At 40.6% G+C, this 144,179-nt stretch overlaps 3 protein-coding genes across 3 annotated transcripts; 2 read left to right on the top strand and 1 right to left on the bottom strand.

The window, feature by feature from the left end:
• Nucleotides 1–22,252: 22,252 nt before the first annotated feature.
• On the bottom strand, nucleotides 22,253–40,027 carry usp31 (ubiquitin specific peptidase 31). The gene is made up of 16 exons (XM_034220287.1): nucleotides 38,841–40,027; nucleotides 37,204–37,338; nucleotides 36,739–36,833; nucleotides 36,557–36,649; nucleotides 34,797–34,932; nucleotides 34,307–34,454; nucleotides 34,030–34,210; nucleotides 33,545–33,656; nucleotides 33,202–33,296; nucleotides 31,861–31,938; nucleotides 29,062–29,191; nucleotides 28,564–28,683; nucleotides 27,024–27,249; nucleotides 26,781–26,939; nucleotides 26,050–26,202; nucleotides 22,253–25,285 (listed from the first exon to the last, which is right to left on the bottom strand). The coding sequence occupies exons 1-16, from the start codon at nucleotides 39,363–39,365 to the stop codon at nucleotides 23,811–23,813; spliced, it is 3,861 nt and encodes a 1,286-aa protein (XP_034076178.1). The 5' UTR covers nucleotides 39,366–40,027; the 3' UTR covers nucleotides 22,253–23,810.
• A 7,627-nt stretch (nucleotides 40,028–47,654) lies between these two features.
• baiap3 (BAI1 associated protein 3) lies at nucleotides 47,655–81,930 on the top strand. Its single transcript, XM_034219466.1, has 34 exons — nucleotides 47,655–47,922; nucleotides 55,414–55,556; nucleotides 61,810–61,897; nucleotides 62,996–63,079; nucleotides 63,251–63,358; nucleotides 63,681–63,740; nucleotides 65,109–65,175; nucleotides 65,984–66,197; nucleotides 66,379–66,423; nucleotides 67,027–67,104; nucleotides 68,151–68,256; nucleotides 68,952–69,059; nucleotides 69,147–69,239; nucleotides 69,853–69,956; nucleotides 70,043–70,160; nucleotides 70,870–70,994; nucleotides 72,435–72,525; nucleotides 73,173–73,229; nucleotides 73,325–73,422; nucleotides 74,058–74,109; nucleotides 74,221–74,372; nucleotides 74,525–74,648; nucleotides 75,576–75,716; nucleotides 75,868–75,963; nucleotides 76,231–76,446; nucleotides 77,184–77,252; nucleotides 77,353–77,432; nucleotides 78,078–78,186; nucleotides 78,571–78,642; nucleotides 78,724–78,807; nucleotides 79,103–79,223; nucleotides 79,307–79,430; nucleotides 79,501–79,706; nucleotides 79,897–81,930. The coding sequence occupies exons 2-34, from the start codon at nucleotides 55,423–55,425 to the stop codon at nucleotides 79,998–80,000; spliced, it is 3,528 nt and encodes a 1,175-aa protein (XP_034075357.1). The 5' UTR covers nucleotides 47,655–47,922; nucleotides 55,414–55,422; the 3' UTR covers nucleotides 80,001–81,930.
• A 41,441-nt stretch (nucleotides 81,931–123,371) lies between these two features.
• On the top strand, nucleotides 123,372–133,610 carry gpr146 (G protein-coupled receptor 146). The gene is made up of 2 exons (XM_034219540.1): nucleotides 123,372–123,660; nucleotides 131,792–133,610. Exon 2 carries the CDS (start codon nucleotides 131,827–131,829, stop codon nucleotides 132,826–132,828), a length of 1,002 nt encoding a protein of 333 aa, XP_034075431.1. The 5' UTR covers nucleotides 123,372–123,660; nucleotides 131,792–131,826; the 3' UTR covers nucleotides 132,829–133,610.
• The last annotated feature ends 10,569 nt before the right edge of the window (nucleotides 133,611–144,179 follow it).

Below are 144,179 nucleotides of genomic sequence, written 5' to 3' on the forward strand. Positions count from 1 at the left end.
TGTGCGGCGGGGAAACCACCTGCTAGGACCAGGGGACGACATCAGGACGGACGTGGCCCTGGCAGACGTGGACTACTCGGAAGCAGCAGACTGGAGGAGCAGGACCCTGGAGGCATCCTTACAGCAGACGACCCGGGAGGCATCATCAGCGGGCCGGAGAAGGAGGACCCTGGAGACATCTCTACAGCATCGACCCGGAAGCCGCCATCAGCGGGCCGGAGGACGAGGAGGAGGAAGACATCTCTCTAGCAGGCAGCCCAGAAGCTGCTGTCAGCGGATTTGGGGAGACAAAGACACGGCAAGCCAGGACGGCGCAGCAGAGGAGTCTACTTCGCTCTGATCAGTTCTACCCGTGAAGGGAAAGCTGCATCTCCCCCTCCCTATTAGCTGTCCTTGTGGGCTATTCCTCGGGGGGGGGGGGGGGGCTGATGATTCTAGCACTCAGCTACCCCCTCATGGTTCCTTCACTGCCATGGAAAGTGGTGTTCTGTCTCCATGAAGGTTTCAAGTACTCTAAATACCAGCTTCGGATGGATTTACGGACACAGTAGAAAAGAATGACCGTGGGTATATTTCAAAATGCCTTGTCTAAGTTTATCTCTGGAGAAGGAGATAAAAAGGGGGATTTGTAGAGTTATATTTGTATTTATTCATGTTAGCAAACTATGGATAAGCTTAAAATGGGAATAATTTGGGTAAAACTGTGAGCTGCATTTGGGGCCTGTTGACATGTGTTTTTGAGGACAAAGGAAGATGGGGGAAGGTGAGAGCATGTCCTGATTTGCATTCAACTTAGAACGAGCTACAGTGGTTGTGATGTTAAGAGAGGTCCCTTGGGTTTCTCTGGTGCTTATCAATAGTAGCAGTTAAGTGAATACTGTTCAAACAATACCTGTGTTTGTGTTTTATATTGATTTCTCTGTTTTATCCTTTCATAAATGTAAGGACTACAAATGGCTATAAACATTCTGGGCTGGTTGGAGTAAACAGGGTTTTATGGCTCTGTGGGGGAGGTGTAGGTATGCAGGCCTTGAGACCTTTTGTTGGAAAGTGAGCCTGTTTGGTTTCCTGCTGCGTTTCCTGCTGCGTTGCGTCTCCCAATGAGATGACCTGAAAAGATGACCAGCTGACCTAACACCAAACCCCTCCTTCTTACTCTGGTATATCTCCGGTGGATCCCTGGCGTTCGGCCTCTTCTTCACATGCTGCCCTCGGGTGGAAGTAGCTCTGCAGTATGCGGACTAGAGCAGGAGTAAGCCGGCATTACTCCTTAAGCATTGCAATATAACTGTAATATATCATGTTGTATTGTAATGATTGTATTGCATTGTCATATTGCCATTAAAGTAGATTATTGTTAACGGTTACTTTGTAGCTATGGATTCCTTCCTGTATTATAACCAGCTTCATAGGAACGCGCGGAGATTTGAAAAGCGGACCAGTTATCCCTCCAAATCTCCAACATTACTCAATTGAATACCAAACCGTTTCCATCCACAGAGGTGTCATTGCTATCCCTTCTTGAGAATGCTTTGAAGTGCTGAATTGCCTCAGATATCTTTCTCGGAAAGCACATCAAAATCAGATTTTATTTATTAAAAGACATTTGATTAACATTAAATCATGTTTTTTGTTTGTGATTTCAGTTTTGAACCACCTGGTTGTAATCACCATCTTCTCATTACTATTTACTAACTGTCAATATTCTTTGAGAGATGTATGGTAGTCACTCACAATCAGTGCAGACAGCCAAGTGCCCTACAGATCAATAATCTGCAAGTCTGCAGGTTTCTCAATATTCTGTTTCTGGCTTCAGTTTTGTTTTGTGAATTCAGTCCAAATTGAGAGCTGTTTAGGTTTTTAGAAACAGTCATTTATGATAGACACAATAAGGTTTAAATATAGAGCGGAATAAAGAAAGAGAGATAATAATGTTAATCACAGAATCAGAAGCCTAAAACACCCTTTCCTGTTTGAAGAGCTTTTTTGTGGAATTGGGACAAGAAACGTCCCAGAACAAACCTATAGTTTGGGTAAATTGCACAAAGGAGGTAAAAAGCCATTCAAATGCCATGTTGCTGCAATCGCTCAAACAAGCACTTGCTTGGGAGAACCACAAAGAGTTGACAACCATCATTGAGATTCATATAATCACAATCTCTGGACTCCTAAGAGTTTCCGTCCTTCAGCATCGATATGGCACAAGTATCACAAATCTCAGCAATACTAATGGTGCACACTTATCAACAACAAAACCCCAACCCGACCTGCTGCTCCTGCTTTCATGGCAAATGTTGAGGAGAATTAACAATGGCCCCATGTCAGCACCAGACTTAAGTATCCATCATTTAATACCAAACAATGCAGTTCAAGGGAAAATGGAAGGCTTCTGCTTCTGTGTGAGACCTGTTAACTCTCTCCAAACATGTCCTGTCCTTCAGCAGAATGTCAGAGTAAACCTGTTTCACAGACAAAAGAATGCAATGATTACATTCCTGCCTTCAGCCACAGAAACTCAACACTCACAGGAGGAGAACATGAGCCAAGGTCATTGCATTCACATTCCAAAGGACGGCTCTTCGCTTCCGTTCGCTTGTTGTTGTTTTTCCACTGAGCTACGGAAATATGAAGTTCTGAATGTTAAAGGGGAAAGGATGCTATCAATGTGGTGGACTGTAATCTATTACAATAACTTCTCCAAAAATCCAAAGCAATGAGCAGCTGACTGTTTAATAAACTGCACGCTTGCACTGCAGCATGTATGCAGTATGATTCATTACTGTCACTGGATCTTCTATGAAAATCAAAGAGGAGCCCGAGGATGCTGCTGGATTCCCGTCACACTAAATTGCAGTAAATTGCCTCCGCACTGCATGTAAAGACATTTCATGCGTTCATGTTGCCCTGTTTTCTTTTTCTCTCCCCTTGATTTTACCACCAATTAAAAATTCATGAAAATATGAGTTTTAAGATCTTCACGAGTTGCCACAGGGTTTTTTAAGTTCACATACACAAGGCACAGTTTGATATGTTATTCATTAAAGTGTTTCCTTACGTCATTATAATGGAGGTAGACTTAAACATCTTGCCTCAAAGTAATGGCTGACATTTTGTTGTACTTTATGAGGACTGCAGCTCTTAAGGGCACAGAGCAACAGCTAAATGAACTCTTTAGGAGCCCCCGGATCTATGGAAGATAAAAGCTGTCATATTGAGGTCAGGAATGTGTAGAATGAGAAGTAAGGCATTGCTTTTCGTCGGGGGAAAAACCTTCCACAGCCTATATTTTAAAAAAGGTCTTCAGTATTCAATTCTGTTGCATGTCATCCATTAGGGAATCTGCTGAAAATGTTTCTTTTGAACTATGTATCGTTTAAGTATGCATTTTCATCTTGTAGGGTCTGATGAATTTCTTGTTACACTAACATTGGTGAAATTGAAGCTGGGTTTTGCTTTTGAAATACCATAATAAAAAAGAAAAAGGCAGTGCTTATCACTGAAGAAAGGTTATTTGGAAGGCCAGACAATGACTGCTGGGAATTGAAGTAGAGAGCCACACACACACACACACACACACACACACACACACACACACACACACACACACACACACACGCACACACACACACACACACACACACACACACACACACACACACAGCAGCAGGGCTCCAGTTTAGGGTGCTGCCATGGTTAAACCAACGCTTGGCTGACTCATTACAACGCTGGGAGAATTCTCATTAGTCAGTTTCTATGGCACTGGAAACAGCTTAAAAGGCCCAATAAATGGTCACCAAAATGTGTGTACTAAAGTGCTCATATTATTCTTCAGAGTAAAGGACAATCTATAATTCATTCCACTGAGTTCATTGTTATTCTCATTGGGGGAAAGGAGACTCTGGGGATTGTGATAGAGCTTCTTCTTACTGTTAATTAACGGAGTAGAGAGGATGTCCTTTTTTTGTAAACGTGTCATGAACACGACACAAGGCCATTACGGTGACTGGGACATTTGACTCCTTGCGGTATGGGCCATGGCTGAAATACAATCCGTAGTTCATATTTTAAATGCTATCTTTGGAAAATGGTTTATAGAGGTGAAAAGAGACAACAGGGCAGTCATCGCTTCAAACCCCTCTGAGTTTACACAGCTGTGTATTCACAGTTGTGTTTCATTGAGGGGTTTCAAGCATTCATTGGAAACATCATGAATGCAGAAATAAGCAAATGTCCGTACATGGGAGGCCCTTTATGACAGTGGCCGACAAGAACACAAGTGCAAATACTTTCGATTTGGAGAAACGCGCTGCAGTTTAAATACATTTCATCAACTTCACAAAACTAGCAGCATTTAGAAAACATTCACTAACTTGACGAAAACATGCGCAGCGTGGACTGATATCGCTGCAAAACAACATTGCAAGAAGCTCAAAACAAAACGGAAACAAAGACACAAAGTGATGCTGGGATCGGGATTATAAAGTTGGTCAAAATCAAATAAAAATAAAATAAAATGTTAATTGTTTTGTCATTATATTTGAAATGACTATAAACTACGTTAGCTAGCTAGCTTACAGTCATACGATCACATTGTTAAAATAAGCCAATAAGTCGGCCACCGTAATTTGTTCCTGTATCCATATTAACAGAATTGTTTAGCCACATCGTCTTCTTAAGGCAGACAAAAAATAATGCTGCAAGGAAAGTAATGAAAAATTCCTTTCAAAGTGCCATTTCACTCCCTTTCAGTCCATTATGTTTAAAATGAGAATATGTGGGTGGAGACACAACGTTTAAACCAAAGTCGTTAAAAAATGCATAATGCACACATGCTTTTATGTTTTAGTCCTACATTATGATTGAATGAACTCGCTTTTTCCTGATATTGAAATGATCCTTCCATACCTGCCTTTATATGCAATAAATAACATTTGAGCTCTTGAGAAGTATCATCACATTTTTATTCCGGCTTTTATAATGCTGTAACTGCAGGTCATAATGATAACAAATACATGTATGTGGATCTTGGTGCTTCCAGAGGCTCAACTGTCATCCACTAGGATTCTCTATTGTAGAGGTTGAAAAGAAAAATAAATAAAAGCACATGATAAAGTATAACTTTTAGAGATTTGACAGGTAATAAAGAATCCCAGGCCAAGCTTAACAAATACATTAGGCCATTTTCCTAGGCCCAGGGACATATTATTGCAGTTGGAGAATATTCATTCATAAATAAATGATGGTGAAACAGCTTATGGGGGCATCTGGCTTTATATTCGTATTAGCTGCTGTGCTCATGAAACCATGAATCATGATAAAGAGGATTCATGAGCACTGAGTCCTATTTAAAATATGGCTCCTTCCAACCCTTTGTTCCTTTAGAAGAGCATTACATAAAGGGTTAAGCATTGTTTCTTCTACTATTGCCTGTTAATCCAATAATATGTATTTCTCCAAGCAATAATGTAGATACGCACCCACAACTTCCTTAGTCAGAGTAAAAAAATGCAGAACCAGACCTACAATATTCTCAGGTTGGAAAAAGGTGTTTCTACTCATTTGTAAACTATGTCATCCTTCATGACAGGCCAGTGTGCATACGTGTGTGTTACCTTGACAGTTTCAGCTCTATTGTCCTTCTCATAAAACAACAGGTGGTCACATAACTTCAATGGCTTCAAATTGCAAGACGGTGACTTCCAGTTCTGTCTGAGTTGGCCCATTATCCCAGTTTACAGTCCACTGGGTCCATTTCCAGATTTCTATCCAACAGTGGCACTTGTTGCTTTTAGATGTGAGTGCTCTGTACCTCACTCAGTCTATGATGTGGTATCACAATACACTGTATAAGAAGTGGACTCACTGTGATGCAACACATTGGTTTGTGTACTACAGCTCCAAAGCATTGAGTTTGGCGTTGAGACTGCCCCCGTTTTGTTATTTTGGAACCAGAAGTGACAAGAGTGGAGCTTAAAAATATAAATAAAGGAGTTATAAGGAGGAAAACATGGAGCGCTTCAAAAACCACAGAACCTAAAGAAGCCACACATTGAAGCAAACCTGCTATTTTCTCCTGGACAAACAATACAACTTTGTTTTCCACCAGTGGAGTAGCTGCTTGGTTATTAGAAAGAATGCAGGTTTAATGAACTTCTTCAAAGGTTGCCACTTTCACATTTCACAGTTTTTCACTTCACAACAATAGCTAACTTCCTGACTGGCTTGTTGCAAGCCCCAGAACTATCTTTATACCTTTAAATATGCAGTGTGTGCTTCACTTGGATTCAAATGAAGACCCTTCTTCTCATTATTCAGTTTGCTGTTACACCAGGATAATCCATCTGGTTTCAATGCATCCTTTCAGGGAGTTCTGGGTACTATTGCTACGGCAGCATCTGTCAATGTAAACAAACAAATGCCCCGGTCTGAAGAAATGTTTCACAAACATAATCTTTTTGTTCATTGGTATTCAGTAAATGTATGCGTGTATATACTGCATGCAAATGTAGAACTCAGGTATTGACCTGCTCACTGACAGGGTTCAGACATGTTGTATCCCACTTTGATGGAAATATGGCCAAACAAAGCATCACATGACATCTGAATCTTAAAGCACACCGGAGGTACCGTCAGTAGAAATCTGCTGAGTAAAGGGTTATTAAAACCTGTCGCATTTTGATCCTGCTACCATAACAACAGATAATGGGATATTTAATCCATACTGCATGCTATGGCTGTAAAACACTTTGGGATTTACAGCCATGCCAACGCACGCATCTACACTGTTGAGCTTACAAAATAAGACTATAATTAGATAGTTTTCTTCTGCTTATTATAATGCATTTATGTTATTGTCATATATTTATTAATACTTGGATATTTAGACATGTATATTTTGATATATTGCAATATGTTACACATCATGGGAACATAATATTTCTGTGATTAATTCAACCAACTTGTTGAAATAATTCAAGATCTTATGAAAAGATATATTTCTGGTAAAAATGACACAGTGTAGATCCTCACCACAAACAAACAAACAGACACCCACACACACACAAACACACACCACACACACACACACACACACACACACACACACAGGCATACATCAACTTTAAAATTGAGCATGAACCCACCACACAATATCAACAATCGCTATTGTGATATTGAACTAATTGTGTTTTATAAGCGTGCTATTTTCATAGGAGAAAAAAAGAAATCTGTTCAACACCGTAACAGCATTGTGATTAGATGTCCTTGTGTGTGCGCATCTATATTAAAATCAACTCACCGTTCAGATGGCTCTGATCAAAATCAGGAAGAGTGACGATTTCTCTCCGTGCTAATCTTGGTGTATTTGTTTTGTCTGAAACACTAGATAAAGAAGAAAGGAAATTACAGCAGAGAATAATAAAAATTCAATAAAGAAACAAGGAACAAAAAAGGACAAAAAAACAAAACATTCTCTTTAACATTTCACACATTCTTAACCATTGATGGGTCCCCAGGTGCTTAGGTCTAAGTATGCAGGTACCATTCAGCAGTCCTGATGACAGAGGGGACATGGCCTCCAGCCAAAATACCACACACACACACACACACACACACACACACACACACACACACACACACACACACACACACACACACACACACTACTCAGGGACACATCACATCTGTAGGCGCCCCACCTCCGCTGATGCCTTGGATCACTGCTCATGTTGTCCAACACTGTTCCGCCTGGGAAAGATCTCAACTATCAATCTCCAAGCTGTCAGCCACGCTGACCCACTGGACCACGGAACGAATCCTGCAATAGAAATCAAACAGTGCTTCCTCTCTGTAGTGGAAGTCTGTTGCCGTCTTGTCCTGCTTTGAACATTAGCCTGTGAAGGTTGATTGAGTGTTCTAGGGGGGGAAAAGGATAACAAACAAGCAGTGGGAAAGTGGATGTGAAATATAGCTCAGGAGCAGATAGTAGAAAACAAGCAACTAATTGGCTGCTACAATCTAAGAACATGAGAAGTAATGATGATAGTGGGGCAGCTGATTTTACAACATTTTTTAGAAAGGGCACTTTATTTTACACTTCAGACTGAACAAAAACAACTTAAACTTGTAGCATTTTTGGGCTAAATCACCAACAATTGCCCGCTTTAGAGGTATAGCTTCAGTATACTTAGTGGCAACACAACATTCTGCAACATTGCTGTGGGAAACTGCGAGAGAAAAACAACTATTATCTTACTAAACTCATAGGAACTTTGAATCAACAGAGATCTTACAACTTACCAAAGTAACCTACCAGTGGTTCATGGAGTGTGGCCAGGACAACTGGATTATTTCACACACACATACGGGTATTGGGCCGAGGGCGACACCGTACTTCCGGTATCCGCCGTTTTACGCGAGGTGCAAGCAGGCCAAGGGTTTAGCCGTACACCGTCTAGGTGTTGCTAAGCTTCCTGTACTGAATATCATAGTCTATTGCCTTAATCAATATCTAGTCAACTCTAAAATACCACATATATGCAATGGCATGATAATATTATTGTGACAAGTGGGGTATTCACTTGGTGTTTCCAGAAATTAGACGTAGATGCAGCCAAAATCGACGAAGGCCACTTTCGAGGGTCGTTTTTCCATACATCTGCAGGCAGTCTGTAAGGGCAATCCGACAACCCACACAACTCTAGTTTACGCTGGTAACGACCTAGAGCACACCCCTCAAGTCCAGAGATGTAATCCGAAGACATGCAGCGATTTCTTCGGTCGTTAATTCAGAAAAAAAACCTAGTGCCCTCTGCCTGGCTACGTTAGCTAGCTGTTTATATTTGCACTTCCAGGATATTAGCACCTCCAGGAAAATGGCATATTTAAATATATATATATATGGCGCGTGTTGCATTGTGGGTAGCTCGTGACGTCACTGTGTGTGAAAGATTCCGACTGGTAAAAAAAACATGCATATAGACTAAAAGTCAGCTGTTCTTTTGAGAAATGCTGTATCTATCAGTAATATATAAACGGTAAGACAATCATCTGGTAAACTACAAGTAGATTGAGGAAAAGTCTACTGGCCCGTTATGCTACTAGGCTTATGCTAATAACGTTAGCATGTTGTACGTGGTGGAAACTTACCAAGCAACATTTGTTTTGTCTGTGAGTTAAAAAGAAGCCGAATTGTTAAATATTGTTGCTGGAAAATCATGTTGGTGTGTAAAAAGATAGCTCTGAATTGTTGTTGAATCTTTTAGCTCAACAGCTCTTTCCCATTTCAGACAAGTCGTTCCATGAAATTCGAGTTGAAAGCTAACGCTGCCACTCACCGGCCATAACGCCTCCCAGAGATACATCATGTGCAAGGCTACGTCAGAAGTCAGTGTTCAAAAAAATTATTTCAAATAACCTGTAAAGTTGGCCGAAGTTAAACACAACCCACCATCCTCTTTATGGATTAAAATGACTTACAGTTAAGAGGTTCACAGCTGCCGATATTCTTATTTTAGTATATGTGAGTCTTGTGAGACCTACGGTCCATGTTGGTGACCTTTAGCTGTGCCAGCACACACATATTATGCTCAGTGTCTTGCACCTCTCTGCTCGTACCCCTCTGTCTCTGTCTTCCCCCGGTTCTTCCCTTGAATTCCAACTGCTGTTTCCTGCCTCCCTGAAATCAATTATTATTGATTTGTCTGCACTCTGGGGTGGAGTCAAAGGAAGGGACAAAGGAGATAAAACCACAGGCGAATTGCTAAAGTAACTCCACTGTACCGTGGGGCACTGATATTATCATGAGAGAGGAGTCAGATGCTGGTTTGACTCCATTTAAAAGCACTGGAGAACCAGAGTAAATGGCATCCTGTGCTTACCAGGACATTTCAAATGTTTCATGGTGGATCTCAGCCAAGAGCTCACTGTGTTATGGCATAAACCAACGTGTTGAGATAGAAACAGAGAATATAGACCTAAAATACTTATATATATATATATATACAAATAAACTTTGGTTTGAAGGTTCTTTAGAATGACCAACTGACTGGAAATCAGTAGTGTGGTGGAAGATCATGAAGGATGCTACAACATTGGAGCCTCTTCTAAATATTGTGAGTTTGTAAGATTACCTGATTATGTACTTACATATTAACTCATAAGTATTTCCTTTCTCCCCAACACTGATTTTAAAGATTGTAGTGTGGTGACACGTTATTGGACATAATTCACCTTGCTTATTGTGTTGCCACACGGACCCTTTAGTGGGGAACACCTGTAGCTTTAGCTGCCATTCCTGCTAGCTCATCAGGCAGAGCAGTGCATGTGTTAACCTCTCTGAAAGTAATGGATAATAAAGATTGGAACTCCATTCTTAATACACCGCCTCCGACTCTCTTTTCACGGCACTACACTGGTGACCCTGACTTTTCCGAGAAAGTTTCCGGAAAATTAACGAACATGGCTGAGCGCGATGTTTTCATAAAGCTGCCGGAATTCTGGGAGCACACCGCGGAGGCATGGTTCGCACACGTGGAGGCACATTTCGCCTGCCGACAGGTCCGTGACGGGGACCTAAAATACTACCATGTGGTAGCAGCGCTGGGGAGCTCCACGTCGTCCAGGTTGGTGGGAGTCATCGCAGCCCCCCCACATCATGGCAAATATGAGGCGATTAAGGCCCTTCTCCTTAAGACATTTAGCTTATCTGCTAAGGAGAGGGCCCGCCAGATACTTGACATTCAAGGCCTAGGAGACAGCAAGCCATCCCAGCTAATGGAGAAAATGCTAAATCTGCTAGGGGGGGAAGATCCCCGTATTTTATTCACGGAGATTTTCCTGCGTCACTTGCCTCCCCGGGTACAGACGGCGCTGGCCAACACGCCTGTCACGGAGCCCCGTGCTTTGGCTGAGGAAGCGGATCGTTTTTTCCTGGCTACGCAACAGCCCGGGGCAGAGACGTTAGCCGCGACGCTCAGCGGCCCACCGGCAGTCAAGAAAGCGTGGCGGAGGCCGGACACGGCTGTGGCTAGCCGGCGTGGAGACGCCGGAGAGTGCGTTTACCACGCACGTTTCGGGACAAGGGCGAAGAGATGCATCGCTCCGTGCAGCTACAAACCCCCGGGAAACGGAGGGGCCGGCGCTCAGTAGTGGCTCTGAGCGTCGGCGGCACGTGCAGGCTCCTCTTCGTCAGCGACAGCGTTTCGGGGAGCCTGTTTCTGTGTGACACGGGCGCTCAACGGAGCGTAGTTCCAGCGTCGAGTGAAGACGTCGCCCGTGGGGGGCACGGACCGCGATTGACGACGGCTAACGGCAGTCCCATTCGCACGTACGGCGTGAGGCCTATGTGTTTGTGCATCGGAGGACAGCGTTTCAGCTGGGATTTTGTGACAGCGGACATTTCTTTTCCCCTCCTCGGAGCGGATTTTTTGTGTGCTCATGGACTCTTAGTGGACGTTAAGAATAGGCGTTTGGTTGATGCCTTAACGTTTTCTTCCCTCGTGTGCACACTTGGCAGCGCAGCGTACGACGGGCTGTCAGGCTCGCTGTCAGGTGCAGACACGTTTCTCAGACTGTTGGCCGAGTTTCCAGACCTGTCGCTACCCACCTTCTCTGCGCTTACCACTAAGCATGGCGTGGAACACCACGTCACTACCGGAGGGCCTCCTGTCTACGCCAGGGCCCGGCGGTTGAACCCTTCTAAGCTGGCTGTAGCGAGGGCGGAGTTCGCAACCATGGAGCGCCTGGGCATTGTCCGCCGCTCCGACAGTCCTTGGGCTTCCCCCCTGCACGTCGTTCCCAAATCGAACGGCGGGTTCCGCCCGTGCGGGGATTACCGCCGACTCAACGACGCCACTACGCCTGACCGCTATCCGGTGCCGTACATTCAGGACTTTTCGGCGCATCTGGCCGGTACGGGGGTGTTTTCCAAGGTGGACCTGGTGCGTGGATACCACCAGGTGCCCATGCACCCCCTGGACATTCCCAAGACAGCAGTGATAACGCCTTTTGGACTTTTTGAGTTCCTCCGGATGCCTTTTGGACTCAAGAATGCCGCTCAGACGTTCCAGCGCCTGATGGATTCGGTGCTGCGGGACCTGCCGTTTGTGTTTGTTTACCTCGACGACATACTCGTCGCCAGCGTTTCAGTGCAGGAGCACCTGTCCCACCTCCGAGCCCTTTTCACACGGCTCAACGAACACGGATTAATCATCAATCCTGCAAAGTGCCAGTTCGGGGTGTCGGACATCGATTTCCTGGGGCACCGCGTCACCAAGGGCGGTGCGACACCTCTGCCAGCGAAGGTGGAGGCTGTTGCGGCGTTTCCTCGCCCGCTCACAGCCCGGTCGCTCCGTGAGTTTCTGGGGATGGTGACTTTCTACCACCGTTTCATCGCCCGGGCCGCACACATCATGCGGCCGCTGTATGAAGCGTTGAAAGGCAAGACCCCCGTCCAGGAGATCGACTGGACAGCAGAGGCGGACGGCGCTTTTGCTGAGGTCAAGACCGCGTTGGCTCAGGCGGCTTTGCTGGCACACCCATCATCTACGGCTCCCATCTCCATCACCACGGACGCGTCAGACTACGCGGTCGGCGCAGTGCACGAGCAGTGGGTGGAGGGCGCTTGGCAGCCGCTCGCCTTTTTCAGCCGCCAGCTGACGCCTAGAGAACGCAAATACAGCGCCTTTGACCGGGAGCTCCTCGGACTTTATTTGGCCGTGCGGCACTTCCGTTTCATGCTGGAAGGCCGTGAATTTACGGCGTTTGTCGACCACAAGCCGCTCACCTTTGCCATGTCAAAAGTGGCGGAGCCTTGGTCGGCACGTCAGCAGCGGCAGCTGTCCTACATATCGGAGTTCACTACGGACATTAAGCACGTGGCTGGCAAGTCGAACCTGGTTGCTGATTGCCTCTCCAGGGTCGTCATCGGTGCCGTCCAGTTGGGCCTGGACTATACTCGCATGGCGGCAGACCAGGTCACAGATCCCGGCGTCCAGGCCCTGAAGGTGGAGAGCGCGGGGCTGCGCTTGGAGGACGTGGTGTTCGGCGACGCGGGCATTACTCTCCTGTGTGACGTCTCTACGGGCCTGGCGCGGCCTGTCGTCCCTGCCAGCTGGAGGCGTCCTGTGTTCGAGGCTGTGCACGGCCTGTCACACCCCGGCGTTAAACCTTCGGTCCGTTTGGTAGCGGCGAAGTTCGTTTGGCAAGGACTGAAAAGGGACGTGAGGACTTGGGCCAGGGAGTGCGTGGCTTGTCAACGCGCTAAGGTGCACCGCCACACGAAGGCCCCGTTGGAGCGTTTCCTGGTGCCTGAGAGGAGGTTTGATCACGTCAACATTGACCTGGTTGGTCCGTTGCCTTCCTCTCAGGGGTTTTCCTACCTCCTCACCATGGTGGACAGGACGACCCGTTGGCCGGAGGCGGTTCCGCTCGTTTCGACATCAGCCGCAGACGTTGCCCGGGCCTTCATTGCAACGTGGGTGTGTCGTTTTGGCACCCCGTCAGACATTTCCTCAGACAGGGGCTCTCAGTTCACGTCCGAGCTCTGGAACGCTGTGGCAGGCGGTTTGGGGGTTAAGCTGCACAGGACTACCGCTTACCACCCTCAGGCTAACGGTCTCTGCGAGCGCTTTCATCGCTCCATGAAGGCGGCCCTCAAGGCCGGCCTTACGGACGGTAACTGGGTCGACAAGCTGCCCTGGGTGATGCTGGGCCTGAGGACCGCACCTAAGGAAGATCTGCAGTGTTCTACAGCGGAGATGGTCTACGGTCAGCCGCTGAGAGTTCCGGGGGATTTCCTCCCAAATGCATCGGCTCCCTGGTCGGCGTCGGCCCAGCGGGCTTTCCTGCGTGACGCCGCTGAGGCCTTTGTTCCGATCCCTACTATTCAGCACGGTACTCAGGTGTCCCAGGTTCCCGCAGAGCTCCGCTCGGCGGAGCACGTGTTCATCCGGCACGATGCGCACAGAGGCCCCCTGCAGCCCCCTTATGATGGGCCTTTCCGGGTCTTGGAGCACGGGGACAAGCACCTGGTGGTCGACCTGGGTGGCAAGGCCGAGCACGTCTCGGTGGACTGGGTGAAGGCTGCTCACCTGGACTTGGACCAGCCTGTGGTGCTGGCTCGACCTCCGCGACGGGGCCGCCCCCTGGCCTCGTCCCCTGTCACGGATTTAAGACCTGTTGTTCCGGTCCCTCCCCTTCCGGGGGCCGCACAGGCGGGAGTCACTTTTCCGACTCCCGTGCTCAGGAGTCGTGGGGGTCGGCGTGTCGTTCCTCCCCGCCATGCTGATTTTGTTTATGTGTGAATTCTGGGGGGGCTTGTGTGGTGACACGTTATTGGACATAATTCACCTTGCTTATTGTGTTGCCACACGGACCCTTTAGTGGGGAACACCTGTAGCTTTAGCTGCCATTCCTGCTAGCTCATCAGGCAGAGCAGTGCATGTGTTAACCTCTCTGAAAGTAATGGATAATAAAGATTGGAACTCCATTCTTAATACACCGCCTCCGACTCTCTTTTCACGGCACTACAGTAGTATTGTTTATTACGTAGTTAGTAAAGGATGAAACAACTTCATCAAACTCTGCTGATTGGCATTTAAGTCAGGTTTTATTTTATTTGTTTAAATAGCTGACTGCATCTCCCGAAGTCCGATACAAGATATAAAGTGCTGGCACTGCATTTTTTTCTTCATTTTTTATCAACATCTTGACGCATAATGATCATCAATTAAGGATTTAGCAGATGATTTATCATAGTGCCTTAAAGCTGATCGCAGTCCAGGATTATGCTTTTTACAGGGCAGTTTTGTGCCTGATCGACCAAATTAAATTAGCACCTGCCACCTGACAAATACAGGGTATAAGTGTTCACTGTGGCAGGTAAACATTTCAGGTCACCTGTCAATATGGCAGGACTTCCTATTTTGGAAATACTCAGTGATTAAGGATGTTATGGTAGACCCCCCCACACACATTTACTGTAACAACAAAGACTCGAACACTCCTTGTTGTGCTACTTATGTGCAATATATATTTACCGTAAATAGCTGTGCAATTTATACAACCATCTTTTATACTTTCACATGGCTGCTATATCACTAAACTGTTATTGGTAGTGGATTTGTATTCTGTAATTGTTTAATTTCTGGTTGTTTATCTTTAATATTGTTGTATGCATGCATCTTGAGCTATCTTTGGCTCTTTGTTGTAACAATTGTTAATGTCCCCTCTGTGGGACGAATAAAGGTATTCTGATTCTGATATATTCCCTATTTCGACTATTTCGTACCACTTTGGTGGCAGCTGAGGACATTACTTAAAACAACCCTATTATGCTTTTGGGGGTTTTCCTGTTCCTGTCCCTCCAGAGGGAATTTCTCTCCCACCCCCGCTACCTGAAACACCTCCATTGGACTCCTTTGTTTACCTCTGCAACATAGTGAAGTCACTACATAACATTCGTGGTTGTATTGGGTAGCACTCCAACTCTGGTTTCAGACAGAGGGTGAAAAGAGGCAGTATGCAAACATGTCACAACAAAATACAAATATGAACCTGAAAAGGAGCATAATAAGGCCTCTTTAATATCTGACCCTGGCGTTATTACTTGTATCTCCTGCCTAATCTGATTGCTTATTAAAAATATTACTAATCAAACATTCACGTTTCAATACAAAAGGTACATTTCTATTTATTTTTTGGTTGCGATACAGTAGGTGTTGAAGCATTATGACATGTTAAAACTGAGCTACTTGCCTCTGCAGGTCTATATTCTGCAGCCAGGAAAAGCTTGAAATAATAATCCTGCCCAGAACTGTAGAGGCGCTCATGTATTGCAAAGCCTTGAGGTCTCAGATAATACACGGCAGCAGAGACAATGAGCAGTGGATACTCTGGATAACCGGATGATCTTTGAACATGAAACATTTAAAAACACCTCCAAGATGTCTTTCATGCTGCTACAGAACCATTTCTGACAGCAGCGGGAACATAAATGCTTTTTATAGTGTGGAGTGGTTATACACTCGTTACTTACTCGAGATGATCACACATTTTTCTGACAAAAATCAACCTGAAGTTGAGAAATAGTAATGCAAAAAGCTCTTTAACTTAAATATTCATTTGACTTTAGTTATTTTTTAATGCTGCATCAGTGAGTCTCTATAAACCAGGCATCCTCAAACTACGGACTCCGGTCCGGATCCGGACCGAACCACCACTGTCTCCGGACTCTGAGCAAATTATACTTTTCATATGTATTATCTCTCTGTATTATATGTGAGACATCGCCACAACGCATTCGCAACGAGTCAAAATTCTCCGCTATGTCCACTGCAAACAGCGCTCTGCATGTCTGACTGTTCCACTGTGTTCCACCTGTGTGTGTCAACGCTTTGGTCCAATCACATTCAGCATCCAGTCAGCGTTTTTTCCCCCCAAACAATCTGCGAATCAGAGGCACAGTAGGGCGGGTCTTCGCGGAATGCGGGTAGGAAAAATGTGTGTGTCTCTTTCAACCTGTCTAAGTCAGAGCGAGAATTAAAAAAAACAAAATTCAGAGCGAGAGTTAACAGCTCATCTAGTTCCATCTGTACTGTAGCTAGTAGCCTAGTTTCACCTACCGGGGTGGCAACTGACACCCTAAAAATAGGCCTTGCCACCCCAGCTGCCACCCCAGTTGGCAGCTTTGTTTTGAAAGAAAAGTTGTGGCTCATCGGACATTTATGAGAGAAAGTCTCTAATGTCCGAGTGCAAGTGAATGCAGCACAAGATGCACGTCATGCACGTCCCCCGGTCCTGGCGCGAGCGTGGACATACGATTGGCGGCGATTTCATTTTGAACTGAACGGCGCAAAACGAGAAGCATTCTGACCCAAGCACTGAAGGAATGAGGTATTTGCGGTCTACAATGACAGAGAAGAGACTGTCAGTGTGGTTGCACTCAGCATTGAATCAAAACGCACTAAAGCTGTTTATCTTAATACGTTTGTGAGGCGTTTTGCTGAACAAAATGGTAATCGCCGCATTCAGCTGTAATAGACATGTCAACTTGATGCTCTGCTCACGGATGAGCATACACAACTATTAAAGGTGGGGTAGGTAAGTTTCAGAAACCGGCTCGAGTGCACTAAAATGTGAAAATACACAGCCGAAAATAATTCCTTACAGAGCAGAGCACCTCCTCCAACACACATGAACGCGCACATGACGTCTGCAGACTGGTGAAAGTGGCCGCCTGGCGAGTCATTGAAGTACTGCTGCAATGCACGCCCAATGAGGGCACGAGATACATTTGTGCGTGCACGAGATGGAAGGCTGACAGACAGGGCGGCAATCCAATCCGTTTAGCCGGGCCGGCTAAACGGATTGGTTGTACTTTTTACAGTATTACGGCTTCCACAGATGACATTTTTTTATGGATTTGTTGTCAAAACGTCAGATATTCATTGCTATCGGGATGTTAAGAGCATTCCATGGAATATAACAAAAAGTGTATCTCGAGCCGGTTTCTCAAACTTACCTACCCCACCTTTAAGATGATGACCTTACGTGTGTAAATATATTTTTTTCTTTGAGGGGGTCTGCCCCCAAAAAACAGTTTTAAGTCCTGAGAAAGTCAAATAAGACGGTGTGGAAAACTTCACTGCCCAGCCAAAAAAAAGTAACCACTTTGATTTAACTAGGCCAGTAGGTAAGGGCTTTCCACTGGATAATAACTGCAGTATAAAATAATGCATGACTGAAGTGATGGAGACCATGTTGAAGGCAAACAAAAAGAGGAAATAACAGGTCAAATCAAGCAAATCCCCCTCTCAGATTGCACAGCAACCAGAAGAACATACATACTGGCTGGTGATTTGATTAATCAGCTTTGTGATGGAATAAAAAATGCACAGTGCATTTCCTTAGCTGTGTGTGAGTCCACTGACACCACTAACAATGCTCAGTTGCTGGTGTTTGTGAGTTTTTATGATGAGGCAAAGGGGGAGTTTGTTGAAGATGTGTTGGGCCTGACGAACCTCAGTGGACACACAAGGGGGCAAGACATTTATAAAGCAATAATGGGAATGCTGAATGAAAGAGGGTGCAGCTGCCTTTATTCATAACTGTGCAGCTCTTACACTGCGACTCTGAGGGGTCAAACACAGACACAATAACAATGAAAACTGCTGCATACAGATTATTTTTGTTTTTGCAACCTCGTGTTAAGAATCTTGTTGCAATTGTTTAAAAGTTTGAATGACCGTAATAAACGGACCTTTGTCTTATTGAAACATTTATTTTGGACCTTTAAGATTTGTATTTGAGTACCCCTGCTATAAACCAATGGAACCTAAGAGCTACATGTTGTGTGGAGTCAGGGAGGATTTGTTAGAGGAAAGCTCCCTCTAGTGTAGGAATGATTACACACACATTGCTCAATAACAAGGCATCACTATAAGTGTTGACATTTTTATTTAGATTTTTCATTTTGTATTTGCATGGGTAAACCAACAATGTATATACACATTTGTCCCTTTGGAGAAATAAAAAAGCAAACATTAAAAGTGCATGATATGATAACAAAAGTGAAATAAATTAACATGGAAGACAGTCTAATGAACTACTGAATGTCATAACCATTTTCTTTAAGAAATCGAAAAGAAATTGTAGGAAAATGCTGGAACAAAGACCCTAATGTTAAGTCACATAAGAGTCTTGTGATCCTGGTACAACAAGAAATACAGCAAAAAACCTGAATAAACATAAAAAATGTAACGTTTTATGAATTAAAAACACAATTAAAGACAATTGTCAAAGGGGCGATGTGCTGCATTCAGCACTATAGCGTTCTTTGTTAGGTTAAAAAACATTAAAATGAGACATTCATTTACTATTTATTTAGAATGCGTGCTGGAGTGTTAGTAAGCAGCTGCTCTCTAAAGCACTTATGAAACACTACTTTATGAACAAGTCTTCTCTAGTGGAGCTCTGAGTTTTTCATGTCATGTTTGACCATTACAAAAAAATGGAATTCATAAAAAGAAAAGCTCCTTGGTTTCATTAAAAAAAAATACAAATTGTCCATTACAATTTGTTTTGCTTAAGGCTTCTGAAAACGTTGTTTGTAGAGTTTACATCTGAAAAATAACCTCATCTATCGGACCTAAAAATAAAATACATTTTTACCGCAAACTCACAATACAAGTTATTCTTATACCCTTTAATATTAAGGACGACACACCACTGCTGTGTCCTAAAGTATTTGCAGAATCTGAAGTCTGTGGCTCAATTGAAAGATCTTGGTATTTCAGTTTCAGTGGTTATTGCGATTTTGATTCAGTGGTAAAATGACACAAAAATGATGAATAAAATATCATTAAGTGGAACTTTTTGTGACAACCGTGTCACAACATACTCAATGCAGGAATCTGTCATCTTAATTAACTTCTGCTTTATGCATCTTAACCAGTCATCAGAAATAAATAGTGGCGCTGCTTCAATGCATGTTTGGATGCTGTTTGTTTGCTGATAAACTGCCTGTTTTAAATACAAAAATAATAAAAATCACATCATGATTGCAATGATTGACGTGACATTAATACTATAAAAAGTATTAACCGAACATTTTAATGTCATTGTTCATTACATACTGCAATATAAAACTACAAATGGACTATCTTTATTGCATTTAGCTATATATATATATATTTGAGTTGCATTTATATTAGAGACTGGCCACATCTTGGATGCAGCTGAGAACAACACCGTTATCGCTGAATCAATGGAAGGCTATTTCACAATACATACATGAGGCTATTTAATCACCACATACTGTAGAGATGATCGCATTGTCTCTGCTGGTGTACAACAGGAATTATTTAACATCTTGTCAACATAAAAAAGACCGTAACCTACCCGCTCGGTAGGAGCACCCAGAGAGCACAGATCAGCAGAATTACAAAATAAAATACTGCGTAAAAATATATAAACATTAATATGGTGGAATGGGTAAAGAAAGGATATAGATGTTGAATCTTTTTAACTGTACAAATGAAATATTCTGTCATTTACAATTTCTAAATATTGGAATGGTGTGCAAATAAAGCAATGGAATATACCGGCCATGCTCTGCGCTTTAAACAGCTGCAGACTCTTGCATAGTTAATGAAATACATGCACTAGCGTTTTCATGCAATACTGCATTCCTCTATCTTTCGCAATTCTGTACAAAAAAAAACACAGACAATATCTGCAGTGAGGAAAATGAGATGAAAATATTCTCTGTAAAGATGTGGATGTTTTTGTTGAATGCTGTTTCAGCAGGTATGTGTTTAGATTGAGATGTATATATATACTTCTCGTATGAAGTACAGTACTTGTCTAGTTTTCAATGGCTTTTATCGAGAGTTAGCCATGTTGCATTTTTTGGTAAATCAAACCTCGGCTTTCTTAGTCTGAATGATGATCATCGGATTATTGCTCTACTACTACGAGTCAAAAAATAAATAAAAATACAGGCTTTTTTTCTGGATTGGAAGCAACTGATAACAAAGTTTCATGTTTGTCACTTTATGACAAATAGTTCCTGTGACATAATACAAAACTGAAGTGATACTAGGGACATAGGATTGTCCTCTTGAATAAAGAAAGGTGGGAAAACAAGGGAACAGGGTGCAGCAATAAGAGTTTTGTACATAAAAGTTGGGGGCCCCTATCTAAATATAGATTACAGCAATATACAGTATGAATGTCGAGTGAAGAACAAAGTGTAACGGCATGATCCAGCTCTGAAATGCACACTACTTAATTACAGACTTTTACACAGGCAAAGAAAACGGTGAAAGCCAGAATGACGGTAAAGTGTCCTGCTTTGATCCAAAGTGCCATGCACAGGTTCCTGATAGATTACAATGTTAAGTAGAAAAAGAGCAGCTACAGGAAAACCAGCACAGTGAAACAGCAGTGTTATCTCCATGGCCAGAACAGTTTGAACACAGTAGCCACTGTTACATTGTTGTTGTTGTTATGGTTGGACATTTAAATGATCATACAGAATGTTATTCGACTGGATCTGAATTTTACATTTGTTGCTGTTTGAGACGATACAAGATAGTATTCTTAACAGATCAACTTGAAAATATCTACGGAGAAATGTTAGGATAAAAGTGCTTCGATGGAGATCTTGTTGTAAATTGCTGAGTTACACATAACCATTTTTGCTATGTTTGGTAGCATTTAACTTGCATTTTTGTTGATTTACAGCTAATCTTGATATCATGAGACATCAACAAATATAGAAAACTGCTCTCAAACTCTAACCCCTGACCAATATTAATGTCACAACATTCCAGATGGAGTCTCATCAAGGCTACTGATTTGCACAGGCCATTTAAATAACACACATGCGTATTTCAACTGAGTGGTATTTCCTCTGAAACCATCTGAGAACCAATGTAAACCTTTTAGGTGCTACAGAGAACAAGTTGAGGCAAATATGTAGATCTATAAGTACAAGCTTACGTTAAATAAGTATAACCTACTAATGGTTGGATTTTAACGGCGTAACCACATTCATTCGTTTAGAACATACACTATGCTGGTGTCTAATGTATGAATATTGCATTTGCATGTGGGGTAATGCTACTATGATAATGCTGAGTGTTCAAAACGTCATGGCAGCTGCTGTTTCTATCATTTTACTGCAAGATAAATGTACCGTGCCGTGTCTGATAGTTGAGAAGATTCCGCCTAAATAACCATATTTGAACAACTGCTCAGCGCCAATAGGAATGACATTGCTCAATACTCTGGTTCAGCCTGATGAAGAAACATATGACATTCTCCAATGAGGTACCACAGGTTATGATAAGTGCTGCCACAGGTTTCTGGCTCACTGTAGTGTGTGTTGTCACAGTTCTGAACATCAGCAGATTTTTTAAAAAGATGCTCTTTAAGAAACATCAGATCCAGAGGAGCATCGTCTGCTACAGCACCAGGTGGAGTAAAGTGACCCCTGAACCATTCAACACTACTGTACCATATGTCTTGAAAATCATAAGAAGATATTAAGATAAGTACATTAAGAGTGTGTGTGTGTGTGTGTGTGTGTGTGTGTGTGTGTGTGTGTGTGAGGGCTGCTCAATTATGGCAAAAATCATAATCTCAATTATTTGGGTCAATAATTGTAATTGCGATTATTCATTGACTTTGAAAACATCCATTTATTGGAGAAAAAAAATGTGAACAGTATGTTTTTAACAGTTGATTACCCTGAACTTTAAGTATAATTCAACAGAAAAACAAAAAAAAAATTATTTAAAAAAACAAAAAAAAAGTCATAATACAAAAATAATCGCTTTATTTCGATTACGTTGTTTTCGTAATCGTTGCAAGCCATAATCGTAATCGCGATTAAAATACGATTAATTGAGCAGCCCTAGTGTGTGTGTGTGTATAGAACTGTAGGTAAAGGAAAACTACCTTTCTATACAAAGTGCGATAAAACAACATTCCTACTCAGTGATGCATACAGTAGTAGACTACTATGTTTCCAAAGGCTACATTTGTTTCCATGTACAGTATTGAAAGGCGCTTATTCATCTTGCTCATGGAAAGGGAAGAAATGGGTTATTATATACTATATACTTTGTCAATATCTGTACATTTATATACTTTTTAAAGGGTTTCATTCCAAACACACAGTCCCTTTGATAAGTTTGATAAAATACATTTCTATCAAAAAAAGTATTAAAGAAAAATAAAGTTTTAAAATATTGGAAGACTTGTTTAAAAGTTTGTACCGTGCCTAATTATTGATCATCTCAAATCCTTTTTCTGTTCGGTCCGGGGCCTGCCATCACCTCAGTATTTCTATATTCTTTTATGGTTCATAATGTAAAAAGTTGTAAATTATTCTCAACCGTCTTAAATCATGAAATGACTTATTAGTACCTACAGAATGCTAATGCTTTTTCTTCTTTTAGCTTCCATCAGCGCAACACATCGTGTGTGTGTGTGTGTGTGTGTGTGTGTGTGTTTGTGAGAGAGCATCACTCAGAATTTGTCCGGAGATAATCTCTGATGTTATGCTTCTGCTTTCTATGTATTAAGTGCTTAGAAATCAGAGCGGTGAGGTTTAAGCATCAACAGCCATCTGATTTCCATCTGAATCTAAAGAACGTTATCCTACAAGACAACATATGCATCGTTGGTGCATACAAGGTGAAAAAGCTTCTTACTCCATTCACTTCTCTTAATGCACAAGCTGCTGCGTTTTAAATCCTTTTACTTCGTCAGCAGGATATTTTGCAAGCAAACTAAACGTAATGTTTGCCGCATTTCAAAGAGATAACACGCCTCTTGTCTGAAGGGAATATAATTGGATTCCAAAAGGCAATTCTGACAGCTGTCATATAAGCCTCCAGTACAACCAAAAAGGAAGTGCTGTACAGCTGAATGCGTATTGCATGCTCATGTACCTGCCTTGCCAGAAAAAGCTCTTACATGTCGACAGATTGTCTAACTCGCATGGAAACCCTACCTAATGCTTCAAAAGTGTAATTGATAAGGATACGCACAGCCTTAAACTAGAACTGGTGGCATGCCAAGCAACTGTTTGGCATCTGAATATGCAGATGATTTACAGTACTTTCTTTTTTTCCACTACAGCTGACTGCCAATACTCAAACCTCAAACCTCATATCTGATGTCAGAGTGCAGAAGCATAATAATCAAAAAAGTGTCTCTTTACAAATACATGTGGTGCTCAGTTTAACTCAGGCACAAAGAAAATAGCTGCATCATGTTCGTTTCAAACTACGGATGTATCATTGAGGCCTCTTTGTTGTACGTGCAGGAGATTGCGTGCTCGACGACAGCTTGCGGGAAGATGCCATCCTTTCCAGAGGTTTCTTCCCGTTAGCGGGAGACTTGAGACTTACTTCAGAAGTGGAAGACTTGGACTTGCCGACGTTTAATAGAGAGCGACTGAGAGAGCTGGGGGGCCTGGAAGACTCCTTTGTGTCCGACTTTTTCTCTGTAGGCGTCGGTGGAGACACGGCGTCGCCCTTCTTTCCTGCGTCTCCACCGCCGTCCTTAGCTTGTCCGTTCTGCTTGCACGTCCTCTCTGAGGCCTTCTTAGCGACCAGGGTGCTTTTCCCCAGATCAGCCGACCGGCGGCTTTCCCTTTGTCGGAGGGCGCTCCTTAAGAACGACAGGCCCTTTTCCTCAGATTTGCTGCTGCGCTGCTGCAGGTCTCTGGCGGATACGCTGGGGGAGCGTAGGCTGGTGACGGAGGAGCTGCTGCTGGAGCTCCGCACGGATCTCCTCTCGGGCCTATTACTTTCCCCGCTCTTAGAGAAGGAGGAGCGGCTTGCCAAGCTGTCTCGGAGACTGTCCACCAGAGGACTGGTGTGCATCGAGTCCCTGCTGAAGCTCCTCTCTACAAGCCTTTTCCGGCTACAGCTGTTCTCTGTGAGGTTGGAATTCTTCTTTGCCGTTGGCGAGGGAGAAGCGGCGGACTGAGGAGTGGAGCGGACTGATGGCTTACGCTGTGGCGTTGCGTCGAGAGGTTGAGTCGCCACCTTTGTTTTGGAGGGAGTCCCACAGGGCGTCGAGATGCTTTTCTTGGCACTCACAGTCTTGTCTTTAGTATTGCTTGCCTTTTTGCCTTTTACAGGAGTGCTGGTAGACGTCTCAGCAGCGGTGGTCTTATGGATCGAGCACAAACGCTTTTTGGAGGTTTTCTCTTGCTCCACTTTGCTGGAAGACTTCGTTGAGCCTGTGCTTTCCGCCTTTGAGGCAAATCCCCCGATACTGCTCTTACGTTTCTGTTCTTTGGAGGGAGTAGCTTGGGCGGGAAGAACGTTTTGGTCTACAGCTGAAATCTGGTTGTTATTTTCAGTTGCCTCATTTTTGGTGCTCTTCTTCTCCACTGGAGTGGGAGCCCTGCAGTACATCATGTCGATGAACCTCTTGTTGTTGTCCTGGTCGGTGAAGTTGCTCTCCATCATAGAGAGGGGAGACCTGCTGCCAAAGTAGCGCTCGTGTCTGCTGTAGCTGCCAAAACAGGACGTGGAGACTTTGTCATCACATGCCTCTCCGATCCTCTCTAGAGGAGGGGAACATCGAGAGTCGAGGGAGAAACGGGAGGGCGAGTTGGATCTCATTTGCAGCTTCGCAGCCAGAGACCAGGAAGGCTTCACCCCGCTGTCGCTGAAGGCTAAAGGGCTAGCAATGGAAGACCTGGAGGACAGGCTCTGGCGCTGAATGCTCCGCACAAAGGGGCGGATAGAGAATCCTCCTAAAATCAAAATAGCAGGGTTTTTTGGGTTTAGAAAAGCTTAACTCGATTTCAATTACTGATAAAAACACTCAATTCATCCAAATTACAACACCATTTGTATACGATGCATATATGCATAATGTGTTGTGAGAAAGATGTAGTTAAATATCAGTTTGCCTGGCTATCCGTTTCTGGAGACTTTGCTGAGGCTGTATTCTGGAGGATTAAACTGAGCCTACATTTATATTAACCACACACAGCAGCAAAGCCAACATCTTTATTTCTCCACTGTATGGAGCTCAGTCAAATGTGTTCTTGCATGTTTCTATCAATGACACATTTTGATTGACCTTTAGCTTTTTCCTGCAATCTTCCTCCTGTTAAACAAAACCATTTTGGTGTTTGGATTTGTTGGCTTATGTGCTGGAGTTCCTGACTGTAAAGAGGAGTTATCAAATAAATGTATCTTTTGATTATTTAGTGTTGGACTATTTACAGAGTTGTTCTGTTGCAATTGTAATAAGGTATACATAATGAAAGCAGAGCAGTCTCTTTCAAACCGTTTCCTATAACTGATATTTTGCCAGATGCAATCTGTATTATATTTAAAAAGTGTCCAGTTTCGTCTGTTGGGTGGATGGACATGGTGTTGCTTCTACAACTATGAAAATCTAAACTTGTGTGTTTGTTAGAACTTTGAAGTGTGTGTCTTCATGTGTAGGTTATATCTGACACCTGCCAAATCAAATATATTTAAAAAACCAATATAAGCAATGTCTCACCATCATCTTCATTGCGTTCCACGGGGAACTCCACAGACTCAGCCAGTGAGGCCAGAGAGGTACGTCTGGACGAGGCTCCGGAGGCCAGGCTGGCCGGCCGGCTGCCAGGCAACCTGTTGATCCAGTGATCACACAGGGAGGAGCTGGTGGAGCCTGCACAAACAGCAGAAGAACACTCTAGTTACCTTTAACATTTCAGAGCCACAAAAAGGCATATCTTTTTTATATTATTTTCCCAAACTAAAAAGTGAACTGTACAGTGTGTGTAGTAGATGAATGCAAATACAAATCATAACAGCTTATAATCAGTAATCAATTTCTTTACATTGGTTCATTGGTAACTTCTGTCAAAATGGTGTTTCTGTGGTATATCTTTTGTGGCTATATTCATGCAAATATTGCAATAAAACAGTTTCGAACTTCTCGTCGTCAAAACCTTGTTTTTCAGTTGGCTCTTTCCCAGCTTAATTAGGACTTACAGGGGTAAGAAAACTGTGAGCCCTGTGTCTGTTTCACTCAAGCTGGAGACATGATATACCAACAACATGTGTGTGATGTTGTAATGCTTTCTTTGCTGCGGTGTGTGCGTCGTGAAATCCTTCTGCTGCACAAAAAGATTTAGACTGATCTTGGCCGATCAGCTAAAAACTGACCCATTTTTGACTGTCCATTTGGGGAATTCTTTTACTACACAGCAGATATCAGACAGAAAGTAGGACATAAAAACTGACCAGCAACAGAGCTGTTTGCCGACCAGGAGGGAATGACAGTCCTCCGCTGGTAGAACAGTATGTAGGCCGTCTGCTGACACACGTCTTCGTCAGGTACTGGGGAAACCTCGCTGTCATCAAAGCAGTACCACTGACCATCAATGGAGTTCTTACAGTACGCTGTGAGTGCAAATCAAAGAATGGGTGAAGCAGTCCAACCCTCAAATACTACCTTTGAACTAGCACAAGTGTTTATAGCGTTACCTGTGTAATGTCCTCCATGCATGTTCCCGTGGTGGTTGCACACAGCGTACAGGTCGTACAGGTAGTCATCGGGGTTTCTGCCCAGGCCATATGGGCGTCTCCATGGCGACCAATGGGAAGGTAAACTCCAGCTGCTCTGGCTCCTCTTCACCATGTGAGGTGCCATGTCCATTCCCATCAGAGGGAACTTCACCATGTTCTGCATCTTCATCCGCCGGTCTCCCTCCTGAAACAGAGGCAACATAAACACATCCGCAGTTATAGAACAAATCTATTCCGACAGGAACCTTGAAGAAAACTCTGTAGCTACAATAAATACTTTAACTTTAACTGCTCAATTAGGTATTTGTAATATCAGCCAGCTCCTTCCTTACATGTAAGATTCACTTCGTAAAACCTACAATGGATGAAGGCTTCAGAAAAAAAAGGAAATATTTTTGGAAACACACCAGACTCAATAATGTTTCAAATGGTGCCAACATGATATTGGCATTTCAGTTGCAATATGACAAACAAAATGCGATCATCTAAATGGTGTCCAAACAAGAGCAACACTACATCCTCTATGCCCTATTATATTTGTTTACAACTGACATAATATTCAATTTGAATGTAGGAACTATCTGATCAAATAATGATATACGTCTATTATTTGGACATATCTGGTGGTACCATTTTTCAACAATCACAGCTACTAAAAAGTATTGAGATTTGATACCGAGCCCTAAATTCGAACACAAAAAAAAAAAAAAAAACTTGATTTAAAATATAAACAAGAGTGATTCCATTCTTGATTCTCAGAAAGTATATCTGGATTCAAACTAGGGCTGCACGATATTGAAAAAAACTGACATTGCGATATTTTTTCCCCTGCGATATATATTGCGTTTTTTTTAAACTATATTTAACCGGATGAAGGATTTTAGTCACGGACGTCTGGATCTTAACTGGTAGACTCATCATACCTTAAGTCATGATCTAACATGTCATGATAATGCATGTTGCTTACCCTCAAATAAGGGGGTTCATCTGTGAATGAAGAAGAGAAGAACCTTTTTGGATCCAAAATAGTTCCAGATGGCAGATGTTGCTTTTCTTTTTGGAAGTAAATCTTCATTCTCGCCGGTATTGTCCTCTTGTGCCTCGTTCATTTTTTACCGGTGTTTTGATGGTCTACAAACTAGCGGGCGGGGCCTGCTGTGATCTGATCAAGAATGATTGTGATTGGTGGTTTGCTGTGCATGCAGAGCCTGCATGTCACTCACTCAAGTAACCCTGACATGAGAGCCGAGCAAGTTTTCCTTATGTAGCAAGCAGCAAAATAATTGTAACATGACGTGTTTGAGTTAATGTACCTACTTAATATCAGGCGTCCTAAAAAAATTTAAAAAATAATAATAATTTAATAAAATAAATTAATAAAATTGCACGTCCCTGCGATCGCGCATGCGCATATCGCGGTTATCGCCATGACACGATATATCGTTCAGCCCTAATTCAAATGTCAATGTTCTGTATGAAAAGTGTAGAGCTGTAATACCTGTCTGAACCTCTTGAGATGCAGTATGAGCACATCAGGCAGCGTCCACAGGCTGAGCTTAATGCGGCCCTGCTGCAGCTGCTTGCAGTGGGGACAGCGCCAGGCATCATCTGGGGCCAGCTGAAACACACACACATGCACACACCCATCAAGGACAAGCTCCAACCACAATGCTTATAAAATAGGTCTCACACGGTATAAAAGCCCTGAGTTTCCCCGTATTCTCCTCCAGGGCTATCGCAGGCAAGTCAAACCACACTGTATATGTAGGCCTGGGCTCAGTTTATTCCAAACATAGCATTAGAAGTCAAATACACAGAAAAACCACACAGTGAAAGGCTTTCGGAACTTTAGCAGAGGGGAGGAGACACGTGAGGCTATACTTCAAAGTATACTCACCACTGACATGTGCCAGGGTAAATCCAGGATTTATTTTTCCAATGTCAATCTACTGACAGTGCAGTAATCAACTATGTGTGTGTGAGGCTGAAAAGTTACCTCCTCCTCCTTGGTGTAGAGCTGTAAGCACTGAGCGAGGCTGCAGGCCTGCGGCTGATGGTGCTGTTCCCGGTGCAGATACACACTCTCAGCATCAGGAATGTACTCCTCCTCAGTGTGTCCGAACAGACTGCAGGGACATGAAGCACAGGCCAATCATTCAGCAGAGTCATGAGAGGAGCGTCACAAGATCTGTGTCGACATTCTGGACTGCAGTTAGGTTGTGAAATATCTCAAGACAGCTGATCTAATTGATTGGCACATTACAGTAATGAAGTGTGTCCTTTTTATATTTATATCTGGCATTACATACATAACAAAATCATTTTCCTAATGTTTTTGCAAGATTTCTGAAAGTGTTGGATCTTGACAGGTGGAGCAGCATTAAAACAGTCTGATAAGCCGCTTCATAAACATTATTCTATAACACATAGGTGTGAGCAAGCTCTCTGATTGGTCAATAGGCGTGTTTGATTCCACGATCAAAGAACGGTCAAATAGAACGTGCCTTTTCACAACAAGTCAGTCCCTCCGCGTCTGAGAAAAACGGTATACCCTTGGCCTGAAAAGCAAACTGCTTGCAGTTTGCTTTTCGAACTGGAACAAGAAAGCAGCGGAGAAGTAACGGGGCAGAAACCCTCATTTTTACGTTACGAAACAAACTTCCAACATAATATGGAAACATTTAAGATTAACTTCAACCTCCGGGGGGGTCTTACTGTGGAGGACTGGATTGAGGAGCACCTAAACGACAACATGCAGAGCTACGTGAAGAGCAGGTAGACCAACTGGAAAAGTACCACAATTCAAAAGCTAACTGCAAACTGGAACAAGAAAGCAGCGGAGAAGTAGTGGTTTCCATAGCGACACACAGCCGTTACATTGTTACATTGTCTCTCGTTGGAAAATCGTTAGCTACAAAATGTCAGATTTTATAGTTATCATCTGGACAACAGAAAAATGTGGAGCAACGCGCTTTTTGCCGGTCCGGGACACGCCAAGCGGCCACTGGAGGAAAGCTCTTCCGTGAACACCACAGCACCAACTGCAAAAAAGTCTGGCATGGAGTTCATGAGTTGTTTCAAAAATTGCACGTTTAATGGCAGCATGAACATCCACCTTCATTCTGAAGCCAAAATGTTAAATATGTAAATAAATAAATAAATAGCCTAATTCAAGAATTGTTGTCAATAAATTGTTCTCAATAAATTGGTTAATAATATATTATTTACTATAATTATATCAATAACTGTAAGCGGGGAAGCAGGAGTGTTCGATTGATCGGCTCTCGTTACCAAGGGAACTACTTTATAGGAACTACTTTCTGACGGAGATTAACTCGAGCAGAAATTAGCCCACATTATGAAATTATTTTACGATATTGTTGATTACAATGATAGTTTGTGTTATAGAATCGCAATCATACACTTGACGCCGTTCTTACAGTACGCAAGCGCCTCGGTCCTGCCGCAGTACTGTCGTACCAATAATGACGTTAAAGAACGGCCTCTCGTGTATGATTGCTTAAATCACACACAGGTTTAGAATATTAATGAAACGTCTTGCAGAGATTTTCCTCCACATGTTGAAAGATGATAATCTACATGACTAATGATCAAGATGTGGCTTTCATTTGAACAGCAAAGGGTGTGTGGTGTGTGCGCGTGTGTGTTAACCGCACATTGTAATTAGCTTAAGTGAGGGAACTAGAGCAGACGTGTTGTTGATTGTGTGGGCGGAACTACAGTCTCTAGTGTTTATATGTGGTTTAAAACCACAACCATTTCAAATTAAGCTCATTTTCTAGTAGATTAAGTAAGTTTATTTTTCAAATACAAATGATTTGATGAACAGCAAAAGTTAAAAAAGGTTAAGTCCTGTAAAATATGGCTTATTAAGATCTTTGGCTAACATGTACTGAACACTGTATTCTTTACTGACACATGTTGTCAGTGATGTGTGAGCATGCTTATTTATGGCACTGTGACAAGCAGATGAGTTACATTATGTTGAAGGAAAGGTATGAGGCAGGGATGATCTGAGTGAAGACACAGGGGTCAAAATGTGGCATTTCAGTTGGGGCCTTCAAATACATACAGGTCATAAACTGTGGTCAAATAGATAATACTATTGATTTTCTTATTTAGTAACATCTCAATTGTGCATTCTCCATAATACATTAGGAGGACAAACTTGTTGTTCTGCTTGTTAAAGGGCCCTATTATTCAAATGTTCCGGTTCCATAATGATATGTTGTGCCTCTACCGTGACATGTTAACATACTTTAATGTTCAAAAGGTCTTTATTGTTCTCATACTGCCTGTGCTACAGCACCTCTTTTCACCCTCTGTCTGAAACCAGGGCCCAGTCTGCTCTGATTGGTTAGCTGGCCGGCTCTGTTGTGATTGTCCAACCGCTTATAGATGTCCTGCCTCTTAGCCTATCACGTACAATGAAGCACGAGCGTTACATAGTGATGTCATGATGTGAGGGAATTTGGGTATTTTAGCCTATGCAGACCATTTACATGCACCAAACCTATATAACACTACAGGAAAGGGAAAACACCAAAAAGCAGACGGGCCTCTTTAACTAATGGCACAAGGCAAGTCATTAAAAGGAATGGTTTAAGATATTTCAAATCACACTGTTTCATTTCATTTGATGTATGCTGTCTAGCTTTGTGAAATCCAATATTTTGTTCCCAATGACGACAACAGCAAACAAATGTAGGTATACAGTATACATACAGTAGGTGAACACAAACAGAGCGCAGAACATATCAGATGTTTCACTCACTAGTCCTTGGTCTCTTTGTCCCACTCTACCACGATCTTCACATGTGGAGGCCCCCCTTGTCCACAGGACTTGTATGCTCTGCAGGGAAAACAATACGCGTTCAAAACACTTGAAGTGATTTAGGAAGTTGGCATTACAAATGGGTTCATACACTTTTTCACCAATGATTTTCCATGACTTCTCCATGACCTTTACCTAATTCTCCATGACCAAAACAATTACTCTCTCAGCGTACCACTGAAAATGGTTTATTTTAACACGGAACAGGAAAACAAGGTCTGCAAATGAAACATGTTGTGGCTATCTAAAGCAAATCCAATAGGCTGACTAGCTTCTACGCGCTAAAGCAACTCAAATCTCTCACCAGCAAAACACCTCGTCAGTTAAATGCCATTTGACGTTTCATTACTATACGATACAGTATTTATTATCATTATAGTATTACTATTTCGGCGATTAGATCAAATATAAATTATATTTGATGCAACTTTAGTTACATTTCCATGACTTTTCCAAAACTTTGTGAACAATATTGTTTTCCATAACTTTTCCAGGGCCTGGAATTAGCATTTTGAATTTCCATGACTTTTCCAGGTTTTTAATGACCGTAAGAAGAACCCTGATTACATCATTTGCTGTTTTAAAATGGGGTCCTTGAGAAGGACATTCCATTAGAGGATAGGTTATTCCAATCTGGTGAATGAAATGATGTCGTTACTCTCAAAGAGCAGATCAAAGTTAAAATACGATATATATTGCTGCGGTTATAATAGAAATGTGAGCAAAACCAGCAAATGATAACATCTAAAGAGCAATCCTAGTTGTCATCAAAGAAGGTATTGATCCATTGCAGTAATACCAGAAGCAACCTTTTCACTTTGATTCATGCACCACTATTGAGCAAGAAGCTGTGACTTGTTTTATTGATGCTAAGTGATGTAGGTGAAAAGTCAAACATGATGAACCGGCATTTTAACAAACAGTCAAAATCATGATAGGGCTTGTCACAAAAGCAAGTTTATAATAAGTCCCATCCCAGTTTCTCAAAGTCCAAGGTGATGTTTTGAAAGGTCTTATGTCAGTTAATATGATGTAAAAAAGAGAAAAGTAAAAGATATCAAATGTTAAGAGGCAGAAAACAACATCGCTAAGTCTGTGCATGTCTGCCTGGTAACATTCAAATATCTACCTCTACAGCATGAATGCCTGGGAAAGTCATTATTATGTTAGTAGGCATTTAAAGACGGCAAACGACTAGATCGCAAATAGGAAAACTAATCACAGCTTTTCAAACTTGTCAGGCATTAACCAGATGTTGAAATATAAAGCAGCAGAACTGACCTCTCCACAGTGGGGTGACACAGTGGTCGCTCATCTTGAGGAAGGAGGTAAGTGATGCCGACAACACCAACCACCCGGAGACTGAAAGGTCCGACCTACACACACACACACACACACACTACTGTCAGCACTTCTCTAATCCTAATCCATCTGGCTTATTAACCAGGTGTAAATCAGACTGCTACGGGGATTTCCGTTTATACCTAAAAGTTATCTCTCAGTATTTCACTGATAACAGTCTTTTTGGAGGCTGATATTTCATATTCACCAGCTTACTGTGTGAAGCATCAATTCATTTGCAGTACATTCAATATAAAGACAAACATGTTATTCCTGTTCCTACCTGGATGAATACCCCCGGCCTCAGAAGATGTCGCATTTTCTCCAGGATCTCTTTCTGTAGAGCATCCCAGGTCACAGTGCGCTCCATGTACAGTACAAAAGGCAGTCCGAACCTAAAACAAAATAATGTGCGTTGCTGTTAGAAATCCCTCCACAACACTAACACACCATTTACTCATCGCTACCATTCTTGGAAAATACCAATAAAGACTGGACATGTTTTAGGGCTGCAAAATGTATTGTTTTTTTATCACCATATCATTTTTTTGATAGGTATACTGATAGCAGCAGAAAGGTAGAAGCAAGTATACTTTAATATCTTTTTAGCAGAAGTCATATTTTATTGTGATACTGAACAAACTTGTTGCATATACTCCTCATACCATGCAGCCCTGAATTTGTTTTATGAGCTTCATAGTCGAGAAGAACATAAACAACACGTACGAATACATTAGCATCAGAGGACATAGAGTATTGTGATTGTACCTCTTGCCTTGGTGCCCGGTACATGCCCTGTTGCACACCAGAAGGATAACTTTCTCTGGCCCCAGGTTTTTATTGGGTGATGCAGTTAAAGGTGTCAAGGCTCCTTGCATGAACGACGGAGTCCTGCTCATTTCTGTCCCATACTTTAAGTTGTTATGATTCAGGTTTGCCAGAAGACTTCCTGTGAAACATAAAAGCAAGTGTCGGTGAATTCCTTTCTACTAAGTTAGAGTGGAAAGGAAGCTGAATAATGGGAGGAATATGAAGTGTAACTTACCTCTTTTTGTGCGTATGTTTTCCAGTTTGAAGGTCTCAGGTGTCTCAAAGGCAAAAATGGAATCACTCTCCTGAATGATTTCGAGATCGTCGTCGTCATCACAAAATGAACGATGAAAACCGTCGTAGTACATTTCAGTCAGAACAAACTGAAAGAGAAGAAAGAAAAACAATGAGTGTTTTTTTTACCATTATGCAAAAATAGTCGGCAGAAAATACCTCGTTATCTTGCTTTACCCCTTATTTACTTGAACTCCTGTAGCATTTTCATTCTGCCGGATTGAATCAATGTTAGCACTCAGGTTTCACAGCCTCAGGGACAACAGTGTTTGAGAATATCTCTCTCAGTGTATTGATCACTTCACAAGAACAATGGGTTTATAATAAACAGAGGAAGAGCTGGCTTTAGAAACAGTGAGTTTCCATTGTGTGACTGTAACATATATTCCCAGTGTGTCAGACCCGGAGCTGATAAGAGACAGGAATAGCACCTGGTCCATGGGGATCTTGGTCTCACGTGACACAGCATCTCTGAGGCGGTACACCGTGCTGTTGAGGGGAACGGCCACTCCGATCCTCATGCAGTGAGAGTACTTCCCCTGGTAGACCACCGTCACATACAGGGGCCTGGCAAACAACACAAATACATATTATACTCTATAATGTACTATGGTAGCAAGGTTTCTTCTGCTTTAAACCCATGTTTGACAAGCGTAACGTTCGCTTATTTTCCCCATTTGTTTTTCTGTTCTGAATACACCCCTAAAGATTCAAGATTCAAGGCTTTATTGTCATTTGTACATTAGCTACAGTGTAGCTATGTCAATGAAAAACTTAAGTCACAGGCTCCTCCAACAGTGCAACATATATATATAGGACATAGAACAAATAAAACAGATCAAATAGTGCAAGTAAATACAAATGCATTAGAAATAGTGCAAGAAGAGTCTATATACAAGTAAATAGAATGATATATTAGATAAATACTTTGCCAGATGCAGACTAGGGGTCGACCGATTATCGAGGCCGATATTCCGCATTTTACAGATTATCGGTCTTTTTAATCAAATTGCCGATACAACTTTGGCTCTGATGCGGCCGTTTCTCTGGCTGCAGTCACCACTGTTCACGAGCTATGTCCCGCCCACAGCGCTATCTGATAGGCTATTACTGAAGTGTCAATCAACACTGAAGATTTTCCGGGCAGCAGCCAGCCAGAGAGGCGGGACCTTCTCAGATTACAGGCAGGTGTGAAGAACGCAGACACAGACAGAGGCAAGCAGCAGCAGCGAGCGGTGTTTCGAAGGTTAATCAGTTGAAAGCCGAAGTTCAATAAACATCCCAATCCCCTATGCTGAAGTTGCAAAAACACCACGATCTTATGATCCAATTCTATCAGTTTCCCAGTTACAAAGGGACCGGGGGGGGTAGCAACTCGCAGCGGAGACACTGTGATGGCTGCTAGTGGAGCCTCGCAGCAACTCTGCTTTCTGCACCACAATCAGGTGCTGCTGAATTGGGACTACTAAATGAGCGAGACTCAAATATCAGAATTTCAGAACAAGTTTTAGTAGGTTTTATTTTTACTTAATTTACTTTACTCAGGGCCACAGAGAGGAAACCAGTTTCAAGATGTTGAAAAGTTCATTAAACATAAAAAGGCATTTCAAAGAAGTTGTGTTATTCTACATTTTGACACCAAGATTTTCTGATTTTACTGCAAATGTATATCGGTTCCAAATATCGGTTATCGGTCTCCTTGATTACTAATAATCGGTATCGGCCGTGAAAAAGCCCCATCGGTCGATCCCTAATGCAGACAGATGAATGTTTATGGATGTTCTTTCATAAGTTCAGGTATTTAACAGTCTTATGGTCTGTGGGATGACATTGTCCCTTAGTCTGGTGGTTTTAGTCCTGATGCTGCAGAGAGAACAGTTCGTGGCTGGGGTGATCTAAAATGAACACCCTGCTGTTCTCCCACACCTGTTTGCTGCTCCACCTGCACCTTCAACCCCCGATACAGCCCTAACTCACCAAGTTACATTCCTTTTATGGAACAACACGTACTAATATTGGCTTCAGGTTCTCGTAAACTTGTATGGTATGATCCCATTTGAAGTCTTTTTTGAAAACCTTATAAAGCAATGTTTACTTCAGCTATGTAATGTGGATTACTGTATAAACCAGTATTAGGTAGTCATGAACATGTGAAGACCTCTCAACTGAGCGATGCTGACGGATAACTCACCGTGTGTGGGGCAGTGGGATCGGTAAGGAGATGCAGAGGAAGGGATCAAACGTATTGCTCTGCTTTTGGCAATGTGGGCAAGTTAAAGATGATCTGTTGGGACAAAACGTCATCTCTAAATATGACAGAAAGATAGTGTGGCGATGGTGGAAAAAACATGTTTTACTAGGTGTAAAGTCTACCTGTACTGAGCCTGAAACAGTTCTTGCACAAAGGAGCCAGCAGACAAGGGAGGAGAGGGTCCTTCCAAGCTTTGATCGTCTTCTTCTATAGGTGGCTGGCAACAAAAACAAACAGGTATTACTAGACGGTCACACATAATACTTCATAAGCTAGTTCAAATGCAGTTCATGTATTCTGTTGTGATCAACTAGCTATAGGAAATCCAGAGGAAACAAGAGCAGGCAGGTCTAGCTGAGCAGGACTGTGAAAGCAACTCATTAGTGTGACCAGAACAATATAAACACATGTGACATATCGTGCAAAATAGATTTTCAATAACAACTTCAATAACTATAATCAGCTTCCTGGTCCCAAGGACTGTGTGGTTCAGAAATAAGGAGGAATGTGCCACAGGCAATCACTGTTTTTCAATTTAACACCAAACTATGCCTGTTAAAAAAAAGCCACAAGTCTTTTAAACGTACCTTAATAGCAGGCCTGGTGTTAGGGTTGCCTGTGTTCAGGTCCTCGTGAACTCTGTCCAGCAGCCACAGCAGAAACTCCTGAGCATCGTGCTGAGAATTCCCCTTAAACTGGATGGCATTTTTCGACACAGCATTCTGTAACAAACAGCGTGGTGATTACAATGTGTGCAGGGTCAAAAGGTAAGCACTATTTATCCTTAAATATGGTGGTTATGAGGTTTCAATACGTTTTTACACAAGTACCGTATTTAAGTACAATTCTGAGGTACTTGTACTTCACTTGAGTATATCCATGTTATGCTACTTTGTAATTCTACTCCACTACAATTCAGAGGTAAATATTGTACCTTTACTCCACCACATTTACGTAGTATCTTTAATTAATTTGCCGATATGGATTAATGATAAAAAAATATGTAATCAACACTTTAATAAGACTTTAGTTATATTGATATTGCTTGATAAACACAATACTACATCAATGATTATAATGACAAATACATTATATATGATTCTGAAATGGGCCAATCTGCATCGCGTGTACTTTTACTTTTGGTACTTTATGTATATTTAGTAGGGATGGGAACGATTAATCGAATATTTAAAATTATTCAGGTATTCGAATATGAGTTATGAATATTTGTATTGTAATTTTTTTGTTTTTGGGAGGGGTTCCTAAGTTGATTACATATTATCAAATGGAATAATTCAATGTATACGACAGTGCCATAGCTAAATGTGTCTAAAGGTGTGTTTTGCTCCGCTCACCGGTCCCTCACAGCGGGCAGAGCTGCAGGTGCTGATCTCTCTCTCGCGTCCGGTTATACTTCACTCGCGTTTATGTCCAAATCCATCAGATCTAGCTACTGTAGTTCTAGCTAATGATATGGCTGCTGCCCCTCCCTACTACTCAAACCTCATCTTATGCCCAAATTCCAGCTGAGAGGGTCTTCTCTACAGCTGGCCTGATTGTGAATCGCACCGCCTCTCCCCTGAGCATGAAGACATGCTCATATTCTTAAAGAAGAATGAGTATTGAATAGCTGCATTCTGTGCATAGGCCCTGTTATAGGTTGTTGATCTCTGTTGTAATAGGGTTACGTTACCCTGACCCGTTATGTTGTTCCTGTCTGATCCCTCTTTCATTTAAAAAACAAGTTATGTTTTAAGCATGAAAGCTGTAGGCCTATAGCTGTCAACTGTTCAAACTGTGATCACCAGCTCAATATATTTGACAAATTCGACTTGGTTTCTATACTTATTTGAACATGTATTTATTTATTTTCAAAATTAAATGTATTTGTTTGTTTTTTTGTAAATTTGTTTCCCACATTTTTTTGTATAGGATAGGTACATTTCGGTTAATCGGTTAACCGTTGTTTGGGGGGGGTCGAATATTCGAATGTACATTTGCTTTCAAATTCCCATCCCTAATATTTAGATGTCAATACTTTTGTACTTTTACTTGAGAAACATTTTGAATGCAGGACTTTGACTTGTAACACAGTATTCCTAATTTTCCTACACTCTGGTAGTTCTACTTTTACTGAAGCAGAGCATCTCAGTACTTTCCAACTCTGGCAGTATGTATTGGCAAAGTACTTTTTCTGCAGAAGTGGCAAAAGTCATGCATTTACCTTGAAATCCCTGCTATGCTGCGGGGTGTACTCAAAGGTCCACAGAGCCCGCATGAGTCCTGACAGCTGCTCCGTCACCTCTCCTTTGGCCAGAGGACCCTTCTTGTGCAGAAGTAAGCCATTTGTCTTTGGTTTGTCCTCTTCCTGCTCGTCGCCTTTGTAATGCTCCAGAACCAGGTACTCAGCGAAGAGTTCCGTGTTGCTGAGACACTGCAGGATGGCATTCATGAAGCAGGTGTTCCCGTGGTTTTTCAGCCCTGACACTCCAGGAACCCTGTCTCCACACAGCAAACCCGCCAGGTCCCCATCCTCCATGGGCACATCCTTACACCCAGGTTTAAAAGAGGAGAACCCCCCGTCATCTTTCTCATCTTCTGCTTGCACTTCAGATCCATAGTGTGATAAGGCGGTCAGAGTCCGGATGAATCTGCCCATGAAGCTGCCCACAGAGCGCACAGAGCCCCGCCGGAACAGCTTCTTGCTGAAGCTCGACTTCTTGTCCTTGGTTGCGGCTTTGCAAGACATGATTTCTCTTTCACAGGCTTTACAACTCAGACAGGTGTGATGGGAAAGATTAGAGCCATGTCACTGGCTGCTATCTGCTGCTCCATCTCAAAACGTGAGACAGCACTAGCTGCTGGCAGCGTTAGGGGTTAGCTGACCTTAGCTAGTAATATCATTGTAATCCATGTTTTCTTCAAAAGCATGCAGCTGTAATTTATCCGTGCAATCTGTCAAACAACGTTAGCATATCCTGCACTGTAACAACACCTAAAACACTGGCTAAAGTCAATTACACAATGACTTAAAGGCGTTTCATAAACGTTCCTAAGGTCTGTTGTTGATGTCTGAAAGTTGCTCCAGAGTTACCTTGTTTTTGCGGTTCACTGCCCCGCAGCAATGAATCAACATCGGTTATGCTGTGAGCGATTGCTTAGCTAATTAGCTAACGCTAACGCTAGCTACAATAACAACAAGAGCAGCAGAAACGGCAACAGTCCTTTTCCGCCGAGATGTTCAGGTCCAACAGAAACTGATATTCCGCCATACTCTGCAGTTAACTGCAGCTGAAGTAAGGAGAGTGTCCTACATTTGGTGAACCTCACATTTGTCACATATTTGGAGGCACATTCAGGCTAAAATACAAAAACCTCAAGCAGAATCGTTATAGATGTTCTTCTTCTGCTTGTTTGTGTTGGCAGACAGTGATACAGACGCGAAGTCTGTATCACCGCCACCTGCTGGACTGGAGTAAGAGCAGCATGGCATTATATTATTTATAGTCCAGTAAATAGACCATATCAGCCATTTGATTTGCCAATAATTTAATTGTACATTAGGATAAATGATACACATTTAAAACTACAGGTGAATAAGCTAAAACCTTATAGATATCAATTTGAAACGTATGTAGTTGATAACGTAGTGTTTATGCATACATTTGTTTAATTCCAAAAGACAAATGAAAAATGGTCATATAATGTATTATAAACAACAACAAGAAAAAAATGTAAGAATTAAGACATTTTTTCCCACTGCTCTTTTTGTCAGTTCACTCTTTTTCCTGAGGGAGGCACAATGAGTCTAAATATTAAGTACTTGCAGTTATTATAGAAAGTGTGTGGCTTTTGTATCGCCATGCTAGAGATGTGTGTGTGCAATATGTATTAATTTGTATTTCTTAAGAGAGTTACATGGCAATGAAGTATGAATACTTTCCCATGACTTTTGAGTGGATTTGAAGTGGGAAACAACATCGCTTACTTAATGGCAGGGTGTGAATAAAATGGATTTAAGAGTGTGAGTGCGGAAACATTGTGAGTCAGTGTCTAGTAAGCCTTTTGAGCAATCTAAATCATCTTTTTGAGGAGACAGAATTATATATTTCCCACTGAGTTGGGTGGAGAAGGTGGATAAAGATTGAACAGAAGAGGAAATACCCACAATTATCTTAGATTTAAACATATGTTAAAAAGTGATGGAATTAACACTTGTCTATTGAAATCTCTCAAGGAAGAGCTCGCCATTGGCACAGTACTGTTCAGATATTATGAGTGGTAACTCATTTCAGTTTATTATTTTGTCCTGTAATTAGAACACAGCAAAAATAAAAGACAAGTGATAATCCAAAAAGGAAAATAGATTTGTATTGTGAATGTTAATAAAACATCTTGGCAAATTGTCATATAGCATATTGTAAATCTACTCCAAAGTCAACATCTTCAACACTCTATGGTGCTGCACACACTGCATACAGTGATAGTTAGTTTAAAGACTTTGCGATAACTCAATGGAGTCTGAGTGTTAGCAGAAACTAAAGTGCTGCTGTTATGCTCGTCATGTGAATACACAGCACATTTCCCGGAGATAATAAGATTTGATTTTGGAGTGACAGTAGCTTTGTGTTGTGCTGATTAGCCGCTTGTTCTCCCCGATGGAGTGATACTGTAAACACAAAGTAACACTGATGGGCACACAGGATTATTGAGATGAACATCTGTCTGATGTCATTGTGGGGGTGCTCCAACAATCCTGGCACACACAAACAGATCGAAGAAGAAAATTAGATTGTCCGAGGAAAATTGGATCTATGCAAGACACTGATTTGTGTGCCCCAAAAACCCATCCATGTGTATTTAGGATACACCTTATTTGGAGCTCACATATTATGTTTAGTGTGTGCCAAACATTGAGGGTGCAGTATACACACTATTCACCAGCAGTGCTGGGAGTGATTTGGGAGTTGACTCCTAGCAATTTGGGACCAAACAAGGAGAATGTTGCAGTTCTAAGGTGATCGAACCGTGCAAATGCGCTTCCAATGCCACAAAGACTAACGTACCGTGCTGCACTTTCAAAAACGATGTAAATAAAAAAAACATGTTCACCAACTTGACGAAACATTCGCAGTTGGCCAACAAGTGCTCCGATCCCAGCTATGTGTATCACTTTTTAGTCTCCCCGTTTCTGTTGTGTTTGAGTTCTTCCCGTGATTTCTTTTTTTATTTGCACTATTTTGTATTTGCAGCTTTTTTGTTTATACTGTATTCAGTAAACCCAGCGCATGCTTCATCAAGATGTTTTTTCATATGCATGTGTTTTGACGCATTGTGTTTTTATATTTGCATCATTTTGCAGTGTGTTTCTCCAAATGAAAGTGTTTGGGCCATTGTAACACGTCTGTCCCTCTCGGCCACCGTAGTTTTCTTTGAACATGTGTTAAATCGTTTTTTAATGGGACATTTTTGCTAAATGTATGATCTGTGAACAAATTGACACTTTTGGAAGTAGACGTCATTGACATTTTTTGCTGGCATCTGTTAATATACCCTAACACTTTCACATTTTGAATTTCAACCTTTCTTTATACTTTTTATAAAACCAAACAAATGTTCTCCTTCGGGCTATGCAGTAGAACTTATTATAATAGTAGAAGTTATTGTTATCTTGAAAATATATTTTCATGCATCTCAAACTCTCTGTCTTCTTCTGGCACTTTTACTTTTGAAGATTTGTAAACAGCTTTTCCGAGTTCCTTACTGCAAACTGGGTCAAATATGAGTGTGAGCACTGCACATTTGTTGCTGCCTGTATTGTGTCATTTGCAAGCGTGTTGCTGTGCTTTGATTTGAAAGTTGGGATCAGCAGTGTTTATCTCTAATAGGAGCAATAAGTGTTTTTCCACCTGACACAGGCAACATAACGATCTACTCACCTCATTTCTCTACCCTGCCAGGTTTCAAACGTTTTATTTGGAGAGAAGAAAAGAAAATAAGAAAGACTTTCATCTCCACAAGTCACAGCAGTACGACTAATGAGTGGTGTCTGAATGACCTTTGAACAGCTGAAAATTGAAGATGTGTGTGATTTGACGGAAGAAAGTGCAGTGACTTGACATTGCTTTTAGAGTATCAAGTGCATCAAAGTAGTTGAAGACACCTCAAATAAATGAAAAAAAAATTGAACATATTTTATATCTATAGATCTACTGTAATTATACATCACAGACTTACTGTAAATCCAATTGAGTGAAGGACTTGAAAGTCAGTTTTTCTTTCCTTTTAAACCTTTCACTTGTTATTTGCCATCAACACAAGCTTTTGGAGCCAGCTGGGGAAGTTCTCTAATGACGTGTCCATGGAAACAAGGCGAGAGGGTCACATGTGTCTTATCACTCAACACGGGAAAAGCCTTCTGTTCAATTTTGCCGGGATATTAAAAATATGTCACAACATATCAAAATCAGAGGTCTAGATTTTGTCGTTTCTCATCAGTGGATTAGAAACGGTCTCTGATGTAATGATCCAGACGCGGGCTCCTCATCTGTCTGTTTGCTTTGTTGTTTCCCTCTCATTTACGACTCAGGGGGTGCTCACAATCATACATAAGGGAACATTCCCTCTCTCGATATGCATTAGTGAGAAACACCAAATAGAGTTGCCAAACAAAGAACTCAAGCCCTTAACATTGGTAATCAACCAATCATGTTGGGTAGAGTCATAATTATCATTAACTTTGATCTGAAAAACAATGTATGTAAGATTAATTTAGAGCGCTTAACTAGCTATTATCTTCTTGAATGCCTATATGTTTTCCAACAAAGTGTTGTGATTGTTCACAGGAATTTGAAGTACTGTAGTTACAAAAAGGATTTAAAGAGCAGCAGGGATTTGCCATACAACATTATTTCCAAATAAGAGATTATATTTTATTGTAGATACCTGGGCTGATTTAATTGGTTCCACATTACTCATTGAAAGCAAAACAATACATATTAGGTTCAACTTAATATTATTGCAACTAACCTAATACTGTGAAATGTGTTGAACTAGTACATTTAATTACAGTCAACGTCTCAGTTTTTTCAGTGCAGGATTGGCTCCATTATTGATTATTGGTAAACAGTGATAATGAATCTCTCTAATTGTAGGATCTTGCTATATATGCTTTGACTGTGTTGGTGTTACGGTGTGTGAAGCAGGCAGGACCCAAATGCAGATTAAAGTGAAAATTCCTTTATTTCAAGGCTAGGTGATAAACAAAGACAAAACAGAACACTCACCGACGAACTAGTCATGACACACGACAAACCGACACTGAACACAGGAAGAGACTAAATACAGGGAGGGGTAATCACAAGACGAGACACAGCCGGGCAGGGGAGGAGAAACACAAGGGCCACAGGTGAAAACAAGCAGACAACTAGACACACCAGGGAAACTAACGACGGGAGGAAAAACACAGGGAAAAGGACCAGACAATATACCCAGAGGAAAACATGACAGGGAGAACAGCAAAACACCCAAACCAAGACATAGAAAACGTGACATAACACAATAATCGTAACAGTTGGTGCTCATGATGGGCTCCACTTGTGAATTATCGCTCCTACACTATAAGACTATGACTGCCTGACTGCAGCTTTGGCGATAATGGACATGTAAGAAATGATTTCTCTGCTTAGAGAATGGCACCTACCCTACAAGCATATACTTAATGTTCCTGTGTTACTGTAAAGCATCGTGTGCACGTGCCCTTCAGATCACGTGTGCTTATGTGCAAACCAAACAGAGGAGGGAGAAAAATGTCTGACGTGTGCTACGATACAAGAGCTTCCAATAGATGTTAATTATCTTCTCAGCCTTGGTTTGCATGTGCTCTAAATATTTCTGCTAAAGTGGTTTTCAATGAAGCTCTGACACAGAACATATTGGAGTCAATTTGATGCAATAAATTAGGTTTTATATCTGTTATTTATATACTTAGTACGACAAGGATTCAATGATGCATATCTCAATGGCCAATCTAACATGAGGAGGATTTTGAATGTCAAATGTTTCTCCAATTTTGGGCCTTTTCCCCTTTTTTAGCTCCCTTTGCATTCATGTTGGACACATACAAAAGTGAGACTCTATTTCTTTATATATATCTCAATCCTTGTCAATAACAAGACCATACTCTAAATCTACAATTGACATGATTAAACATGACACAAAGTTGGCATATTTAGATCAACTGAGACCTTGTGTGAATTATGTGAAGTCTTAGGTAGCTTTCTTGGTCTCCTGAGTAGAACATTAACATATTTAGATCGTATCAAAGCTCTGGATGAGCTCATTAGGCAGAACAAAGTAAAGGTACACGGATCTCAGTCTGAGTGACAGCTGAACCTGCTCCCTGCGTCGCTCCGGGGATTTTTCTTGGAGACATCCCTCAGCGACAGTCAAGTGATGCCTTCAGGTGCACTTCGTAAACTCCTACTTTTCACTCCATTCAGGGTTCTTTGGTCAGAAGTACACTGAACAAAAATATAAACGCAACACTTTTGTTTTTGCTCCCATTTTTCATGAGATGAACTCAAAGATCTAAAACATTTTCTATAAACAAAATAACCATTTCTCTCAAATATTGTTCACAAATCAGAAAAATCTGTGATAGTGAGCACTTCTCCTTTTCCGAGATAATCCATCCCACCTCACAGGTGTGGCATATCAAGATGCTGATTAGACAGCATGATTATTGCACAGGTGTGCCTTAGGCTGGCCACAATAAAAGGCCACTCTGAAACGTGCATTTTTGCTTTATTGGGGGGGTCTGGGGGGGTCCGAAAACCAGTCAGTATCTGGTGTGAGGGGTGGGGTTAGGGTTAGGGTTAGGGTAATGTTGTGAATCGAGTGGCCCATGGTGGTGGTGGTGGGGTTATGGTATGGGCAGGCGTATGTTATGGACGACGAACACAGGCCACTCGATTCACAACATTACCCTAACCCTACCCCTACCCCTCCCACCAGATACTGACTGGTTTTCGGACCCCCCCAATAAAGCAAAACTGCACGTTTCAGAGTGGCCTTTTATTGTGGCCAGCCTAAGGCACACCTGTGCAATAATCATGCTGTCTAATCAGCATCTTGATATGCCACACCTGTGAGGTGGGATGGATTATCTCGGCAAAGGAGAAGTGCTCACTATCACAGATTTTTTTCAGATTTGTGAACAATATTTGAGAGAAATGGTTATTTTGTTATATAGAAAATGTTTTAGATCTTTGAGTTCATCTCATGAAAAATGGGAGCAAAAACAAAAGTGTTGCGTTTATATTTTTGTTCAGTGTAATAACCAACGCCAGCACTAACTAACGTGAAGAGTGAAAAAGCTTTAGTGTTATGTTGATGATATTTGATTCAAACTTATGACAATACGTAATTTGTTTTCTATCTTTTAATTTATGCAAACACATCTCTTTCAATATAGAAAAATACGAACAAATTGAAGCAAATATTGCAAGTTTCATCTATGTTAGGTGATCAGGTTGAATTAGTATTGTTTAGCTTAGCCTATGAACAAAAAAACATTTCCCTCCACGAAAAAGCAAAAAATAAAACAGATTTTTGTTTGATTTCAGTCGTATGAAGAAAATGGATGACATTTTCATTACATTTTATATTATGAAAATAAGACAATCGCTACAAAAAAATTAGTGCTGTCAAAATTACCGCGTTAACGGCGGTAATTAATTTTTTGAATTAATTGCGTTAAAATATTTAACGCATTTAACGCATGTGCAGAATGGCCCGCCCCATACGTGCCACCAGTGGCAGCGCCAGGGTATGGCTGGGGTAGGCTACACCCATACCAAGAAATGGCTTAGCCCCACCATGAAAAATGATGTTAAAGTAAGCAAAATAAAGTCTGCCAACTCGCGCGGAGTAAATTGCACAGACAGCAGTTAGTAAGATTGATTTCAGCAGCCACGGTTTTGAAAACTTTTGTCACGTAGTGATCGTCTTCTCGATAGAACATCTTTGATAACGGCGTGGTGTTGTTGCAGGAAGTCCCGACGGAGAATACTTTTGCTGTAGTACAGGGGTGCACATAACTGGTACGCAGGTTATGTGCGTAATCTGAAATGCGTACCGTCACTTGTGTCACAAAGCGCATTTGCGTACCGACGTACTTGTGAAGCTTTTCCAGAAGGCGGTTAGATCACCGGACGACAGAGTCGGTCTCCGTGTGCACAGACAGGGCTGCTGTTAACGTCGGTCTGTACAACGGAATTGTGTCAAAACTACGCCAACCGGCTGCGGAGGGAGACCCCCCCCCCCCTTCACTGGAGAACTGCGCTAAAACAGCTGATCACAACGTTCACACTCTGTGGTCACGAAGTACTCCACTAGCCGCCGCCCCCCCCCCTCTGTCGACTTTCCTGAAGTACTCCCCCGTTGATAGAAATCAACACGTAATGAATTAAGACCCCACGGTTTGATGATTGATAGGTGTGTGGGTTGTCTTTCATTTTGACACGCAGAAAAATGTTTTAATAAACATAACTGTATGTTAAATGGATATATCCGCCTTCTTTCATTTATCTTTCCATTCCCACAAAAATATACATAAATAAATGGCATATTTTGGACATAGTTCGAATGGTGATTAATCATGATTAATTAATTTTAAAGCTGTGATTAATCTGATTAAAAATTGTAATCGTTTGACAGCCCTAAAAAAAATATACATTTGGTTTTTGCATTTTTTTAAAAACTTTTTATAACATATAATTGCCATAGGTAACATTAGTTCAGTTAAAACAGGCTTTTTTCGAATTTAGAAACATCCCCAACTGTGCATTTTCACAAGTGTAAGAACAGCAACAAGTGTGCAGTATTCTAAAATCTGGCTTGAACAATCATTTTTCCTCACAACTCCTCCCCTTCACGTCAGAACTAAGGATTACCTTTATACATCACATCTCCCCCTGTGGCATTTAGCCTCCACCGTGTGTCGCGCGGTCAACTCATTATTGCGATATTTCCGACACTAATCGAGCGCATTGAAGTGTCGCTGCACTTCCTTTAGCCATATTTGGATGAGCATCGGTGGAGCGTGAGCTCAGGAAGCATTTCGAAGGACTAACATGGGCTGTTGTCTGTCGTCTATTGCAAGAAAAATATCCAAACGTTGTTTTCACCGAAGTTGATTTCTCCTCAGAAGAAAACAGCTTCCTGCTGCAGTGATCTCAGCAACTCTGACACACGCAGCCGCAAAAAAAAAAAACATTTGACACTGGAAAACGGTCAGGAGACAGGTGAGCTGGATTTTTATTATTTGAGGCATGAAAAATACCTGTCTTGGTTTAAAAATAATAAAAGAAAAAACATGCAACTAATTGACGGACTTATAGCATGTTGGTGTATTGACACCTGTTGATCTGAATTCCCTGTTGTTGAAAAAGGATTTGAAATGTGCCTTTTTTGAAAAAGTTCCGTTTATACCCAAATAATATCAGTGCATGGATGATGTTTGGCATGTAATGAAGCCCCTGAGCTCTTATCTGCTTCACTTTTTGTAAACATATTATTAATGCTGCCCCTTGCCTTAGGGCCAGAAGTTCCCCTTTCTGTTCATCATACAGACACCATTTCTTAACCTTAACTCATTCTGAAAGTGTATTTCAGTGACACTTTGCACAATATAGGCTTTCTATTGGCTGCCAAACGTGTCAAATGCAAAAGCTTTTATCACAGTTGATTTAGTGATTGTTTTGCCATTGTTTGCTGTTATAAAGATGCTTTCCTGTAATGTAGGCATTATCTATTACACTGCAAGAGCTAATGACGCACACCCATCAAGGATCAAAACACACACACGCACACGCACACACACAAACACTCACACATTAAGGTGCAGCAGAGCAGCATCACATCAGTTGAAGCATGCAGTTGGCATTGAAGACATATTATGTATCACTGAATGCACTTTTTTCAAAAAAGTGCGTTAGAAGATGTGTTTCATTCTGTATCTGGATTTCCATTAAATAAAAGGTGTCATGCACATAAAGTCTGATTTAGAAAAAAAGTGACTCTCCTCTTTTCTTACGAAGCTGGTGCAGGTCATAACTCCACTTTAGACTCATTATCATGAGACCATTAGTCATTCGTTAATCCTTTCCTCTTAACATAACAGCAGTCATAAAAAAAACCTGCCTTCGCTTCCCCAGTGTTTCCTTTTTCCACACATTTGAAGAGACGTCATGAAGAGGTTACGCTGCAGTTGTAGTGTTCTGAAGTACGTGTTAATTACAGTGTGTGAGCTGTTCATGTCTTCATCACTTGTGTTGTAGCAAAGTGCCTTGTAGATGCAGATTGATGTTATTGTGTAAAAAATTGAGGTTGGAAATGATTGCATACAGAGTCAATGGCTTCTATTTTTGACAGCAGTTATTGCTGGAGTCAGTGTCTTCTAGGGAGACAAAGGACGCATTATCTGTGGTACAATAAGCAATGATTTGTGTCATTGTTTAAGTTTCTTACATTTTGTGCGCGGCTGTCAGTGATTTCTCCCCTTTTTTATCTCACAAGCGTCAGTTCCTGGGGTTTTCTCAGGCAATCAATGGCCAAGCCAAAGTGCCGTCATGTGCCTTGACAATTTAGACATTGTGAGCTTTGGGGAATTGCACTGTGTTTCTCTTGGTTATAGATTATGTGCGTGCATACAGGTACAGATCAGTCTTGTCCACACTTTTCCTCATCCAATCAACAATAGGGTTGATAAAGATTTGACACAGAACTGGCAGCGTGATCCATTCAGCTCGACTGTCCCTAAGGCCCCCTCACATAATAACACTTATAGCCAATGATGAGGCCCTTGCTCCGGTCGTAAAGGTTGTAATGCCTTTTAACATCTTCACCACTAACGAATAATCTACTTACAGTTAGGATTTGAATGTGTACCACCTCAGGCTGATGTGGTTCAGAATGTGCTTATATTCAACGAGACAATTAATGTTTCCCTTTTCATCATTGCGACTTAGGAGGAATGTAATGAATTAAATGGATGCTCTTAATTACTTGATTATAAAACAAAGACTTTGTTGAAAAAATCCCCAGTCCTTCTCCCTCTGTCTTTTTCGGTCTCTTTCTCTCTGTCCCCCCCGCCCCATTTGACCACTCAATAACACTCCAAAGGATGAAGCTTTCACACTCGAACAGACACTTGGAGAAGCGCTCATCAACAAGAGACTAATGATCGAGAAAGGTGCGTTAGTGAAAACGGCAGGTCTAATCTTGAAGCGTCTGTTTGAAGCTGCTAATGATGGTCAGACCTGAACCTGGCTCCTGTACAGACTTGCTATAGGGTGTGTTCTGATGTGTATGCTGGAAACATCACACTGAGCTGAGGTGTATGTGAAGTTAGGACAGTAGTCAGGAGCCACATCTAAAAATAATCCATGCCTCTGGACCGATTGACACTAGGGTTCACCATCTTCTTCTGTCAGGCATAAATCTTAGGATGCACGGTATTGGAAATAAACAACATTGTGATGGTTTTACTTGGGATTTGAAAAAGTAAATGAATTTCACCATAACAATGTACCCATTTTTGGTCCAACATTATCCTTTCTGTAGCCACAATATGTTCAGGCAACTGACACAGGACTCTTTTTGCAACCATATTTTTATTTAGTTTTTCCCTCCTGTTCCACGCACATTGTGATTGTTTTTGTCTCTGCTTTTTAAACAAACAGGTTTTTTTTTACCATATTAACAACCCCCTTTAAGGTGAACATCATCCTTTCAGTAGCCTTAATATTTGTATGCAACTGACACTCGAATCTTTTTGCAACCAATTATTTATTTATCTGTTCCTGTTCCTCACACATTTTCAGGCTGTGGTCAGCGAGGCATGCTTTCTGGTGGTTTGATAAATGAAACGATAATGTGTGTGAAGGTGGTTTTGTGTGCATGCAGAGCCTTTGTGCCGCTCACTAGCAACACACTGTGTAGTTAAAGCCTCAAATTGGAGTAAATGGCTTTCGGACAGAATTCTCTTGTAAATCAGGGGAAATCAATTCCTTTTTTATCAAGCAGCAAAGTTGTAGCATGACGTGTTTGAGTTAATCCCCCATGACTTTACATTACGCATCCTGCGATGTGACTTGCACATTGCGATGTCGCTGCTGAAGAGACGCATTGTGCAGCCCTAATTATAACACCAAGGGGCTTTCTTTTTAGACTTTGTAGAATTCCATTCACCTGTATTTACCAGCTCCCTTTCCTCTGCTGTTACCATAGAGACACTCCATCCCTATCAGCCAGGCGCCTTTGGCTGCCGGCCTCATTGGCTCTCACAGGAGAGAGATGCTGGTGAGCAAGTGTTTCCCTGGCACGACTTCGACACCAATGTAGCGAGAAAGGCATTTGCTTGGCTTTGACAGTGTTTCCTTGGCAGCCGGTGCCCCCCCCCGGCGGTGGCGCGTCGACCTGTTTTGTCACTGTGGGCTGTCGGCTGAGACGGAGTGAAATCCATTTGGGAGAGATCCACTCCCGTAATTGAAATGAGTTCACCAGGGAGACAGCTGCTCTGCGCTGCCTGCTAGCTGTCAGCAGGCCATGCTTACCAGCCTGCATGTAGTGGATATGATGTGATGCCTGAGCAGGTTTGTTTGGACACTGCGAGAAAACATGCCTGAGGTATTTCAGCTGCACCCTTAAATAGTAGTACTTTTTGGTAATACTTCCTCCCGTTGCAAAGCCATTGCTTCTGATGGTCAGTGGCCAAATGCACATAAAAGAACCTGGACGTCGGAAACGTTTATATTGCATCATACATGTAGTATGGATAAGAAATAAAACAACCAAATTCAAATCACCACCAAATTAAAGGGGCCCTATTATGCTTGATTTCAGTTTCATAACTGAATGTTGTTTCTGTGACAACAAGAGCCCAGTTTGCTCTGATTGGTTAGCCGGCCAGCGTTGTGTCCCGCCCCTAAGCCTATCACATACAATGTGTTGGAGCGCTGGCCAATAGAAGCGAGAGTGTTACGTGGTGATCTCACTATATTGCAGAAGTAAACAAAAGACTACAATCAGGCGTTCCAGGCAGGGTGGGGGGATTGTGGGAGCGAAACCCACTCCAACTTTAGTGACTTTAGGGATTTTAGTCTTATCACTTTGCTTTTCCTCGAACTTGACCTGTACATTTGAAGAACGTGATAAACACAAACCTGACAGCAAGGCATATACTGTATAAGGAACATTTTTATTTTTTTAAATCTGTCCACTAACAACATGTATATTCCTTTTATTAGAGGCAAATCTCATTGTTTTAAGTTAACCATGCTGTTTCCTTTTATGGTGGATACATCTGAGTATTCAGTGTTAGCTACTCTACCATCATATTTCTGAAATATTTCAAGTGCAGCAACAATGGAGATTGACAGCTCTGAGACTCAGTCAGACTCAAATACCGGGAGCTTCCTCATGGCGTTTGGCAGTGACATAAAAAATCTCCCAAATATAAATCCATCATACAAGAAGCAGCTTTGCAGTCGCTTCATGTTGCTGTGTTGACAAGAGAGCTGCATGTTTAAAACATCCAAACCCTTTTGATTGAAAATAGTACGTTCCCATATCTGTCAGTTTGAAAACTCCTTTCTGAAGTGGAAATGGAGAAGATTCCCAGCGTTTCTCACTTGGAAATAACACATTGATGGTATCTGACAGAGACACTTCAGTCTAATAGAGTGTGGATTCTCCAAGTGGGTAACAGGTGGCAGCCTCCTGGATCGATAGCATACTGTCCATCAGCTCAGCCAATAAGAGCAACTTGTACCAAGAATGTCTGGTCTACTGCTAACTGGAAAGACTGCACGCTGTCATGCAGTCATATTAGCAAATATGTTACTTTTCTGGATCCATTTAGTGTTAGTAAAGTCATAATTACAAAAAACATTGCTTGTAAAATGATTATACTATAAATGTATGTCTATAACTTGCATTGATCACCACTGCTTGAACTTGGTGACACCAGACCATGATGACCAACAAAAATATTAAGAGTCAATATGTTTCAAGGTTAGGTAATGTTTGTGACTATATAAAGAGATTGTATTGGATGTCTGATGCCTTACCTGTAAGTAAACACCCACAATCATATGCTTGTGTCTCCAGTCTCTTTCTTCATATATCCATAAATTATAAAAATACACAACTTGATCAGCATCTATTACAGTTTGAAGGACTATTGTGTCTTTTGTTGACTGGAAAATCAGAACAAGTTTCCAGCGACCGTGATTCATTGCTTCTTTTTCACATTGACGTCGCTGTCAAACACTGAAAAGAGTGTCTGACTGTCTGAATCTGTCTAACTGTCTTCTGAAACAGCTTGTCCATCAATCAAAGCCTCTCTCTTGTGTCCTCCTCGTCATTCCTCTTCCTTTGAGTCTCTTCTTTCCTCACTGCTGCCTGTTGGAAGCTCTCCAAACACTCTCAGGCATCCAAAGATCAAATCACAGTCAACCTGCGATTGGATGCTGATTAAGGAGAGTCTTGATTTGACACTCTACCTCAGTTGCTAGGCAGATGTGCGAGTGTTTTGCTGTAAGAACTACTGACATTTATGCCATTAATGACCTAGCAATCAGATCATTTTCATGCTTTTTTACTTGTAATGAATAGTGATGTGAAACGTAGCCTGCACTGTTAAAAGTCTTGCGGCAACATTGGCTTCAAACGTTCTATGAAAATGTGGAAGCCAATAAATGAATCTTTGTTCCAGCGGGGGTTTAGTGACCGACTACCATATTGAACTGCAGGTATTTATAGACGTGCAACCTTCATTTGAGATTAAAAGGATTAACTCCTATAAAGCGTATACTCCTCAGACACATGATGAAGTCCAATGTCTGACTTTTGAGGATAAAAAGCTATTGATGTTGACATTTCAAAGAAATTGTAACTTTCCCTTCGTTTTAACTTTGAAATGCAGTCAGTTTCATTATATATCCCTGAACAGAACACTGTATTTTATTCTTCAGCTCTTCAATTGCAAAGAGCATTGACGGTGCACAGTATTATCACGAGACCATGAAATTCGGTTATACTTTAAAGACGCCATGAAGCCAAAATGAGAGTTCACTTTATGGCTCTGAGGAAGAGCCACTCAGTCCCAGAGAATTGCTTAGCAACACAGTTCCAATCTCTGAGGTCGCCATTCGTCTAAATTTATATTTTATAGTCACGACAACCAAGTAAACCTTTCTCTTCAAGTGCTTGGATATTATAAAATGTCTTAGAATGTCATGATTTCATATAAATATGCCTGTAGACTAATTCCCTCTAAAGGCACAGGTGGATTAATGAAAATAACTTTTTGAAAAAGTTGACATTCCTTCAACTTGGAAAGGATTTGATTAAGGTAATTTATTGTGATAAATGATTTGACTTTAAATGTAATGATTGGCCAATGGGTCTAAACACTCCCCTAAAATTGGGAAATGTATACTTTTTCTTTTCTTTTTACAAAAAATACACCTTAAATTCATTTAAAAGCTACCATGTTTTAAACAAGAGTTAAAGTGTAACGGTTGATACATATTTAGTTATAGGTGTTGCTTTTTCTGTAGAGGTAGGTACAGAAATGATTACTGGATGTGCTACTCCTTTACACGTTGTGCTTCAAAGCCCACATTAGTACAGTACACTATTTCTGCAAGCTCTTCTTTTGTTGACCCTAAAAATCGTAATATTCTCTGTTTTTATTTCATCTGTTCGCAACATATTCCAAGTCTTCTTTTTATAAATTATGGTTTTTGCCAACAAATTCAGGGCAACGAGGCTTTTACTTGGCTCTGTTTCCTTGCTGTTATGGTGCTCTTCTGGCTCTCAGCTCTGTGAGTATCCTTGATTTGCATATTTTGTACAAAGTGTGATCACAATAATACAAGTTGATTGACTCTGAACTGACCAGACCTAAAGGTGAAAGATACGTTTCACACTGCCTAGCATCAGCCAGGCTCTGACAGAAATAGAACACACCTTCTGCTGAGGAAGACTATAATTATGTTTAAAGAACAAAGGGGGTGATTATGCAGCTCATTAGACTAAAAGGATCTCCTGAGCCAACTGTATTTCCAGAAACAAACACTTTGAAAAATAAATATGATCCCAATGCAAGAAATTAACATAGAGGTTGTGGAATACAGACGGTGCCAATTATGAGCCGCACCAGAGTGACACTTCATTATGCCCTAAATATCCGGCTCTTGGAAATAAAATGTCTGCCAATATAATAAAAATATATCCTGAATAAAAAATAAAAAACCGTCTTATATGTTATTAGTTTTATGGATCATTTAATTATTAAAATTAGCTTAAATAACAAGATTGCTTCAAATACGATTTTGTTATAACTCTACAAATGTTTTAGTAAATGTTTTACTTTTGAATAATGTCTTGCTCTTAGAAAAACTGAGATGTAATGTTAAAGTACAAAGCAACCAGATTCACTGTCCAGGTACACACACACACACACACACACACACACACACACACACACACACACACACACACACACACACACACACACACACCCACACACACACCATCATATACACACTTTTCCCCAGTTTCACACAGAGCGTGGGTTAATGCCATTTTCTTGATTTTTATGAATTGAACCTTCTTTTTCTTTACAATCTCATTATAACGCTGTTGCAATATTGTGACATGTATGCCAATAAAGCATATGGAATTGAATTGACAGTTGGTGTGTGTTTGTGTGTGTGTTCTGGCAGTGAGAGACCATGACGACGCTGCTGGACCTGAAGAGCAGTGTGCTGAGGCAGGTGCAGAGGAGCCAGTCTCTGAGGGGCCGCAGGGAGCCGACCCCCACCCCCAGCAGCCCCCTCACACACTGCCCCGACCCATTGCCCCGCAGGTGAGTCACTGCTGTGCAAACAAACAACCTACTGCAAGCACTGTTGCTGGTTTCCAGGTTATTAACATGACTTTTCGTGGATGTGAGATTCGTGGAACTTTGTTGCTGTTTCGTTTAACATATTACATACATTGGGGTTTTATGTTTTTCGCTTTTTTGTCATTTAGATTTTAGCCGATGTACATTAAGAGATTTATTAAAATCCTTCCAGGCACACTTTGTCGCTGGAGCAGTTGACTGGATCTCATGCATTTAGATTGTAATGTGTTGCTGTTGGACACAAATGAAGCCTTGCTTGAGTTTTAGCAATAAGCAGGAGCCAGGATGTTTACTGATGTATTGCTCTTTCTCAGAACCGCTGTTAGAAATGAAGGGCGGGGGACATTTTTTTAAATTCAAGGCTCCAGACTACGGTTTTTCACCAACGTCCCAATTTCTTTCTCTTTTTTTTTTATCCAAAGAAAACGTCCACATCTCTAATGCTATCTTAATTACTTTCTTACACTATGTTGCTCTCATCTGTAGTCGTTATTTGCATTAAAAACACTATTCAAATGATTTGGGAAATAAAGGATTGTATTTTATTGAACATTTGCCTCGATGTACCACACATCTTGTATTATAAGCAGCATAGAGCATGTCTTAATTTCCTCTAATAGCATATTTATGTTAATCCTGTCAAAACATCTCCTTGAATTTACATTTGACAAGATTACATTTGAACACATAATGAAAACATTACAATTAGCTTTTGCCTAATACTCTTGAACACATTATAAAGCAAAAACAACCTCAGTAAGCGTTAGTTATTGACCAGTAGTACTGTAACCGCTAATGGCTAACACCTAAGTTTAAGCTCTTTTCTTGCTGTAATTAACTCGGATTTGTTGTTCTGTTGTTCACAGCGCCGCATTATAACCATATATACCATTGCATGCCCCCCCCCCCCCCTGACAGCGGCCCTGCTGTTTTCTAGCTATAGTTAATAGTTGCCTGATTGTTGCCGCTTAGGACATAATAGTTTCCATAATGAGATTTATTTTAAGGGGAAATTAAATTGCGTTCAGCGTAGCTCAGAAAGATGACAGCTTGTCAAAGACGGGGGTCCAGCTCATACGAAATAATTCATGTCTGTTGTTGTTTTCCGCTGGCTGTCCGGCGGAAGCCACAGGTCATTATTTCTTGTCAAATGTTGTTTAATGTGTTTGGCATTTATTACAGAGTTGTGACTTGATGTGAGCAGACCACACAAAAGCTGACTCAACCACAATATGACATGCAGTCAGGCTCACAGACGCTGCTTTCTGTAGTGGTTTACCACATGCTTCTGATGTCTCCTTCAACATATGACTCCATCATATTACTGCTTCATACTAATGTTTTTAGGGACATCTCGCTGCATTATAGAGTGTTTGTATGCATGTCAAACGTCAAAAATACAGCAAGACATTTTTGACAGCAATGTGATCTTGGGATATATTTTACCTTGCTTTTTATTTTGTCCAAGTGTATTCCCTGTATAACTTTTAGAGCTTTATGGCAGCTCTTAAAGTGAAACAGGTACATTCATTACTATGATCTTTTTCAGTCTTGTTTTGGCTTCATCTAAAGATAAAAATAATCATGAACCTGAGGTTTCTATAGCAACCTTAACACAGGCGTCTGGCACCATTTTTAACATGGAAGATATCCTCAGACGTGTTGTTGAACACTGATTCTTCATGAATGTGTGTTATTTATCACGTCTAATACTCTCTATGGTTTATCCATTATAATGATGTCCCTTTTACAATTGAATGTGTAATCTGCTCCGATAGGACCCTATTTGTGTTCTCCATTAAGAGTGATGTGAGCTGTCAGTATCTCACCTTTTCTCAGCCCCCCGCTGCTACATCCTTCCCGCCGTGCGCACACACTGTTCATTAGAGGCAGCCTGGTGATCTTTGTTATCCGTTCAGTCTGCTGCTGGCCTGCCCACACTCTCACTTTAATTGAGAATTTGCAAATGATGCCGTTATATTTGGGCTGCTCCGTCCACAGTTGTTGACCCAGGAGCACGATGGGCTGTCAGAGCCGAGCGCTGCGAGCAGAGACGGCACGTTGGAGGTGAACTTTTCAATTCAGTCCAGCAAATAAGGATTATGTGAGTAGGTTGTTAAATGCTCCGGAAACTCTCCAAGATGAGCATAACCTGGCATTAAAATGAATAAAGACTGCAGGGATTTATATGTAAATGTATGTATTTTCATTTGTTTTGCTTATTTCGCTGTTCAACACCATCTCCTTCATAGTGTCGGACTTCATGTTTCTCATTCAAATTCACGTTGTTTTAACAGTAGCTGCAGTCATTAATGGACTTGACCCTTCAGTGACACTGTGCTGAGGCTCTCTTTTTTAATTAATTTAGGATAGCAAACTCAATTTTAAAATTACATTAAATGATAACCCCTGATGAACACATATTTACATTCATTAATAATGGACATTCAATACATTTAAAGGAAGAGTAACTGATAATGCAGCTCCATTGTATCGGAGCATTCGTTTTTGGAGGCCAGTTTACGTGTTACAAATCAAAAACTGCAAACACACTAACACATTGTACATCATAGGCTAAGGGGGGGGGGGGACATCTCAAAGTGGTTGACCAATCCCAACAGAGCTGGCCAGCTAACCAATCAGAGCAGACTAACTCTGGTTTCAGACAGAGGGTGAAAAGAGGTGCTGCAGCACAGGCAGTATAAGAAAAATAAAGAAATGTTTGAACATTGAAGCATGTAAACATGTCACGGTATAAATTACAGTTATGAAACCTGAACATTTGCATAATAGGCCCCTTTTAAATAACTCAGTTAGGGACATACTATACATTTAATCCCTGAGGATTGAACAATATAACAATATGAAATACTCAACATATACTGTGGTCAGGAGTGATTTTCCTTTAGCTTAGCAATGCTTCAGCTATAGCATACTGCATACATACTGTACAGATGCTACTTTATAGTCATGTATTGTCTGATGGATACAAAATAAGGGACAATGAATAAAAGGTTTACTGTACATGCATTCTTGTAGTCAGGAATCATGTAAGAGCTTTACATTAGAGTTGCCCTCTGCCTATTTTAAAGTGCTGCCAATCCACAGTCTGCTATTGACCCGCACAGTGAGAAGTAAAAACTGTGAAGCACCCGAGACGACCCAAGTTGAGAATAATTTCACACAAGGCTTCTGTTCTGTCTGCCAGTAGTTCTAGCTTGAAAACTGCTGTTTCTCCCACGAGTTATTGAATGGAGAGATTTTGATCATATCTCAACATTAGATTATTTTCACCTGTGATGTTTCGTTCCTTAATCAAAGGTTTAATTAGAGTAAAATAAACAGTCCTATGTTCAGTATAGAGAGTGAGATTCTCTGTTATGATAGCAGTAGCAGGCTGATATTATACACTGACAACCGTGATGAATCGGATTTAAAATCTGCCTGTTTTATTAGAAAGCATCCAGACGTCACATTGTGTTTCACGCTGCAAACAACAGTGATGTCTGCACTATTAATTACTATGTGTGCGCTGCCTTATTATATTGAAGTGATGAGTTGCTTACACATTTTCTGGCAGATATAAGAAGTTCAGTGATCATGATTTATTTCACTTTTTTCATTTTGATGTACTCTTTTGGACAGGAAGACAACTATTTCTGAAAATAAATGATTATAAAATGACAGTAAAAAGAAGGACCTGTTTCCTAGCAACATCAAATCAGTTTGTTATTCTGGTGGCATGTGTGTGCATGTGTGTGTGGCAGAGGGGGAGAAAAAAGGTTGAAAGATATCAGCTTCTTTTAAAAAAAATGTATCAACTCAGGATTGACTGAAATTGCATCATTTGGGCATTAATTCTGCTCATGAAAAACATGTAGTTCCAAAGCTTGAAACAGAAAATCCCAGACTGTCTAGACAAATCCTCGCGCTGACTGACAGAAGACAGGACAGATTTCTGGATAACAGGGATCCTTGGAGAATTGACGGGGGATGCAGAGAGAATTGAGTGTCTCACAACAAAAGTATTACAATCAAATGAAGCTTATGTGTTCTGTATGTGCAAATGAAAACTGCAAGCTCCAAAAAAACAAAGCCTCCCGTCTCTTGTTGGCGGAACTGGCTGTGTTTGGGCAGTCGTTCACAGATTGGAGACTCAGCTTGAGGCTTTGAGCTTTCACAGACTGACTGAGGGGATCAGATCAGAATAACAACTCAGTTTTTGAGAGGCTGAAAAATGTGTTAGCAAAATGGTTTTAATTCTCACAAAGGTTAGACTTGATCCTTTTGTAGAAATGCAGGGACTGCAGAGTAGAGCTCCAGTCTTTACACATTAACTGGTCAACAAAATATGTATCAGCAATAATCAAATAGTTGCTGAAAAGCACAATTAGTAAGATGTTTTATTTTTTTTTAAAAACACATTTAAAGTTGGCCCCTCTTCGTGGGTTGCTTACTCTTTGGTGGGTGAAGGCCAACCACAGATTTACTCTTGTTTTGCGAACATGCTTGTCCGCACACTTTCTAACATTTTCGTAGCTTCCTTTTTGATGACTGCTTACTGTTTTGGCACCTTATCGCTATTTTTGGGGCCAGATAGTGCCTTTATTGGAGAAACAGTGTTGAAAGGTCGCAGATAGAGGGGATGAAATTGCCTGAATGTTTTGGTGGGCTAGGATCTTCTAAAATATGAAAGTTTGCTGATTTTCTTAGTTTAGTATGATGTTATCTTTTTTAATGTATGTCCTATAGTGCATGTGAAATGGTCAGCAAAGACTAACATCCCATTATTCTTTCCAGATTGAGTTTCTCTCCTTTGGACTCCTTTGGTGACTTCTGCAACATACAGTAGGGACATCACTATGTAACACTCAGGCTTCTATTGGCTAGTGCTCCAACACATTGTATGTAATAGGCTGAGGGGAGAGATATCTCTCGTTTGATCAATCGCATCAGAGCCTGCCAGCTAACCAATCAGAGCAGACTGGGCTCTGGTTTCAGACAGAGGGTGAAAAGAGGTGCTGCAGCACAGGCAGTATATATAAATAAACATTGATTGATAGAGGCACAAAATACAAATATGAACCTGAAAATGAGCAGAATAGGGCCCCTTTAAGTTTTGGTCTGTTGCTCAGACAAAACAAGCGATTCAAATGATGTCGACTTGGTCTCTGCTAATTTAAAAATGAATTTTTTTATCGTTTGCTATTTTATGAACCAAATGATTAATCAAAATGAAAAGTCACATAAAGGTTAATTAACATAATTGGTAGTTGCAGCCCTCCTACAAAGAAACCGTCTAGTTTTTTTTATGAAACATTGCTTTGAATAAGGGTTTCAGCCGAATCCATCCATCCAGTTTTCCTGGGATTGCTGCCAGTGGAAACCTGAACAACTCTCAGCGTGACTGCCATTAGCCCTCATCGATACCTTGGGGTTTTGCCTTCCGCTCCCCCACCACGGCGAGAGTCAGTGTGTGCTGGGATGGGCTGCCACACACCTGCTGGGATGTGATGATGCTAATAAAGGAGCATGGATGACGGGTTGCATGAGAGACGAGGAAGGATGCTGGGAGGTGTGGGAGCTGTGGGGGTGGACGCCTGAACCCCCGTCTGCTGCAGCTCCCATCATCCCACTGTCTCCATACAGGCCGCTGTGAAATGTGGGAGGGGTGAGACATGGGGGTGAAGGTAATAACGGGGGGAGATTCCCAAGGTGTTCAGCCAGCTCTTCCCTCCCTGAGAGTGCCTGCATCTCCATGACAACTGGGGCCAGCGGGAGACCGGGGATTCACTCGCACCTTGAGGAAATGGACAACATCATTTGCATTTTTGCACACCACCCTGCTCATCACAGAAGATTAACATGGTTCACGCAGAGTGCAGACATGTCGAAGTGCTGAGAGCTTTGGTCCAGACCTGCTTTGTTTTATAGTGCATGAGATAAGAAGGTGTTGGATATGTAATGAGGAGCTGAAATGCAGGCGAATGAGTCGTTACACATACAAGTCTTTATTGACAGACACTTCTCCAAAGTGTCTGTAAACAGGATGCGGTGCGATCTCACCAATGTCACTGAATTCCATTTGTTTATTTACAATCCAGAAATATTATATTAGACTCACAACATGTCATCAAATGTTTTCTCATAAATTAAAGTATTTTATCTTCCATCTTGGGCGTTGATTTGTCAATCTGCCGTCTCTTCTTGGCAGGATTTCCGAGGAGAGCGTGGAGTTCTTTGAGCGTGTGAATGCCATCCTTCAGAAGCAGGAGAACATGCTGCGGGCTGCCCAGGCTGAGGTAACCTCCGCCTAACTTCCACCTTTCCATCTGTTACACCCTTGAAACAGGTTTGTGTAGCGTGGAGGCCCCGTGACGTGTGCAGACAGAAGGGCCGGGGTTGAGTTAGTGCTCAGAAGAGTGCAGCTCAGCTGTGACGAGCTGCTGTCCGCCGCCATGTTCTGCTGCTCCTGCTGCCAATGGCCATGATGCTGTGCTAACATCTTTATGAGAGCTATTGATGTCTTCATTTGCAAATTGCTGTAAGACAGAAGAGTAAAAAAAACAGGCGAATCAGGAAAAGTCATCATTAAAAACATAAGGAATATCCAGACTTTTGAAAAACATAAAACAATCCTAAGAGGACTTTGATTTTGGTCTCTATTTAAAATGAGTCTTCTGTGTTGGTTGGTGCAATCAATAAAGTGACTATGAAGGCAGTAGTGCTGGAAAGATCTACTTCTTATTTTACTGTGCTATATTTTTATTTGACAGGTTTAGTTACAATCTGCTTTTCAGATTAATGTTTTATTTAAAGTCATATAAAAAAGTTTATAAAATGATACATACGAATACATTGCCAAAGCTTGACACCAGTGGTTGGTTCCTGTTTGGCAAGACAATTTGTGACCCTTGCATCTCCGATAGGTCGAATCAAATTCTAATTTAAACTACAATCATTTTAGTAGAATTTGAGAAAAATCTTTCACAAAAAGTAGAGATTAGGAAATAATGTAAAAAATGTAGGTAAACAAAATGTTTTCTTTCGTATTTGGCAGCCACTATTTTTCATTATCTAAGAAATCTGCTGATTATTTTCTTTATCAATTTTAATTAACCATAAACCCATAAATGTCAAAACATAGTCCATCCCTGTTTCTCACATGTTAAAGGTGAGGTCCTCGCCTTTGGTATTTAGTTTGCTATTATATGAAGCCGAAAAGATATCTAAAAAGTTAAAATCTGGGGTTTTGTGCCATTTAAACAAAACACCATACTTCCAACAGATGATTGAGTCAGAAATACCAAACAGTGTCCTTAGCTCCTCCTCTGTCTGTGATCGACACAGCCTTATGAGAGTCTGGTTTTGTTTTGGCTGAACTGCTTCTCACCCCTCAGGGTCAGAAAGGGGCCTGCACCGTGCCCCCCCCCCAGGAGCATGTGGACCAGGCCTTTATCCCCGACAGAATCAGGCGAACGGAGGTGCGTCAGCTCTGTTTTCATCCTCTTTCAGCAGGGATTACATTTTAAAAGTCACAATAACTGTGCGCTCCCTGCCTCTGATGTGCAGCGGAGCAGAAAGCATGAAGGCAAAGAATCTTTCATTTTTTATTTTTGAAAGGTTCTTATTAAGTGGATTGTGTTTTCGTGTAGCTCGACCTGCTTTACGAGGAAGCTGTTTACACGGTGGTCAACCGAGTGGGAGTGCCTTCGCCTGAACACGTGATCACTGATGAGGAGCTGTTTGCTTACCTGATGAAGGTACACTCCTTCCTTCCTTCTGAGATCATACCAGAGAGTGTTGTTGTAAGCAAGCTCATATAAGCAGATGCCCCCATTCAACCATATTAAATAACACACTCCAGTCACACTGTGTGTTTTTATTCATCTCTGATACACAACATCTATTCAGATAAAATAGATTGTAGCCTCTTTTATGTTTGGAGTGGGCGTCTTTTTGATAAAGGAAACTGAGTTGTATTGTAGTGAGTAAGAATGCATTTTGAACTGTAACAATGTTGTTTGTAGGACTCCCGTGTTTTGTTGCATTTATAAAAAGCTTTTATTCACTGTCTGATCCAAGGTGTTTGATATGGGCGAAGAAGAACATGATATTATTCTCCAAAAAGTTCAAGAAGCCAAGGTGAGACATGTTGTACACAAATCGAAATCTGTTCAAATGTTGCCATAACATTTTCCTTTAGATGAATTTCTACCCAAATGTGCTTGTTATTATAATAAACACCATGACCATTGTCTGTGAATCAGTTGAGTTTCTTCAATTCGAATTTGGGTCCTTTTATGAGATAAAAATTCCCATTCTCTTTGCAAAGACGCATTGATTCAACAAACTAGGTTTTACTTCATTCAAAAACATCTTGAAATATTAAGAACATTTCAATTATTAATTTGTTTTGTATTTCATCTGTTTGATATGTAATCTGGTGTATGGATCATACATATAGTTCATAAAACTCAGTCTAGCTACGGATTTCAAATGAGAGTATGATGAGTAGGGGGATGTGGAAATATAGTGCGAAATGTAATATGTGCCTCCTTAAATTAATGTGATTAGTGCTGACAAATCATTATTATTATTACATTGTTGTCTGTATACAACATATTACTGTATATATGTATTTGCGAGTTCAAGTTCTTGCAATGTAAAATGTCCTATTGTGTATCTAGTAGATTTCGCACAAATGTAAAACCGAGTGGAAGCATCATGAATCTCTACTATATTTAAGAAATATTACACGACAAACATTGGCGCATGCTAGTGTGAGTGTAAAATTAAGCTTGACTTGAAAAAGAGTCTAATACTTTGCCTTATTGGTTAATACAAAGGTAAATTGAAACTAAATGGTGTTGACCCGTGCTCCTGGGCCAACAATACTTCTAGCATACAAGAACATGTTTGCAAACGTTAGTCTCTCGTTGGAAGCATGCTAAAACGTACAAAGCCTCGGGTACAGATCCTTTGGGTCGTTAAGGTATTGAAACAGAGAACAGAATAACTCCTCAGTGGTCACAAAGTGCAGATTTAAAGGCATCACTAAATGCTCAGTTGTGCAGCCACAGGTGGTGTTTTAGTGCATGTCCTGAGCATGTTCCTGTTGTCATGCTCAGTGTTGGCACAGTGCAGTAGTTCTAATGTGAAAGCACGGCCCTGAAGAGAAACAGTTGGAGAGCGCTGCTGCCCTCGGAGAGTTGAGAGATGTAAGACCCGGTACGCCTAAAAGCCCAATTCTGTAACACTCTGTGTCTTTTATTGACATGTGAGTCTTGTGAAAGGCAAAGTAAACATGTTTCCCCACTTATGTATTCTCTGGGACATTGAGTTTATCTACCATATTATGGTAGGAAACAGTTCACTCTACAATGCCTAATGCTGATATGTATACAAATGGAGACGTATGAGTCAAGTTAAAGAAATACCTTGTAATGTACTCAATGCATGGCCTTGTGTGTACATTTACTTATTTACAGAGTGAATTTCTTTTTTCCACAGCGAGCCACTTTTTCTTTGAGAGTGTCTGTTGTGAAGGCAAAGAGTCTGATGGCCAAGGACGCAAATGGTGAGACATCTCAAGCATCAAATGAACCTTTACACTCCCTATTGAAAATGAAATATTTCTGGGAAATGTTATTTATCTATGCTGGTTGAACGGGCAGTAGCTGATACAATGTAATAAGGTGGAATCCTGGCTGATTTATCTGGCACTGACACGATTATTGTTGCGTGTTTATAAAGAATCTCAGAAGCTGAATAAAGTTAATTTAACTTATAATAATATATAATAAGTTATGTGTTGATTATATTGGTAGACCTTTAATCTGAAATGTACAGAAGAGGATCAGGGCCACATGAGGAAAAATTAAAACATTTCACATCCTTTAATTTTCCTTTCCACTAACAAGTCCTACATAACGCCAAAGCATTCTACATTGATCCTCCTTAGCAACGGTCAATATTTAGCTTAGCAGCCGTGTGTTATCGAGTATTAACAACCTCGAAATTTCCAAATTGACCAATCAGAATTGAGTATTCAACTAAGCTGTGTAATTAGATCAATATAGGATAGATTTTCGTTCTGTTCAGTTGAATAGGGGACTTCTTGTTTTGTACCTTTTGACAAAAATGGCTGCAGGTTTTTATTATTCTCCCCCACCACTGACGTCTACCTTTTGTGAGGTCAAATGTATCTCAAACACGCTCTAGGTCAACAAGTGGAACACTGACAGCCACTGAACCAAAGCAGTCTCTGATTGTAATCACAAATGAGGCTTCTCTCCTCACGTTGCCGTACCAGCTCCCTCAGCGTGATATCAACAGTTTTAATGCGAGTGCGATAACCTTTTCTGTGTCACGCCACGGCCTGCCAGGGTACAGCGACCCCTACTGCATGCTGGGAATCCTGCTGGGCCAAAGCCCGAGGGAGACGGAGGAGAAGAAGGAGAGGAAGTTCAGCTTCAGGAAGAAAAAGGACAAGCTGGAGAAACGCTCCAGCACCAAGGAGGTGTTACCGACCGCCTGCATCCAGGTGACGGAGGTCAAAGCGGAGACTCTGAACCCGGTGTGGGACGAGCACTTCCTGTTGTGAGTACAGACGTTTAACCTTTAGCAGAGCGCTGGTGGTGATATGTGAGGCATGCAGGATTCACAGTTTCATTAGTTTCACACTTGAAGTTGTGCTGCACTGATTCATCTCTGATTGACATGTTATTATCAGTATTTACGCACAGAGATGATAACCCCTTTTTTCCCCCATTTCTCACAGTGAAATAGATGATGTCCACAATGACCTCTTACATCTTGACATATGGTAAGATTGCTATGTGGGAACACCTTGAATTCCTTAGATGTCACCATGCCAGAGGGACAAAGAATGATTTTAAGGATTTCATTTTATTACATTACAATTACAATTTGGGGTGAAGTGTCTCAGGGACACAACGACATGCTGACTGCAGTGGGACTCGAACTTGCTATCCCCTGATTCAAAGTCCAGCACACCAACCACTGAGCCATAGCCACCCCACATACACTTTAGTTGTGGTACATTTCACAACATTTTCTATTTTTCCAATCACAGTTTTTCCTTTTCCTCTCCATGCACAATAAAAAATACTTTCTTATACTAGACAATCAAGTTGCTTTTTGACCTCATCTCTAAACTGTCAAATTGAACCTTTTCAAATGTGTTACAAAATGACATAAACGATGAGTCATGTTGCATAAAAGAAGATTGAAGAGTCATTATTCAGCTGTATTGAGTACTATTCTCTCGTCTGGGTAATGGCTCTGTAATAGGACTGCCTTGTAGATCTCACTTCTCAGCTCTGTTCACTGCCGTGCAAAGATAATGACACATGTTCTTCCAGGAGATGAGGCTGTAATAACCTCTGAATCCTCTTCTTTACTGCAGGGATCACGACGATGACGTGTCTGTTGCTGAGGCCTGCAAAAAGCTCAATGAAGTCAGTGGACTTCGAGGAATGGGCAGGTAGGAGAAACTCATTTACCATAAATATAAAGGACTGTTATCATGCAATTGTCTTAAATGCTTCTTTTGTTAGAAATTATGAATATTCTTTAAGCAGAGTGTTTTTTCTTTAAGGGCTGAAGTGCAACTGAATCACAATTTAGGAGTTTTTACACAGTTGTAGTTCAAGTTGGCATTGTGGTAGTCAATCAAAGGGGACTTTCCAATTGTACGAAAGAGAGCCACATGTGGAGAAATGTTGTCCTTTTTTTGTTGTTCTTTTGTTCTCTGAACTCTTACTTAATCTCAAAATGTGGCCTTTAAAGTCAGATGACAAATTCCTTTTTGGTCAGATCCCTAATACTTTTCCGACAGAAGTTTAAATTAATATGTCTCTGTATTTGTTCTTTGACCTTTAGGCGAGACACCAAAACATCCTCTTTTTCATGCTCAGTTTTTGTTCAAGTGTGTGCTGTTTTGCTTCCATAAAATGTCTTGTCTCAGACTGAAGAGAAAAACTCCCAATGTTTAGGTCTTTATTTTTCTGACTGAGTCCTTTGGTGTCTGTATATTGTATGTAGATTGCATCTTAACCTTTAGCTTAAGAAAATATAAATGTAAATAACATACAAATAATAGTCCTAATAAGTACGTTTCAAGGTGATATCTTTTAATTAACGTTTTACTCTTTTCATGTGTGGTGTCTCCTCTTCAAGAAAGAGTGACATACAGAAATCTCTGTGCCAATAAAGCTGTGCACACAGAGATCACCCAGAGTTCAGCGGGGGGCTTTGGGGAGACTCATAAATGTCAGACAAATCTAATGAAACTTGGGAATGTCAATTAAAACCAAAAGACAAAGGGTCATGTGGCAGAAAGTTTGCCATTTTAATTAGAACAAAAATCATGGTAATAAAGACAACTTTTATTTTGAAATTAAACTATCTCTGCCGATGCTCTAATTGTGAGTCACAGTGGATAAAGGCGTTAGCATAATGCCTTCATAATGATAATTGTTAGCATTCATCCTTTAACAAATGAGATTGTCCTTGCACTTTCTCTCTCAGGTATTTTAAGCAGATAGCAAAGTCAGTACGCTCCAATGGATCTGCATCTTCAGGCTCCGAGGACAACGCCGATGACTTCCTCGGATGCATCAACATCCCTCTGAATGTGAGTGTTCGGACTTTAAACATTTGTGGACACTAGGACAAATCAAAACAAAAACACCCAAAAATGATATGAAGTATGTAAAGGATATTCCTTAAAGGTCTCCTATCATGCAAAATGCACTTTTTGATGTTTCTTATACATACATATGTGTCCCCGGTGTGAACTCACAAGGTGTCAGAAAACAAAACCCTCTCTCTTTTCCTCCGTACCCAAATCTCTAAAAACGGGGGTACAACGGAGCTGATCCAGATTTGGGCTGGCTTTACGCCCACGGCCCTATCAGAAACGTTGCTATCGGAAACGATGCACGACGTGTTTTGGACGTAATATGGTCTTTGTTTACATTAGTGAGCATCGCTAACACTCAGAGCTAACCTGTACTGGAGAGAGTATGTGTAAAAAAGCAGGAAATAGATACATCTATTTTTTTTTTTCTAAAGCTAAGTACCCAGAATCAACACTTTAGCAACAGGGCTGAAATAGAGGGATATGAGGGATGTCTAAAATGCATGTTCTGTTTGGTATTTTGAGCAAAACACATCATAGACATGTTTTGTATATATTTGTATATATATGAGACCCATAATATATGCCTAAACATAGCATGGTAGAGATCTTTAAGTGTTTACAATTTAAACGTGAACCAGAACTTTCACATTTCGGTGTTGTTTATTTGTCCGGTCTCCTTCTTGTAGGAGATCCCAATCGTGGGCTATGACACCTGGTTTAAGCTGGAACCTCGATCAAGCACGTCTAAAGTTCAGGGAGAATGTCACCTGATTCTGAAGCTGTTCACCAGTCAGGTTGGTGCATTCAGACTACTGTATACTTCTGTACTTGCATGTGAAGGATAATAATTGCAACGTTTAATACTTGTTTTTTTCTTTCAGAGGGACACAGCTTTGTCTAAGAAAGACTCAAATGTCTCCATTCACAAGAAACTGCTGAGTCAGATCGTGGAGTATGAGCATGCACATGTTAAGGTGGGTTTCAATGCAGCTATTCATTCAGAGCAACCTCTATAATAAAGGCAAAACTAACAATTTAACATTCTTTAACATTTACTTACTTTATTAATAGTGTATTAGTTTTGTTTAAATCTGGAAGCTATGTTCTTCTTCAGCAACATGTTTTTATTATTATTCCTCGATGTTTTTTTGACTTCTTTCATAGTTTTCAAAGTAGAAACTTTATTCAGACATCAACAATTCTGCTCACAACTTTTAGAATGTATACCTTTTTTCAATGGATAATTTCCTCATTCAAATTTGTGAAATATTCAGTATTAAAAGATTTGCACACTTATTACCATTCAAACCCTACAATGCTCCACATATTTTAGACATTAATGGTATGATTCAACTTTTAAAGCCAGCAATTCAATGTAGCATCTTTTTTTTAAATATAAATATTCCACAGGTAATATACACATTTGTATTCAAATTCATCAAATCAAACCCATTGCCACTGTTCCAACTGTGCTTCAGCTTTCAGCATCCAGCTTCCACAACAATATTTCCGCCTTCTCTTTTTTCTTGTTGAGTAGAAACAGATTTGTCTTGAACTGTCATGATAATCGTCCTCATATGTTTCCAGAGAGAGCCGTACAATTGGAACGGGCATGTCTGTCCTCCAGCATGGACCGTGCTGACTCACCATGCTGTGCAAACTGATCTCTCCCCCCTGCAGCAGGCCATTATGTGAGTAATAAAGGAATAGATATTGATCAAATTAAATAAAAACCCTTAAGCATCAGGTAAAAGTGCATGTTTTTTTGTGGTGGCAGTCGCTGGCAGTGCTACAGCAGCCACCATCGGACGCAGAGGGTGTGCTACTCCCTGCTGCTGCGCCTCCTGAGGACCATCGATGCCGAGTGGGACCCCGTCGCTGTGAGGGGAGACCTGGTAGGTGTTCACAGTCAGTCAGGGGAGAAAACTAAGCCTTTCATCACCTGGAAACAGACAATCCTGAGAATAAAGTCTGAATCCTGAGATAAAAGTTCCCATGTGGAACTCACCCTCTACTGTACATTTGAATTAAGACTAAAGTTATAATAAATAACCTTGGTATGTGCTTTGACCTAAAGCGGCTAACCAAACATCCTTCTTTTCATGTGCAGTTTTTCTGTGGGCTATTTTGCTTCAATAACATATCTTCTTTCAGACTGGTGGAGAGAAAACATCCAATATTCACAATTGGCCCTTTATTTTTCTGACTTTTTCAATGCTAATGTATATTTCTTTAGATTCCATCTGAAAGGTTAGCTTCAGATAATGCCACATTTGAATATTTTAAACATACAACGGATTGTCTTCTTGATGTAAGTAATCAACTGAGGAATTCATGGAGATTTCTTTTAATGAACACTTGTCATGTGTAGTGTCTCTTCCTAAAGAAAGAGTAGCATACAGAGAGCTTAGTGCCAATAAAGCTGTGCACACAGAACATACAGCCCATCACCTATCATCATCTGGAAACAGTCACCTCATTAGCTCTTCACTGACATGCATCAGGGTTTTTGGTCCAGCCAAAAATGTGTGACAGCCGGTGTGCCGCTCTAATTGAGGGACTCTCTAACTGAGGGCCTCTAACTGAGGGCCTTCCTGTGTCCAGGAGCGGCAGCTGTCAGACAGCTTCAGGCTGTACACTGAGCACTGCCTGTGCCTGATGAAGAACATGCGGCAGGTCTTCCCCTGCACAAGCGCTGCTGCCATCACACGCTACGAGCTCATGCTGAGGTAAAGTCACACTGCCATCACATCGCGTCCAACACCCGCCTTCACACACACTTCATCCAGGCACTCACACTCTGCGTTGGGCTTCCTACTCAAACAGAAATATCTTAATCATTGCTCATTACACATTTCTAAATGTTATTGTATATAACATGAAAAATAGTAATATTTTGTAGCAACTTCTTGTCATAAGCAACAACCTCAATATGTTTACTTTACATGACACATACTGTATTATTCTCTTTAGGATTTGATGCTTGCATTTGACTGGTAAAGACAGGTCATGTACAGCCATGAAATATGAAAGCAATACCTTTCAGAGCATGAATATGTCCAGCAAATTGAAGATCATTTATTTATATATAATATTTATATTTACATTTCACACTGGAGAAATTGTGAGGAAGCAACATTTGTGAATGAAATACTTAGCTAAAATAATGAAATTATTACTGTTTCCCAATTGAAGGCCAAGTTTTATATTAGCATATGTTATGTCATTATAGTTTAGCAAATACTAGAAAGAATCCCAACATCTTTTAATTATATAACAGGAAAAGAAAAGATGTTAGTGTTTCAAAGTCTGAGTTACAAAAGGTACATATTTTTATTTAAATAAAAATTGAATCTGTAGTGTAAGAGATGATTGTTTTTATATATAGAGAGATTTTGTTGGGGCTTGTGGAACTTTATGCTTGATCAAATCACATAATCATAACCATCCATGCTTTGGAGAACATGAATACCCACAGTGAGTTTCATGGAAACCCTGGCTTCTATTTTAGACACATTGTAAGCTCTCAATGTGTTGGCCATCAAGAAATATTAACCGGAGAGCTCACATATCCATTAAATCATGAAAAACTATCTATGGAAGACCATGGGTATCTGTGCTAAATGTATTAGCATGATTGATATAGCAGAAATAGTATAAGTCAGACCGACTGAAGCAGAAAAATTCTCCAAACTAGGAACTCTGTTCAACATGCATTACTGTCAGCTAATTATTCTGAGTTCATGTTGCGATATCAGACTTATTTTAAGGAGACAGTAAGAAGTCCAGCTCTGCCTAGTTATCAACACCTCAAGGGACATCTTTTTCTACACCTCTCAGAAACACACACACACACACACACACACACCACACACACACACACACACACACACACATACACACACACACACACACACACACACACACACACACACACACACACACACACACACACACACACACACACACACACACACACAGTGACTCATCTAAAAGTTATGGCTGAATCTCTCCTCTCCTGCAGAGACAACGCAGGATCCCGCATACAAATAGAGTGGAAGCTTTCGTCCTTGTTTGATATTTTATATCCTATGAATAATATGATTTGAAACCAGCACCTGAAATCAGTGTTGTGTTGTAATAGTCTTTTTCCTGTCTGTGAATGCCAGGGGGATTGGCTACATGCAGAACATGCAGGCGTTTAAAACGGTGTGTCCTCTTCGTAATGATCTGCAATTGGACATCACCACCGCTGCCAAGGTAACAGGCATAATAATAATAAAAACACATTTACAGCAGGTTCACTCAGAGGTGGAGGTGATGACCACTCGAGGGGCTGTGCTGTAAATGAATGGCTTGAATCAGAGGTCCATGTGAAATAAGTATGTGATCCCTTGCAGATTTTGTAAGTTTGCCCACTTACAAAGAAATTAACAGTCTATGATTTTAATGGTAGGTTTATTTTAACAGTGAGAGTAAGAATATCAAAAAGACATTTCCAGAAATTGACATTATACAACTGATAATAGGATGACTTTCTTAAAGGAAGAGGACTTGTGTAACCGGTCTGTGGGAGCCAGAATTCTTGTTTGTTGCAAGGGGATCAAATACTTATTTCCCATAGTTTAATGCACATTTTTATCTTTTATATAATGTCCATTTCTGAACATTTCTTATTGATATTATTATGCTCACTGTTAACATAAGCCCATTACAATTATAGACTGTTCATTTCTTTGTAAGTGGGTACACTTATAAAGTCGGCAATGGATCAAATACTTATTTCCTCCACTGTATATGTTTGTATTCCACCAAAGCAGTATGCACATGAAGACAACTAGATGGTTATGATGCACCTTTTAATTAACTCAATGATTCTCTTTTAATTTGTGCAATTATTCCAACAGAAAGGGACCGTGGAGTGGTACGAGAGCTTAATTGCGCGATATAAGCCAGAGGATGGGGTACGTTTGTTCTGATGAACAGAAATCACTTCTAACGGTGACTTGTCTTGAGAATTAATATCCATGATGTTGTTCATTTTGTTTTGGAAACGCAGACTCTGGAGGAGCAGCTGAAGAAGCTGGTTCAGGTGGTCGATGCCGCGTGTGCGGACGTGCAGAGGAGCCAGAACATTTACAACACAATGTTCTCCAGGTCAATATCAACACTCTACATCAGGGGTGTCCAAACTTTTTTCACTGAGGGCCACATACAGAATAATATACAAAGGGCTGGGCCACTCACTAGAGGTATATTGCCTCATAAGTTCAGTTATACTGTAAGTTAGCAAAATCAATCAAATGTAGGTAGATGATGCTGCTTGTGAGTGTTGGCAGCTCATCCCTTTAAACAGAAGCCTCAGATTGATTATAATAAGGAGAAATAGGAAGGGTGTATTTCAAGCGTGTTATGTAAATAAGTCATTGTTTTTTTTTCTTATCAACTAAGATATGTTAGAAAATGTTTCAAACCTTAATTGACTGAATGTATTTGAAAAGTGGTCTTATTAACACATGAATACTACCGTGTAATATATTTGTACATTTATATTTAAGAAGTACAATATAATACAAGCACAAGTTTCATTTGTGGGCCATATTCCATTATACTTTTTTAATTTGCAGAGGGCCGATTCAAAATGGTCCGCGGGCCGTAGTTTGTTCACCCCTGCTCTACACCTTATCCACTTAAGGATAATGCAGAAATGTAATGCTATCTGGCACAGAAACAGACATTTGATTAAGTATTTGTTTTGTTGTACTGATTCCATGTATTCTTTGTCCTTGCAGTGCGGTGAAAGTAGATTTCTTCAGCATTTCATACAGGCAGCTGGAGAAACAGGTTTGTCATTAAGAAGTCCTTGTAGTAGTAGTTGTACACAACCTGGGCGAGTCATGCAGCGTTGTTGTTGGGGTTTAAACAGCTGCTTGAACAAATGATTTGATCCTTCAGGTTGCCGATGATGTGAACGTAGCGATGGAGCGTGTCTGTGGTACTCTGGAGCAGGAGAGCTCCAGACTGACGCAGACAATGGGAGAGACCATCTTTGAGCTCTTCATGTCCTTGAAAATCCTCAAAGGCTTTCGGGAGTTTCTGCCTCTCAAGTGAGTTAGACTCTCATGACAATAAATATAGCAGCGCTAAAAGCTCTCAGCGGTGGTTATTCGATTTAAATGTCAGCAAGAAGATGAGAATTCAACCTTCTCCCACTTCCTTCTGCTTTGTATTTATTACAAATAACTTTCCTTTCTTACAGGGATGCTAAAATGTTGGCCTTGACAGGCTTTCATAACTGGTTCAAGTCCTCCATTCATAAGTGGCTGCAGATCGTCCATGACCGATCTTGTGACAGAATTCGTAAAGCAGTGGAAATGGACAAGGTGAGAGGCCATCCAAATACACTATCATTGAGTTGTAAGCTGATATGAGGGCACATTCTTAGGTTATTGTATTTCATTCTTTATATATATATATATATATATATATATATATATATATCTAATAGAGCATACAGAATCTAAAATATATACTTAATATGGTTATATATAACGAGTAATCATTTGTATTGTTTTGGTTTGTTTGTTTTTAAGAAATGCATAGATTACCATAGTTTCTAAATATTTTGATGTTGTGACTAAAGCAATCCCAAAGTGTGTTGTAATGGATATCTATGGAGGTGGCTGTGGCTTAAATGGTCATCTGTCGTTCAGAAGTAGAGTGGTTCGATCCCAGCCCCTGCAGTATCATGTCAAAGTGTCCTTGTGCAAGCTATTGCACCCTAAGTAGATACTACCAATCCTAGCCCTTTATTTACAATTCATACAGGGGAATAAACTACTGACAAATTCTTCAAAACACCAAAGCGTTTTAAGTATTTATTAAAGGGGCCCTCTTATGCTCATTTTGTGTGTGGAAGAGAAACTCCCTCTGGAGGGAATTTGGGATTTTACCCTTTGAAGACCTTTTACTGTACATGTGCAAAAAGCGATATAACACATTACAGGAAAGGGATAACCCCAACAAGCACAATAGGGCCCCTTTAACAGTTTGTACATGTGTTCAGATCATACCCTGGTTAAAATGTGTTTAATACTTACTACAGATATATCATAATGTATGAGATTACAACTAACTGCTTGCAAATATATTCATAAAATAATGAAATAAAAAAGTTTGTAGAGCTGCTTTTAGTAATGTATTAGTGAGACAATTTGTTGCACATTAATAATGGACATCATCTTGAGATGTGGTCCACAAAGTGCTATTCACACACTATGAATGATGTGCTTTGTGTGTTGTGTGAGCAGCTCGAGCCGCTGCTGCAGGCCAAACACAGCTCCTCAGCAGTGGAGGTGGCCACATGCTTCAGCCAGGTACGACAGATCTGGCTCCAGCTGGCCTGGCCAGACTCTGCGGGGGCCTTCATCTTCGTCACGCGTTTGACAGATGTGAGTACAGCTTCCAGTGTTAACGCTCATCCTGCACACACAGAAACATGACTGAGCAGACTCGCAAACGTACTCACAGGATGAATGAAGCAGTCAAACAGGAAACTGTGAATTTCACTGTATTAACACGACTGCTATTCTATCGTCAAAGAATTTCTGCAGCGAGGCTGTGTGCTACTCCGAGATGATGACACGCAAGGTGGAGAGGAACCAGCAGGGCCGAGACTATAAGAGCTTCACCGTGCAGGTAACGCCTCTAATAAGACAGAAGAGGGGGGAGGGCACACAGTGACGTGGTAGGTAAATGTCAGTGAGTGTTCTCCCTGGCAACACAAAAGGCTCATCCAGAGATCCGATGTGTTTACACTCAGTCTCAGTTGCTTCTTTCGTCATCAATGATTTACACTCACACCCCATTCCTCCACCTCTCTGTAGCCCTGCTCCTTTTCCTACTTTGTTTCTCTGGCTCCACCCTTTGTTTCTCCTCTTCTGCTCCCCCCGGCTTTCCTGCTAGCTCTGCGTGGCGCTGAACAACACGGAGCACGTGCGGGTCTTCCTGGCTCACCTGCCCCGGGACCTGGACTGGCAGGGGGTGGAGCGGGCCATGGAGGAGTCCTGTGGGGTGGAGGGGAAGGAGCAGGTCTACAAGGCTCTCAATGGGCAGCTGTTCAACATGGACCTGGACCTGCAGAGGGAGGCCAAGCGTCTCATCACGCTGCTCACAGACAAGGTGCGCAGCTCAAAACCTGTACAACTGCTTTCAAATACTACTCCATAGTATCACACATGCACCAAATACAGTGTTAAAATATAAACAAATACAGCAATGGGTCGCAGCAGATGAAAACCGTGTAAATCCACTCAAAACGGGGAGATTTCTACGAGCAGTGACTCATTATATTCAATTTAATATTTAATATTCCATTCCTCACACACTTATATATATACATGTATATATAATATCCTGCTTTATATTTTTTACTGTACATTTGTATTGCAACATCTATATTTTCTACTTTTTTAATGCTATTTTGATTTTTATTTGAGATGTTTACATTTAAGATTGTTTATTTCTAGTCTTTTAATTTCTCTAATGTGCAATGCCTTGTCTTTTTCTGCTGCTGCAACACAAACATTTCCCAAATTGGGATCAATAAAGTATTTCTAATCTTACCTTATCTTATCATTGACATGTGTTCAAAACCCGTTGCACAAATAAAAAAAATAAAAAAGATATATACTTTTTTTTATTGACAAAATGTAGTTTCCATCCAATTTGGCTTCTGCTAAAATGAGTCCTCTACAATCCATTGCTGTTGTTCTGCGATGCAGAGGACATACTATGCTTTTGGTTGTTTAGCATTCAGGGAAATAAACGACACCTTGTTTTTACATGTCAACTTCTTGGAAATCTTTATATACTCTATGCATCTGCATGCACATGTATGAGAGGATATTTGTGTGCAGATGCTGCCTGAGCTGCGGAGGTATATCCAGCACATCAGCCTATCACCAGACTCCATCAACAATGACGACGTAAGGGCTAGCACTGCTTCCTTTCAGCATCCATTCTTGTATCAGTGATTATTGCAGGGCAATCACAAATGTAATGTATGTTAATCTGCCATTCTTTCAGGCTGTGTCCCCTCTTATGAAGTACTTACAAGACACTATGGTCATCCTCACTGAAAACCTTGTAAAGGAGAATCTAACTAGGTAATGATTTTCATATTCTCGCTCCCTCACTATGGATATGACTTCACTCATTGTTCAGTTTGACAGGGACAATGCAGATACATTCGAGAGACTTAGACTTATAATTGTGCCACATTTTGCCTACCAGCTCATTTACATCATGTGTGTATGCGCAGCTATTAATAAAACAATCACAAGAAAACATTCAGTACACCATTTTGAAACTCAAAAAAAGCAGTTACATATAAAGCAGGTCTGCAAACAAACTGTTAGGGCCACTATTGCACCACAGGTATAGTCATTTTTTACTTTACTTTGAAGAGCCAGCATCAAATGTGCACCACTTCAACATGCATTTTGCATATAAATAAAACACTGCAATCAACATAAATTTCACTTGCAAACTAGGACAAATGCCAGCATACCCAACACTGGCACCTTTGGAACTTCAGACAGATGTTTTATTAATGTCTAGATGAATAACCGTGCTCTTCTGTAATAAGATTAAAAATGTTTAATAGAACCAGAGTGAAAACTGTGACAGCTCAGCAAATAAGACGCTGCGATTAATAATTGTGAAAATATACATAAGGCTATATGAGAGTTCTAGAGTGGTATTGAGTAACGCTCATGTGTATAAGAGTCATTGTGTCTGATGCCCCTCAGAGTTCTCCAAAGCCTGTGGGAACTCCTCCTGAGGATGATCCTGGACGCGGTGGCAGAAAACAGAGGCATTCAGGTGGAGTTCTACAACCGCTTCCAGTACACAGTGGAGGTCAGTGATGCACAAAGCTCTTTTATAGCTATTTTGAACAGACATGCATCACTACTGTTACCACCATCTTTGAATAAGCTCTCTATGCTTTGTATCGTACAAATATTAGCATACATGTAAATAAGATATTTATGAAGTCTGTTGTTAAGCAGTAAAGTGAGTTCCCTCATGAATGACAACATGGAAGCTATTGTATATTCTAATGCCAAAATTAAGCAGCTGGCAGTGGACGTGACAGATTTGCATTAAAATGCATGACTTGCTACACAACAGGATTAGAGTTTTATTGTGTTTTATGCAACTATGTCTATCAAAAATCAGAGAGATATATGCGCAATAAGTCCTGGCTCAGACATTTTATTTCTCTTCAATTGAATGATTTAGACCCTGTTGGAGTTCATGCATGCCAAGGGAGAGGGTCTTACACTGGACGACATGAAGAGTGGAGAATACAAGGTATGCTCTATTTTTTTAAACATTTATACCCTAACTTAAATGTTTATTAATCCTTTTACTGTTTTTATCATGCTGTTTTAGGCTCTGGATGAGGAGCTTAAGATGAATAAATGTTCCTCCTTTGAGCTGATTGAACAGTACTATCTGGAGAAGATTTCCCTACAGGTGTGTTTCCACTTTCCAGACTGACACTTTAATTTTAGCCCTAAGGTGCACAGGGGCGTATTGATTGGACAGAAAACCTTGTTTTACCGCTGATTGAAAGTTTCCCTTCTCCTGGACTGTCGAAAAATGAGAAGCTGTCAGGCGGTGCAACAAGTAGACTGATATGCTTTGAATAATTCTTTCTGCTTATTTCTGGCAACTTAAAATGTGTTCACAACATATTTTAATATAAGCTAATTTCACTTCAGCTTTGCGTGCTGATTCTAATAATCCTCTTTGTTCAAAAATCTTTCAGAAAACACTTAAACATACCCGTTTTGGTCGGATCAGTGTGAAGTGTTACTATGACGCTCCGGAGCAGAGACTGACGGTGGAGATTCTGCACGCTGCGGATATTATTGCACTAGATGCTAACGGTAAAATGTCAAATATACAGATACAAATACAGGTTGCTGCTTAAAAATGTAGTTTTCATTAGCTTGTTTCTCATCTTCCTCAGGTCTGAGTGACCCATTTGTCATAGTGGAGGTCTGTCCTCACCACCTGTTCCCTATGGCCAAGAGTCAGCGCACGCAAGTGAAACTGAAGACCCTGCACCCAGTATTCGACGAACTGTTTTACTTGTGAGTTTCCCTTTCTTTATCTCCCTATTGGTTAACTGGCCCTGAGCCTAACTTGAGTTTTCTCTTCCAGTCACGTCAGTCCAGAACAGTACAGACACAGGTTTGCCTGTTTGACGTTCACCGTGATGGACTACGACTGGCTTTCCACCAACGATTTCGCCGGAGAAGCCGTGGCTCCTCTCAGCGACTTTTGCTGGCCGGGGAGACCAAACGCTTCAGCCGCCGGCAAGAGCGTCCAGCCTGCCATTCTCCATCTGTCTCGCAGTAAACCCAGCGGTACATATAGCTCCCGGATGTATCAAGCTCTTTGTTTTACACTAATATTATATTGGCTACTTGGGAGACCAGAGGGTGTAGGCCATGGGTTTCCAATTACTTCTCCAATACAAAATGAAAAGCCATACAATCTAGAGATATTTGTGTCAGCTGTCGGAATTACTCTCATCTGTTTGCTCTACCCCTCCAGAAAAGCCAATCATGAGGATGCTGGACGCTCGCATCGGAGACAGAGAGGCTCAGGAGTTTGTCCGCAGGCTGAAGGAGATTGAGAAGTCAATGGAGGAGGAGTAAGAGCTGTCAGCCAGTGCTGCCTGTGTTGGTGTTTTCTGACCACGTCTTGCGACAATGTGCTTTTGTACCGGTACGATGTTTGCGATATTTACAATTTTTTCCAATGTTATCGTTTGTTCAGTAATTATACCAAAATGAAAAGAGAAAAAAAGGGGAATCAGTGAAGCCTATCGCTGTTTTTCTCACTGGGAGATGAACATCCTGTCACTGTGCAACCTTATGCTGTCTCACTTAAACAATATTTTAGAATTCAATGGATAGTTAATCCTAAACGTTACTAGTCTATATTTTTTTGTATTGAGGTAATCGTTATCTTGTCGTAGGATCTTTGATATGATAGATTTAACATTTCAGAACTATTTTGTGGGAGTAGCTTATGTATCCTATAGTATTTAAAGTCTAAATCTATACCTCAGATATGCACATTAGTTGCAGGGGAGTTTAATAGAGACTTTTAATCCTCCATGGAAATTGTAAAGATCAATTGCATAAAAGCCTATTTAGGATGTGAAAGCTTGAAGCCACATCGATTTTCCTGATCAAACTGTGGCTTACTAAGAAACAGCTATGAATAAAGATATCTCTGTCATGAGGGAAATCATTAAGACACATGAAAGCTTTGGGGGATTGCCCTTTGTGAGAGTTGGTGTTTGTTGTAAGGTCAGAGAGCCCAGCAGCACGGGGCATAACTGTCCCCTCAGGCACTCGAGTGTATTCCACTTTTCAGATTGCTCCTGACAAAACGAATTATCGTATGTGAAGAGGCCAAAAAACTATTATCTTAACTTAGATTTGTCTTGTTGTCTATCACCAGTGAGATAACGTACCTGGATTAAGTTATGTGATGTGTGTGATCGCAACACTGCGCTAATCTAAGTTGTACAAATCAGCACATTGACAGAAACCAATTCATCTGTCATTTGAACTGGTATCCCAATGAGGAAGTCACTTATCAAATCAAATCAAGTTTTATTTATATAGCACATTTAAAAGCGATTTTTGGTTGAGCCAAAGTGCTGTACATATAATAAAAACACATTACTACAATCACAATAAAAGACAATAATTTACAACAGAAATATAAAAAAACAAAAACACAGGGAATATTTAGGTGTCATACTTCGCTCTGACTAGAAGGCCAGGGAGAAGAAGTGTGTTTTTAGTGAGGATTTAAAAAACCCTAGTGTCTGGGCCTTAGTTGTGTACACCCTCATTCAATCTGAGTCTGTTTTCTAATTTGCAGTTTATATACTACAAATCCATATGAAAGAGGCTGAACCTTAATTAAGTGTTGCAGGATCACCATGAAGTACTGAACTTGTTTGGGAGTCGTCCACCCTCGAGTCATGTGTGTACAGTTTAATTGAAGCGATCGCCAGATTCTGATTAGCTTAGTTTAGCAAAAGGACTGACACAGAGAGCCTTTTAGCCAGAACCTAGCTTAGCCGCCCAGAATGGTATTGAAAAGTTACAATTTGGGAGTTGGACTGCAGACTCAGTGACAAAACCAAGTCAAGTATAATGCTGCACATAACCTCCATAAAACCAATCTTTGTTCATTTATAATTCAGTGTTTGTTTAGCTTAAACTCCTAGCAAGAAAATTAAGCAGCATTTTTCTTCCAAAAAAGGTCTACAGCTAGCTACTTTAAAATCATTACAAATAAGTTCAATGTTGTATTTAAGTTTGAATTATCTTTATTATGTTCTCCTTCAGGGAGAAGTAGCTATATTCAGAACACTTCAAAGTGTCATATTTATGGGGAGTCACCCTGGCGTCCCCAAAGAGTCAACCCAGTCTCACGTGTTATAGTCACGAAATTAATTTAATCTATTGATTCGTGTTCACCATTTGTAAAGCAATGTATTTCTATTGGTAGTATGTTTCGTGCCTGCACCACGTCTTTCTGTCCGGTCGGGTCTTGGAATACCAGAAGCTGTGTGGTTCATAAAAACTTTTTCTTACTCAATATCTTACCCTAAGCCTAACCCTATCCCTTTTATTTTAAATTGTATAATGTCTGAGTTTTTTTGCCGTCCGCGAGGAAAAGAAATGAGCCTCAGAATACTGAAATCTGTATTTTTTGTCATCTTTTTTTCCTTCTAATTTGTTATTATTTGGTGCAGGCAATAAACATACTACCAATAGAAATACATTGCTTCTAAAATCGTTCTGTGTCAGAATACTGAAATATGTAATTTTTTTTACCAGTTTTTCCTTCTAATTTGTTATTATTTACATTGCTGTTAAAATCGTTTTGTGTGACACGAAAAAAATGACAAAATCGTGTTGGTGAACACGAATCAATAGATTCATTTCGTGACTATAACACGAAATGCCGTGAGACTGTGTTGAAAGACTACACAGTGTGTTGAACAGTGTGTGGCCAGATGGTAGTTAATTAGAGCTAATGAGCTCATGTAGTGTTCAGAAAGTTTCAAGAACAGCCATCAAACATGGTAAAGCCTTTTGTAAGGATAATTTTTAAATGGATGCAGGCTCATTACAGGCTTTACACAATGATCAAAATGTGAGTCTCAGTGTTGGGATTAATCTCTTGAGGTAATGAGAAGGTGGACACATAAGGAGCCTGTGCAGTGGCTTAATTATACCTAAGGGGTAAGGCAATATTTAGCTGCCTTCAGTAGTTCTTATTGGCCTGATAGATATAATGCAACACCAGCTCTCGCCAATCCTCCAAAGCTATGTGTCTGAAAGGTTAGGGTCTTAATATTTGTGCAGAAAAAAATTAAGGACAACCTGAATCCAAATCTCATATTTTGGAAAAGAGGAAATCGTTATGCAATTGAAACATTACTAAACCACTCGAAAACGAGCACACATTTTGCTTGATATAGAGTAGCCTAGATTTTGCTCAAGTAGCGGTGTGACCTAGCAAGCTAAAATGATAGGTCTATAGGCCCAGTTTCCTGGACAGGGTTGGAGCTAAACCAGTATTAAATCTAAATCTAGAATGGTTATTCCCTGGAAGAAGGAAATCTTTAATATCAATGGCACCCTACTGGCTAGATAACGGATTAATAAGTAAAATAAAGAGTTTTACTTCTTGAATGCAAAGAGTACTATAATCAAATTCCAACATGTCTCCCTCTTTCAAATCTGTCTCTATAATGAAGGCACTGGTGGCCCAAAAAAATATTTTAAAAAAGAATTCCTGGACTAACGAGCTTAATTTGACTCAGCTGTGTTAGTCCTCTGGTGATGGGCACTCAGCTCTCACTAACGAGGTAAATATTAATCACCTGTGCTGCCACATGATAGCTGACACTGGTTACAAAAATCCCATAATGAGGAGGAATCGGAAGCAAAAAAAAAGACAAAACTGAAAGAGCATTCTGAGAGCTTGGATCTGAGCAAGAGTCATTTCCATTAGTGAAAAATGATGCATGTATCTGCCATGTGATTTCAAAACTGCTCCAAAATAGTTAATTCTTTCTAAGCCCCTCCGCCAAGCTTTATGAAATTCATTTTTCTGTAGTCCATCTGACAACAGACTGGACCGAATCTCCCTGGCAAATTTTGAAGTGTCTCTGCGGATTCAAAATGAATCTGACCTTTTAAACTAAAAGGTTTCATTTAAGCCTTTTACTCCTAGAGGAACTTTAATCTTCCTTGAGGAAATCAGTGCAGTTAATTGTAGAACTACTAAAAGTGAATCTATTTGGGACATCATTTAGGTTTGAATCCTGTCCAGGAAACTGGTCCTTAATGTCAGTAAGTGTTAACAAAAGGCATTTCTACTCAAAACACCCAACAAATGAAACAGGTATCATGATGTTGAGCTTCTGTTATAAAATATTTTAGTAGTATACACAAATCGGCCTTTGAGAGTTGTTAATGATGTTGCCAGTTTAAATGTGGCACTTTTAATAACACAACATCAGAATCACAATATATTAACAGATGTGAGGAAACACTGAAATACACTTGTAGCAAGAACCCAAAAACCCAGACTTTCTCACCGACAGCGTTTTCTTAGTGATGTAACTTACCAGTAGCTGCTTGTGTAGTGCTTTGTCGTTACTCTGTGGAGTTGTGAGGATGAAGCACGCAAAAAAAAAACATATCTATGCCTGGAGAGTGTGCTGCATTACAGGGAGGGACTGTTCAGGTGATCCAGAAGCCTGCCTTACTTTACAGGAGCGAGGAATCCTTTCACTACATCTGAACAGCACTAGCCTTTCTATTATATGTTTTGGTTTTAAAGATGTTGCAGGCAAAATTTGTATTGGCAATCATAACTAGGGCTGGGCGATATACTGTCAAAAAAATCAATGAAATCATGTGACTGCGACTGTATATTTGGGTTTTCTATTGGTGCTTCCACAAAATATATACACAATGACATTTTTGGATGAATAATCATCAGTAATGTGGATACATCCGATTAATAGAACAGCTGGAGTTGTCTGGTAAATTCAGAAAATGACTTGCTATAATGTAGCCTTTAAAACCTTGAAAGACACATATGCGATATTACAATATTTAAAACTATAAGAAGAAATCTAATCTCATATCACGATACTGAGATGATATTGATATATTTCCCAGCCCTAATTGTTATTATCGATTGTTAGTATATTAATATCAACTGCCATCTTGTTTTGTTAACAACATACTGTATTGTTATTCTACACAAACACAGAAGGACTTCAGTATATAAATAGTTATTGGCTCTATTGACTGAAATATTCTTAATTGTGTGTGTATTTTCTCTGAATTCCTTTAAAACCAGATATTCTGGCAAAAATGTTTACACAAAATTCAACCTCACTTTAAGTCTAAACAGCAATGATATTGTCAGATAAAGCTTCAAATATATAATAAACTTTATAATACGGTCTGAATAAACTATAAGAGGTAATATAGATATTTCTAACTGGCACAGTTTTCAATTTTTCCAGATGATTTGTGAGGAAAGCAGTGTCTTTTCCCAATAAATACAATGGTCAATGTTCAGTCACAGTATTGTAAACGTCCTTATGTCGCCCTTAAACAGGCAACTTGGTCAGTATTAGATGAGTTAAGGGATTTATTCTGGTCAGAAGTCTTCAAATGTCCAGTGAAGTCAGTTGTATTACCATTGTATTTATTTCCTATATAACATGCATTTCATAAAAGACTTGTTTGCAGAGAGTTTTAAAGAGAAAAAAAGGCAAAGGATATCAGACTGTGAATGAACAGAATACCATCACAATTTAGTTTCATGAGCGCTAGTGCTGTCATCGACCTATTTTATTTAAGATACTAATAGAAAATGTGTTGAATTGAGTATTTGGTTTGTTGTCTGCCGGCAGCAGCTGGTGAAACGTATCTTTGAGAAGCCTTCGATTTGTTATCGTAGTGAATTATTTGTCCTTGAATTGTAAATGCCTGTGTTGCTGTTTACTGGATTATACCTTTGGGAGATGTCTATGACCTTGAATAAAGATTGTATTTCAATTGGATCTTAGTGCCTTCACTGACACATGAAAAGACATTTGAATATGCATTGTTGGAGTAATTCATGCACCTGTTGTTACTTTAGTGTCAGGTAAGGCCACTGTCTGACACTGACTTCATGTTTCCTGCAATTTCTTCATCCGCCTGATCAATCCCCCATGTTGCGACCTTCAGTGCCGTCTCCATCTCTCCTCGACCTTTAATATTACCTCTCCTGTGCAGCAGAAGATCAAACACATCCTGTACTACCAAAGCCTGCCTGGAGGAAGACACACACAAATAGTGAGAAACAGGAGGTTTGTTATGTCCTGAGATCAGAGGACTCACCGTGGCACAATCATCTTGCTGTCCACGTGTCTCAAAGAGATGCTGTGATAATGGATTAGACAAGGATTCCTCATAGCTGGGGGACACGAGTGCTTGTTCTCCACTGAATTCTAGCCGATACATTTTAATTTAAAAGGGCAATAAATTGTGTGTTGGCTCAGGTGTGGAGAGGAGCTTATCATCTGCAGCTCATATCATGCCCTCTGGTCAGCACCTGCACACACTCTTTTCATTGGACACTGCAGATGATCAGGGTGAAGGTCTTAATGTATAGATATCAGGACAAAACGTCCCCAGTTGATTACATGTATTAGGAGTAGGGCTGTCAAACGATTAAACATTTTAATCAGATTAATCACAGCTTAAAAATTAATTAATCATGATTAATCACCATTCGAACTATGTCCAAAATATGCCATTTATTTATGTATGTTGTTATGGGAATGGAAAGATAAATGAAAGAAGGCGGATATATCCATTTAACATACAGTATCTATGTTTATTATAACATTTTTCTGCGTGTCAAAATGAAAGACAGACCACACTACTATCAATCATCAAACAGTGGGGTCTTAATTCATTACGTGTTGATTTCTATCAACAGGGGGGGGGGGGTCGGGGGGCGCGGCGGCTAGTGGAGTACTTCGTGACCACAGTGTGAACGTTGTGATCAGCTGTTTTAGCGCAGTTCTCCAGTGAAGGGGGGAGTCTCCCTCCGCAGCCGGTTGGCGTAGTTTTGGCACAATTCCGTTGTACAGACCGACGTTAACAACAGCCCTGTCTGTGCACACGGAGACCGACTCTGTCGTCCGGTGATCACCGCCTTCTGGAAAAACTTCACAAGTACGTCGGTACGCAAATGCGCTTTGTGACACAAGTGACGGTACGCATTTCAGATTACGCACATAACCTGCGTACCAGTTATGTGCACCCCTGTACTACAGCAAAAGTATTCTCCGTCGGGACTTCCTGCAACAACACCACGCCGTTATCAAAGATGTTCTATTGAGAAGACGATCACTACGTGACAAAAGTTTTCAAAACCGTGGCTACTGAAATCAATCTTACTAACTGCTGTCTGTGCAATTTACTCCGCGCGAGTTGGCAGACTATATTTTGCTTACTTTAACATCATTTTTCATGGTGGGGCTAAGCCATTTATTGGTATGGGTGTAGCCTACCCCAGCCATACCCTGGCGCTGCCACTGGTGGCACGTATGGGGCGGGCCATTCTGCACATGCGTTAAATGCGTTAAATATTTTAACGCAATTAATTCAAAAAATGAATTACCGCGGTTAACGCGATAATTTTGACAGCACTAATTAGGAGTAATATGTTTTGTACTGCATGTTCTTTGACACATTGCGTTCAAATATGCAAATGTTCCATTATCTTTTTAAATATGTGCAAATGAGCATACATTTTCCATACAGAAATCTGAGGCCAGGTTCAAAAAAGGTTTTGTTTAGTTTTTTTGACATATTGAGTCAAGGGTTTTTACAGATGGAATTTTGGATATCTCTTGTAATAATAATAATAATAAAGAAAACGGCCATTAGAAACAGATTTTCACCATGTCTTAAGAGAATCTAAATGTTCTCCTATGGCTCTTGATGATATGGTTGAGGATTAGGGCCACATTTGGGGGGTGGGTTTTACCAAAATGGTTTTTTGTTCACTCTTGGTAAAATCTTAAAGCCCTAATTTCCTTATGCAAAAATACAAACAACCCCCTCTGTGAAAAAAAATCTTCAGACTAAATGAAAACAAAGATTTGTTGTAAGTGCAACTGAGTCAAGAGTATGATAAGAAAAAACATATTTTGGAAAAACAACCTTTAAACATTTGCAAGACAATACAGATGAAAACGTTTAAAAATATGAACTAAATACTAAAAGATACAAATTGTTCCAGTTAATTCCAAATATTTGTGTGTCACAAGTTCTCGAAAATGTTATGTTTCAATATGAAAATGACATGTTATCTATTCCTAACTTTTGGTGAATTGAGGAGGAACCTACAGACAAAATTAGTCAAATAAATACTTAAATGTGTGTTTTCAATTATTTATTTCCACTAGTCTGAAAGTTTTGGAAGAAAAGCAGCCAAAACTCTCCAAATTGACCACTAGATGTCCTCGTGATTTTACAAACGCCACTCAGTCATTGCCCAGACAGAGCAGCAGATCAAGCCAATGTAATCTTGACAACTGAACTGATAAAAGTGTCTTTCATGTGATTTACAAATTTCAAAGTTGTATTATTAGATACCAGCCTATAGTATGTCTTTACCAGATATCAAGATATTAGACCAATCAGATTAAATATTATGTTTTAATATCAATATAATTTCAGTCTTTGGGAACAAATTAGATATTTCACTTAATATATCTTGATTGATTCGTTTTAAATACTGCTTCAAAAATGCCGCTTTTATTTCCCACAAAATCCGAACGCACTCCGGAGAAAAAAGTGCTCTTTCAAAGGTTTAATCGCTTATCAGGTGTACGATTTGGCAGCAGAGGGGTGAGGTGGGTGAGTGAGTGGGGGGTTTCAGTTGGTGTTGATGCCCAGGAATGTTGGCAGGGTCCCTGCATTGCTGCTGCTCCGCGGCTGGCCCTGGCAGATACATTTAACGGGGCTGTGATCCCGCGGTGTCTTATCTCCCCTCAAACAACCTTAATCCCCACACCACAGAAATGTTACACTGCAGAGCATGCCGCCTCCCCCTGGAGCCCCCACACAGGCACTCCTTCCACTTTTTTCCAAGGATTTTCAGATTACACACCTGCAGATTTCCCTGATGTGGCACTCTGGGCTTTCCTTTGAAGACTGACGCCCGCTGTTTAGTCATGACACTCCCCGTTACATTTTACATCTGCCAAGAGAGATCATTAATTCAGCTGAAGCAAGCTATCCTGTGTACTTGCGTGCATGCATGTTCCTGCTTGCATGCATTCAGTTATTTCAAATGTGTTCAAAGAATGGAAAGAATGAATACTTCTGATGCACTCCAGCAGAAATGATCTTGCTCAAAGTGAGATGTAATTCAAATGTGCCACATAGTACATATCAAGGCCTGAGACGCCTCCTATAGAATAAAAGAAGTTTCCCGCAGACTGAGGACTTAAACACCTGTTGTCTGCAGGTGCATCCTTTGGCGTCAGCATAATTAGGCACATCTGAAGCCGGCGCCTCCTCTGAAGCAAATGCGATGAGGCCAGGGTGAGGAGAGGCCGACACAGCAAGTCCTTTGTGGCTCAGAGGCCTCTGTCGGAGCGAGCAGAGATAATATTGGACAGCTTGCCCCTGAGGAATGCGATCGGGACATTGCTTGGGCGAAAGCTAGAGTCTCCACTGAGCCTTTTACCAGAACCCATCCCAGATTCATCCCCTTCACACAGGGCAGGGTCAACTGATGTCAATGCAGACAGTGGTCCATTCCCACTGCAGGCTTTGACGCGCTCTGATCAGGTTTTACCCCACTGTAAAAACCAGTAAGTGCTTGAGGGCTTCTTCCTACAATCCAGCAGACCTTGATTTACTGCATTGCCCGCAATTCAAAGCAGTCAAATTGAAAAAAGGGGGGAATCCAGAGGCGGTTGAAAATAGACACACAAGAACAAGTTTAGACTTACATGTACATGGCTCGAAGCAATCACTAGTTGTGCTTCCATTTAAACAATGTTCAATGGTTTTAAATGACAATAGTATCTCTAATGTACTACACAATATTTGATTTAACTTTATGTAAAACACAATGTCCCTCACTTTAGTTAACACAGAAATGACTTTGAGCTGACGTTAGTAAAATTCTATGAGGGGTCACTGCTTATGGCTGACAAATGGTAACCACCATGGATGACTAGTGAAGACAAAGTTTATGCTTATTCCTCCTTTTTTAACACTTTTTTAAACGCTTGTGCTTATTTGGAAAGTGGCTTAAGACCTTACCTCCATATTTTTTTTTCGCAAGCCATTCAGACCAAACTGAGCTTTTTCAAGGGTTAATACAGGTATTGTAAGATACACATTATGAGAAAAATAGAAAAGCACTCAAAATACAAATACAAACCAGAAAATGAGCATCATGTGCCCATTTTTAAATTGGATAGAAGGTGGCACCTAGAAAACTATGACTATTAAAGCCTCTCTTATCAATACTTTTTAAATAAAAATGTCTTATGTGAGCCAGTTTGATAAATGACGTTCCTGGTTGAAATAGTGTGGCGTTCTGAAATCCAATGCACTTGCAGGGTTCTTGGTGTTCTGAGTTTGTATCATTCATTGCACCTGCAGACCTTGGCTCCCGGCCTTAACTCCAACTTTCTGTGCATGGTGTTGTTTCAATCTTTTGGGCGTCTGCAGAGAGAATTGTGCTGTAAGCTGTGAAGAGGTCTGTATAATTAGTTATGACAGTTGCTCAAAGTCAATTATGTACAGCAAACATATGCAATGCCTCAGTAGAACAGTATGTGCATTATAGACTTATTAAAGCCCAATATGTTATCACATGAACAGCATCTGATTTCCTTACAGTCACTGATACATCTACAGCCCAGAGCATGTTCTTTACAACACCACTGATCATGTTGTCCTTTGTAAGCTCTCCAAGACAGCTGGACATCCTGTTTGTGACTCTTGATGGCAGACTTATGGTCATTGCCCAGGTTTTACAACAAACAGCATAAAAAGTAAAGAAAAGAGCTCACAGGGGAGCCTATAGCCAACAGTGTAGTTTGATATTTGAGAAGGATGTTCCTTTTGGGACTTAAATGAAAACAGAACCGTTTTCTTGGTTATTATTGTGGCAAGGCATGTCCCCATGAATCCTCTATTTATCCACTCAGTTCAGAAAGCACACTAACTGTGGTTCCCTGGGTTGGTCCCTAACACGCACATCCACCCCGGGCTATTTCTGCAACAGGACAAATTACTTATATACTTCCTTACTTCTTTAGATGTGTATACTTCCTTAGATGTGTATACTTCCTTAGATGTGTATACTTCCTTAGATGTGTATACTCCCTCGAAGCTCACAAACAAATCCCATTGATTGAAAAATGTAAGGAGAAGAATAATGGTTCTAGTTTGTGTTTGCTTTATTTGGCTGTGACGATATCTAGGTGCCCACAATGGAAATGATCCTTGTTTGGATGTGTTTACAGTGATTACAGGATTGGAAGATAGCATTAGACGTCATTCATCAGCTCCCCTGCGTTCTCCTTTGTCTAAGGAAAAGTGTTCAAACCTTCACACTTTAAATTCACTCGGAAGTTTGTTGAATGTTAGGGTTAATGTTAATGTTAGCTAAGTGTTGCTAACTTGGCTTGTTGGTTTACCAACTTAGCTTAAAATTAGCATTTACCTTACCTAGAAACATCAGCCTATTTTGTCGCCATAGGTGATGGCCTACTTTAGATTTTGTAGAGCAAACAGGAGGTTGCCACTCAAATGACATGTTTGTTTAGATGCTAATATTTGATAGCCTTTTTGATTTGACCCAACTGGACTCACAGGTGAGATGCTTTTTGTGCATTTTTGCTTGCTGTATGTGTATAATAGTATTTGACAGGAAACTATTGTATGAGCTTCCTCCAGGAAGTACCGGAGCTGCGGACTACAGTTATGCACGTCTATCATTGTAAATTCACAGTAAATTACTGGCAACTCCTGCATTGCTTTCACAATAGAAATGTAAAAGTACAGACCCTTGTTTAATGCATGTACAACAAAATGATGTAATTCCCCAGTAACATACTTAATATCACAGTAATTCCTTTGTCATTGAAGCTGTGAAGTTACAGTATACAGTTTTACCTTTACAACAATGTATTGTAATATCATGGATGGGAAATTACAATACATTGCTGTGAAGACATTCACAGTAAATTGCTGTGAACCTTACTGTGAAAGTCATGCAAAAAGTTGCCAGGTATTTATTGTGAATTCATAGTGAATATTTTTACAGTGTAGTTATCACTTCACTTCCTCCTCCAGCACCTGGACACAGCAGGAACCTACGTCAGGATCCTGTTTGTGGACTTCAGCTCTGCCTTCAACACCATCATCCCGGCTCTGCTGCAGGACAAGCTCTCCCAGCTGCACGTGCCCGACTCCACCTGCAGGAAGCAGCACGTGAGGCTGGGGAAACACGTCTCTGACCCCCGGACCATCAGCACCGGTTCCCCTCAAGGCTGCGTTCTTTCCCCTCTGCTCTTCTCCCTAGTCACCAGTCTGTCAAGCTCCTGAAGTTCAGACGACACCACCCTCATCGGACTCATCTCTGGTGGGGACGAGTCTGCCTACAGGTGGGAGATGGACCATCTGGTGACCTGGTGTAGGGACAACCACCTGGAACTCAACGCTCTCAAGACAGTGGAGATGGTTGTGGACTTTAGGAAGAACGCAACCCCACCCCCATCACTCTGTGTGACTCCCTAGTAACTGCTGTGGAGTCTTTCCGCTTCCTGGGCACCATCATCGCCCAGGACCTCAAGTGGGAGCAGAACATCTGCTCCCTCATCAAAAAAGCACAGCAGAGGATGTTCTTCCTGAGGCAGCTGAAGAAATTCAACCTGCCAAAGACAATGATGGTGAACTTCTACACCTCCATCATCGAGTCCATCCTCACCTCCTCCATCACCATCTGGTACGCCACAGCCAAGGATAAGGGCAGGCTGCAGCGTGTCATCCGCTCTGCAGAGAAGGTGATCGGCTGAAATCTGCCATCCCTCCACGACCTGCATGCCTCCAGGACCCTGAGGCGGGAAGATAGTCGCCGACCCCTCCCACCCTGGACACAAACTGTTTTTTGTATCTCTTCATGAGGACTTTTTTTAACCTAGTCACTTTATTTCATAAAAACAAATAAAGCGCAATTTCAACACCGTGAAATGTGAGGATTACGAAATCTGCTGTGCTTCTATGTACTCTGTTTGCTTTGGCACTGCGAGGAAAAGCCAGACTGTAATTAGGGATCATGCCCGTAATCTGGCCTCAATAGAACAGTTCCAAGTAAATAGTTTTCCTTCGGCACTGCCTGTATTCTTCATCTCATCAGTCATAGAGTGTGACACACTTTTACTTTTACTATCACTACACAAGCAAACATGATATTTTTCTGTTTTTGGCAAATGTTGACAGCAGTGATGATGAGTGTAACACAACTTTCTTCTCTGTCTGAAAGAAAGACACAAACTGTATGAACTCTAATACCACAGAAGGTAAAAGTCAGTTGATCAAACTCTGCTCACGATTGTGTCAATGGTGACATTAAAGATGACATTTTGACCAGTGCTGTTTAGTCCTATTGTCATTTATTCCTTGTCACCGTTGCCCTTTTCAAAGGCAAGAAATATCAAAGCCAAAGTCTGGACCCTTCAAAGTAGCAGCCTTGCCACCCAAAGTCAGTATTAATTGAATCTGAAGGACCACCACCCTAGCATTTATCTCTGAATGGCCCGTGTATTCTTCTCTCTCGGTGCTGCAAAGGCTAATATCCTCTGGTGCAAAGCCCTTTCTATCCCCTGACTGACTGTGATCGGAGTAATCTTCAGTTCATTTCCTATTAGAGCTCTCCACAAGCGGGGCGTCCGAGGGTCAAGTGGTCAGTCGCAAAGCCAAAGTGTCCACAGCTCTGCCTTTGAAGTCTTTGATGGCCACTAACCAACAAAGACGCCTGTATCCATGGCCACCAGTGGTGAAAGGGGGAGAATGTGACCAGTTGCCACAGATAAAATCTGCTGGTTCATTCCAAGGTCAGCAGACTTTTTCACACTTCAAAAACTTTGTTGGATAAGAAACACATTTTTGGCCAGACCGCTGCAGTACCTTTGAAAACCAATGTTATGATTCATACAGGAAACCCGGGCCTCTGGAGCAAAAAGACACAATGGGTTTCCTCTTTTGCTCTTTCAACGCTTTTGTATTGGCTGCAAGTATTTCATAACATTTATGTGAGTGTTATTTTCAGTGCCAACTATTCAGTAATATTGGAATATTTCCAGTCAGAACACATAAAGACGGCATGCCACCTTTTATTCAACGCATTGGATGAATGTGAGGCATTATACAAAGGGAATAAATGTAAGTAATTTGTTGCTGCTGTTCATAATAACTCACCACAGTCAGAGTTCATTGGGTGTGAGGTAGAGCTTGATGTAGTGCTCTCTGTCTTTCTCCTAACTAGACCCTCACATGGAGGCTGTGGGAAAGGACGGAAGAAATCCTCCCCAAAGGGAATAAGGGTGAGAAAGACAAATCTAAAGAAAGCATCCGTGGTCACGAGGCCTGTGGGTACAGTATGTGAGCCTCGGCCTCGCTCTCATGCCCCTAGACCTTTCCAATAAGTCACATCAGCTTTCCCCTGTCCGGCCAAAAACCCCCCCCCCTGCAGTGCTGTGCACAGCGCACACTGAAAGTAGGGGGGGTGGGGGGCTCGGCGGTGGGGTGTTGGCACTTTCAAGTTGTGTTTTTTTTTCAAGACAGGAGCAGCTGTTAATATGTTATCCTACCATTCTGTCCAAGCACACGATGTTTCACGACCGGCTCAGCTGTCCCATATTTTGCTTCACTGTCACCTGTGATCTTGACTTTAACTCTGAGAGCTCATTTAAGCTTTAAAAAAATGAACATGACACATTATTAGAGCAGGTGATAGCTGAGTCTCTGCATACTAGCTAGCTTGCCCCCCTGACAGCTTATTTAGAAGTACTGGGGGGGCGATGAACAGGGGCGGACTGGGACTAAAAATCAGCCCGGGAAACTCGACCGGCAAACTCGGTACCGCTAGTCAATTGTCAACGGGGGGGATGGGGGGGGGGGGGGGGAGTTTCGGTATTCCCAATGGCCAGTCCACCCCTGGCGATGAACAAAAAGTCTGCACTGGATTTCAACAAATGCTTACAGTATGTCTTTGCATAGTCTATGCAAAGACATACTGTAAGCATTTGTTCAAATCCAGTGGTCCAGTGATCCAATGGTCTATGCCATAGCATAGCATAGACCATTGGCTGAGTTTGAAAGCACATACTAACATACTATTCATATTAAGTATGACATGGGACGTTAGAGTTAGATTGTACTTAATTGTTAATTTAGTAGGTCATATGCATGTATACAGAGATTGATGTACAGTAGTAGGCAGTATGTGGCAAGAATCAGGTTAGTATGTGATTTCAAACAAAGCTTGTACAGTATAAGAAGTGGATGTAGTCACACTGATGTCACACATTGGTTTGTGGACTACCGCTTTAAAGCCTTGAGTTGTGCATTTTGGCTACCACCATCTGGTTTGTTTTTGTTTTTCTACCAGCAGTGACCCGACAAGGTTGAGCTAAGTAAAACTGCTTTAATAGATCAAAAGTAATACATTTTTGAGACAGAAACTCATAGAGCAACAACTCTGTAGCAATCTGTCAATAACAAGGTATCCATGCCCTAAATCAGCGGTTTTCAAAGTGTGAGGCGCGCCTCCCCGGGGGGATGCCAGAGAGCTTCAGGGGAGGCGCAGCGTGAGAAAGAAATAACGAGAATGTCAGCTAGTTAACTTCAGCTAACTTTATGCGAGCTGCAACATGGAAGTTACCTAAAGTGAGAGAGGAGACAGCGTCTGGCAGAAAACGTCACTTGCACACTTTTGGCTGTCTGTGGAGACCGAGTTCCCCCACCTCGCCAAAAAGGCGGTAAAAGTGCTCATTCCCTTCACCTCCGCCTACCTGTGTGAGTGCGGGTTTTTCCGCATTGACTTTGATCAAAAGCAAGTACCGGTCAAGCAGGGGCGGATCTAGCTGCCACCCCAGTTGGCAGCTTTGTTTTGAAATAAAAGTTGTGAATCATCTGACATTTATGAGAGAAAATCCCTAATGTCCGAGTATAAGACGCGAGCCTTGTAACCCCGGCCCTGGCGTGCCGTGAGCGTGGAAAGGTGATTGGCGCACTAAAGCTTTAGATCTTAATAAGTTTGTGAGGCGTTTTGCTGATCAAGCCGCATTCAGCTGTTATAGGCATGCCAACTTGATGCTCTGCTCACGGATGAGTCGATGAGAATACAAAACTGTTAAGATGATGACCTTACGTGTGTAAATATAATTAATTTCTTTGTGGGGGTCTGCCCCCAAAAAACTGTTTTAGGTCCTGAGAAAGTCAAATAAGACAGTGTGTAAAACTACACTGCCCAGACAAAGAAAAGTACACTTTGATTTAACTAGGCCAGTAGGTAAGGACATTCCACTGGATAATAATACCATTGCATTATAGCAACAACAACAATAATAATAATAATAATAATAATAATAATAATAATAATAATAATAATAATAATAATAATAGCAATAATAATTGGGAGGGGGGGGCAAGGCTGTTCTTATGTTCCCTGAGGGGAGGCTCACCTTCCCACACTTTGAAAACCCCTGCCCTAAATCATAAAATGTTCTGTAATCTATTTTTGCTCTAAATGGGAACAACATTTATAAAATAAACAGAATGATGTGCAAGAGAAGACATGGATTAATGTCATAAACTTATCAGGAAAATGTTTGTTGAGGTATTAAATCCAGAGAATAATTGTTCTCATAGACTATATATGCAACAATAGAAAACTGCTGGATGAGAGATTTATGTCACTTCTGCATGGGCAACATGTTTCAATCCTGGAGGTTGCCACATGAGAACAAACAACATTTTTCTTTGAATTGTTCCTTGTCCATATTGCATGTTACCCACCACTAATTCTAAATTGTCTTATTGTTTTTTTAAGAAATAAAATTGATTCCACATGAGCTAAAAGCAAACTGAGGAGGCATCAAAAGTAGTCCTTTTAATAGTCCTGTTGTTTCCAGCACATTCCTTCAGCCTAAACACAGACCCCCAACTAAACATAACCACTAAGCCACTAGAATATAGTAGCAACTTAAAAAAAAAAAAAGTAAACTCCCTTTTCAGTATTGCAATTGTTTCTTTGGGGTGGATCTTGCATTTGTTATACCCAAGTGCGTCAGAAGAACAAAGATGCCATCACTGGGAGGGGGAAACAAATTAAAGTTGACAGTTTCCTGCAAGGCAAACCATACGACCCTCAACATGCCAACGATCCTCTACATATAGCTAGGCTTTAGCCAAAATCCCACATTCAGCCTCCTTAGTGTGCTCAAAGCCTGATGGATGTCCTTGTTGAGTCGCTGGGACCACCATGGCAGCTGCCAACACTCACAGTCTGCTCTCATCAGCTCCCACACAGCTAGTAAACTCTGAGGCCATTGTGGGCTATCGCTGCAGTGCGTTTTTGTATCATGTGGACATCATGTGGTGAGCTTTTCAAAAGGACCTGCCATCCTATATTCCAGCAGAAAAGTAGCCCAGTGCACCAAAACCCCCCTTAAGGATTACCTAATGCTTGGTAATTCAAGGGTACACTAGATGAAAATAACTGAATATTGTGAGTCCTTGTACCAGCTTGGCGAGGTGACATCTAACTCTTATGTTGCCTTGTACTTGTTTGTTCTCACTGGCGAGCTTGATGAAGATGTTTAACTGTGAGCTGTTTCAATGAAACTGTTTACGCACTACCATCTGTCGCAAATTCCTTTTGCTAATATGCAAACAAATTGCTTGCCTCTGCTCTGAGCAAAAAAAAAAATGCTGCCCACAAGGACATGAATTAAAGCCTGAATTACATATTCAGACGAAGCACTTGAAGGTTCTCCTTGAAGTGAGCAGAAACAGATGTTGATCAATCAGCACTCACTTCTACAGTAAATGAAGCTTTCCCTGCCCCTACCACAGAACAGCGTAGAAACACTCTTCTCCCTGAGGTACTGTTATTTAAACTGGCCTTTTGACAAGCATGCATGAAAATGAGTGCACTTAAGTGCAAGAACCGCCCCTCTGGTTCTAATCAGAGTTGTGTAGCTTGTTTAGCGAGAATAATCTGCACCCCCAACGGGCTGAAACTCAATCCAGATGCCTGCTATTTGGCAACACCACAGTCCCATCCTATACTCCTCATTGGCTTCCAGCGACGACATAGTGGACTCCCCTTATGGCAGCAGATTCATCTGTCATGTATGTCTTTACTTATGTGGAAGTTCATTAAGACAATCTGACCGTATCTCAGAAGTGTTAGAAATCTGACGAAAACACTACAGAAACAGAAAGAACTGTAAGAAATTATGCTTATAGTCGCATGGGAATACTAACTAATGTGTGATGTAAATGCAACATTTCCAAAGGGAAATTAAATCATTATTTGCTCATGTGTATCAGTGCAGAGGTGGTATTTTCATAGTGAAAATGTACGCTTAGATAAAGATCCATTCTGTTGCTCCAGTGTGCTGCAATGTTTGCAGACTATTCAATGTAGATTGGGGTTAACCAAACAACGTTAGCGTAAATATGAAACATTTTATGGTAAATACCAGATAATCAGTGGTAGAGCAGATAGACTGTACTTTATCAGATCAAGTGCATTCACCCAGCCACTCACTCACTCACACACACACACACACACACACACACACACACACACACACACGCACGCACGCACACACACACACACACTTCCCTTTTGCACAAGACACCCCCTGGTTGTTACACAACAGCAAAATCCTGCTGTTTCCCCCAGAATGCACTGCTCTCTTTGAAGTGAGGAATGATGGGTTCATCCCAGAGAGAGCCCCTGCTGTTAAACCATGCTGTCTGTCCGTTTGTAAACGTACATGCAACACCGACTATTTATAAAAATAATCAATGTGATAAATCTCTGTAGTGTACACACTTTAGTAAGAAGCCGTACATCAAACTTTGCACCGAGCCAAATCCAGTAAACAAGCCGTGAGACATAATGAAATATTATTTATGGTAGGTCTAATTATGGAAAGGACAAATGCCAACATAATGACATCAGATATTAATGGGATGGAAACACTTTTAATGACGATGTAATCCATCAGCCAAACCTCAAAAGGGCATAGACCGAAATAGTTTAGAGCAATTTAACAAAACGACACTTTTAGTTTTAAGCTCAGAGAAAAGATTTGGAACTTTTGGTGCAACATATGGAAAGCATTTTGTCTCTGAAAGCAGTATTTCAGACATTGCTTGAGAATAAAGCAAAGCATTATTGTATGTATACAGATTGTTCATTCGTGGGTGAATAATTAATAATAATAAAAAACATCATTCATTTTTTGATTTTCTTTTTTTAAGAAGGTGGGTTTACTGTTCTTAAATGTGTAGTTATGTTTATCATAGTCATGTTTATCTTCCCCTTAGTGATAGTTATCAGACAACTTTCATGAAAGAACAAACGTTAAAAATAATCAAACAAAGAGTTTCCAGTTCCAGAAATATGCTTTCTTCCCAGAGGCATAGAGATGGAAGGTGGATAAATTGTCATTGGCAAAATACTTTAATCACAAGACATGTTTGTTTTTTTCATTTTTATTGTTGAGTCCTATTTTCCCCAACAATTGTATTTATTCGACACATTAATTAAAGTCATATGACCCCACTCATATTTGTACATTTTGTTTGTTAGCTAAAATAATCTGCTGTATAAATAGTATAAATAGCTGTTTGGATGCAGTGTAGATGACACTACTCACCACCACAATGTACATCATCATTTATTCTGTCAGCGTTTTTGCTTGTACATACTTGCTTTGAATTTAATGTATCCAGGTGTGGAAAGTCAGTAATCCCCAAGAGCGTTCCATATATAATGATAGCTTTTCTTCCTGTGTGTCCCAGAAGAGACCATTAACCTCAAATAGCTCTGGTTGAATGATATACTGCGATATATCAGCACCTCAAGATTTACTGTAATGTAACAGCCATACTTTGTTATAGACGTTCTCCGTTATACTACAAGCACTTACAGTGAGACTCAAAACAGACTCAAGTCACACATTTTAGGACTTGACACAATTAAAGACTTGCAACTCAACTTTGACTTTTGAACTACAGTATGTAAAATGTGTGGGGTGATTGTTTTTATTTTGACTTGTTAAGGACTCAAAACTCAAAGTTTTAGACTTAGGAATTTACATGGGATCTTACTTGGGATTTGACACTCTTGATTTGGACATTTGGATTTAACCTGGGACGTGACTTGGGACTTGATGTAAGCCCTAACTTGGGACTTGTCTGTCTTGATCTGGGACGTTGAACTTGACTTGCGACTTGGCAGTCTTAACCGGAGACCTGATAGTCTTGACTTGGGACTCAACCTCAGACTTGTCAGTCTTGCCTATGGATTTAACGGTCCAGACTTGGGACTTGGCTTGGGACTTGTTGGTCTTATTTGACTTGATGTCTGACCTAACTTGGGGCTTGTCAGTCTTGACCTGGGACTTTTGACTTGACTTGGGACTTGATTTGGGAATGTACTATCTTGACTTGGAGCATGCACCTGGGACTGGACTTGGGACTTGACTTTGGGCTTGGCTTGGGACGAAGCAGTGGTTTACTCTCTCCATGCCACATATTGCCACATAACTGGCTGGCCCTTTATATATTAATGTCGGCTCTAATCTCATCATCTTTCTGTGTGATCCAGTTAGGTACAAGTGACTAAAGGCTTCTTTATCTAATACGCAGCATGCATCCAGCATTGCCATTGAAATAGTGGCCAAAGATATGGAGGGCAGACAAAAGCTGCCTTGTGTGCAGAGGCGGAGGAATGCTCCATGCCTGCTCCCTGGACTTACTCCTATCTGATTGAAAGCACAAGGAGAACCGTGCATTTATTCAGGCTTTCTTACACAAGCTGGGTAAGCCTAGCTCTCCTGCACAGCTGCAGCCGAATGACTCAAGTTCAAGATGTCACCCGGACAAACCCAGGAGATTTTTGTGGTGACGCTTTTCTTGCAGTCAATGTGTCTGTGTGTTTCTGGAAGGGGCATGTTCTTTTTTTTTTCTACAGTCATGTGTTTTTGGGTGTGAGGGAAATGTGGCTGATGTAAGAAAAACTGTGTAATGACACCCTTGTGGTTCACTGATCCTACCCAAGGTCCTCCATGTGTTGGCTATAAACATAGAGTCCCACCTCTACATGACCTCACTATACTCACACAAGTCATCCCATTACCACCCTAAAAACATAAATAACGCACACATGAGGAACATAAGGACAATGGATTATGCTCTAGCGACGTCTTGATTCCAGTTATGTGCGGGAAGGGTAGGCGGGTATGTCCAACTCTCTGTCGTCTGCATGTCTCTAGAAAATCCTGTGCGGTGAATGTAGACCTCCCATAAAAGAAGGTTCCAGACAAGGGCGGTCACCTTAGCTGTACCTCCACACAAACCTCCCACAATGCATACAAAAGGCCAATAAAAGTGATGCGTGCAGGCAGAGAGTGGGGTGTACAAGGAGTACAGAGCGGATGGTAAAATGTGACAGGAGCAGACAAATGCGGTCTGTATATTTGTCAGACAATAAGCATTTTTTATTATCACATACAATATTGGAATAATTTTTAGGAGGCATGGCAGAGAAAGTGCAAGAGGTAGATATTTGAGATGCTTATAAATATGAGAGCTGGAGCCTGCACATCTGATAAGGGAAGGCCTCAAACAAAGCACCAAACACAAGAACAATAGAGAGTTGGAGGGCTTTGGAAGGGATGGGGGCCCAGAGAGGGAAAGCTGAAAGGCCCACAGTGTAGCAGGACACAGAGAGAGGGAGGCAGCCAGCGCCATGCTGACAGCACTACTCTGAAAATAGCACAGCAAATGTGTTTTGATATCATCTCTCACCAGATCACAGATCAGCTGCTCCATGTTGTTATACAGACATATTGTAAAAAGAAAAATCTTTTTACATGGCGATTGCATTTATGCATCAAAAATCATAAAAGTAGTGTTCATTAGTGAAGATTATCTTGCTGAACAAGAAAGTTTCATAAAATGTAGTTTACCAAAAAATCCAATTGATTAGTCCTAATGTATTGGTTTTTTTTCGAGATAACCACCAATGCTAATGTCAGAATTGGCTTACAAAATAACATCCTCCCTGCAGTACTTCAGCTAGACAGAAGCTAGGCTTCCACCATAATGTGTCATTATAAAACATACAGCCTGATTTGAACTAGGCTAAAGCTAACCCCATTGCTACATTTTGTTAGCATTTTGAGGACAACTGTCTGGTGATAAATGTATGTACTTTAAGCTGAACCTAATGATCTTCCAGTGTGTAGACAGAGGGTGTGAGGTTCAGCCTCGTCCTCAGGTCCTGCCTGCCTCTTTCGGAGCATCCAGTGCCTAAATTAGGACTCAATATCGCATGTGACTCATTGAAACAAACAAACATAAAACAATTCAGAATTCTCGTGGGCTTAAGTGATAAGGTTCATGATTCCCTCAAGATGTATCCGGTTGCCTGTGTTATCTGGTGGAACATCAAACTAACTTAAATGATGTACTGCTGCAGTATGTTAAAGAAATGCACCAAAACAACAGCGTTTCACTGTTCATTGAGCCATTCAGGATTGTTTTCTTATTGGCACAAGCTTTGTTTTAGAGTAACAGTTTGGTACTGCACAATAAAAAAGAAAAGTGACAGATTTGAGTAATGACCAAAGCCCACAGCGCCAGTGCCCTTTTCTCTACTTCATCCAGACCGCCATCATTGTGGCTGGAGGCGTGGTGACAAAAGATTATCCCTGCGGCCAAGATGATGATTTAATATCACATCTCACTATGCCAGAGAGGCTGATTTTCCCTCCTTTTTTATCCTCACGTGAATAGAAACGTTGTGTACTTTGCAAAGGAACTAATGATTAATCTTTTTGGAACCATTTAGGCAGAAACCCACCTAGTCTCTAATGAATACACTATGAATGTTATTGTTCATATTTTCACATCTATTCATCCCTTCCTGCTTCTTTTTGTTTCTTAATAGAGCAGTTGAAAAATAATAAGTTGAGAAAAACATTCTTAATTGCCAAAAAATCTGCATAACAGTGCACCCCATTGTTCTCTGTCACATACTGGAGTTGCTGCTACAACCAGAGACATCACGCACACAACAGATGTTTTAATTTTAGTTGTGTTTGTGTACTAACAGCCCTTCAGCGTCCCACTATACTGACAGATTTCAGATGGCCAGTCAACCATTTAATTTGAATCAGAGCGAGATCAATGGACTTCATGTGCATGTAGTTTAATATTCTCTAAGCTCTGCAGTAAGACATAGCATAACCCCAGAGGAATAAATGTTGCTCTTTGAACTTTAGAAGAACATTAGTGCAGGAATGTGGATTATTAGCGTTTGAAGCTGGTTATATAAAATTGCAGCCCTCTTTTCTTTCTTTGGAGAAAGCCTGGTGTTATTTGAAAGGGAGTTCAAGGGAGTTAATTCATAACTACAAGCATCTCCCTCCTCACACACTAGCAGGTGTTTTTGCTGTCTAAGAGTTTTGCTTGGCCTGCATACTTGGCAAAAATATGACCAATAATATACTTTTGTGTTTTGATATAGGGAAATATTAGGCAAGATAGTAGCAAAGTACTTTGTTGAAAATATTAGTTTCTTTTTGTGTGAGTTTATTCCATTGCAAGATACCAAGATAAACAACTCTGCCTTAAAGAACGTCCATTTTTCATACATGCAAAAGTACTTATTGGACACCTGCCAACCAATTAGAAACAAGTATTCTCCATGGCTTTGTTTCAGTGTGATACATATTTGTGTGTTTTTATCTGACAGGTTTTATGCTTCCCAGTGCTGGCAGCGGTTGATGAGGGGGAAAGAGGTGACATAAATATGTAATTTCAGGCCGTGTTAGCATACATCTGCTAACACAGTTGAGGTCTCTTTGATGCATTTGATATTATACAGTATATTTTGCCCATCTAGAAATAATGACTTGAGCTGTTGCAGTATAAACACGTTCTAGCCGACATGTACCTTATGTGACTGTGAACATGTGGTGCTATTCTGCGGCTGTGTTTTCTACAAATGGCTGGTTGAAGTTAGATCCCCCGCTGGTTGCCATTTGGTACACCACAAGGGTGGAGAAAGATAAATCTCTTAGAAATTGTGGTTTTAGACTGATCTGGTGGTGGAGCTACAACATAAGCCATAACCACAACAAGAAGGTGTACAGAGCATTTTGATTAGAACACATGTGGACTTCATGTAGTACAAAGTTGTTGCTGATATTATCTATTCTCTAACACTAAAAACACATGTATGGAAAATCTGTAAGTCAGTATTACTGTAAGTTAAAGGGTGCATTTTTTTTTGAGCATTTACGAATAGTTTTCAGACAACTGGAAGTGTACACATATCAATTGTTAACATCCAATGATAAATAAGTTTGTTATATTTATATTAATTAAATCAACGTATATTTTAGGAATTACACTTCATTTATTTCTTACCTAGAGAAAGAGGAGAATATCGATGATGAGAGTGTATGTTTCTTCTTTGTTTGCGAAAAAAAGTCAGAATTCTGAGATTAAAGTTTAAACTTTGAGAAAAGAGTAAGAATTTTGAGATTCAATTCAGAAGTCTGACTTTTACATTCTGACTTGTTTTCCAAACTTAACAAACAATATTCTCTTTCTACCAGATATCAAACCTGTATACAATATTTTATAAACAGATTATATTAAAAACAAGAAGGATGGAACTATATAATAGGTTCACATATTCCTCAGTACAGATAGCATTCAAATAGTCATCAGGAAAATGCAACTATAATTGGACAGCATAAAATTAAAGATAAATTACAAGCAAAAAAACGTATCTCACTCTTTCAAAACACAACCAAGTTATTTGAGAGCCTCTATCCCTGCCCTTTTTTTGTCTAGTTGTGGGAAGTAGTGTACAAAAACGTTGTTACAGTACCTAGATATTTCTGTTATCAGTACTTTACGACAACTTTTTACTTTAACTCCTTACAATTTTAACACAAATACCTGTACTTTATAATTCTTACATTTTCAAAAAATAAACTTGTTACTTTAGTTTTAATCTGCATTTGGTGGTGGGATCATTATTATTTGGGTCATTGCACGCCTAATTCAACCTAATTTCATACATATGTGTATATATGACAATGACAGTATAGAAACAATTTGAAATAGCAGTTATTTAATATTATAGTAATATAAAGTGCGGCCCATTTACCAGCTTGACAATTAAAGTTGGTAGTTATGGCTAAACTTTTTTTAATAAAGTACATGTCAAAGCACAAACTTCTTCACTTTTACATGAGTAAAGAAGTCTAGTCAATACTTCAACTTTTATCAGACTATTTTTAAACATGAGTATCTTCTACTTGAATGAAGGATATGTGTTATTTTGCCATCTCTGCCCACTTTATAAAGCCAATAACCATGCTTTTTTTAAATGCTGAAATAACCCTTTAAGTCTATTCATATTTAAATTGTTTTCCTATGCTTTAAGCTATTATCGTATTGTTTGTATATGAATGTTTGTTGGCTATTACAATAAAGGAGGGGCCCACTCAGAGGAGTCTCGGCAGGAGAAAAGCGTTATCAGTCGCAGTGTTATCTGATGAAGGGGCCCCAAAACCATTTCACCAGGCCTGGCAGTGCAGAAGAGGCTCGTGGGAGGTGAAGGAGAAAAACGAAGAAGGTGGGGGTGTTCTGCTCCATTAAGAGCTGCAGAGGGAGGTGTATATATCCACCGTGAAGGCTGCCGCCAACTGTCCATTGGCTTAGATTCTCTGCTTTGATCCCAAAGTACCACACAGACAGCTTAAGAAGTTTAAACGCACATACATAATCACAGGTCAATGACATCAAAGGTCGATAATGTTACAAAAATAACCACATAGAGCTGGATGTGTCACAAACTGGAAATTGTAATGTTACTGGATTACTAAGAGTCAAAATAAAATAATGAGTTATTTCTATTTGTGCAGAGTTTTTAAAGTGAGGTAAAGCAGAAACATTCTGATTTTCTTAAGAGGAGATCAAAAATAGATTGCTTCTAAACTTGTTCCCATCTCTCTGCTTCACTGGAACTCAGAGAGACCTTTTGACGTCAGACTTCCCCAGAAACACACTGAGATTCCTAAGTGTAACTAAATCACCATAAAGGTCATGTGCATCTATCAACCTGAAGATATGTGTTCTGTTTATTGCCCATAAAGATCATTAGCATTTCCTCCCCTGCTGTCTTCTGTTCCCTTGTACAAACATCCACACCAATTCAATTCTCCACACTCAGAGAGCCTGGCCTGATTCACAGAGAGAAAAGCTCAAACAGCCATGCAGCAGAGACCAACTCCATGCACAGATCGAGAGTCATAAACGCCGAGGTCCATGGGCTCTTTGTTCTCGATTCAAAGAGTTCCTGTCACTTCCTTTCTCTCTTCCCGTTGGGTCCCGCACAGTTCCTGTCTGTCTCTGTTATTCTAAAAATGTTTTCAGGGGCAATAGGCCTGAACTTCCTTCAGGCGTCACACATGCACAAAAGAAAGACACTATTGTTTGTTTCCTTTATTCATTATGCGTGTCGCTGTAAAATATGTGACTTTGCAAAAAAAGGTTAAAAGCCTGCATTGCCAATAAACACAACATTATTCCTACCAAATCTGTGTCTAATGGTGAAATTGTCAGGATATGGGGTTTCACAAAATTGCTTTCTAGTCAACGAGTCAACACTGTGTATTACACATCTGCTGTAGTTCTCTATTTATAGAGCCCTGATTAAAAGACCTTTGGATAAACTGGAAGAAACGCAGCCGAAACTGAATATGTGACGTGGATCATAAATATATCCGCAATTAAACAACATCTTCAATTTCTCACACGATACGTCTCCTCGCAGTATCAATAGTAATTCGGCTGACTTTTATATTGGATCCAATTGGTAGATAGGCTATATTTACACCATAACGGTGCACAGCTGATAGAAAAGGACTTGTAGTTTTTAAAGATATTACTGATTTTCTTTGAATTAAAGAATGTGAATACTGAGTTGAGAGAATAGTCAGGGGTTTTGGGTGATGGGAGACATATCTATGGAATAGGAATTTCAAATAGCTTACCATTACATGACGGATATACCTTTCTGTCTATGATGTTTTAAAAATCAGATATTAATGTGTAGAAGTAAAACATGTGAAATAATATTGCAATGTCCTGTAAAATTATGTGAAAACATGAATAAAACTACCCATCTTCAGATGTTATACATACATAAGTGTCCTACACTAATAATACAAAGTTATCATGGCATTGTATGCTGTGTGTTATGTGTAACATCTTCAGAAACTAGCTTTCCAACTCCTCATGCAGTTGACTGTTACAGGTCTATACAGGTTCATGGTACAATGCATGGACTCGTTCGAGTCCAGTTTTGGATAGTCTGCCGTGGTTTCATTCCATTTCAAAGAGCTGTTTGACGCTCAGCGTAACCTTGGCGCACTGCCACTCCAATATCCAATCACAGAGCTTGAGGAATAATCACGGGGTTTGTCAAGCAAAGCGGATGTTGTAGTCCCAAACGATAGCTGAGGATTATGGGTAGTGTAGTGTCTTCGGCCATCCTAAACTCCGGAAAAAATATTTGTTTCTCCGAATCGAAGGTTAAAAACACAAAAGCATTGTACACAATTTAAACCAATCAATGTTGTGTAATTAACAAAGATAAACTGATGTTTTTTAGTGGATGAGTACTGCAGATATCACTGTAAAATCATAGAGGTGAAGTCCCTCCCTTTCCGGTGGAACTCATGGGACCTTATTTCGGAAAAATTATTAATTGAAGTCAATGGCGAGAGAAAACGTATTTTTCGATCTCGTTTGAATTGTGCCATGAATTACACATATGATGTTTCTCAATCTAAAAAAATTATTTCTATGTCAAAAAAGTCACAATTTGTCGTAAAACAAAAAATACTATACTATACCTGAAAAATACGCAACTAGAAAGACTACAAATCCCAGAGTCGCGTAAGTGATGTCATAATTGTTTTCCTCCACTAAATATAAGAGATAGCTAAAATAACTTTAACAAGATGCCTGTGTGCTTAGTACCAGGTTGTTATCATACCAGCAATGGATCTTGCTCGTTCTTTCTTTCTTTTCTTAGTCTGATGAAAGGACCAGGAGTGGCTGGATCAAGTTAGCTACCTAGCTAGTAGCAAGCAAGTTAGTTAGCATTACAGTCTTAGCCTTGTCATTTGTATTAGCCTTAACATGAAGTAACATGAAGTAACCCAACATGTTAAACAGTAAGAGTTGTAGTCATATTTCGTGAACCCTTTCAAGAGTACTGTCACACCGGTGTGATCATTCTATAATACACCATTTAAGCCCGGATGCCCCCTCCCCCGGGGGCAGACATGCTAACGCTAACGCTACATTAGCATCGGCGATCTTTTCTACTTCATGCTATCTGCACAAATGGTTAACATTGAACATTAAAAAAATCAGGCAGTTCAAGGAGAATCGAAGGAAGGCAGGCTTTGCATGACATTCTTCTGGACGTGTTTCATTGTGGTGATCAGAGATGGGGTCGTTACTCAAAAAATAATAATATATAAATATAACGCGTTACTTTACTCGTTACTTTACTCGTTACTTTACTCGTTACTTTACTCGCAGGGCCGCCCCTCCCTACAGGCAGATCAGGCAGACTGCGGAGGGTGCTTCATTTTGCGGAGGGAGCCTCATCTGAAGCGCAAATGCGGCGCACCTACAGTGTTACTCATTACTTCACTCTACATCATCACTCTGGATTCGGAGGTCCTCCTTAGCTATTAGCTTCACGTTAGCATGTTGTCTTTGCAGGTGCTTGTTGAGGTTTGACGTTGTGTTTGCACTTTGCAGCAGTGGATAAAAGCTTCTGGCCTGGACACAGTTTGCACCTCACTGTCACATTCCTGTCCTTTCTTCGGACGAAACTCAAAATAATGGGCATACCTCCACCCCTCGAAAGTTATCGCTGTTGACTCAGCCATGTTTATGCACTGCAAGTCGCGCAAATGTTACGTAAATATAAACCTGCGGTGGAAATCCCTCTTGTCTGTCAAAGGGAGAGTCTAGTAATTCTGTATGTTAGTAGGCTAACTGTAGTGTGATTACTGATTTTATAAAAGTAACGAAGTAACGCGTGTCGGGCAATGTTAGTAACTGTAATTACTGAATTATAAAAGTAACGCATATGACAAAAGTAATATTATTACAGTAACGCGTTACACCCAACTCTGGTGGTGATAGTGAGGGTGAGTCAATCCCTTTTTTGGAAAGACAGTAGTGACGGCCATCTTGGTGTTGGAGACGTGTGTTGTGCAAGACCAGAGATGTAGTTGATTGAGCGGTTTCACACAAAAAAAAGTATTACTTCACAGTTTTACAGCAAAAAAAAAATGTTAACTTGCAAAATTAGCTTTTAAATTGTGAAACATCATATGTGTAATTCGTGGCACAATTCAAACGGGATCGAAAGATAATCTTTCTCTCACCATTGACTTCAATACATAATTTTTCCGAAATAAGGTCCCATCGAGGTCCACCGGAAAGGGAGGGACTTTGGCTCTCTATTTGACAGTGAGGGGAATACTTCAGGTTTTATTATGAAAACCTCGAGACCAGAAATGCTGTTTTCACCCTGTGAGGGTTGACGCCAACTTTACATGGACGCTGCCGTCAATAGAAATTAATAGGGGAAAGACGTAGTATATACACGTTCTCCTGGCGAGACCTCAAATCACCTTCGTAATATCTATCAAACTATAGATCCTACACATCCACTGGACCTGGATTCTAAAAGTACAATATACACTTCTCGCTAGAAATCAAATCAAAAAGCATTTTAATGGCCAAACTATTCTACAATTTAGGATTTTCCAGAGAGGGTTATTGGTGAATATATACGGCCCTCCGGAGCGTTTGCAATCAACGGGAGCATCAGCCCATATGCCGCCCGCTAGAGGTGCTAAACTTTAAAACGTGACTATAGGTCATAATAAGCTGCTGAACAATCAACCTATTTGGTCGTTTTTTGGAGGAGGACAGGCTGAAATCTTCCTCAATTATTTAAACGGCTGCAAAATGCTGTCATATTACTCTTTACTAATGAACATCTCGTAATTTCTGATAAATGGAGGTCTTCCTGTTGCACAATACATTTAAAGAAGGCTCCTGGCTTATGGGGAAGTGCAGCAGAAGATACTTGATCCGACAAAGTGAATGGAGAACACTTTTAACGAGACGAGCTCTGCTTTTATATGAGCAAGTCAGCGTCCTGTGCGGCTCTGACTGTGATTAAAGATGATGGAGTTCATTAAAAAGTAATGAGCGTCTTCTATGTATGCTTCTTGTCCTTCCATTAATAGGCTTATGAGCTATCAGCAATGTACAGTATGCTTCTGCATGATGACTGGAGCTTAAAAACATCAGCTGACTTGAGGTTGGTTGTTGCACAGGCTGACAGCCAGGGGGTTCTTCTTTATGGTTCACCTCCATTTCCAGACTAAACAGGCCTATCTGGCAGATAGAACAACATGGCATGTATAGCAGAGATGGTTCATTGTGGAATGTACAGTGCTTGTGTAAAAAATAACTACTGTACACATACATACACACATACAGGCAGTTGCTGTAGTGGATGGAAGACCACAAGGGTGTAGGCAGACAGCCAGTGAGTCAAAATGAGGCCCAAAGTAACCACTCTGAAATGAAGGCTTAAGAGCACAGCCAAACCACAACATCAAACACACAGACTCACACGGAGTGAGAGGAAAAGGACACTGAATCCAAACAGTTGTTAGAGATGTTGTGTGCGAACTATGGCCGTCTAGAAAAAAAGTTTGGAAGGACAGTAAATTATCTTAACTGCTCCACTTTCCGATTTGTTGTGAACATCTTTGAGGAAAAGTGTTTTGCAAAAAACAGCGGAGAAAACAATGCCGACCACGCCAAAAACAAAACCCTGGGTCAACCAAAAAACAAGGTCAAACAGCTTTAACTGCTGTTGCTGCTGTGCTCCTATCTTATTTCCATTGCATTTTATGGCAAGACTCTACTCAACTCAACTCGGTGTTGTTTGGTTTTCCACTAGAAGTTATAGATCCTCATCCAATGTCTTTAAGATTGTCCAGGAACACAAGTGATCAGCGTGCCTGCAGTGTAGAATGTGTTAAGGAAATAAAATACATAGAGTTAGGAAAATATGAAGAATGGTTTAGGTTGATATGGAAGTTGTTTTACTTAAGTAAGAAAAGCTTTAAGTCCAAGTTGACTTCTGGTTTCAAAAGGGACACCAACAGCAATCTCTTTGATGAAAGTCCTGTGTTTGGACCAACCCATCCCGACTTTATGCAGACTTTTCACACTGCTTATCATACATCACTAGTCCAGGCTAACAACAAACAAAAATAGTGATTCCTTTTCGTTATGACCAGTTAATGAAATCTGCCTGGGATATAAACCTTTCTTGACACCACCATTGCTGATGCTCAAAGCAAGGTAAGCCAATACTTAAAGGTAGAGCTAAAAAAACTGCAGGCTACAGATTGGTCAGACAGAATCATCTCATGTGAGATATGGAACATCCTGCACAAACCTTCAGTTTTTTAAATAGCCAGGTTAAACCTCAATAGAGACCTCAATGTTTTTATCCACCTGACCCAGAATTATTAAATTACAGGCCTGCAAAAACACTACAGCATATTATTGACCAAGTGCAGACATTGCTCTGCTGGTTGCCAATACAAGGATTCAGTGAGTGTCACTTGAAGATGATATAACAGCCGTTTTACGCAGTGTCACTATGCCAATCAGCTGAGAATCTTGCCTTAACTGAGAGGGTAGTATCTGCAGAGTAAAATGAAACACAGGAAAAGAGTCAAACCTAACCGTGCCTAGGATATAAGTCATCAGTGAGTCTCAGGATAAGGAGTATTCAAGTGAAATCAAACATAATAAGAGCAGGTGATAAGCTTTGTGTTAGATTCTGATTAGAGCCCCTGAGGGCCAGACCTTTATTAGTTATCTTATTTGTTGTGACCTTGTTAGGTTATTTTAAAAAGCTGAATAAGCCTGATTAGTTCAAGTTGAGTCTTCAAAAAGCAGGATAACATCTCCCATAATATTTCCATTTCACATTCCATGAATGTGAGAGCACTGTTTTTGACAATGGAAATAACATCTTTAATAATCTTTCTTATTGTTGGTTTCCAACACTTGCAAAGCCCATGATAAACGTAGCGGAGTGATGTATATATGTCTCCTACTTCTCTTGGGCTTTTTCTTATACTGGTATGTTGAGACATTTCTTTCCATGAGACATCTATCATCTGACATTTTCCAGAACTCTTTGTCTACGAGGATTGTTTTCTGTAAATATAAACTGTCTCCAGCTAGCAGTGGCTGCTATAGGGACTTGAAATATGACCACAGTTACTGAAAGGACATAAACACAACTTGGAGCTTCACCTGCACAGAAGCAATTGTCTGTGCCAGCAGGGTGCCAAGCACATCAAGGAGCTGCTTCTGAGGCCCAAACAAGGATTTATTTCTGTATGAGAGGATTATGTATTCATTAATAATTACACTGACTCATTGTCCAGCAAAAATACCTTTGAAATAATTTTCATACAAAAATGTATTATTTTTTAGCCCTGAAAAAAAACAATCGCAGGAATTGGAAAAACATTTTCCGGTTATACAGCGTGTCTGTCTGAGCAGAATCCTTGAGGGAGAATCGTGTTTCTCTAAAAGCTTTCATGCCGTTCCAGAAAGTGTGGAGTTCCTGCTGTCTGCAGACGGAGAGCTCCCTGAACTGTGAGGTTAGTGGGAGGGAAAGGTGCTTCAGTGCTGGAGCCAGAGCCAGAAAAAAGCCAGAGGCCCAGAGCATTATGAAACACACAAACACACAGCTGTGTGTGGACAGCCTCCCACTGTTCTTGGCGATCCACCACAACAGCCCACTAATCCCTCTTAGATCTGCTCATCAGGGCCAGACAGTGCCCATCCAGTGGCGCTCCTGCATCTGGTGGAACCAAACAGTGGAATAATCTTGGCTTACCGGCCGCAGCAGAATGGGGCAGGGGGCCCATGAGGTGGAAGTCCTGGGGGCCCTCCCCAGGTCCCTTTGCTACCCTAACACTCCTCTCTGTCCGGCTGAGAGAAATAAACATGAAAGGAGGAGGACATATGAACCATAAACATATGTTATTTTTTCTCATGTAATGTTCAAATTATAATGATCAACATAAGTCAACTGGTGCCGAAATATACACGAACACATGCAAACATAATAAAGGTGTCTAAGATAATATCCAACTGTAAAAAAAACAATAAAGAGCAACTCAAAGCGACCAGACTCTTATACAATGGACTGTTTAGATCCAATACATTCTTAACTAGATTAGGTGCAAGAGGATTTGCATGGTCGCCCCAGTCCTAGCAGCTCAAGGAAAGCTGAATAGTTGAATGTGATTAAACCGCATGTACAAGTCATTGTGCTTGTGTTTACTTGCACACAATCGATCATGTTAATTTATTTCCCCTAAAACAAAAAATATTTGTATTTCTAATCACAAGATATGGATGTGTTTACTTGTTTAACCAATTACAACTACTGCTTCAAGAATATATGACCAATGTCTGTAGCTCTCCGAGAAATGATAATAAAGCATAGCTGACCTTGCTGATGAGGGCGTCTAGAAGTTCCTGGAAAACAGTGATCCATTAACTATCAAATATGAATGATGAAATAGCCTCCTGATCATAAAGAGCACATATTTAATCACATATTCAAAAAGAAGGAACATTAATCTTGTGTATTTACTAGGGCTGTCAAGTTAACGCCACTAATTATTTTAACGCGATTAACGCATGTGTTTTTTTTGTCCTCGGCCGCCCCGTAGTTTCAGAGCGCATCGAGTTTAAAATACCATAGATATATATAAACACTAGATGACTCACCCGCGCTGCTGGCCAATGGAGACCGACGTTGCCACTTGGCCGCCATCTTGCTACAGGCAGTTCTCTCATTCATAACATTATGGTTTACTATTTAAATAACCATAGCTTGCTCAATTTTCAACCAATTTTCAAACGGTTTGGTTTTTTATAAACATCAAAGATGTAGTTATGATACTGCATACTTATAATCATGGACTTTCATATGAAAATAACATTAATCTAATAAAGCTATAGCTATACACACACACACAAGGTATTTATATTAAATATATTTCCATTTATTTTATTATATTGTTAATATTTAAAATAAATTATAAATAAATTATAAAATTAAAATACATTTATATTTTATATATAAAAATCGGTCTCATGTTACCACTCTGTAAGCCAAGAGTTGTTAATTTAGCAATGCCTTAGCTTGAAGAACAGGGACACAACTAATGATAATAGCATATGTTGGTATATTATTTAGATATTCACACCTTTATCAGAAGAACCAAACCAACATAAAATGTGCTCAGACAGGCCAGTTCTGTCTAATTTATCACAATTATTTTTGACATGAGATCTTCATATCATCCTAGTTTTGTATTTAGTTTCTAGATTTGTAAACAAATCCAGAACCTTTGAAATATGTTATTGAAAAAAGACCAAGAATAATATAAACTGTACCATGTGTCCTTTTGTGTCCTTCTGTAGTCCATTTGTGGTTTGTCTCACCCCGGCTGATATATCACAAAATCCACTGTTTAAATTGTTCCCTATATTGCCCCTATGCCCCTGTAAGGTGTCCTTGGGTGTTATGAAAGGCGGCCCCCCAACATAAATGTATTATTATTAAGAAGAACAACTTGGGGTGGTGTGGAGGGGATGTAGGAAGGCAGGAGCAGGTGGGTAGAGATGGGGGTTCAAGGTTATTTGTTTTAAATGTGTCTTGGAGATAAGGACCAGCTGCACACAATAAAATACGGTATAACACAAAACCAATAAGACACACGGTGACACATGGCACACCAACAATCAATCATCGTCCAGCCTCAGCTTTGGTATTCTTTCACAACCATGCTATGGGTTTATTAGACTGAGCAAACATAAACATATGTGGCGATCCCACGGGTTCTTGTTTGCAGACAGCGGCGATTGGAGCATCCGTAGGCTGCACAAAAGTCAGGTACTTCTGTAAACACAAAGCCAGCAAATTCCTGTATCATAATGCAAGATGTTTTTAACAAGCCAAACCACTTGGAAGAAATCATGTGTAACTTAAGTTATGTTGAAAAGAAAGAGCAGTTCTGCCTCTCCCACTGGTGTACAGTTGCTGGGTGAACTTCTTAATACTAGGTCTCACTCACAGCCTCTTGTTATTAGCTAGCTAATAAATACAACCACATACACAAGAAAAGCTGCAATTTCAACATGTCCAAGCATCCTGTATCATAGCCATGCTAATAATGTTTATAATAAACCAAACCGTTTGTAAATCAGTCAATATTTCAGCGAGTTAAGAGTATTTTTGTGCAGATCACTCACCTTACAACAGCTACCATAAGGCGAATCAGAGTAACTGTTGACTGTAGCAAGATGGCGGCCGATCAGCTACGCTGGAAAATCTCCCATGAGCCATCTAGTGTTTATATATATCTATGTAAAATACCATCTACAAGCTGATGCTGACAGCCCCGCTCCTGCCGCCCGCTTGTGGCAGACCACACTTCCACGCTCACCGGCAGGCACTGACTGGCTGTTGGGAGAACCGGGAGGGGTGTGTGTATGTGTGGCCCGAGCGAGCGAGAGAGAGACCTTACGTGCATTGTTGTTGTTAGCATCTGGTGCTAGCTAGCTGCGCTAACGGATATGGAGCTGTTTAAATGAAAACAGAGGAGCGACATTTCGCCACAACTGCGCCGAGCACTTGACTTTATGCAGAAAGCCAGACAGTGGGACATTGTACGAAAAGTCAGCACACTCAGCACGGATAGTGCGCGCAACATGATTGCAGCGTCCAGGCAGCTCCCGTTCGAGCATATGCCTTGAGTTGCACATAGCTCCAACGATCTATCACACACACACACACACACACACACACACACACACACACACACACACACACCACACACACACACACACACCACACACACACACACACACACACCCCATTTGTATTGTATTATTGAATGAGAGGTTCCAGGTTGAATTGAGGCGAATATTTGTAATGTTCAGAGGTTGTTGTGTTTAATATTCATGAGGATATTTGTCATTGTTCAAATGATAATAAACATTAGCATAAAGCATATTTGTCCACTCATATGTTGATAAGAGTATTAAAAACTTGAAAAATATTCCTCTAAGGTACATTTAGAACAGATCAAAAATGTGCGATTAATTTACGATTAATCGCGATTAACTATGGACAATCATGCGATTAATCGCGATTAAATATTTTAATCGACTGACAGCTAGTATTTACACTAAAAGCTTCATGTTGGCTGACCTGATTTGGGACCCCATATTTTGTGACAAAAACAAACAAATACATTTGCCTTGACAGAAAGAGAAAATCCAAGTAACGTGCCATTAAACTACTGTTTAAGCATACAGCTGAAGTGGATGTTATTGAAAAGGATACATTACAAGGTTGACCTCAGGTCAGTGCTCATTCCTTCGCTGGGGACAAGCTAACAGCAGAGCAGCGGGTGGAAACAGCTGTCTGTATGTTTTTTCTCCCTACACTTGAGCACCACCTCAGTTACCCTGCATCCTCTTTTTACAAAACACGCCCATAACCAAAACATGAGCAGTCCTCTTTCAGTTACTCCAGGAATGTTACAACGCTATGCAGGCCTCTCTGCACCTATGCAATGCAGGAGATAATATCTACATGCTGATGTGTGCAGGGTGAGGGTCGCTTATGATTTACGCAATAATAAGACCCACTGACACATTTTGTTTGTGGGACAGCCGCACATTGAGTTAGCAAGTCAAATAGTAAAAGTACGTTTATTCAAATGTTACTTTAAAGAGAACCCAATTAACTCCTCCCCAATATTGTAAAATAATTTTGACTTCACAAAAATTAACACACAATGCATTTGGTAACATGTTTAAAGGGTCACTTATCACTACATAAATGGAGTTTACCCATAAAGCATGTTCAGTAGAATAAGCCCAAAAAATATAATTTCACAAGTTTACTAAGGCTAAGTAAAAAGTGACCTCTACATTATTTTAAGACCTCACCTAACTATTGAAGAAAGTGACCCAAACGTTCCAATTTTTTTTTAAAACAGCCACTTGAAACAAATGAAACCTTCAGAAAAAACAACTTTACCATTGAAATTAAAAGTCACGGAAATCTTTTTTAAATGGATATCATCTGCAATGGCTTTTAAAAATATGACTTTTCTGCCCAAGGGTAAGTACTACTGAGGTAGTAGGTAAACCAAAAGGAGCCCAAATGGGAACCATGAGGCACTCCACAGGGGGGGGGGCGGCAGTATTAAGTTTCCTCTGCATTTGGCTGGCTATTGATTTACACGCAAACAGATCTGGCATGCATGGTCTTAGTCTGACAACTTAACACATACTTTATTAATTATAGTGGTTGGATTTTGGAAGTTTCCCAAACAATCCTTTGTTGCAATGACTACAAGAAGTAGCTCCAGTTTAGCAGATGTGTTCTATTAAGCAGAACTCACTATTGCTTGTGAGATGTTTTGTCTTGCAAAAGCTAAAGGTCAATACATCTTTAATAAGAAGAGGCAAACATGGGGAATATTCAAATTCGTCATCAATGATCTGAGGGGAAACACACACAGATGCTTACTGTAGGAACCAGGCCTACATTGTGTCATATTAATCAAGGCTCCACTGCTATTCCAACACAATTGTATGTATTTATATTCACCTACAATCCAAACATTTCAAATATGTTCACATTTATGTTATAATCAAATTGAATGATACAGCCACATGCACTCCACATGCAGTCGTGCTGACAACACATCTTGCTACATGGAAGGCTTTTTTCCAGGAAGCAGTCTGACAGGAGGACAGACCCCAGTGTGGTGCCGAATCAGTCGTGATGGAAAAACAAAAACAAGCTGCAGGCTTCATTCTGCTGTTTACATTATGAACTTGTTTTTGATTATAATGGGAGCTTGCTGTATCCAGGCTCTGCTCTCCTGCTGAACATCTGACGTAGCATTGCACTTGTTTGTTTTTAGAAGTTTGGGTGTGTGCAATCATGTTATGCATTGTAATTCAGTTTGCTTTCCCATCGTTTATATGTGGGTTTTAAATGTCAGTTTAACTAGATTAGTTACTTCTGATAAAAGGCACGAGTCTTTCCCTTTCTACATCAATCAGGCATGCAGGATCCACCATTGAATATGTGTGTGAGTTGTAAATGTCTACATGTTTGTGAGAACCTAATCAGCCCTCATTTATCCACTTCCTCCTGCTGTCTGAAAATGAGGAAGCGTCCCAGCCACTGGACGCTGGTGCCTGGCCTGCAACACACTATAATCCACCACAGACTTAATTAGCTTAATGTGCACTAACAGGCCTCTGGGCTTAAAGGCATGTGCCCTGCATCCATTGCACTCATGTGTATGTGTGTTTTCTCCACATAAAAAAAAAACATTCACACAAAGCTCTGAGGTGTGTCTGCTGTTGTGATTGGTCATTACTTCCTGACATCATCTTGTTTTGATACAGTAACATCTCTATTATTGGAGCAGTTATCTTTGAGTCATGATCATTTGAAATATTGAAAGATGTCAGTGTGCCTGCAGACACTGTGGTTTAATCATTATCATTAGACTCACATTACGTGTCTTTGACCATCTGCTGCCTAAGCGACTGTGCAAACAGCTCACATGAATCCGGGGCTGTCTGAGGCTAAGTGTAGACTTTCATTTGTAAACAAGCCATATGTCGTCATCCAGCCTTAAGTCTTTGAGGGAAAGTAAATGCAGACCAGAGCCTTGCAGTTGTGCTGAGGCTTCCAGGAATAGGAACAGATTTCAGAGCTCGATTGGGGATAAACTGTGACTTAGTCCTCAAACCCAAGGTCCACTCTGGCCTATACACTTGCACTCACTTTCTCCCCCGCTGAAATGATTGCACATCACTGCCGCGCAAAAATCTATACTTATTCCTTATTTTGATAGAGAAATAAACAAAACATGTTTTCAGATGGCACACTAAGTTAATATAAAATATCCTTTTAAAAACGCATTAAGAAAATATCTTCAAACATTGAAAGTATTAATGAACTCCCACATATACTAGAATTATTTAATTGAGTTATACTTAGTAATTTAAGATAAGTAAGGTGCTTGGTGGTATTAAAACCACTATCTACATCAGGGTTGTCAAACTCAATTTAATCGCGGGCCACATCAGCATTATGGTTGCACTCAAAGGGCCGGTTGTAACTTTAAAACTATATGCAAATACATATATATAATGTATTATATTACATTGTTGCCTCTGCATTGGATTATTATCAGATAGGGTAATAACTTCATAATTATGTCTGAGAGCAGAAGTCTGGGGCAAATAATTGCAAGTCTCTTCAGTGAGAATGTCACAATGATTTAAAAAGAAAAGCCAAATTGTGGAAAAAAAGTCGAAATCAAAAAAAATAAGTGACATTTTGAAAAAATTGTCAAATTCTGAGAAAAGGGCACATTCTAAGAAAAAAAGTCAAATTCTGAGAAAAAAAAGTCTAATTTGAGATGCATTGTGGGACATGTAGTTTAGGGGCAACGTGCTTCTGTAAATCATCATGTAACCGTATAATAAACATATAATATTCTTTGCAAGATCTTGTGGGGCCACAGAAAATGAAGTCACAGGCCGGATTTGGCCCCCGGGCCTTGAGTTTGACACCCCTGATCTACATGGATGGAATTTTAAAGAATTGTGAACTTTATTATAGCTTTCGGAGAAAAAACACCTGCCTGGCTTGTATTACAATACATGCCACATAAGCTTTAAGCTTTGCATTAGTATAATAGGGTACATCCGACTAATGTTGTGAAACTCTGAAGATTGAGGGATCATTGCCATTGCATTAACATCCAACCTTTGCACTCAAGTGACTCAGGCTGAGACTGTAAGTGATGAAGAATTAGCTTTTACTTGTTTCTATTATTATTTTTGAATCATCTTAATTTAAAATCAAGCAAACATTCTAGTAACCTCTGTCAATTGAAAACATCATATATCTACCCCATGTCATTCAATGAAGAAGAAAAAAGTTGTGAGTTTTGCATAGGAATAAAGTAATGCTGATGATGGCCTTAAAATGTCTTATCTGACAAGTTAACAGAGTCAACAGTTGAATTGATGGAAGAAATAGACATATGTGTGCGTAGACCTCTGTGTTCTACTACGGTTTGATAAGAAGCAGAGATAAAGGACAGATTAAACCTCGCTGGCCAGGAACAAGAGGGATCTCATACTTAACTTCTGCAGTCAAAGATTTGCAGAATCATAAGCGTAGGTAAATGCAAAGGTCATACTGATCCATTTTCTTTGCGTAATAATGTGATGAAAGGTGTAATTGTAATAATTGTTTTTTTATATCATATCCTCCAGAGCCTCAGCATTATACATACTTCAGTGAATTGGTGGATATCTCCCTGCTCCTCTAAGGAAAATACTCCTCTTGAACCATGCTTGCTTCTGATTTGGCTCTATCATCGCTGCAGCTGTGGTGTAACGCTTGACATTTAAGACTCACTCCTGAGATGCAGAGCTCTTGCAAAAGTGATTGCTATAGCACATGCAAAAGGAAAGATTGATTGTTTCCACTGTATTAATCTGCTGTTACTGCCAACTGATATTACAAAGTATTTTCATCTTGGAATTTGCACTTTTTGAAGATAAAGTGACAAAGTGAATGTCATTTTCATGTTAACATTTAGAGTTGTCTGCTATTCCGAGGCTGATAAGATTCAATGATAGCAATAACCAGGGAACAGTTTGTATTACATTTACCGAAGGGTCAGTAATCATCAAATTGTACTATGTATTCTCTAACTTTAAAGGGGCCCCAAAAAGCTAATTTTCAGGTTCATATTTTTTATTTTATGCCTCGACTGTAACATTTAATGTTCAAAAAGTTATTTATTTTTCTCCTATTGCCTGTGCTGCAGAACCTCTTTTCACCCTCTCTCTGAAACCAGAACCCCAGTCTGCTCTGATTGGTTAGCTGGCTGGCTCGGTTGTGATTGTTCAACCACTTAGAGATGTCCCACCCCTTAGTCTTCCACATACAATGTGTTGGAGCACTTACCAATAGAAGTGACAGTGTTACATATGTCACTAGTGTCACTTTGATCGTGGCATTTAGGCAGGGTTTGGGAGAGAAACAACCTACAGTATACAACACACTACAAGAAAGGGAAACTCCGAAAAGCAAAATAGGGCATTTTTAAGTAGCGTCTATCACTGAAGAAGAGGCTACTGAATCTATTAGAACTCTGGTTACACTAACTAAATTATTTCATTCCAATTTCTCTGCTTCAGTTCTGTCAAAGTTGTGCTAGAGACTTATGTTCAGCACTCCTACACACTCGATAAAACTCCAGTTCGCTCACTAAGCCATGGCAAGGCTTTTCTGTTTTGAAGCTGTGCATTCCAAAAATCTTTCACTACTGTTTTTCATTTTTATTGCCGACCTAGAACTAATCCATTACATGCAAGGAGAGCTGAAGGGTCACCGATAAGTTGAGATTGTAATGAAATATCTGCTTCCAGGTTCTTTTCACACTGTGGACCTTCAGGGTTTCACTCTAGGGCTTTGTTGCTCTATGCCTCTTTCCCCTCAGGTGCTGAGCAGGAAATTGAGGGATGGATCTGTACAAAGTGAAGCCCTGATTAAGACCTGATGTTACCGCTGCAGGGGCCATGTTATCACAGACCTGTGGAGCTTAGCAGGATCAAATAAGGTTTTATAAGTTAGTGATATTAAAATTGAACATGACATTAATGTTGTGCTTTGATGATAGCTTGATCACTATAAAACCTTGAAATGGTTGCAAATTATTTGGGTGATTAAAATCCAATGTGTCACTGGCTTTGCAAAATGCAGCATGGATAATGTGTAACCAGCTAAGCAAAAGACAGAAAATGTATATGTGAGTGTTTGCAGCAATAAAACAACTGAGTTATTAAGTAACTTTGCTCATTACGGACTATACCAGAGTAATCCATTGTGAAATTAGCTGTTGAGACACAAATGCTTGATACTTCATTTCATAATTTGCTATTATGTCAGGATTATGATTTGCACTATAAACTGTGGCAAATGTATGATAATCCTTAATCTTCTTAGCAAACTTCTGTTGCTCCATTCATCAGAGCAACACACAGGCATTTCATCTTTCTAACATAATGTATTAATTCCCAAAGGCGAAAAACACAGTCTGCTTCACTACAAAACATTTCTTCATTATGTTCATTAGAATAGAAGCCACCATACTTCCTCTAGGGGCATTCAGACATGAGTTTAATTTTCTTTCATTTTGAGGGATGGGACAAGCAGGATAACCTTTAGGAAATCAAAAGATTGTTTTGTGTGAAGCAGGGATTTGTCCTCTAATTAATGACAATTATGGCAAATGTATGACTGAAAAACGTTGGAAATCATGGATATTTTATTGTCCCTATAGATTTAGTTCATATCTCGCCAGATCCTGAAAAAACACAACCCCACTAATATAGTCCCTGGTGTTGTTTTAATGCGCTGCTGTTTTTCAGTATGACCTCATGTTCAGGGTGATATCTGGTTGGGTTAAAGGGTAGGTTCAACATTTCTTTCTGACTCTGAAATGAATAGCCAGGTGCCAAAAAGAACATTAAAACTGGATGTGTTCACTGTACAGTAATTCCTGTTCACAATTATCTCTTTGTTATGCACTTTCAGAAGTTGCCCTACCATCCACCTGTTCTTATAGATTTGCACATTGAAAAAAAGTGAAATCTTGGAAGTTTAAAATATTTTATTAAATAGTAAGAACTGAGCAAACATACTGTAGGCCTACATGTACTAACATGTGCAATATAATTAGAAATAAATTAGACTTGGATCATACTGAATGTGTTGCTTAAGAGTTTGCTAACAGATCTGTTGTTTTGCTGTTGTTAAGCACTGCCCTTATTTACCTTGATTCAATTAAGACTTTCTTAATTTTGTGATGATTTGATCGTAGAGGAATGCCAAGTTTTCTTCAATAATTGAAGGTATCACGAGGTGAGTAATTTATATTCAAATGTTTTTTTTGTGTGCTTTTTTTTAGGTTAGTAATGTTTTAAGGTTAGGGTTGGGTTCAGGTTAAGGACAACACATCATGTAGTAACACAACACACAAACAAGATGCAATTTGCAACTGCAGCACACCATTCAGATATATCACTCAGGAAGTGACACTGATAGATAGGGTAGCCTACTTACTATTAGTTAAATTGTTCTAACAAATTGTGACATATTTATCAACGTGAAGGTTTGAATGTATGTGTGTTTGGTGTATGTGTGTGTTCCCCTCAAACTCCCTCAAGCCCCACCTCCCAGCCCAGCGTCCAATCAGAGCAGACAACGTCCATTGGGGCCTCGCGACCGTAGAGCAGAGAGGAGACGGTGGGGGAGGGTCACGTGTGTACACACTAGTGTAGGCTCAGCAGCACTTTGCAGTAGTAAAGTCTGCAACGGACGGCCCCTTTTCAGAACAAGCCTCGTCCGAAAAGTTGATAGATAAACTCAGTCTCCACCGTAAGCCAGTAAAACGGTTCTTTTTAGGCTTTAAGAGCGCGTGGGAAGCTGAAGTGTGTATTTTAGGAGCGCGTTTGTGAAATGAAACGACTGAGAAATGCCAGTGGAAATGCTACATCCAAACCCAATGCCGCCGTAGGTTTGCCACCGAGCCAAATATATACGTTTCTGGTGAGTTTTCCTCTTTTTTATAATTTCGCCAACTAATGAGATTCAGGGTGCCTTGAATATTCACCTTACAGTTGTAGAAAAGTGAGTTTTCTCCATCGAGGATGAGTAGATGCGATGTTGAGTGACTGTGCCAACAATAGCCGCAGAAAATGGTAGAATAATGGTAAGAGCCGTGACAGCTCCGCACGCTTTGAACTGTGCAGTCAAGTGTGATGGAGAGACATGATGTGCGCAATAATAAATAGACACCACGATAGAAAGGCTGGTTTGTTGTTCTTACGCTTGTTCGGCTGTAGTAACTCCACTGTTTTAACGACGCGTTTATATTTGGAAAACAACACCACAGTTTTCTCAAAGTGCTGGGAAAAAAGTTGTTATCAGATTAATCAGAGGTCTTGAAGTTTAAAAGTCCCTCACTGTCAATAGAAAGTGTGGCTTTAAATATAGACTTGTCTTTGCTTGAATAATAGCCTATATGACTCTTGTTAACATGACATCTGCCATTGGGAATAGAGGTAATCAGATGTCATAGTTAATTAACCATATGTGATGCTTATAACTAGAAGACTCAAAGATGAAGGCAGCCTTTGTTCGTAAATACCAGGCCATCAATGAGTAATTACTACGTTTTTAGATATGTTTATTCGTTTGAACATCCATACGATATAGGATCATACTTGTTGAAGAATTATATAAATGATAGATGCTTGTACTCACAAATCATAGAATATATTCCATGTAATGATAGTGTTTTTTTGACCCAACTTGACACCTTTTATTTTGAAAAATGATATGAAGACTTTTTAATCAGCTTTAGAAGACATCATTTAATCATTTGTGACCCTTACTTTCTAATCATGTTTGACTCTGCAACCAGGAAGACAAGTGAACGCTCCTTTCTGACAAAGTAGTTCAGATCAGAGAAGTCTTTACGGTCCCACCAAATTAAATGCATCTTGAGATTTAGGCTTTGCACTTGTTGTCGTCAACTTCATCCGTGTGACTGAAGGGGACATGGGTCGTGTGGGCCATGGCTTAATGGCGGTAAGCCTGCTTTGTGCTGACCATTGAACTCTGACTTTGTTGATGCCTGTCACAGTTCAACATGTTGCCAAAAAGACGCTGAGGAAGCTGTCTTGACAGGCTGTGACCTGTGCTTGACCAGAGTTTCTTACCCTGGAAGTTCATATGAAGCATGACTACTGCCAAGACATTGTTCAACTCCCTCTTGAGTCAATTCAATCGTCAACATTTTGGACCGTTTCTGCGATAAACCTGTCAAGATTTTTAAATAGTGGACAGGTAGATAAGTGACCTGTTTGATCAGTTTGCTTAAAAGTCTGTTTTCTTTTTGAGGAATTAATATCTTAAGTTATCTTTCCTGCAACAAAATTCCAGCGCTCGGACACACCAGGCCGATTTCGGCCATCGATAGATGTCGATGAGCGTCCTGTCGCCCTACTCAGATTGGTGTGTCCAGCACCATCGTGTCTTTTCGGCCGTGCCGACGCCTTTCGTAGGCTGAAGAAATCACTCTGATTGGCTGCGCAGCTTAGCGAATCAGTGCATGAGAAGCAAAACGGAAGTGAAGAAGGCACACACAGATGGCTATTATTTTTCATTTTCCAGTACCGCACTAAACATGTTTTCGATTATAAGTTGTTATGTGAAACAGTCTGTGATGGACGAGAGTGAAAATGGAACGCACGCTATTTGTTGTTTGTATATCACGCAGTCTGTCTTCCGGTTGCCTCTTATGAATTAAGAATACACACTACCGCCGCCTGCTGGTAAGGAGAGTTATTGCCACTCACGCATGCGCAGTGCATACGTGCTACTTGGCCGTCGGCTGAAGTCTTTGCGGTGTGTTCCAGTGCGACTGTTAGCCAAGACGTGAGGCGACCGTCGGGTCCGTCGGGACGTGTTCTTTGGTGTCAGTTGGCCTTTAGGGACCAATGATGATTTGGGGAAAAATGTCACGATTATATTAAACCCTTCCACTTTAATCGGTAAAGTATTTGAATCACCCCTTGGTGATATTCATTTACAAAATGTTAGTCATGAATGACTGAAATGAAGTCAGATGGCTCATTAATAATCTCTGTTAATAGACTGCTTTCCAAGAACAAAAGGTTTAGAAATTCACTTAAACCGGAAAGATTTAGGGACTGGAATAATAGGCATCTTAATGGCCTCTCATACTGTAAGTAGTTTAGCAGTTATGTGGGTAGATACTCATTATACTTATTAAATTGCTAAGAAACTTCATGAATCAATGTGATTCTGTTTTACTTTGCTTCTGACATTGCTGCCGTCACTGCATGTGCAAATGTGAGTCATGTATGTTCTCTCTGTAGTTGCTGCTCCCCTGCACGCTGCTACAGACGCAAGGAGCGAATCATGTGACATCACTCAGTACTTTCTGAGAAGAGCCTGTAAATTCCAGTAAAGATATATGAGGGGTGTGGGCCCAGAATGTCACACTAACTCCCATCAGACGGCGATATCTGGCCTTCAAAATGCTCAGACGTCAAGCACGTGGGCGTCACTCTTACGAGATAATGTTTGGAGGACTGAAGCGCGCTGGAACACACCCCCCCACTCCTCTGGGAATATTTAACTTAACCGCTTTTGACACGGACTGAGGCAAAAAGTTCAGAAGGGGCTTAACCAAGTCTACAACTGCAGTCCAAGTCGTGCAAGAAGAACTCTCACTAGAGCTTAGGCTATTCTTACTTGGCAATGTCCTTTACATTAGCCTCCTTTAGGATATTCAAAAGCCACCTTCTCCTGAACTTATTGTTGCATACTTGCATGCATTCTTCAATAACTAATATGCATTGTTAAATGACTGCATACATATTCTTCAAAGAGAACTTTATAAGGAAGTACACATGTTTGAATAATAGCAGAATATAGCTCCTGTTCCTGTTTATTTGAACAGCGTACCTCTGACCTTAACTCAACTCTGTTCTGCATCACTTCCATCTGTATGTGGCAGAAACTAGCATGAGCTTCAAATTGGACCTGATCACTCTGAATTCAAACAGACATACTGTCGCTCATATATGAGTAGGAGGAGACGTTTTTCTTTCACCTCGCTTCCCTCAGTGGAGTGGAAAAGTAGAGATTTTATTATCATGGGCTGCTGGCAAACTGTGCAGAGCTAAAGTGCATGACAACACCAAAGCAGAGTTTGCTCAGAGTGATTTGATTCAGACACAGCAACGCTAGCAGTGGTTATTCACAAGTTAAATATGAAAGCTATTATTAAAAACATTGATTAGTTAAAGAAGGTGGGGTAGGTCATTTTGGAGAAACCAGCTCGAGTGCGCTAGAATTTAAAAATACACAAAATCTGCCACTTCCTTACAGAGCCCCTCCTCCAACACACACGAACGCGCACATGACCAATGAGGGCACGAGATAAGTTTGTGCACAGATGGAAGGCTGACAGGCAGGTAGGCCATCCAGTTACTTTAGCCGGGCCGGCTCAGATGATTGGTCGTGCTTTTTACAGTACTACGGCTTCCAGAGATTAATTTTTTATGGATTTGTTGTCAAAGCACTTCAGATATTTATTGCTATCGGATGTTAAGAGCATTCCATGGAATATAACAAAAAGCGTATCTCGAGCCGGTTTCTCAAACTTACCCCACCTTTAAGGCTATAATATCTAAATGTGATTTATTGTGCAGTGAATTAGAGAAATTGCTGTGGTATTGCTTACTAATACCAGCATGTTCTTCTCTTTCAAGGTGTCACAACCTTATTGCATTGTATCTATTCCTTGAGTGGTTTAAAAAGTGGAAAATTAATCATATGTGCACACAATGTCAAATTTGTTTCACTTCGAGTAAGTGAACGTTTAAAATTCCAGTTTCAGTTTTCGGTTTACCAGTAAATTGCAAAATGTAAATGTCATAGCGTTAGAATTCATCTATATTCCCCCATCGCTTTGTCTTTGTCTTTGTCTTTGTCTTGTGTCAAACACTAGGCTAACACTGTCTTTACCCAGACTGTAAGGAAGCTCTTAGAAGTAGTAGAGCCAATGTGCTAATGAAAGGGTGGCTAAACCATCCGTACACAGCAGGTGCTAATGAATGGGGACGACCGACCACAATGCCTTTAGTCTCACCAGCTATTCTTAAGTCATTTTCTCCTTAAGTGATAAGACGATGTTAAAGCAGTAAAAGATAAACAAACGTCTTCCAATTTAGAGAGAAGCACATCATCTATGGGAGAGCACCATAGCTGATTATGTTCTTGTGTCAAGGCCTGTTCATAGTAAATGAGTCACCTAGCTGCTTACGTTAGAGAGTCGTGTTTACAAGACATCTGAGCGGGGCTCCTGTCTTAGTGAGGACAGGTTGTTTTGTAAAGAGTAACTCTACACTTTCCAGCTCTGAGCCCCAGCCTCTATAATAGTCCCATTACAGCCAATTGGAGTAGTATAGAGGAGGGACCTTGTGTGTGTGAGGCTTCAGGCCAAAACAGCCCCTGAGTAGTGGTGTTACGTAAGTGAACAGAAGAATGTTTCCCCTTAACTGGCATCGTTACTCATCCTCCGAGAAAACAAAACTGCCTTCCTGCACTTTGTTCCGCAGCATTTTCAAGGGGGAGGCTTTGGGAGTACGATAGGTTTAAAAAAAAAAAAGAAGTGTTATGCTCTTTATTTTTCCCTTTTTTAAAGCAGCTTCGGGACTGAAGCCAAACATGTGGAAACCCCAACTGCTAAAATTGTCACTGAGGAAATAAAACACTGTGACACTGCTTAGATGACTTATCACTGCGGCCCTGCGATAGCCCTGTGATCTCCCGTTTCCTTCACTGAAGCTGTTTGAATAATTCACTTAAACCAGGGGTGGGGAACCTTTTTCCTCTCAAGGGCCATTTCAATTTTTACAATATCCTCAGAGGGCCGTACAAATTATTGACCTCTGCTTAAAAAAACTAAAATCACAGCCCATTCATTTCATTCTGTGCAAAGAAAACCTCTGAATCCAGATATCTCACCATGACTCGCGTATGCACGTGCACGGTGTGGCGTGACCACCAAAACAGAAAGATTGGACACAAGATGTGTACAAATGTATTTAGTTTCCTATCCATGTGAACATGATTTAAGTGGGGGGGGACCTAACCTCCTCTCCCCCGGGGAAGATTTAAAAAAAAAAAAAACATTTAAATGTTGAAGTTAAAAGCATCAATCTGGTGCACTTTGGGAGCAACATTAGGAGATCTATGGATACATCTCTCAACACCCAGATGAAACAGAACTGGAAGCAGATTTATTTTTCTTTATGAATATGACAAATCACTCCCCTTTCAAACTTTTTTTTACTGTCATATAGTATTTGATACCTGTTTACTTTATTATCTTATTTTTTTATAATAATGATCATATAAAGATGTGCCTTTACCTCACTGGTTGTAGAAAAAGCTTCTTATATTCGTTAGCATAGCTAGCTAACCAGATGCTAATAACTACAAAGTTATTGACTGTATGATCAGAATGACAGATGAACAGATCGCCACTGGGCTTTCAACTAAAGACACAGACACGCAGAAACTGCGGCATGTGTACGGTCCTTATCGGTACTGCCATTTCTGAAGTGCCGGAGCGGCGTTCTGGTGCTCTCCGTAAGAACTGCACCCGTCAGTCGAGACATATACCACGTGATGACACGTTAGGCTCGTGTTGTGTTCAAGGACCCTGACCTTGGCCAGGAAAAACAGGCACTCGCTTGTTTAATTTTTTTGCGGTCTAGATTTCTTACATTTTTTTCTTTTTTGCGTGTGTTTATAAATTACCTCGAGGGTCGTACCAAATTGTCTCGCGGGCCGTATACGGCCCGGAGGCCGGAGGTTCCCCACCCCTGACTTAAAGTGACCTGAGTTAATTATGCAGGCAGCATTACACAACCTTTTCAAATCCTGCAGGCCTGTCAGGCTCGCTCTCAAACACTCCCAACGTGCGCGCAGTCATCTTCTCTGACCTCACCGTGAACTCCAACCCCGCGCCTTGATCCTAGCCGACCCTCCGCCAGAGCCTGCTTCACATTTAACTCTTTATAAATCTACCCATCACCACGTGCCCCCCACTTCTTTGTATATACTGCAGCCAGGGTAGCTTGTGAATGCTACTCCAGGTGTAGCTACAGTCTTAAGTGTCGTTTATATTTCACATCATTAATCCAAATATGTAAAGTAAATAAAGAAATGTAGTGGAGCACGATTTACCTCGGAACTGTAGTGGAGTAGAAGTACAACGTAGCATAACATGGAAATACTCAAGTAAACTACAAGTATCTAAAAAGTTATACTTAAGTACAGTGCTTGAGTAAATGTACTTAGTTACTTCCCACCTCTGGAGCAGTCTATAGTATAAAGTGCCAGGCAAGAAAAGTGTTTGTTTTTTTGTCCTGGCTGCTTGACCATGTGAAAAGCACAAGGGCAGCACTGCGCAGCTAGCAATGCCCCCGCATGTGACAGTGAGAGGGAGAGGGAGAGGGAGAGAGCGGTCGAGCGAGACAGGAAAGGCTTGCAGAGGCGTCAAACACTTGCTCGGCCCCGGTGTGGCTCTGAAAGAGGAGAACGAGTGGGTTTCGAAACGAGACATATTGTGAGGCGTTTGTATTCAGCCAGTCAGATGCAGTGAAGTGAAATTAACAGTGTTACCCAGGGTACAATAGCTGTGCCGTGGCTGACGTGTTTTTTTTGTGTGTGTCAAGGCCTTGTTTGTTCCAAGAAACCAATTCCATTTTGCTCATGGAGGGGAAAAACAAGTGACTGTGGTTTGTTTTGTTGTGACTTCCTCAAAACTTGGACTAATACTTATAATTGCCAGCAACAGAGAGTTTGACTTCAGTAATATAATAAGTGAGTAATGTCCGCTGGGATTTTCAACTCTCAGCTTAAACTTGTTACATTTTTTATTGCCGCCAAGCAAAACACGGAACACACACGCAGAGCCGCACATAAAACATATCCATAATACATCAAACGTATGTCCACATAAGCTCACGTGAATTACGATGTGAGTTTATGTTTTATAATTGTGGTATTGCTTTAATTTCCTTTCCTCACAATAGAGTGATAATATACACTATACAGGGTATATTATAATGTTCTGTATCTTATTGGTCTCACACACGGAAATGAAACTGCATGCTGTTCTTTTCTTTGAATTTCAATGAAATGCCATATGAAAGTACTGGTAGTTCTATTGATAGTTTACCATATATTTACCACTATTTTGATAATCCTACAATCGTTTTAGTACATTTTTCTTGCATATCTGTCAGAAAATGATCTCAAATTGGCGATTTCCTGCTTTCTCCTGGTTTATGTTTTATTAAAGTGAACATCTTTGAGTTTTGGACTAACAAAGAAGACATTTATAAACATCACCTCCAATTTAGGATGGATAGTTTTCACTTTTTCCGACAATTTACTAGGGCTGCTCAATTGATCGTATTTTAATCGCAATTACGATTTTGGCTTGCAACGATTATGAAAACAAAATAATTGAAATAAAGCGATTTTTAAAAAAAAAAATTTTAGTTGAATTATACTTAAAGTTCAGGATAATCAACTGTTAAAAACATACTGTTCACATTTTTTTTTTCAAGTAAATGGATAATCGTTTTTTAATAATCGTGATATCAATTTATTGACCCAAATAATCGAGATTATGATTTTTGCCATAATCGAGCAGCCCTACAATTTACACAAATCGGTTCATCTAGAAAATAATTGTTGGCTTAATCGACTTCCTTGCATAAAAAAAAACCGTAACCACTATTACCTAGATCGGCTGTGTCCTTTTCTAAAGTTGAAAATAGGCTTTAAGGCCTGTATGTCTGTGTGTACAGTATGTCTATGTTTGCATATGATAAGGTGTCTTGCAATATTTCTTGCACTTTTATCATCAAAATATTAGGATTTTATTATCTCTTTTGGAATCAAAACGTTCTTAAGTTGAATGGACAGCAATCATAGCTTGTCTAGAAGAATTGTTGCAGCCATAGATATTTGCCAGCTCTTATTTTTACTGCCAATTATTTGCAACTTTGACGTTATGTATCTGTTCCGCAACTAACTTGTGTCTCCCTCACTCTGCCTGCAGTGGATCTGTTGAGCGAAGCGCCCAGAGTCAGAGCGATGTGGCTCTGCATGGTTTACAATGAGACGGACACCAGCGTGGACTTCCGGCTCTGCCAGGACTTCGGCCTCTTCCTGTCCGTGTTCTCCCTCATCTACCTCCTGGTGTGCTTCCCGTTGGGGCTGTGCTACAACGTGCTGCTTATCGTGGTCAACCTCTCCAACAAGGTCTCCATGACCATGCCGGATGTTTATTTCGTCAACATGGCTATCGCGGGCCTGGTGCTCAACCTGGTGGCGCCCGTGGAGCTGCTGAACTCCTCCTTCACCCGCTGGCACGCGTGGGAGTACAACAACGAGGTGTACATCACCCTGCTCATCCTCTTCAACATCTCCTCCCTGGTCATCATGTACTCCACCACGCTGCTCAGTCTGGACTACTACATCGAGCGGGCGCTGCCTCGCACGTACATGTCCAGCGTGTACAACACCAAGCACGTGTGCGGCTTCATCTGGGGCGGCGCCGTGCTCACCAGCTTCTCCTCGCTGCTCTTCTACGTGTGCAACCACATCTCCACCAAGATGGTGGAGTGCTCCAAAATGCAGAACAAGGAGGCGGCGGACGCCATCATGATGTTCATCGGCTACGTGGTTCCCGCCGTGGCCGTTTTTTACGCCTTCGTGCTCATCCTGCGCATCAGGAAGGAGTCCACGCCCCTGGACCAGGACTCGGCCCGCCTGGACCCCTCCATCCACAGACTGCTGCTGGCCTCCGTGTGTGTGCAGTTTGTGCTGTGGACGCCGTACTACATGACCCTGCTGGTACACACTGTGGCCGGAGCACCGGGGTACATTAGCAACACACATTACTTACCCACATATAACTTTCTGAGATGCGTGTCCAAGCTGCTGGCGTTCTCCAGCAGCTTTGCGATGCCTCTCATGTATCGACAGATGAACAAAAACTTTTCTAACAAGCTCCAGCGGCTGCTCAGGAGGCTGCGCTGCAGAACCCAGTCCTGCCCTCCTGAACGCTCCACAGTGCAGCAAGTGGTGACGTGAGACCCCATCCTGGGAGATTGTTACCCACGGCCCTCTAACTACCACTTTTTCAAGCTCTTGGCATAGCCGGCACTTATCCCCCCCCCCCTAAAGGAGCCAGTATCTGATGGAGCTCCCTCGCTGCTCTGGACTGGGTTAAGAGCGACGTAGCTAACTGTGGAATATCCTTCACCTTCCAGAACCTGATCTGCTCAGTTCTGCAGGGAGAGGACAAACAAAGCAAGAACCACTAAGTGCTGTTATTTGTTGTCACTGAGTGAAGCTCTCCACTAAGACACATAAGCTTCTAGTTTGAGGGCGGTAAATTGGCACATTAACTACCCAGCGCGGTGTTTTCACACAAACAGGCGAGCACTCTGTCATTGCAGTCTGTGCGGCCTCCTGCATCGGCTGTGTTATTAATATTCTGAGAACAAGTTTGACCTATTCCTGATTTCACTGTAGAGTCACATTGCCCTTTTAACATTTAATCAGCCTGGCTTTCAAGGAGCGATTCTGTTTTTACCAGTGGAAGTGTCAAATGTCATGTCGACTAGTTTTAATATGTAATGCCGATATCTGTAAAGCAGATTTGACATAGGGCTGTGCGATTATGGCAAAAATCATAATCACGATTATTTGGGTCAATAATTGATATCACGATTATTTTGACGATTATTCATTGACCATTTATTGAACTTTAAAACAAATAATATTTTACCAATAAACAAGATCAACAAATATGTTGGAGCGCACTTCCAAAACCATACTAAACATATATTAATATGATAAATAAAAATAAATTAGACTAAATTAAATCAAATATGATGCAGTGCACTGTCACAACCTACTGAAAACTCGTTAACATATAGCCAACATTTTGGTAAAACATATTCAACATATTCCACTCAGTTAAACGTTGAAGGCTGGCCAACCGTCATGGTCCAGAAGTAACAGGAAATAAATGTTGAACTACAATTTAAGACCAAATAAAAATGTTTAGGCCACCATGGCAAATGCTGGTAGGACTGCTCATGTCATCTCTTAAAGATGCTTTGCAAGAAACAGCAGCCTGTTTACATGGTCTGGTTTCAGAGATGAGCGCAGGCAGGTGACAATATTGCCACCTGTACTGAAGACCCTCAGCCACGCCCCGACACAGGGGTGACGCCGGCCAATCACAAAGCTTTGATGCGTTCAAGTGCATTATTCTGGCACAGGAAGATTATGTTACAGGACATTAACGATAAAACAGAATATTGTTGTTCTATTTTTAGACACATCTCGCGATCGACTGGTTGGGCACCCCTGGGCTAGACCATAGGTCTGTTGTGGTGGCAAAGTAGTCAGCTGAAGCCACATCTCTCTCAACTTCCCCACGGCATTTGTCATATAGTGCAGGCAGCGCAGACCTGCTGAAATAATACCGAGACGGCATCGCGTAACGCTTGTCCAACGTGTTGACAAGTTGCTTAAAGCCCTGGTTGCTAACAGTGCACATATCTTTAGCGATGTGGAATGTAATGGCAAAGTACTTGCAAATAGTGGAAATAGTTTTACCCTTCTTTTTTAACGAGTTGCTGCTCTTGTTCTGACATCTTCGCTCGAGCTGAACACTCACAACACATTTCACTCCCACGTGGCCGAGTGGGCTTTTAGGGAGGGGTGAAGCGCACCCAGCAAAATAATCGTATTTTGTCAATTATGCTGTTTTCATAATCGTCGCAAGCCATAATCGTAATCGCGATTAAAATACGATTAATTGCACAGCCCTAATTTGACATTGTTACAAATTACAACGATCAAGATATCTTCAAAGAACATTTAAAAAGTGAGTTCTGAATATAAATGTAACAGTTTGATAAGTGAGAATTTAGTTTTAGATATTGCTTAGGACTCGTCAAAATGACATTATGGATATGTCGACTTGGAATTATAATGTGTCAAATTGATCAAAATGAATTAATGATTAATGATTTAAAAATGAATTAAATTCAATATATGCAATTGTTCGAATAGAAGTCAATGTTTTAAGAAAGATCAAGTTAAAGGTGGGGTAGGTAATTTTGGAGAAACCAGCTCGAGTGCGCTAGAATTAGAAAATACACAGCCGGAAGAAATCTGCCACTTCCTTCCAGAGCCCCTCCTCCAACACACAGGAACGCGCACATGACCAATGAGGGCACGAGATAAGTTTGTGCCCCGATGGAAGGCTGACAGGCAGGTAGGCCATCCAGTTATTTTAGCCGGGTTGGCTAAAATGATTGGTCGTGCTTTTTACAGTACTACGGCTTCCACAGATGACATTTTTTTGTATGGATTTTTTGTCAAAGCACTTCAGATATTCATTGCTATCGAGATGTTAAGAGCATTCCATGGAGTATAACAAAAAGTGTATCTCGAGCCGGTTTCTCAAACTTACCTACCCCACCTTTAAGAGTAATCTAAACCAAACATTCCCACAAGTATCGAGAAATAAAATGTTGACTGTTGAGAAATAGGATTTAGATACATTTTGGAAAGAATTTAAAGGATGTGTTAGTTTGAATTTCTAACTTAAAAAGCAACTGTTGATATATACGATTGCTAATACCTCTACTGATTAAATGGTAAAGAGGCTTGCAATAATGATATACAATTGAAGTCCAAACACGAATAATGAAATCATTCATGATGCTTTCTCCTGACACACTAGCAGAACCACCAAGCTAAAACATTTGAATTTGATTATGTGTCAACATTGCCGACCCACGTTCTGTGCTGCCAGTGAACATCAGTGTTGTATCGCCCTCAAACTAAAAGCCTTGTCCACTTGAATGAGATGACAGCTCTGAATTTACAGAGCTGATTCATCTTGAACTAAAATGTGTGATTCCTCATAATCAGAGCAAATCATCTTCTCATTTGTAAAGGTAGAGTACAACATGGATGGTTTCTTCATTTCAAAAGCTATTTTCTTTCTCGGCACCTACACGTAGCTTCTGCTAAGGGGATGTTAAATAACACGGCACACAGGTAACACGTTTGCATAAACAATTAATATACATCACTTTAAAGTCACACAAACTACATGACACACATTATTCAGGGTTCAGTCGTAACCGGTATACCTCTTGTGATCTCTGCTGAAATCACATCACCTGTCAAGCATAAGCAGCTCAAATCCACTCTTTCAAAATGAGAGCCTCAGTCCAGTATGTGATTGGTTAAGGATATATACATGAAGGCCTCACATGGTGAAGTCCCCACAGCGTCACAGAGCCGGCCCTGAGGAGGAAGCATGGACATTCCCCGCATTGTGAGAGCGTTTGGGAAGTTTTGTCCAGTGGACACATGAAGCCTGACTAGTTCACATTTCAAAAACCTCCACACATGAAGTATGACTCGCCTGTCAAGCACCTGCAAACAGCAGATTTGAAACTGCCATGCTGCTCCAGGTCATCTGCACTTTCCCCGTTAAAGCCACGAAGCTAACGGACTGGACACCAGTTTGGAAATTAGAATGAAAACTTGCTTTTGCTTGAGGTCTGTTGCATCACTGCATTACTGGCCAGTTTGTGAATCTCCCTGTGAACAGATACATGCAGCGAGGTGGGGCATTCACTTGAAGACAAGTAGAAAGTGAGCACACTGGTTTTTGTTCACTCAAATGCTAAATAAATAACAATCATATATATTTGTAGACAGTTTACACCTTCAAATGTGTTTTTGACTTTCACTGTAAATGCCGCATGTGCTAAATAGATTCAATGCTTATCATACATCTGTTAACATTCACAATATATCACACATTTTCTTTAACACCTAGGGATCTTTTTGTCCACGTGGGGTATGAAACGGTTCGCTGCAGAGCCCCACCTTCTGTTGGTGTATCCACAATCAATCAGTGAGAAGGACTGTTTATTTGCCACTGAGGCTGTGTGTTTACATTATGTGCTGCAATATGTGCCGGCCCGTAACAAATCGTGACACAGTGAATCATTATTTGAACTCGGATCAAAGTCCTAATGCATTTGGGATTGTAAGGCAAACAGTAGCACACGGTCAGATGACAAGTTGTTTGTGAATGTCTCATGGAGGACGTGTAAGCAGCATTTGTATTGGTGTTCATTATCAGCCCAGAATTGGTGCACTTCTGTTATGCAATTATTGAAACCCCCAACTATTATTTGAGAAAAGGGCCTACAATGACACTTGATTTAAAAAGATTCTATTGTTGAGTGTGACATTTGAACATGTTCCAATTGGTATTTTGTTGCAATTTATCCAGATGTAACTTACTTTATTTTCATTCAGACATCCAACTAAGAAATAACATGTATTTTTGATAATTACATTTAAAGGCATTCACCTGTCAGTCCAAATATTCACCCCCCCCAGGATAAAGTATTCTTACTCCGATTGATTATCTAACTTTACCATGTTGCCTTTACACACCGCCACGTTTTGCAAGATTGCTTGAGTTGATATGTGCCATCTAAATCTGAATGTCTCTTTAAATATCTAAAGTAAGTAAGAGACGGGACTTAAAACCAACTTCTTGGCAGGCGTAATAATGAGCAATCAGCAACAATGGACGATGCACACAACTGGATAAATAAAAAAAGAGAGATCAATTTGAGCCCAAAATCCGACCCAACTCAGATTACTGCTGCAGCCTGAGTTTGGTTTATTATTCCAGAGGGGCCATAATCTCACATCAGGGCGAAGACATTTGAATAATAATCACTGCGCTCAGTTAAATTGCTGAAGAGACCAGAAGTGTAAAAACACCCTCCAAGTTCTCGTGTGTCGAATGTATACAGATGCATTTTAACTATTTGAACGGCAAAACCTCAAGAGTCCACTTTTTCAGATGTGATGCTTTTTGTGACTGTGTATGCAAGTGTATAATGTATAATACAAAAGAATGTGTATATATTGTATGTGAGAGATTTACAGGAAGATACCATGCTCTTTCCAAAACACAGTATTATTTTCTGAGAGATATATTTAGATTCTGTAAGTAATCTACTCTATTGTCAACTGAGTCAAAGACTGATTAAACAATAAACTAACATTGATATCACTCCTTTTATTTGATTGAAAAGCAACATGGGGATGAAAGTCTGCTAAAACATCTCGTTTGGCAAACTTTGGGTACATCCAAGTGTCTTTAACATGCATGTTCTCTAATATCCAACATTTATTGTCCTAGTTAACATGTTCTCAAAAGCTAATTTCACTTCAGCATTTTCATTTAATGATTGATGGTCCCATTTAGAGTGAAGAAATGAATACGCAGTATGCTTTAGGGTGGGGCTACCTTGTGATTGACAGCTCCGTAACATGGCATTTTCAGTGCACTTTTGGGTTTTGAATAGAACATGAACGCTTTAACCATTCATAAAGGTGAATGCAACATTTGTAAGGCTTTGCATTTTTTTTCAGTGTTCAGTTGTACATTGCTCCACCCTCTCGTGTCTTATTGAGTTTTGGTTGCGATAAACAAGATGGCAACGTCCAAAACGCCAAACTCCAGGCTTCAAAACTGTAGTCCACTAACCATTGGGTAATGTTTCAGTGTGGTCCACTTATTATACGGTCTATGGCTGTTGAACAAAACTGAAAAGACACATTTCAGTGGTGAAAGAACTTGGAAAGCCCCTTGCAATGCAAAAATACTGTTCTTATTTACTTTTTTATTTGAAAAATGCAGACTACTCGACTCAAGTTTTTCTTTTTGCCCCCCCCCCCCCCCCCCCCCCCCCCCCCCCCGCAGTGACAGTGGGCTGCCTCAGCTCTCCTGCTGCTCTCCACGCTAACAGCAGATTTGTTTGTGGTGAGACCTTGCAACCACGCCACTCCGACTGGGGAAAAAATAACAGCGTTCCAGGCATTCTGCGAATTGTTTAGTCTCCAATACTGCTGCCATTCTCAATGCAAACAATGTTGTGTAGGCTAGATCTGATATAACAATGGTGCACACAGAGAGTTCTGCTAGCTTCATGTTGCACAGGAAACTAGCAGCGTGCAGATCATAAGATATAGGCCTACTGTAGCACTGAGAAAACCTAACTTTGTGACTACGTACATTTAACTTTACTTTAACATTTAACAAGTGGTATTATATTTATTTAAAAGAATTACTAAATATAAAACTACTAGTAGCTACATAAAAGAAGTACAACATATAAAACTACTTGTTAACTACATGTTGTGCAAGTAGAAGTACTGTAGGCCTATAGGGTAGCAGTAAATAGAAACACTTAGGTAAAATACAAATCCTTACTATTGTACTGAGTATTCAGTGACTGAGGTAAGGTGTCTTATTTTAGGAGGTCTATCAGCTGTTGTCACTAGGGCGGTGCAACAGTAACGTGAATGCACAACAGTGAATATATTTTTCAAAGTCTTTCAAGCGAAAACACGGAGCAAACAGCAGGTCCGGCAGGAGGAGGAGGTCTTGAATTCAGTATATGCTTGAATTATATATAGGCCTACTACATCTGGAAAAGATATGATAATGCGTCAATTGAATATGGTTGTCATGGTTCCCTTTTCCTCCGAGGACTGGATTTATACGGGGCTTTGGTTTCACTCTGTTAGCTCAAGAAGACAACACAAAGAATACAAAACATCTGTCAGACACAGTAGTTTACCAGTTAGTACCATCTGTATTTGTACAAATCAGGAAGCTGATGATGCAGCAGGATTTTATTTTTCATGAGGAAAACTTGGTTGTTGATAACATTAATATGTTCTTGCTCCAGAGGGCGCTGTTAAAAAAAAGCGATTGAAATGTTAAGAATTGGGGGCGAAGGTCACCTGCAGCGTCATTTCAGGTGTAAGAAACTGAGGTGAGTGTTTTTGTGCTCAAATGAACATTTTCACCTGTTGTGTGTTTTACTTTCTAGGCTTTCACACAGCTAAGTTATAAACAATAAAAAGTATGAAGACAGAGTTACAGTTTTAGTTTTTTAGCTAAGCTACAACATGTGGATGTTAGCTTAGCCACTAGCAAACTAAACAAAGTTGAGGTTGTTTGTCTCATTCTCTTTGGTTCACTGACTATTATTTATATAACAATGAAAAAAAAGCCATACAATAAATGATTCCTTCTTTTTTATTATTCTCTGGAAGCAGGATAAAGGTTGAAGCATTTCAATGATTAAGTTGTCGTATTTCAACTTTAGGTTGTAGGTTTACATCATTTGCTTTGTTGTATAGCATACATAAACACAATAAAAGGAATAAGGTTGTAAAATATACTATTATTTTATAAAAAGTATTATAACATTAAAAGAACAAAGGGAAATGACAATAACAATATGACAAATTACTTAATAAAATATGTGCAGTATCTCAGAATTTAAAATGGGAAAATACGTGCCATTTTAGCATTGTGCAAAAATGTGCACATTTTACAGAGAAATGTGCAATGATTACATTACAAAGTGTAAAATGTAACTTATTTTTCCTAATGAAATACCATAGTGGCACCGCACCCCATAGTGTCTGACAACCATCCTCATGATTGGGATAACTGTAAGTGCAGACTTCATATCTTTCAAACAATAAACTTAAGGACGGTAAGGTCACTATATCCCTGTCTTGCATTTGAGGGGCTTTATTATTTAAAAGAAACATTTTAAATGTTTGAGTGAATAAAATGAACGTATAAACCCTGTTCTTCTCTAATACACCTGAAAAACATCATTAGTCTGTCTGTACATGCACTTACACAAGAGGTAGGTCGGGCTAGAAATTGGGCAATCAACAAATGGGGTACTAATAATATGTTGTGTTTTTTTTTAAAGAGGCTGTTTCTTAGCTGGGAGCAGTTGCCAGGCAACCGGTGGGGACTCAGGAGCCAGGTTAGCTGTTTCCAGTCTTTGTGCTAAGCTAAGCCAACACTGCGGGCAGTAGCCTTATGTTTAACAAACAGATGTGAGTGTTATCAATGTTTTCATCTAATGTTAGTTCAATTAGACACTTTATAATATACAAGAGTATATCTGGTTTCCACATAAATGACTCTGTATACACTCTGAACTGTGAGTGCCACCTTGTTGCCTTGTTTGCCTCTTGTTGCGAGGCAAAGTGTACCAGGAAAAGCTTTTAAGAAGCATCTAAGGGGGAATGGGGGGGGGGGGGGGGGGGGGATGCTGACAAAGCAGAGTTTTTCAATGTGCTGCTTTAGTCTTAATGTTGTTTTTCTCCTTTCAGAGGTTGGGCCAGACCAAAAGTATTATAGGGTCAACTTCGGTCGAACATACAGCGTTAAACATCAGACCACCTATGAAGCCAGAACATTTGGCTTGTGGCTTCAAATGTTTTATCTGGCTGTCAACCAGATTTCACACACAGCCCGAGACCGCCGTTGTTTTTCCTAACTTCGGTCAAATTGTGCTGCACAATATAATAGACGAATATAGGGCCAGACAGGTTAGGGTTGATGTTTTAGAAATATATCTCACACTGTGATCCAGGGTGTCAGAAGGAATACAATCCTGACAAATAAGGAAGGGAGTAAAGTGTTGGATCCCTAGGGATGGAGAAATATTCATGGAACAAAACTCATAATGTAAAAGAAAGCAAACAGAAACGGTTGGACATTTTTAGTGTACACACTAGAGAGAGAATTTGTTTTTTCAATGCTCCTAAGACATAATGACATCAAATAACAAAGACCACATGATGTAAAGCAGCGCTTGTTTGGATTCCAAGGTGGAATTAAAGGGACAGTACACTTCAAAATTGTACGCTCTGCATCAGCCAAACGACTCGTTGCGCCCTCGCTGCGAGGGGGACCCAAGTTCCCATCGGTGAAAACACGTGGGTTTGCTGTCCTGGCTCCAAGATGGTGGAATGAGCTCCCCATTGACATCAGGACGGCAGATAGCTTGCACATCTTCCGGCGCAAACTGAAAACTCATCTCTTTCGACTCCACTTCGAGCGATAGAACTATTAACGAAGCACTTTTATACTAATAAAGGACTGGCTTATCTAAAGCCAGTTGAGTAGCACTTGAAATGTTTAGCTCTATGAAACCTGATGTACTTATATGATTCTGTTTTCTTCAAGGTTGTGTCTTCCTGGTCGAATGTACTTATTGTAAGTCGCTTTGGATAAAAGCGTCAGCTAAATGCAATGTAATGTAATGTAATGGTACTAGATGGCACTTCGCTTGTGGTGCTAAAAGTGACAAAAAAAAGATTTTTAAAAACTAAACAGCCACGTCTCTTTCCAGAAATCATGACCCGGTTACTCAAGATGAGTCAGACATCTTTGGGAGTTTCATAGGACATTTTTGGAGAACTACACCTGCCAAACTTAAGGATCCAAACAATTTGTAATATATTCTTCCACTTGAGGGTTGTCAATCAAACCAATTACAAAAGACAGATTACTTAATTCTTCATCATTCAGGAGGTTGTTATCTAGCTGAATTATCAACAGTAGTCTCTCCCTCTCTAAAACCATCTGACCCGGTGAGCAGAACCAGTAAAACAATAAATATCATGTTATCTAGATAAAATAACAGAGTTCTCTAAGTTTGAAAATGGTTGAATTTGGGATAATTGCCAAACTCAACAAAATACATATGATAGATAGTGCGGAAGAGGATAAGGTCCATATTCCAATAGTTTTGTATATCTGACAAAAAGCACATTTCTCTTAAGAAAAATAAATCAGAACTCTTAAATATTTTTTTACATGTGGCCATTATCTTCTTCCGTAAGATATGCCTAGTCCTTTTAGGAAACTTTAATGGGGAAATGTTGGATATTTACACTCCCTTCATGTTAATCCTACAGAACAGAGTAGAAGCTTCAGGAAGGAGCCTTCCTCTTTGACGCACCACATCATATCGCTCTGGGGAAACAAGCAGACCAGGGCAGATGCTTTAAAAACAACCCGTCCTTCCTCCCCTGACAGAACTTGTCTTTGCTTTTCCTCTTCAGAAATGGGAGCAGAGAATATAAAAATAATAAACACAGTAACAATACAATTCCAGCTTGAGCTAAATATCAAACATGGCCCTGGAAGCAGCGCAGCAGAGGAGCTCTGCAGGATGTTCCACTCAGAGGCTGTGGTTGTGGCTGTGGATGGAGCCAGAGGAACATCAGACTGGTAAGTGGAGGCAGATGAGGGTGCAGTACCCTCCCTCAGCTAGACCTCCCACTTTCACTCCCCCAACCACAGGCAGTTAAACCCCCGACCTCCCATTAACAGCGCTGTAACATTGTCCTGCTCATTAGACGTCACTGATGAGAGCTATTGTTATCTTGTTCATGCTAAGCTCCTTATGATACAAGAAAACATAATAATAATGTGTTATCACAGTTATGGTATGATGTCATGGTTTTCGTATAAAAACCAGAGACCAAAGCAAATGTTGGAGTCTCCTTGTAGTTTACCGTATCATTCTTATTTCGCCTGCAGCCTCTTTGAAAGTCACTCACCTCATCAGACCCATAACCGCATCATTCATTTCTGTCATTCAGTCACAGCCTATGGTCACAGCTCGTGCAGAGATTCACCTTGCAACGCATTATTCTCTGCTTATGCCAGTGGGCCACCCAGTGGACAAAAGCAGGGATTGCATCCTCTCTAATTTTAGCAAATGTGTTAGAAAGGTCTGGCATAGGAAGTCATAATAGTATAATAAACGTGTATGTTTGTTCAACTTTTCAAGACAAAGTTACAATTATAATCAGGTGCTTGGAATACACATATTTTAAACAGATTCAAAACCATACAGCATTTACAAAAGGAGCTCCACATGAAAGTGTGAATAATAAGTAGAAAATAATTAAAATAATCAATTATATTAAAATGTGTAAATGTACTTTTATAAAAGTGTATTATTATTCAGAAAAAAATGGATCCTACATATGAAAGAAAGTACAGCAAATACAATGAAACAATATAAGATAATTCAAATGTATAAGAGCCCCATAGTATATCAATGGGGTTTAAGACATGACTTGACAGATACAAGTTCAAATTCAGGCAAAGATCATGTAAACAAACTTTAAACATTTGTTGAAAGTGGTTAAAGCACAATTTTACATAAATAAAACGTTGCTACAAATCATTTTTGCTGCAACACACTAGGGTTTAATTAACCCTTTCCCATTACGTGTAATTTAGCCATTGTCAGAGCATGCAAGATCCTTTCTCTTGTGGTAAAATGTTCAGATAAAGTTCACTGTTTAGTTAACATTATTATGTTACTTATTTTCTTGGAAGTGATTTATAATTTAGAAGAATCCGAAAATCAGGAATGACACAACTCCACCTTTCAGCCCTTTTTATCTGTAAGGTTACTACATGCACCAAGACTGCCCTCTACTGGGCTTCAGACAGTTGTATCACATACACT

The sequence above is a fragment of the Gymnodraco acuticeps genome, unplaced genomic scaffold, assembly GCF_902827175.1.
Source record: "Gymnodraco acuticeps unplaced genomic scaffold, fGymAcu1.1, whole genome shotgun sequence".
Taxonomy (NCBI): domain Eukaryota; kingdom Metazoa; phylum Chordata; class Actinopteri; order Perciformes; family Bathydraconidae; genus Gymnodraco; species Gymnodraco acuticeps.

Bases quoted from the DNA above. Each gene is read 5' to 3' on its own strand.
- usp31 (XM_034220287.1), bottom strand. From the start codon at position 39,365: ATGTCTTGCAAAGCCGCAACCAAGGACAAGAAGTCGAGCTTCAGCAAG. The intron at 34,211-34,306 runs GTAAGTTACACT...TATGTTTCACAG, and splicing joins AAACATACGCACAAAAAGAG to GAAGTCTTCTGGCAAACCTG. The intron at 26,940-27,023 runs GTAACGCTATAA...TTGCACTCACAG, and splicing joins GCATGGAGGACATTACACAG to CGTACTGTAAGAACTCCATT.
- baiap3 (XM_034219466.1), top strand. From the start codon at position 55,423: ATGACGACGCTGCTGGACCTGAAGAGCAGTGTGCTGAGGCAGGTGCAG. The intron at 63,080-63,250 runs GTGCGTCAGCTC...GTTTTCGTGTAG, and splicing joins ACAGAATCAGGCGAACGGAG to CTCGACCTGCTTTACGAGGA. The intron at 74,373-74,524 runs GTGAGTTAGACT...CCTTTCTTACAG, and splicing joins CGGGAGTTTCTGCCTCTCAA to GGATGCTAAAATGTTGGCCT.
- gpr146 (XM_034219540.1), top strand. From the start codon at position 131,827: ATGTGGCTCTGCATGGTTTACAATGAGACGGACACCAGCGTGGACTTC.